Raw genomic sequence first — 144,179 nt, forward strand, 5'->3', positions numbered from 1 at the left:
TGGATCCAGGTCCAATGTCTTAACCCCTAAGCATATAACAGTATGCTTGCAGCACCTCTATCCTAAGGGATCCCGAGAGACGGTCACACAAAGTGTTTCTCAAGATCAGAGGAAGGAGAGTATTCTTCCAGCTGAGGTAAGATAGAGTAAGGGCAATATCAGGGAGGACTTCATGGAAGAGGTTCCATTTCTGCCTCAACTTGAAAAAAAAAATGAGCATCTGAATGCAAGGAGATGCAGGCACCAAGATACTGAAGAGAAAGAATCTTCCAACATCAAATATTGGCCAAGAAAGGGCCCTGACCAGCTTAAATCAGATTAAACATGCTCCTGCCCCTAGCCCTACACTTTACCAGGCCCTGAACATCACAGTCCTACAAAACAATGCATTTATTAGGTAGCATTATGCATCTGCATCCCTCGAAATCCGATGCTCAGTGTGGGCCCAGTGCAGCCTATAATCCTAAACATCTACCCTGTGACCAATGCTGTTCAGGCCCCCGTAGAACCTTCTCCCTTATTTCTTGCCCACGTCCTTGACTGCAGTGACCTCCAAATGTAATGAAAGTTTGTGCATTGTTCTGCCACTGATAGCAGGGATGCGTCCTGCTTGGAAAGTGTGGAAGCTTGAGCTGTAGAGGCACATAGGTGAGGGAAGAGGGCAAGCCTATGAGAATGCCAACTTTAACCAAAAATCCAGGAGCATTTCTGTGTCCCATTATGCACACAGCTTGAATTTGTTACTAGGGAACATGGGTGGCAACTGTGCCTCTAATGAGGTCACCTTTTTTGAAACAAAAAAAAGATTATATACGACAGTGTATGGAACTGTTGTTCAAAGACAGAATGTTTGATGAAACACATATCAGATTTCACATTATAACCACTTTCAGACACTCAGTAGAACTGCTGACAAAATGCTGTTCAAGTTATTAGATTTAGTTTAGATAAGATAAAAGACGCACTAAAAATTTAAATAAAGGCACAGAAGATCCTCAAAAAAGTGAGTAGCAATCTTAAGAGACAATAAAATTCATTTTGAATTTACACTATTGTTATTTAGTCTGCACTATTGTTTACTATTATTAACATTACCCAAAAAAATCAGTGGCATCCAGGTCTAATTTGCTTCAAGGGGACTCAAACTTTTTTACAAATTTTAGAGAAATTGGCTTTCCTAAATGAAAATGCATGTGAAGTATGTGACAAAAATGCCATTCCAATGAAATAGAAATCGAAACAGTGAAACAAAAAATATTTTGCGTGACTAAGAATCACATGCAAATAACGCCAAATAACTTTTTTTACACACTATTTTTTGGCCATCGTAGGTCAAAGTATAGTGTTGAGGAAGACCAGAACACACTGAGCCACAGGCCACTTTTAGGGAGGTTTCCTTACAATATCCCAGAAACGAAAAATTTGAAATAACAAGAAATACTGTATGCTCCAGATTCTGCTTTAAGAGACAGTGAAAATTATATTGTAAGGGATATTTATATAATGAAAATATTTCATATTTTCTGTTACGATAATTATATGTGACCCCATACAGTAGTTGAATGTGATATGTAAAATATCTTATTTTTTAATCTAAGTATTGCTTTAAAAATCCTATTGATAATTTCAGGTGCCATCCTCTTACCAGAGCAGAATTTCTTCAAACTAAAAATGAATGAAAACCAAAGAGTTACAATGACTCAAGAAAGGTTGTCTGATCTGGCGTAACTGACACTAGAACACAAATGATATAAAACTCCTGATCATACAGAGATCTTGAGTGTTCTCACCACACCAAAAATGGAAAGGTAACCTGTGAGATGATGGATGAGTTAATTAACTTGGTTGTGATGATCGTTTCACAGTGAAGACACATAGCCACATATCATCTTGTACCCCTTAAATATATACAATTTTTATTTCAATTGTATCTCAGTAAAGCCAGCGGATGGGAGGTCTTGACTATAACGTCTAATATTGCTAAAAGGAAGGCAAGAAAGGTAAAATTTATAGTATAAATATATACTGATTTACGAATTTGATTTACGTCTTTGTGTTACCCATCCACACACCACCGGCCCCACAACAGAACATCCAGGAAAATGCAGTGGTAATGAATTCAGCCATCTTTGATATTTTGGCCAGCTTCCCGTCATGTAAAACCCACAACTTGACATGTATCTTCTTTTGTGTTATAAAGGTATAGTTCATTGTCAGGAAGACAGAGCATATTTTCTAACAGTGTAGTAGTGTGATTTAGAACTTCTATTCAGAGACATATGATATTTGGTACCTTGGACCCAGACCCTGCTGATGGTTGGAGGACTCTGTCTCTAGTTGCTCTAATGTGAATAAAGCCAGAAGGGGAAAAGGCCAAAGACACATTTGCTTCCAGGCAAGGAGGAGAGTAACGAGCCCCCCAAGCCAGTCCCCGCATCCCCATCTGGTTTGATTTACTCTGATTGCCTCAGCCCACTCCCGCCTTCCCAGATGCTGCATTGTCTCGCTAGCCCAGAGCTTCCGGCAGAATGGGGAGAGTGGAGGGTTTCCCTGGGAAAATATGCGGTGAGATGCTATCAGAGCTAAAAATATGCAGCCCCTAAGCTCCACCTTCATTAGTCAGAATAAAACCCAGGGATTTCTGCCTTCTGGGGTTTCAGACCAACAGGAAAAGGGGGAAATCAAAGAGCCTCCTGGTTGGGGCTTTTCTTAAACACTTTCTGGCAAGGAGCCAGGCCCTGAGCTGGAGAAAGTTCACCGGACTTACTGGTGGCTGCAGCAGGGGAGGGGCTGACTCTCAGCAGGACAGCCTTGAGTCAACCCAGCCATGGCTATCACATAGTCTCCTTTAATCAGCATCCCCATGTTCTACTTGAGGATCCTGACTCAGAAAACAATAGAAGTTAAACAACCACACCCCTGGCCTTTCTCAGTTCATCCTGGCTTTCCCTTGTCCCCCAAGATGCTCACATTGCCCCCTGCCAGCCAAGAATGCTTCCCCCCACTCCCCACCTCCCTATCTTCACAGACTAAGGCTTTCTGTCATCTTTCAAGTCTCACTTCCAATGCCCTTCCTCCTGGAAACCTCAGTCCCAGTCGCTCTGTTAAATACTCCGTGCATTCTGGACTTGATGTTCTTGTCATTTATCAGAACTGTGGTTCACCGTGAACTGCGACCGCTGAATACAGTCCATGAGTACGGGGATTGCATCTATCTTGCTCATCATCCTCGTGCCTGTGCTTTTCACAACAGGTGACAGACACATCAGAAGTGTTCTGTCTATGTCTGCTGACAGACTGAATTCCCCTGCCCCCTCAAAAAAGTTTGCCATGTAATTGGTGTCAACAAGTTAGCCTGCCTCAAAATGGCAGCTATCATAAAAGAGAAGAGGAAAAAGGACTAGTGTAGACAGTAAGCATTCTAGTTGTACCCTACAGGGCTGTGGGGAGCATTGTGGAGATGGGCCAGAAGCAGGAGGGCAGGGACAAACACAGGAAAGAAACAGAGTAGTGGATGGGTGTTAGGCTTGGGGGATTGCATGCAGGCAGAACCTGCTGGGAGCCGTTGGTGGTGGGGATGGTGATTTTCTCTCTCTTGGGACCCTTCTCAGCCAAGAATGGGGACAAAATAGAGTAACTGGTTAAAAGCTCGGTTTTTGAAAACTCAGCTCTGTCAGGGTCTCTGAATGTCAGGTTCCTTATGGATAAGAATAGTAACAGTGATAATTCCTACTTCTGGGGTTGTGGCAAAGATAGAATAATATTACAGTATCCCCCCATCTGCGATTTCATTTTCCACGGTTTCAGTTACCCATGGTCAACTGTGATCTGGAAGCAAATGATCCTCTTTCTGATGTGTTGTCAGAAAGCCAAATGGTAGCCTAACACTACGTCACAGCGCCTACGTCATTCCCCTCACTTCATCTCATCACGTAGTCATTTTATCATCTCTCATCATCACAAGAAGAAGAAGGCTGAGTACAGCGCAAGAAGACATTTTGAGAGACCACACTCACATTTACTATAGTGTATTGCTTTAATTGTTCTATTTTATTATTGTTGTTGCTAATCTCTTACAGTTTAATTTATAAATAAAGCATGATCATATGTATGTAGGAAAAAACATAATATATATGAAGGGTTCAGTACTATCCGCGATTCCAGGCATCCACTGGGGGTCTTGAAACATACCCCTTGTGGTTAAGGGGGGACTGCTAGATGCACAAATCACCTTAGCACAGCGTCTGGCACATTGTCAGTGCTCAATGACTGGAACTGATTGAGAAAAGGGGGTTCAGCCAGCCAGGGTCATTCATTATTCCATTATTCCCCTCTGCAGCTGGGGCCCTATTTCCTTCTCTCCCACCAGGGTTTCCACTCAGGACTCCCCAGGGAAGGTCAAAGCATATCTTGGAAGATCTCATCACCGCTTCTTCCCATTTAGTCCAAAGCTATTTTCCAACAGACTCAAGAACCAAAAAGCTTAGAGGAGGGAGAAGAAACCAGTTGGAGGATACTGTCCCAGAAATCAGGAAGCCAGGAAATCAGATGGGTTGTTCCTAAAAAACAAAGGGGAGAAGGCAGGGCCTGTTTCCCCATCCCAGCCCTTTTTTTGAAAAGCCCTTGAGTTCCCAAGAGAGACCCAGAATGAATTCACAGGACCTGGAGCCTGAGATCACGGGTCCCTGAACAGGTCTTCTATGGGACCATTCCCCACCCCAATAGAGCGGAAGGACAGCCTAGGGGAGGCCTTACCTGCCTGTGGCTGATTGGTTAAGAAAGCTGTCCTCACCTGTAACTTGAAGTATTTCCAACACTCCAGCTGAGCCCAGAAATGCTTCCCAAACTTTGTCCTCCCTTGCAGACAAAGGATATACAGACCAAAGAGTACCCAGGACTAGGAATCATGTGATCGGGGTCTAGTTTTAGTTTTTCCTACCTCGGGCCTCATTTCCTCCATCTCTAAAATGAGTGTGGTACCCCAAATGACCTCGAAAGACTCCTCCTGTGCCGACAATCCGCTATTTCCCAAATGGAGACCGCAGATATGAATCTCAGCCTGCCTTTGGGAAACTGGCGAGGGAAGAGAAAGCTGAGGCCCTAAAAGGACAGCTCTAACCTTAGGAGGTCCGGGGACAAGCTGCAGGGGGTCCGTGGTTTCTCTGAAATAGTAGACACATACAAGGTGCATTTTTTTCTTCCTTAGAGAGAGTGCTTCATAGACAGCCTCATACTCCGAAAGGAAATCTAAACAGGTTAACAACTTCTGGTCGGAAGAGGCTGCAACCCTGAAATAGTCTATTTATTGCTGCTTTAACAAATTATCGCCCATTTCATGGCTTAAAGCAATACAAATTTATTATCTTACAATTATGGACCTCAGAAAACTAAAGCCTTCCAATTTAGTCACTAGGCTAAAAATCTAGATGTCAGCAGAACTGGTTCCTCCTGGGGTCTGCAGAGAACAACATGTTCCTCGCCTCTCGAAGCTTCTGGAGCCTGCAGCTCATAGCCACATCCCTTCAGTCTCTGCTTCCATCCTCTCAGGGCCTTCTCCCCTGACTCTACCCTCCTGCACTCTCCTAAAAGGACTCTAGTAAGTACATTGGGCCACCCAGATAATCCAGGATAATCTGCCCGCCTCAAGATTCTTAAATTAATCACATCTACAAAGTCCCTGTTATGACGTGAGGTATCAAATTCACAGATTCCAGAAATGAGGATGTGGATATGGGGAGGGGATGTTTAACTAATATTCAGCCTACCACAAGCCCTTTGGGAAGAAACATTTTAAATAAGCAAACCCTTTACCCCAGCAATTTCACTTCCAGAATTTCTCCTCCAGGCATAACTGCCACATGTGTAAAAATACATGTGCAAGAATGTCCATTATAGTGGAGTTTATAATTCTAAAACCAGAAAACAACTGGCCCTACTGATAATCAGTAGAAATGTAGTCAAGTTATGAAATAGTCATACACTGGGATATTCTAAAAAGGAGCATTCCAAATATAATGAAGTATATTCATATATACTAATATAAAAAAGTCTGCAAGGTACCTTATAAGTTGAAAGAGCAACTTGAAATACAATCCATATAACGTGATCCCATTTTTAAAATGAATGCACACCTTTGTGGGTATGTGTGCATCATTTCTAGATAGATACCAGAGAATCTATTAGTGGTAGTGACTGCCTCTTGACTATAGATTAGCCAGTGGGCTTTTATCCTTCATTTGATACCCTCCTAAACTACAATTTTTTAATTAAAAACTATTATGAGTTTTGTAATTTAAAAACCATACATTTAGGGATAGGGACGCCTGGCTGGCTCAGTGGGTAGAGCATGAAACTCTTGATCTCGGGGTTGTAAATTCAAGCCCCACGTTGGGTTTAGAGATAACTTTAAAAAGAAATAAAATCTTTCCCCCAAACCCTATACATTTCAACTGAAATTCAGCCTTTTGAGCAAAAAATGAGTGTGAGCAGGGTCACAGCTCTGAGGGCATCCTTAGGAAGCTCTGAGCAGGAGGCATGAGGGAGAGCAAGAATCTCCTCTTCCGGGCATTTGGGTGGCTCAGTCGGTTAAGCATCTGCCTTGGGCTCAGGTCATGATCCCAGGGTCCTGGGATCGAATTCCGCATTTTCCCTCTCCCTTTGCATGCCGCTCTGCCTACTTGTGCTCTCTCTGTCAAATAAATAAATAAAACCTAAAAAAACACCCCTCCTCTTTCTTTAACTTCAGCTCCCAACCTCCTCCTGCCCCACCTCCTCCTGCTACTAGAGCCAAGAAAAGAGGACAGTTAGCATACAGTTGTGGAGCCTTGGTGTCCCATAGGTCTGGGGTTGCATTCCAGTGTGACCACCAACCAGCTTTGTGGTCTTGGTCTTAACCTCAGTAAACCTCTGTGCGAAATGTGATAATACCGCTTACCTTTGATGTGAGAGTTTACGTTATGTTAAGTGCAGCACAATGACTTGAGGTTGTGATTATTAGTCAGAGTGACTTAACCGGAGGAAGCAGCTTCAAGGCTTAACATACTGAGTGTGAACATAAATGGATTTGTCCATGTGTGTACACTGAAGCTGTCATCCAGATTCTATATAGAACACGCCCACCCTTCACTATTTTTTATAAAATGTACATTCAAAAATTGAGGATTTTTTTCCCCTTTGGCCAAAAGCCAAGGGTTATTAACCTGAGTCCCCCTGAAATTCAGTGAGGAGTATGTACAGATGGGCAGGTGCGTCTTTCTGGGGCAAGTATTCACCATTCTTGTCAGAGTCTTAAAGGGATGTGGGGGCCCCTAAAAAAGCAAAACCACCAGTCAGGCCCCTCCCTAAAATGAGGACCACTCACTCTTGGTTCAGCTGGGGTGTGACGGACTAAAGGTCCGACCACTCTGTACAGACCAGCCTTTCTGGGAAAGCAGGACGTGAGCTGGGGAGGCACAAACATATTTATTGGGCTGGTCGCAAAACAAACATCTACGTTTTTCTTTGCAGAGCTAAACGCCCATGATTATCACCAGTGGATCTTTAGCTCAACTGAAAAAAAAAAAGGCGTGGCTTTTATTGGCCAGGGGCCTTGGTCTGCAGCCAATCCGGAGGCTCGTGGCTCTGCCCACAGCCCCTTCCCCACATCCCCATCCCTGTCCCCTTGAGGCAGAGGCCCTCTGGTGGAGGGGCGGCGGCTGAGTCCCCTTTCCCACCTGACAAGTCCTGGAGAAACCTTAACCCACGCTCTGGATTCCTTTGGGGCTCTTCATCCAGGCCCGGCTCACAAACCAGAATTTCCAGTGTGACTGTGTTGGCATTAAGCTAATGAGCAACAGAGGAGGAGGCTTGGGTGCCCACTGCAGTGGCTCCACCCACGGGAGGCAGGCCAAGACTCTGGTCATTGGTCTTTCTCTTGGAATGAGACAGATGGGAGAGGTGCAGCTCAGAGAGTGGAGGCCAGCCTTGAGAATGAAGGCCCTGAGGGGCAGGAATCTGGAAACTGAAACCCCAACCCCTAAATACATTCATCACTTGCCTATATTGAGTGCATGTTGGACACCAGGCCTTGGGCTATACACAAGCTTTACGTCAGAGAATGGGGCTTGAATCAGAGGGCTAAAGTGTGAATCGCAGCTTGGCCACTTTGTAGCTGTGTGGTCCTGGGCCGGTTGTGTACTCTTGTGTGTGTGTGTGTGTGTGTGTTAGGATCCTCTTCTGTAATAATGGACTTAACAGTAGTATCCACCCTAAACGCCTAAGCATAGCTTCCAAGCTGGCCCCTGCCTAGAATTCCGATTTTTTTCAAACTTGAGATACAATCCACTTACCATAAAGTTCATCCTTTACAAGTATACAAGTTAGCAGTTTCTCATATATTCACAAAGTTGTGCAAAAATCACCATCATCTAATTCTAGAACATTTTAATCACCCCCAAAAGAAACTCCATACCCATTAACAATCACTCCATATTTCTGCTTCCCATCTCTTTCCCGACCTTCACCCCAGCCCCTGGACATCATTAATCTACTTTTTGTTTCCATAGATTTACCTATTCTGGACCTTTCATATAATACATGACCCTCTATGTCTGACCTCTTCCACTGAGCATAACGTTTTCAAAGTTCATGAATGTTGTAGCATGTATCGGGACCTCAGTCCTCCTTATGGCCAAGTAATACTCCATTGAATGAATGTCCCAAACTTTGTCCATTTATCAGTTGATGAACATTTGCAATGTTTCCACTTTTTGGACATTGTGAATAACCCTGATATGAACAGTTCTGTACAAGTTTTTGTGGGACGGCTTTTGTGTTTTTATTTCTCTTAGGTCTACACTAGGAGTGGATGATTTTATTTTGTACCATTCTCCTCCACCTTGATCAAAAGGGTTTTCCTTTTGCCCCTCAAACAAACCAAGTTTGCTTGCACCTCAGGGCCTTTGTACTAGCTGTTCCATCTCTCTAGAAGGCTCTTCCCCCAGATTTTTTTAATGGTTCGCCCCTTGTCAATCAGATCTCAGTTTAAATAACGCCACCTCAGTGAGGCCTACCTAGACCGTTCCATCAGTCATTCTCTGCCCCTTGCTCTATTTTATTTTCTCTATATTAAATATTATACTCTGATTTATTTTTTATTTATTTGTTGGCTTGTTTGTAGCATGTCTACCCCTTCTAGAATGTAAGCTCCTTGAGAGCAGGATCTTGTCTATTATGACATTAGCCATCCCAGGCTGCTAGAACTGACATGTAGCAAGCACCTATTAAACATTAGTTATTATGACTTGGTACCTCACAGCAAAGTTAGAAAGTAGGTACCATTAGTATCTCCATATTACAAACAAAGAAACTGAGACTGAGAGAAGTTAAGTGATTTGGCTAAAATCATGAAAGGAGAAAATGTCAGAGCCTGATGCAAAAGGACCGTCTAAGAAAGAAGCTTACTGCTTTCCCTAGCTTTCCTTCCTGGACCCGTCTTAGCTTTGCAAAGTGACAATTCCAGCAAGGATTCCTCTGAGCTTAGACAAGAGACAGGGAGAGAAGGCAGACACGTGGACTATTCGGTCTGGCAACACGAAGAGGCCTGGACCCAGGGGAAGGTGGGAACTTTGGCTGGAGCAGGGGCTCCTGAGAGCTGCCAGCAATCCCTGGCCTCCCCCAGCCCGGCCCTGGTGAGTCCTGGCTGCCAGCAGCCAACTCTCTAAACTAGCAACGGACCCCCCCCTCTGGGGCAACGGACACGGGTAAACTTCACTTTATGCAAACTCTAGTAGGAACAGTGATCATTAACTACGTTACGCCGGATGCTATTCTGACCACCTTTCTTTTATCTACTCACTGAATCCCCCAGTTTGCCTGATGAAGTATATGCCATATTGTCCCCCATATAACTGATGAGGAAACTGAGGCCCAGGGAGGTGAAATAACCTGTTCAAGGACACTTGGCTAGGAGATGGTAGAGGCAGGATAGAAACCCAGTCTGTCCAACTCCAGGTTCCTGCTTTTAACCACTACTCTGCCCTGCATGTGCCTCAGTAGTGAGTTTGAGGATAGAGCTTCTACCCTCATAGCTGTATGACTTTGGATTATCCACATAATAAGCTCTCTGGCCTCTAGTTACCTTATCTGCATAAATGGGAAAGAATCAGCTTCCCTCCCAAGAGTGTTCTTTAGAATAGGATGTGAATAGATGTTATGTTAATAGGATATTAATAGGGGTGAGGCATGGGAATTCCATGGTCAGGGGGATATGGAACAGTCTGGGTTAAACGAAACTGAGCAGGATTCTTTACAGGCAGGACCTCTCAGTGCCTTTAATGTGCTAATAGACAATGAGCGTCTCCAAGAGGAGGGTTGAGAATGTAGCATTTCCCAAACTTTATTGAACATGGGACAATGTGGAATGGTGTTTCATGGATCATAGTTTGGGAAACACTCATTAAAGAAGCATTTTTTTGCAGTAGAAAGGTAATTTTTCTTGAGATCAGGTAGAATTATCTTCCCTTTCCCCACTTTGACTTGCTAGGACGAGAGGGACTTGTAGATGGACATTCACCAACTCTTTCTGGTTTGCGGGAGACCTTCCGGGCATTTAGCAGGAGATGAGGAACCAGAACCCATTGACTGAGTACCTACTACATGCCTGTGATTATGACGTAGGGTGTCTTTTGTGATTCTCAAAGCAGCCTTCTGAGGCGGGCTTAATTTAAGACGGCAGTATAATGTGGCAGGTGAAAATGTTGGCTTTGGAGTCAGAAAAACAAGGTTTGCCTGCCGTGTGAGAGCTGTAGCTGTGTGCCTTGTGCAAGCCATCTAACTTCTCAGTGCCTCACTTTCTACATCTGTAAAATGGATCCTGGAACACCCGCCTCATAAGGCTAACGTGAGGATTTGCTCTGTTGTAATAGATGGGACGCACTTATATAGAATCTGCACAGAGCAGGCATTCAATAAGAGGTGACTGTATTATTATCATTATCATCGTCATTATCCTTGTTTTACAGATAAGACAAGTGAAGCCCAGAAAAGGTAAGTGACTTGCCTCAGGCCACACAGCCATTGTGTGTGGTGGAGGTGAGACCCATACACACCCCAACCTTGCTCTTCCTCCCCAGAAGCCCTGAAGGAGGCTGAGCTATTCACAGGCTGGCAAATAAAACACGTCTCCCACCCCACACTGCCTACAGCCCTCTCACATGGAATGCCACTCCAGAGTGTGTGGGAATCTCCCCCCGGGACTCAGGCTGTACCACCCATGCAGGGGGGTTCAGACCCACTTGGCAACAACGTGACTGTGTCTCAGGACCCTTACAAATGGGCTTGGAGAACGAAGGTCCTGAGCCCACAGGCATCACTTCAAGAGTCTCCCCATGCAGTAAAGTCTCTGGCCATTCTTCTGAACCCCAAACCAGCTCTGTGGGAGCATCCCATAAGATGCAAACACTGTGTGCTCAGGAGGCCACACAGGCCCCCACTATCAACATAGGACCTTCCGAGTCCTAGCATGGGTGGGGGATGTCTCAGTGGCCGCTGCAGGGGAAGGGGCAGTGGGGAGAAAACATGGAGGCCTAGGTGACAAGTTTCCAGGCTCCCGCCCTGAGTCAGTGAAAGAAATGCCTCTTAAAGGACATGTGTATGTTGTCCTCCCATTTAACTTTCTACTTGGGAAAAAGTTTGGTATCTACCCCCATCTCATTAAAAAAAAAAAAAAAAAGCTTTAAAAACCGCTATCTAGGCCTTCATTTCCATTGCACATATTGGGGAGACTGAGACCCAGATAGGAAGGACCTGTCTCTGGTCCCAGTATATTAGTGGCGGAATGGGGACTAGAACTCACATCACCTGACCCTTTAATACCCACCTCTCAGATATCAAAGTCTAGGATGGGTTAATTTATTAAAACTCAAAAGGGAAAACAGAGCCTAAGTTTGTCCTTCCTTTTCAAGGTGACTCTTCCCACTTTAAAAGCAGGCCTCCCTCTGGCCACGGAGTGCACGATACCCTTGCCCTCCCTGTTCCCACACAACAAATGTTCCCACAAACAAACAGGTGCAGGAGAGGAGCATCACTATGGTCCCCCAGACCCCCTGCCTTGAGTCGCCAGCCTGAGCAGTGACTCAGATGAGCAAAAGGCAGGGAAGGAGGAAGAGACTGAAGTAGAGCTTTGAGGACCTGCTCAAATCCCAGCTTAGCCACTTATTATCTGCGTGACCTTGAGCAAGTCACCAGCCCTCCCAGACTCTCTTTGTCATTGGCTAGCTGTAAAACTAGGGTAACTCCATTGCCTCGTGGGACTGCCTTGAGGATCAGAGTTAATACATGTAGAGAATCTGCGCAGCAATAGTTAATTTTAGTAGTATGAGAAGGATAGCTCGTTTTCGATAAGATCTGAAGATCTTTTCCATGAATTAAGTGCATTAGGCTCTCTGCACATCCACACCAAGGCCAAGCAATGCTGCCCTTCCACATATATTCCTCCCAGCGAGCTCTGCCCTCCGTAGGAATTTGAAACGTCTTCCACCTGTGGTCAGATCCTCTGATAGGGGATCCCCTAAATGCAGTGTGATCAGCCTGAGGAATGCAGTCAAGAAATGGCTCTAGAATCAGTCTGCTGGGTTTCATCTTGGCTGCACTGTTTAATTGCAGACAAGTTCCTTAGCCTTTCCAAGTCTCAGTTTTCTCATCTCTAAAATGGCAATCATAGCAGCGCCTGACTCAGAGGCTTATTGTGAGGAGTAAATGGGACAATGTGTGTGAAATCCTTAGTGCATGGCTCATCCTTAAAAAGTGGCCAAAAATAATAACTCTTATTATTTCCCCTAAGGTCAACCTTTCCTGCTCATAAAGAAAGCATGTGAGAGATAAAAGTGCTGGATCGGGGTTGGAGTGATTATCAGTAAAGTTCTGATTCTGCCACAAATTAGCAGCGATGTTGGGCGTGACCTTTCCCCTCTCCAGGCCTCAGTTTCCCCATCGGCAGACTAAAAGGGTTGATTAGTTCAACTCTAACTCTGAAGGTTGCATGGCCGCCCGTGTGGCTTCTGGATGGCCCCAGTCTTCCCAGCTACCCATACAGAGCAGGACCAGGAAGAGGTCTGGGAAGAAGCCTCTGACCTCCCTAAACCAGTGCTTTGGTTAAGAGAGCTGCTCTGGGGACACTCAAGCCCAGCTGGAGGTTTTGTCTTTACCATTGAGTGTGACCTTGGTACAGTCACTTCACCTCTCTGAGCCTTAGTTCCTTCATCTGTAAAATGGGACCTAAAATGGCATCCAGATTTAAGCCAATGCCTGCACAGCTCTTAGCACACGGAGGAAGAAGTCCGTAATGGCGTGTTGTTTTAATCATCGTTATTGATGCCAGCTTCATGTGGACTCATCCCTGGGCATGTGCTCAGAGCCAATCTGAGTGCACTCATGACCGTTCCAAGTATTCTTTCTAGTGACAACAAAGCTTCTTATGAGAACAGTAGTCATCCTGGGGACCCACCCAAAGAAGAGGAGTTGGTCAACCTCTGCATGCCAATAGGCAGGATTCCCATGATTCCAGGGCAGTCTGAAGGAGGTGATAGCCATCTGTCCTTCCCCACCCTGCCCAGAAAACCAGCTCTGCAGGGCTGGAAAGGACCACAGCCTGCATCTTGTCCAGCCCTTCTACCTGGGCTAAGATGCCAGGAGGGGAATAACCTACCCAAGTCCTGTGAGATGTTACTAGACCTAGGACACTTAGCATGTGTAGTATTGAAAAATTTTTCTGTGTTTGATTCTTGGCTTCTCGACTTACAGGCTCAGTGACCTCCCTGGCCTTCATTCCTCATCTGGAAAATGGGGATAATAATAAAACCTGCTTCCTGGGATTGCTGCAAAGATTAAATGAGCATGCAAATACATATATACAGATAACTTCTATGCATGTAACATATAACAAGTCCTCTATAAATAGCAATGTCCAATAGAAATATAACGTGAGGCACTATATAATTTTATTTTTTTTTTAAGATTTTATTTATTTATTTGACAGAGAGGGACACAGTGAGAGAGGAAACACAAGCAGGGGGAGCAGGAAGCCTGATGTGGGGATCGATCCCAAGACCCCGGGATCATGACCTGAGCCAAAGGCAGACGCTTAACGACTGAGCCACCCAGGCGCCCCATATAATTTTAAATCATTCCATAGCCACTTTACAAAAAGTAAAAAGGAGAGGAAATTAGTTTGGGTAGCAAATGTCATTTAACCTACCATATCCAAGATATTATCATTTCAACATGGGATCAATACTAAAAAGTTATTAATATTAATAGCTTACATTTTTTTTCTTATTAAGTCTTTGAAATCTGGATGGGTTGCAACCTGGGGAGATTCTGGCAATTGTCTGGGATGCTTTTGGTTGTCACAACCAGGGGAGCCTGGGAATGGGCAGCGGTGTGTCCTGCTGGTGTGAGACCAGGGACCCTGCCAAAAATCCTACAGTGCATAGGACAGCCCCCCACAGCAAACAATTACGTGGCCCCAAATAGTAACAGTGCCTGTTTTACACACCTAGCATAGTTCACATTAGCCACTTTGCACATCCTGAATAGCCACATGGAACTGGTGGCTACCATATTGGACAGTGCAGTTCTAGAACATAAAACATTCGGACATGCACTTAGAAGGGCCACATTTTTAGGAGTGTGGGTCTTGGTACATTAGTTTTTCTGTTCATCAGGAATAACTGGCCACAGGAGATGTGACTGGTTCACCAGAGTCTGGCTGGCTAAGGACAGAACCCATCTATCTCTGGTTGGTCAGAGCCTTCCAAAGTCACCGCCCTCCCCTGGCAGACGAGCCTGGGACAGACACTGAACCCTATTGTTCTTTTCTGGGGAGACAATGCTTCAGGCCCTGCTACCTGCCTGACAGTGCTATTGTGGCTTGGGCAGAAAAGGGCTTTGTCAGGACAGCAGGCCAGGAGACTGCGGGTCAATGGGGCTCATTATATCTGTACTCCCGGGATGCTGATGCCAGCCCTGGGGAAGCCCCGCCTCCTCCTAGAACAAATGGGGAGCCTGAGGCCCAGAGAGGGTGTGCAAGGCCCTTCAGTAGATCCCAGCTCCTTCCCCTCAGCCCACTGCCCTAAAACATGAAACTCCCCTAACTCTGAAAAGCCTCGTCGGAAGCACAGGAGGAAGGCAGTAGTGCCCTTAACCCAGGGCAAGGGAGCCCCTGCCTGGGACCCTGAAATGTAGCGGCCCCACCAATCGCAAGCCCAGCCACAAACATATCTATTAAAGAACACAGGTGTGTATCTGTCTCTCAAGATCTGGGCTCAGCTCTGGCACAACGTGACCATGATCTGAACATCCTCTCTTGCGATTAAAAAAGCCCAGGCCAGAAAGAAAGACCACAGATCTCTTGTTCTGTGTCCTTGGAACAAACGCAATCCAAGTTTGAAGGCAGTGAGTGTTTCAGGGCGGCCCTTCTGCCAGCCTCAGAGATGGACGCTGTTTTGTAGCACGTGTTAGATCTGAGCAGCAGAAATTGCTCAGGTAAGAGAAAAGGCCAATTAAATTCTCACGTCCGATCTTCCGTCTCAGGTAGCACAGCTGCCTCCGGAATGAACTATCATTTCCGATCACCCAGTTTCCGGCTTCTCTGTGTTCCAATTCATACTGGACTTGGAGGTACTCACTTCCATGTGGACTCTGGTGCCACATCCCCCCAAAGTGAGGGGAAGGTCTGGGTGCATTAGGGCCCCTTGAACTTGGATGTGTAATGCTAGTAATACGTATGATTTTCCTTTTCCTTCTAAGCTCTATCTTACCCACCTTGCCCCCAAACCCATGGTCTCACACACACACACACACACACACACACACACACAGAAAGAGAGAGAGAAAGAGAGAAAGGAGCTCTCTTATTTGACAGATGAGGAAACTGTTTCTCCTGGAGAGTATGTGACTTGTTTAAAGTCACCCAGAAAGTTGGGGGAAGCCACATGCTGGGAGAACCCATCCCTTGTATCCCAGCTAGAAGTGTATTATACTCTACGTGTAGAGGGTGGAGAGTGATGGGGGGAGGACAGGCTTGGGGGACAGAGCCTGTTTACTCCTGGTGCCCTCACTAGCTGTGGGACCTCCGGAGCAAGTTTCTCAGAGTATTTCAAATATGGGTTTTTTCTATTCCTATGACTCTTCTGTAAATCTAAAGTTATTTTAAAACCAAAAGGTTTTTTTTTTTAAGTACAGTTTTCTCTCATCTGTACCATGGAGATGGTAATGGTATCTACCAAATGAGATAATGTCTGTACAGGGTTTAAAGATTTTATTTATTTGAGAGAGAAAGAGAGCACAAGCAGGGGGAAGGGCAGAGGGGGAGGGAGAGGGAGAGAGAGAATCTCTCAAGTGGACTCTGAGCCGAGCATGAAGCCTGAAGAAGGGCTCAATCTCACAACCCTGAGATCATGACCTGAGACAAAACCAAGAGTGGAAAGCTCAACCAACTGAGCCACCCAGGCACCCCTCTGTGGGGTTTAGTACGGGGTCTGTCTCATAGTGAAGACTCCATAAGTAACTATTTTTAAAAGCTACCTCCTCCAGGAGGTCAGTGGCCACCATTGCTGGAACTGGCCACCGCTTTCTTGGTGGTCCCATGTCTTCACTACACAGGAATAGGAGTGTATTTCAGTCTAAATGCCAGGCATTTAGCGTGGCCAGTGGGAGCATGCTCTTGATCTTCACTCTTCCACTTCCTAGCTGGGAAACCTGGCAAGTTCCTTGATTGCTCTGTGCCTCAGTTTCCTTTCTGTAAATAATAAAAGTCTGTACTGCATGTGGTTGTCATGAGGGTTAAATGAACGGGGATTTTTCAGCACTAATAACAGTGCCTGGCCTATAGCAAGCACGGCACAAGTGTGTTTATGGTCCAAGATAGGGTTTCTCTAATTTATTTGTACTATTACCCATAGCAGCCAATATACTTTCCATACCACAGGTTTTTTTCATGGTGATTTGGAAGACACCAGTTTCTAGATAGTAAATCCCATTTTGTTTCTCTCATTAATATAGACGGTTCTCCAGGGACAGAGAATATGTCTAACTCATTTTGGTCTCCGATGGCTTGGAAGAAGAAATATACTTCTCTCATTCATTACCAAGCGTCTATCATCCGTTCATTCCACATAGACATAGTGGCCATTTTGGGGGCACCTACTTACGGTGTGCCTGTGGTATACCAGTGCCCAGATCAGACCTATGTTGGCAGGGAGGCAGGGAGGCAGGCAAGAAGGGGAAAACTCGGGGTCTCAGACACCACCCCCGCCTGAGAGGGCTCCAACTGGCAGCAGTGCCTTTTCCAACCCCCACGTTCCCACTTCCACCTCGGCCAAAGAATCTCCCCCTCTCCCACCTGTCGGGACCCGTCAACTCTGTCCCTGCGGACGCAACTGGCTGCAGTCCGGCCGTTTCGCGGAGCGGCGGCGCCGGGGGACCCGCCTCCTTGCCTCCGGCCGGGGGCGCGACGCGGCGACTCCCTCTCGGGGAGCCCGGCAGCCTCCGCACCCCGGGAGGGCGTGCGCCCCTCTGCGGGCAGCTCGGGCGCTGGGCCCCCGACCCAGGGAGTTGCCCGAGACGCCGGGTGACTCCTCCCCGGGGACCGTCCCCGTCTGGGGCGCGTCATTCTCTCCACCCCTGGGGCCGACCCCGGCAGCTTCTCGCACGCCGGCCACGCCGGGACGGGTTTCGGCCACCTGCCCCAGAGCCGGGGAGCCCCGGGCGCCAGCCGCCCGCGCGTCGGTCCGTCGGTCGGTGCGCGCAGGGCCCATGGAGCTGCCCGCCAGCAACGCCAGCTGCCAGAACGGTGCGTGCGGGCCCGAGGAGCCCCGGGTGCGCCGCGCGCTTCGCGCCTTCCCTTCCCCGCCGCTCCTTTCCCTCGCGTCTGCTCCTGCGGGGGCCCAAACCGGGGAGGGCAGGGTCAGCGCGGCTTGTGGTCAGGCCCGTCTTGGCGCGGGGTGGGGGGGTGGGGGGAAGCAGGCTTCTGGCTGACTTCCCCACCTTTGAGGCTGGGGAGCTGAGAGGGCGATTGGGAGGGAAGGGGACGCGTGGGGAGGGCGGGGGCAGAGGGGGGCATAATTAACTGGAGCTGGTCAGCCCGAGGTGGGGGTTTTCACGGTAGTTTATGTATCGTTGCTTCAGATTCGCGCACCTGCCCAGGTCTGGTTGTCTCCCTGGGGCCCACCAAAGACAAGGGAGAGGGGCGCAGACACTCACCACCTCCAAACCCACCCGCACCCTGTAGGTGGGAAAGAACAACCCAGGGAGGGATAAGGAAAGACCCTGAGCTTAAGTTGAGTTCTTACCAGGAACCGGGTGGTAGACTAAGCCCTTTACCTGCATTATCTCATTTAACCCTGAACCCTAGAGGGCAGATAGGTATTATTACCTTGCTGTCTCCTTTCTGAAGAGAAAGAAACGGAGGCTCTGAAAAGCCTGATAATTTGCTCAAGCTACTGCAGTGGGGGGAGTGGAATATAAAATTAGAGCTCTTGGATTCTCAAACATGTACTCATACTACTGTACGCCTTTCTTGGTATGTCTGCATGTTCCTACCTCCTCTTGCAATGGCAGCCTGTCGGATAGCCCTGTTTCTCTAACTTCTTTTTCCCAGTGAAGTGTTCAAAGCCAGCTCTGTGGGTGTTGGCTGGCTTTGGTCTCCTGGCCAACAATGCAGTCCATTTTCAGCCTCACCTTCCCCTGGGGAAGAATACGTTCCCTGGTCCTAGCATATTCTGGAAAAGAAGAGGGAATCACCGGGCCCAACACACATTTGTCTAATGAGCATCCTCCTCAGAACTGGACTTTCTTTGGCCATCAGCCCTCTCTCTTTTTCTTTCTGTCCTCATGGGAAAACTTAATTCAGTGGAGGCTACTGCGCCCCTGGGTGCTTCAGGCCTCCCCAAAACAGGCAAGCTCACCCTTTGGCCCCACCTCCTGGAGATGCACCTTTGGGAGGGCAGGGGAAGGGGGTAGGAATGGGATTGGCCTTCTTCTTGGGAGTCACCTTCCTTGGCCCATGTCCTGGCTCTGGCTCATTTCCTGTGTTCAGGGAACTCCCCAGACTTGACGGTCTGACCTGAGGAACAGGAGTGAGAGGTCAGACCAAATCTGAGTAGGGATGGAGATGCCTTCTTGTCTCACCTTCTCTTGATTGTGAGACAGGTGTCAGGAAGAGAGATCTCCCATGGCCAAAGACACATGGATGTCCCCTGGTGGGTTCCAGGCCCAGCTCTGCCACTAGGTTTTTGTGAGACTCAAGCAAGTCCTTCCCCTTCTCAGGGCGTCAGTTTTCCTGGCTGCAGGTAAGAGGGTTAGGCTGTCTTCCCAGGGCTCTCCCAGCACCATTCTGTGCTTCTGTGCCATGGAAGAAAGGTCAATGTTGCCCTTACTTTATTCCACCCAGATGCCACTCTCTGATCCAGACACACTGATGCCAGAGCTGCCGGACCATTAGGGCGCGCTCAGTACAGCCTGGAGTTCTCACTGCTCTGAGAAGTGCCACCCAGGCTTACATCCTTGGCACAGTTTTGAAATTCCAGTTTGAAAAAGACCTTCTACCACCAGAGGTCACGAACTCAGATGCCTACAGGGGCTGAGCACATAACCAAAATGACTGAAGGGAAGCAGATAGGGACACTGGGGCATTGCAAAGGACATGTCCCTTTGTGGGGGCAGCCACTCTCATCTGCAGTCAGTGGTCAGCTCTGGAAAGGTGTGCTCGATGAGGTAAACAGAGGCAGCTCAAAAGCTGAATTTTCATGGGAAATCGGATTTTAAAATGTTGGTAATGAATTCATAGTTTAAAACAACCCTCAGGAGGCCAAATGGAACCCCAGCCTGCCCTTGCTGCCTGCCCTGTGGGGTGTAGGTGACAGTTAAGTGCATGGCTTTGGCATCACATGGGCTTCAGGAACAATTTGGCTTCACTGTGTACCACCAGTGTCGTCTTACTCAGCTTACCAAACTTATCAGGGCCCCAGTTTCTTCCGCTAAAACCGGGACATGATCACTGTGCCATTTCCATGATAGGAATGCTCATGCAAAGCCCCAGAGTGGAGGAGCATGCAGTCCTGGCGCTGGGGGATTACTGGCTGTGCTTTACTTGGTTTTACTGAACTTGGGCAGCTTAGGTCTTCTGACGGAGGGTCTGCCCCTCGGGCCCAAGTTTGTCCTATTATCCTTGGCGTTTGTGCCAGAGGGCAAGCAAGGGTTGGCGGGTCTGGGGCATGAGGGCTGACTTGGGCTCTCAGGATCTCTAGGACTTGTAAGGCAAACTAAAGAGACGCTCCATGGGACGGCAGGGACAGCAATCCCTCTGAGGCCTCAAGGAGGCCCCAGCCACTGACCACGGGCATCAGAGGTCTTAGAATAAGGCCCGGGAATGGTCAGTTCTAACCAGTAGGCTGCTTATATTTAATTATCTTCAGGCCTAGAAGGGGCTGTGGGCTCTCTCGCCTCACTCCCTCATGTTAACTCTCAGGAGTCTCCATTGTGGCTAGAGGTGGGGATATGGAAGTAAAGAGGCCTCTTGGAGGGGAGAATCCTTGTGTGATCCTGAGCTGTTGGAGGTCCAGAAGCTGGGAGGGGATGCCTAGGAAGGGTGGGAGTTTGGATTCCGTGATGCTTGAGAGCCTGGAAGACCCTGCTTGGTGAGTGGGGCATTAGTACACCTTAGTGGTCATGTGCTGGAGTTCTGAAGTCAGATAGTCTGTGTTCTTAGGCAAGGTGCCTGACCTCTCATGGCCTCTCTTTCCCATCTATGAAATGGGAACTCAAGGCAGCGCTTATCTGACAGATGGTTATAAAAATTGGATGAGTTCATGCAAATAAAACCCCTAGCTGGGGGTAAGGACTCAGTGAATGTTATTTATTACTGTTAGGTTGAGGCCCATAGTGTGGATGGAGGCCCACTGCAGCTGAACTATGGGGTCTGAACCAGTAGCCAATTCCAGTATTTGAAAGCATGAAGACGTCCCCAGCGTGACTCTCTTATGGTGGTCTTCCCGTCCAGGTTCCCTGATCAGCGTGTACTGCTCCTCCCACCAAGTGGTGTGCCAGATCGTCGGTGACCTCAGCCCCCACGTGCCCAGCAATGTCACCTCTCACGACTGGAAGGAAAGGTTCAGGCAGAACTACAGCTTCTACATTGGTCTGGGCCTGGCCTTCTTGTCTAGTTTCCTCATCGGCAGCAGCGTCATCCTCAAGAAGAAAGGCCTTCAGCGACTGGTGGCCTCTGGGGCCACACGGGCCGGTAGGGTCCTGGCGGGGAGGGTGGGTGTGGGGTGTTAGGCAGCAGAGCCCCCAGCCAGCCCCATGAACCTCCCTTCACAAGGGGGCCCCCGCGGTTGGCGAGCCTAGCCTACATGGTCACAAAAGGCTCATCGTCAACCCTGCTGGGAATCCAATCCACCCGCAGGAGACCTCCCTTTAAAATCCAACATTTCTGGAGAACTTCAAGATATGTTAGTTGGGGTACAGATAAGGAAAAGTCTCAGGGCCAAGAATGAGAAACCCCAGATCTAGTCCAGTTTTATTTCTTACCCGCTCTGTCATCCTGGGCAAGCTGAATGGGAATCAAATACCTCCGTCCAGAGCAGTGTGACACACTACTGTGCCCTCCGGACTCCCAGATAAGGCCCACTCAAGGCCACCAAAGAATTCCTGAGTCTCTGTCCGCAAGGATTTGTTTGCTTGGAAAGAAGGTGTATTTCTATGAACCCACCCTGGAGAAAAGGAATCACGCGTAAAAAAATTCATTCATTGAATTATCCTTCACTGCATACCAGCTGTACCAGGTCCCACGTTGGGCGTGGGGACCCAGTGCCCCGTGGGGCATTGAGCCGCACGGGGGACACAGGCAACTGTTCCACAGTGGTTGGCGTGCTCTTCGTCATGGAGAAAATCCAGGACACTTTGGGGATATTTTGGAGGGCCCAGGCTTGGAAGGTTAGGGGAGGTTTTCTGTAAGAGGTGATCTGGAAGCTGGGACTTGATGAGATGGCCAGGTGAAGGGGAAAAGAGGAGGATGTGGTGTTCCAGGCAGAAAGAACAGCATGTGCAGAGGCTCCGAGGTGAGAGAGCATGAGTGATGTTAGAAGCTGAAAGTAGCTCAGGATGGCTGGAGCATGGGGCTGGGGGTGGGGGTGGGGGGGTAAGAGATGAGGGAAGGGCCAGATCGTGAAGGGTCTTATAAACTGGGTCACAGAGTTTGGGTGCAGTTGTAAGTGACAAACGTTTTAGGCAGGGGAGAGACATAGTTCAATTGACAATTTGAAAAGATTCCTGGTTGCTGGGTGGACAATGGATTAGGGGACAAGCCTGGCACCTAGGAGACCAGTTAGGGGAGAGAGACGGCACAACTTGGACTGGGAGAATTGCGTTGGTAACAGAGACCGTGGCGGAGTCCAGAGATAGCTTTTGAAGTTAGAACTTACTGGGTTTGGTGTTGACTGGCTCCAAGGGGAGGGTAAAACAGAGTCGAGACTGACTCAGCTTTCTGACTTGAGCAACTGGGGAGATGAGGGTGTTGTTTTCTGAGCTGAAGAATGCAGTATGAGCAGGTTTATGGGACTATGATGGTTCAAGTTTGGACATGTTCAATGTAGTGTTCTGCGGGACACTGCTTTGGAAGCAAACTCCTAGGGTTCCAATTCTAGCTCTTCCATTCCTGGTGATGTGATCCTGTGCAAGGGAAGTGTTTTTTTCTGTGCCTCAGTCTCTTCATCTGTAAAATGGGATTCAGAACAGTTCCAACCACTAGGATTCTTGTGAAGATAAGTAGTGTGTTTACAAAGAGGCTTGGCCCAGAGTCAACACGAGGATTGGCGTTACTGGGAGGGCCCGGCAGGCAGTTGGATGCCCAGGTTTAGAGCCAGGTGCTCTCTGAAATGGAGAGCTGTGAGGTGTGGGGAGGAAGTCAGGAGCAATGGTCTTGGCTGCTCTGTCCTGTACTTCTGGACAAGTGTCCGAAAGTCCACCATGTGAACCGAACAAACACAATTCTGGGCATCATAGCATCTCCATTTTAGTGGGAGAAATGTCAGAAAAGAAATACATTAACTCAAATTATAAATAAGTACCATGAAGGAGAAGAGCTGGTGATGAAAGAGAATCCCAACAGGGCAAAAAACAGAGATAAAGGGGTCAGGGAGGGCATCTTAGGGGAAGCAACATTCAAGCAAAGTCCTGAAGAGTGAGTGTAGATATAAGCAAATATCATCAAGAAGACTATCCCTGACACGGAAAAGCAAAGGTCTTCAGGCCAAAAAGAGCTCATCCGTTTGGAGGAACTAGAAGAAAGCCTGAGTGGCAAGATAATGGTAAGAAGAGTGGTAAGAGATGCTTTTGGAGATGTGAACATGGTCAAACTATGAACTGGCTTGTTTAGGATTTTGGTCTTTTATAGAGTATTTGGAAGCCATTGGCCTGTTACAAGCTGAGGAGTGACAGTCTGCTTTATAGTCTTAAAGACCATCAGCTACTGTGAGGGAATGGGTTTGAAGGGATGGTGAGAGTGGCACCAGATGAACCTGGGGAGGCTGTTGCCTCACCCCAGGCCAGAGGGGTTAGTGCCTTGGAGTCAGGTGGGGCGGACACATGTGAGATGCTCTTTGGAGAGGGAAACAGCGGGATGGATGGAACACAGAAGGTGAAGGAGTGGGAGAGTCAAGGGTGATTTCCTGGGTTCTGGCTTAAGCAACTAGGTACATGGAGGTACCACTTACTGAATTTCCTTTGGTGGGTGGGTGGCATTTAAAATCAAGAGTTCTATTTAGGACAGTGTTTGGGATGCCTGTGAGAGATCCAAGAGATGTCAAGTAAGCAATTGGACATTCATCTAGGCTCAGAAGGAAGGCTCAGTGCACATATATGAAATAAGGACACCAGTGTAAAGATGGTATGTGAAACTTTGGGAATGGATAAAGTCGCCCAGGAGGGGACCCAGAGGCACGCCCAGAGGACTAACCACAGGGAACATATATTGAACCCTTCAAGACTGGGGAGTGAAGGTAGAGATGGGAAAGGTGCCTGAGAAAGCATGGCCAAGCTCTAACTTTTTGTCCATTCCTTTCTGCAGTGGATGGAGGGTATGGCTACCTGAAGAATGCCATGTGGTGGGCTGGATTTCTCACCAGTAAGTGGGCTCTTTCCTAACAACACTGACCCATTGATGGCAGAAGCAGAGATGAAAAGAGGGGTGAATGGGGCCATTTCTGTCTTCATTGTGCAAAGTGTGACTCTCAATGGGAAAACCTTGGCAATCTTTGCAGGAAGAACATCTTCCCTGTATTTCAGATTACATTCTCCACCCAAAGTCAGTCCATCCATGAAACGTGTATCCCCAGAGAGGCTTGTAGAGAGCTGCTAATGTTAGAGGTGTCATTTCTCAACTTCCCTTGAAACAGAGAGAGTTATCACTGCCGGTTGGAGTCTCTTGGGGCTCCTCAGCCAGGTTTTCCATTCCAGAGGCAGTGTGTTGGCTCACTTAGAGCATGGCTGGTCTGCCACTTAAAGTTTGCCCAGATTTGCACATTCACACGTTTCCCCTGCTTTCCATCACCCTCGCTGGCTTTCAAACCTTAATTCTTTCGAATGGAAGATTACCCAGCTTTCCATTTATAAATCAGGTTTTGATCCCAGTCTTAGCCAGGGCTACCACATTCATCCTCTCCTTTCAAAGGGCAGACCCAGGTCATTCTTTACCAGCAGAGACAGAAAATGCACTTGCAGGAGTCTGCAAACTAGAAACTCAAATGTGGAGAATTAGGCCCTGTGAGGACGTCAGACTTTCTAATCACCTGCCCACAGTTCCTCTGGGAGAGATGGCTCCACGACCAAGTGGTACCTGGAGAATCAGTAACTAAATGTTTCTTTTTTTGGAAATTAACACTTTCTAGAATGCATCTTAAGATACAGACCAAACATGAACAGTCCCTGAGGTACACTTACCGGTGGCATGGACTAGAAGCCAAGATGCCGAAGGAACAGGAAGGCGTCCTTCCACAAACATGTCATGTGACCTTGGACTCTGGGCCTGGCTTGCCCATCTTTAAAATGGAAGGATTTGATCAGGAGAGTCTGGGCCTGACCGTCCAATCAGATTCGCTAGGGGGAAAGCGTAAGGACCAAGCCTTTAGGGAATGTGGGCCCGAGATTCTGTGAATGGCTGATCACTAAATGAAGCTGTCTCTACCCAGGTTAGTGTGGGCTGGAGACGGTGCGTCGAAGCCACACGAGCCTGTTTTCTCCCTTCGTTTCTTAGTGGCTGCTGGAGAAGTTGCCAACTTCGGGGCCTACGCATTTGCCCCTGCGACAGTCGTCACGCCTCTGGGAGCGCTGAGTGTCCTCATAAGGTTATTGTCACCTCTCTTGCTGTCTCTGCCTCCTTCCTATTTTCAGTTTGTTGATGTCTGGAACTGTGAGTGGGGTCACCTGCCACTTGCAGTCAGGGACCTGGGTCGGTCCCAGCTCCCAGAAAGGGGCACTATGCTGGCTGGAGCTCCCGAGCCCTGGATTGTTTGCTGCCTCTTGTCCTAGCATCCCCTCCCACGACTGGCCAGTAGAGGGACAGGCCAAGCCCAGACCAGTTGGAAGGGCTTCCAGGGCCACCAAGCTGAATGTCTCACGTCAACGTTTTGGTGTGTCAGTAGGCGCGGCGTGCAAGTTGAAAAGCATGAGCTCCAACCTTAAGCTCTGCCGCTTAGTAACGACATTACCATGGACCAGTCACTTAGCTGCCCCAAGCCTCAGGTTCCCCATCTGCTCAATGGGGATGCGAATAATCCCTACCTGAAGGCATTTCTTCCAGGGCTACGTGGGCTTCCCACTGCCACATTCTTCTTGAACTATAAACATAGTTCCTCCGTGGGGGTCTTGGAGCCCAATTTGACGCTGGCTGTGATCATTGGCGTAACCCGGGAGTCTTGGCAAATCCCAGCGAACCACACCCCGCACCCACAGTTGCCTCTGTTTTGTTTTACGCTCTTGATGGCAATTTTGTAACATTTACCCAGTCGAAAATAAACAGAGGCATGCCTCACATGACACAGCGGGCTGATGTAGCTGAGATAGCACTACGGCATATCTGACGATGTGCAAATGCCCACTCCCAGGAAGTTAGGAGGGGTGGGGAGTCCTCCACTGTGTGACCTCTGCCTATGCCAATGCCCCCGACTCTCTTGAATGCAGATGTTTTGGGTGGTTTTAGAGGAGCGATGGAAGACATTCAGAGGAGCTCAGACATCAATCCCCTGTCTCTTGATACCTTAAACCGGAATTTTGGGGAGTAATTCAGTCCTAGATCAGCCAACTGCTTTTTACCGTAAGCTCAGGTTACCTTCATAAAGAAACGGAAACCTGCCCTGTGATCACACCTGTCTTGCCCAATTTCCTTCCCTTCTTCCCTCACCTCTGCCACCTCATCTGAGGAGGTGAGGGGAATGAAAATCATATCACCAAGGAATAGCAGGAAACTGGAAGCGTTTTGCCCAGGAAAGAGAAAACTCAGGGAAGTCACTGGGATTCTCCTTAATGAGGTGTGGAAGAAAACGCATAGGTTTTATAATTAGACGGAAATTCAGCTAAAATCCTGGCCCTGCTACTTACCAGTTGTATGACCTTGCCAAGTTATTTTAACTTCTACGAGATTGTTTTCTCATCTATAAAATGGAGATAGTATATTTTACTTCTCAAAGAGTTGTGACATGTTAATGAGGTATAGTAAGTAGAAAATTCCTAGCCTAATACCTAGTCCATAATATAAGCCCAAAACATAGTGCCTGTAATTGTCATCGTGGTTGTTTATATTGGCATATACAAATGGAACAAGGAATAGCTCTGTATGACTCAAGGAATAGAAATAGGACAATGAGTAGAAATTACCATATTTTTGGTAATTAGAATGAACCTACGATAGATTCATTTACTTTGTGAAGGGGTCAGTTGCTTGCATCAGAGGTATACAAGCCAAGCCTGAAAGCAGTCTGTTGGTAATGTTAAGGGAAGATGTGCTCTTTGGGTAGGAAGTTAGACAAGAATGCCCTGAAGGGCTTTTCCGACTCTTCTGTTTGGGGATCCCTTTAGTCCTTGAAGTGAAAGAAATCCACAGGTATGTCGATTCCTCCAGCACACACTGTAACACTCCCATAAATTTCTATTTCAAACGTTTTGGGGGAAGAGTAGTGAGTCCTGATCTGTTCTTCTCCACGAATGCTTGCTCAGCCCCCATTTTCCTTCAGAATGCTGGGACAGGCCTGGCTGCTAAACCGTCTCTCCCATGTCCTCGTGCAGTGCCATCCTGTCCTCATACTTCCTGGGAGAGAATCTGAATCTGCTGGGGAAGCTGGGCTGTGTGATCTGTGTGGCCGGCAGCACAGTGATGGTGATACACGCCCCCGAGGAAGAGAAGGTCTCCACCGTCGTTGAGATGGCTGCCAAAATGAAAGACACAGGTAGGCTCCCCCCACCCCGTGAGCAGGAAGACACTGGGGAATGAACCCCAGGAAGGTCTAACTGGGGGCTGACCATGCCAGGTGCTGCCACCTGGAGGTGAAGGAAGCGAAAGAAGGAAAGTTGGGGGGCTGGTCCTAGGGTTAGCTCACGGGCTTCCCAGGCTGATGCGTGTTGATGTTATTTATCACGTGTTTATTATGTGCCAGGCACAGTTCTAAATATGTTCTATGCATTATCCTGGTCTGTTCAGGCTGCTATAACAGAATACCACAGACTGGGTGGCTTATAAACTGCAGAAATGTATTTCTTACAGTTCTGGAGGCTGGGAAGTCCAAGATCAAGGCTCTGGTAGATTTGGTTCATAAACGGCCAACTTCTCTCTGTGTCCTCACCTCACATGGTGGAAGGGGTGAGGGAGCTCTCTGGGGTCTCTTCTACAGGAACACTAATCCCATTCATGAGGGTGCCACCCTCGTGACCTAATCACCTTCCAAAGGCCTCATGTCCAAATACCATCACATGGGGATTAACGGGGGTTGGGGGGACGACACAGTCTTGTAGCATGCATTATCTCATTTAATACCGCAAAAAAAAGATCTAGGAGGAAGGTCCTATTATTAGGCCTGTTTTACAAATAAGGAAATGGAGGTCTTGTGGTTAATTAATAACCTGCCCCAATTATTAAGAAGTTGCGACGTGAGCCTGGAACCCATGTCTGCCTGACTTTAGAGCCCATGTCCTTACTGCTATATCCCATGACCGTGGTTAGAGGGCTCTAAAAACTAACTGCATCCTCTGCAGCTCAGATTATCCATCTCCCACCCCTTCTGAAGGGTACATCGTGTTTGCTGTGCTTCTGCTGGTGTTCTGCCTCATCCTCATCTTCGTCATCGCGCCACGCTACGGACAAAGGAATATCCTCGTTTACATCGTCATCTGCTCGCTGATCGGGGCCTTCTCCGTGTCCGCCGTCAAGGGCCTGGGCATCACCATTAAGAACTTCTTCCAGGGACTGCCAGTTGTGCGGCATCCCCTCCCCTACATCCTGTCCCTCATCCTGGCACTTTCTCTCAGCACTCAGGTCAACTTCCTGAACAGGGCACTAGACATTTTTAATACCTCCCTGGTGTTCCCCATCTATTACGTGTTCTTCACCACGGTGGTGGTTACCTCCTCCACTATCCTCTTCAAGGAATGGTACAGCATGTCTGCAGTGGACATTGTGGGCACCCTCTCTGGCTTTGTCACCATCATTCTGGGTGTGTTCATGCTTCATGCTTTCAAAGACCTGGACATCAGCCACACCAGCTTGCCCCACATGCACAAAAACCCAACCCCCTCTCCCACCCCTGAGCCCACTGTCATTAGACTAGAAGACAAGAATGTCCTTGTGGATAACATAGAACTCTCCAGCACCCCATCACCAGAAGAGAAGCCCAAAGTATTTATAATCCACTCTTAAAGCTTGGAATCCATGAGTGAGAAGATGAGCTCTACGGTACAGCCTGACCTCTCCATTTCAGAGGCACCTGGTTATCTTCACCAGCCCTGTTACCAATGGGCTCTCTTTTCTTGAGATGTTCATCTATACCTCATCACTGTTTCTAGAAGGAAAGTCCCTACCCAGTGAGTGGCGGTGGCAGAACTTCGTGGAAACAGCCTCAGTGACCGAATACATTGGTGCCAGCAGGTCCCCTGGACCTCCCTTCCCACTTGTTTCCTCAGTGCCATTGCTGTGTTGGTGAGAAGAAGAGAGAATTTGACCCGCTGAATGTAGCACAGGCCAAGACCTTCCCTGAGATGCTGGTTGTCGGGAAATCCTTAGCACTGGTTCTCCTGAGACTGAATCCCATTCCTCGGCCCAAGGATGAAGTGCAGCGGGTTCTTAGAGGCCCAGACAGCAATTCATCATGCCCCGCCTCCCCCCGCCCCCATCCAGAGCTGACAACTAATGTGACACGTCCTGCTGCTTTTGCCACTTGGTCTTTGGAGACAAAAGCATGACCTCAGCTGACCTTCTTACTGTGAAAACCATCTGATGTCTCAAGGAACATTTCCACCAACCCCATTCCCCGAGCACTCCAGCCTGGAGGTCAGCATCTTATTTTCCATCCACTCTGCCCCAATCCCTGCCCCTTCCATCTCTCTTTCTGGCCAAAGGAGTTGTCACTGAGACATTCGGGCAATTACCTTAGAACTCAAAACAAAATGACAAGAACAACAACAAAAGATCCTCCACAGCCAAGCTCTGCTGGTGCAACCCAGTGTTTCATTTTGCCTCGCTCTGGAAAGAGAACAGCATTTGCACTGCTCTTAAAAGTAGTCTGGCTGTCAAGATAGAATTTGGCAGAACGCACTTTCCTTTTCCTCAAGGAGTCAACCAAAATATGATTTGGGGAGATGGGGAGAAGGAGGAGCAATGTTGGGATTTGGCAGAAAGCAGCCATAGGCCCTCTAGAAACCTGGCGCTAACTTTTGTGTTTACTCTGGTGCCCAACCAAGAACCCAGGTGGAAGGGGCTCCGGGTAATTTCTGGGATGTAGCCTTAGAGGCCTGAGCAGTGGGATCAGCTTTGAACTTTAGTGGCCAATGGGGCGCAGGCTTGGCATGGGGTGCATTCTGGCTGTTGATCAGATCGCCCCCAAGCACCCAATCCCACTGATGAGCTCCCCGCCCCGGGAAGCAGCAGGTCATGACTGTTCCACCACCATCTACTCTGGGGACTGCCTTTGGTCCCCTCACATTTGACCAGAAGCTTTCAAAACACAAGAGCAGCTAGAGAGAGAGAATTTCCTTCTTGTCTTCTTTCTAGCTCCAAGAGTATGGGCGTTGGTTGAAGGACCACTGAAAGGGAAGTAAGAGAGCCAGTATATCTGTAAAGAGGGAAGGCTTGGTCCTCAGCCCCCAGGTGGGCACAGAGCCTCCCCTGTATAACCCTATACCTGTGTCCTGTGTTACCAGTGGGCTCTAAGCACATGCCCTAAGCACAGCCAAACCCGGGCAGGACTCTTGCTGGCCCTGAAGCTCCAAAGGCTTGGCTGACCCACAGACTGGCTTCCTGCACCTCCAGCCTCAAAACCCCGGGTTTTAATGAATGTGGATTTCTGTCTGTAACTAAAATCAATGCAACATGTTGGATCTTGAGAATGGCAGTCATCTAAGGGCCCTGAGAGTGTGGTCTACAGGGTCAAGAATAAAGACCTCTGAGTATGTTTACTTGATATTTGTGTCTTGGCCTTCTTTGAACACGGAACAATTAAGCTGGTTTGTCTGGTGCTGAGGGGCTGGTGCTCAATCTCTGGAGGGTTGTGGCTGCCAAGTAAGTCCCTCCGGTGGCTTTCGTAGCCACACACCCTCACTGCAGTGGGAAAGGCCGTTTTGGGAATAGTCCGTTGAAGATATTCATCCCTTGTTAATGCCTGAGCCCTTACTGGGAACCAGGCACAGTACTAAGAGCTTCATGTGAATTCTTTAAGTCCTCACAAATCCCCAAGGTAGATATATTTTTTTATCCCCATTTTATGTATGAGGAAAGGGTCTCAGGGAGGTTAAGTAATCGCCCAAGGTCAAACAGCCAGAAGAATCTAAGCCTAGAGTCTTAACCACCAGGCAGTGTCTCTCTCCAAAGGTTGCCAAACGAAGGTTGGCATTACTTTGTACTTTTCTTTTCTTGTCATCTGCGCTGTTTCCCCTGTCTGGACTGAAGCCCCATCGGAGTTGGTCTTAATTTGCTGCTTATTCTCAATGCCTAACACATAGTCGGTACTCATAAAAACATTTACTGAATGAAGAAACAATACTGTTCCAATAGTCCTTCTTTGCCCAGACTCTCTTGGGGGCCAGCTCTGGATTCAGAGCAGATCTTAATGAACCCCTGGCATGTCCAGCAGAGCAACTCTAAAACTGTCGCAGTCAGCAGTTTCTGAGCCCTTGGCCTGTGCCGGGCACAGGTGGGTGCTATCATGTGGAGCACTTCCCTGATGATCACAACACTTTTAAGGGAGGTGTTATTCCCCAGGTATAGTGAAAAGAGCCTCAGGGTTCTGGAACTCATCCACTCTCATGCATCTAGTAAGCGGCAGAGCTGGGACGTGGACCCAGGTCTGTCCATCCAGGCTTTATGCATTATGTTGCTGACCAATCTAGGACTAGCGGCTGGTTTAGATGATGGTGCTAAGCAGGGAGGGGTGTTGGGTAAGGGGCTGATTTCATGAGCAGGCATTGTAGTAAAGCATTTGTGTTTGATGCCTTTGAAATCCTTAGGCAATCTCAAAACCCTGAGAAGTTAGAAAAATAGAATCAGATACCAAAGACCTCCCAGGGCTTTTGTGAAGATTCAATGAGATCATTCACATAAAGAATGTAGGCTACAAAGCCAGCATATGTTAAATACTCAGTAAATGTTACCTCCTCTCATGGTTATTATGATTCTCTCTTAGAGAACCTTAGAATTGAGGTGGGAGTCAAATGAGACAATAAGGGTGAGGTCCTTTTGCAACTCAGAGGCACCAATGGATGTGAGCTGTTATCACGCAGGGCTCTGGAGTCCGAAAGCCTACCCAACACCAGCCTTGGCTCGGCACCTGCCCACCCAGCCCAACAGACCTTGCGCAAGTCTCTCCCCACTTTGAAGTGCATCTTACCTAGCAATAGGATGAGGAGGCGAACACAGGATCTCGGTTGTCTCCTAAACACATTAGTGTAGCAGGAAAGAAACATAGCAGAGAATCCCAGGATCATTCCTGCCTTTAGTGACCCAAGACCTAAGATCCAGGCTGAGCAGTGGGAGAATAAAGCAAACGAATAAAGAATTGCCAAACCAGACAACTTTCAAATGACAATTTATTTTAATTAAATACAAACAAGGAAAAAAGGCACCATGGCCCATTCAAGTATTTTGCATAGATGTACAATTATTGTAAACAATTAATAGGTGGACAAGAGAGAAGAGGAACTGTTTTCCGTGAACGATCGCCAAATAAAAAGAAAATTCACATTGCCCTAGATCCCAGACACATACATACACACACAGTGGATGGTGTGAGAGGGTGCACAGAAGGGTGACTTTGGGGACACTGGCTTGGATTCTGTAGAACCCCTCTTAGCAAGCTTCCCTAGGGATGGGGCACCTTTCCAGTTGGCATTCCCTTGGGTGTCCAGCAGAGCTGTTACATGCATATTTAACACAATCATGACTTTTGAACTGGTCCCCAATGTAAAATATGCAAGTCTTCCATACCCTTTGCCAAATAAGAATAAATTTGGACATAGGCAAGGGGAGGTTTTATTCAAAAGGATTATTGCAAGAGACAGCAAGGGGCTACTGCAGTATGGAGAAGGGGCTTCCCCAATCCTGTAAGATCTGCAAGCATCTCAGAGCTGAGGCAGAAAAGGGCCTTTATAGGGAGAAGTCAACAAGGCTAAAAAGAACGGATGGCAAGCAGGTAGTTACAACTTGGAGCCAGGCACCTGGGATAAAACTCCCACTGAGACAGGGAGACAGAAGTGTTAGCTCCCTTGGGGTTTACATTTCAGAGATGGCTACCCGGTTCTTAAGAAAAACATTTCCAGGGTTGTCAAACCGGCAGATTTATATCCAGCTCCATCTGAACAAAGGGCTGGTTAACTCCTCCAAGCTTTAGTTGGGCTCCTCTCCTCCATCCGACTCTGAACTTGGACCCACACTCAGCCTGAGCCAGCATACAGCCCCCCCGCCCCCCACAGCAGCCCCCTCCCTGGGAGGCTGAGCGCAAGGACGCCCTAACTGTGGTTCTCTCTAGCCAAGTCCCCTCCGTCGATGCTTCTTTCTGAGCTTTGAGATGCTCGCGGACCTTGCAGGAGCTCACCTGAGCATCCTCCCTACTGCTAGAGCCCCTGCCCGGACTACAAATTCCCTTTCCCCACCTTGCAGTAATCCTTTCCAATAAAGTCCCTCTTAAGGCCATATTTGCTTTTATTTGTCACCTCAAAGCAGCACTTGGGCACAGGAGGGAAAAGGGAGCACTCAGGGGCCACTCTTGCTCCCGGGCAGGCTCCCCAGCCTGCCAGAATGGCGACTCCTGGTCCCTGAACACGGCCAGAAGTGAAAGCATAAATAGAACGGGCTGCCAAAAGTCTCCATCAAATTTTAAAAATTCGACCTTCTTCCAGTTCACAGTACAATTTTATGGGATGGAGGTGGTATTAAAATAACAGAAGACAAAAACGGAAAAACAAGAAAATACAGCCCTGGGCTCTTTCCGGTATGTGTGCAGGGAGGGCAGATTTCCGGTTCGAAAGGCTCATGCAGCCCCAATGGCTGTGGCATTTTCACTTCAGAGCCTTCGATCTCCTCATGTCTGGGAGAAACGCTGGACATACCACAGAACAGTCTGTGAGGCATGCAGGTGGGTATAAGAGTGATTTTTTTTTTTTTTTTTTTGCCAGGGCGTTTTCACCTTTAGTTTTCTGGGACCCAACCTTGAGGCCTGGGGTAGTTTGGGGCAACACAACTACATGGAAGGCTGCCCCCTGACCTAATCAGGCAGCAAGGAAGGTGGAAACTGGCTATGGGGATCAACCAGGGCCCACGTCTGGGAGACAGAGGCATGAATATCAGACTACCTGAGGGAAAAGGGCCTCATTTTCCTGAGATCTTCCTAAATCCACCCCATGTGTGCCCCCAGGTGCATATGCCAAATCTCCCACTTGTCTAAAACCCGAGAACATCTATTGAGCACCTGTTGTATGTAGAGAACTGCAAGGGGGCCCTGGGTTGGTGGTTGGGAGGGAAAGCTCAAGCTTCTTCCTTGCATTGAGGTTTTCAAGAGTGAACAACGGCTCACTGCAGGAGGTGGGGACAGCACAGCACCCTTCTGGGGGTGGGAGACCATCACCAGAGAACATCTCCAGTGACAAGTCGTCCACTTTAGCAGAGCACCACGTAGCCTTCCTTCCCTGCTCCAGGGTGGGGGTGGGGGGGGTAGTACCCACTGGACTGGCATTTCCCCAGCTGCTCCAAGTTCTTCCTGTGAAGGTCAGATAAGGGCAGTGACCAGAAGAAAGAACACAAGGAAGTGGATGATAAAAAGCCTGGTGTTCCCAGCTCAGACTCTGTTCCGTCAAGGCCGTTGACCGTTGCTTCTCTACAGATCTCTAGAGACAGGTCAGCTCTCCGCTCAGAGGGCAATGATCGTGCCTCAAATCAGTGACCCGACCTAGGGACACGCTGGGGTGCTGCCCCCTTTGCTGCCATCCCTGAGGACCTACCTTAGATTTCCATCAGGGAGTAGAGGGTAAGACCCTCGCCCTGCCAAGGTCATAAAACACAATGGCAGATAAAGCTTCGATGCTCTCGAAGCACTCTTGGGAACCACCCAGGAAATCCAGTGGCTGACCCCTGAAGCAGGATCCTCACTTGTAGGTCATAAGCACCAGGTTTCCAAGAGGCTGGAACTGCTGAAGACCCACTCACGCAGCACCACACATTAGGTAGGTCTGAGCGGAGAAGAAGAAATTTCTGAAGGAGAAATCAAAAGTGCTGAGCACTTGGAAAGAGAAGAAAATAAAAGGCAACCAAGAATGATTCCAAGTTGAGAGCCGCAACCTTTGGCATTGGCTCAGAGGAGGCCCAAGCCTGGTGCTCCCTCTGCTGTCTACACTGCCCACAAATAGTACCTGTCAGAGTCAGGGGGACCCGTGCGAATAAGGGGGGGGGGGCGCTTACGGGAGGCGGGGAGGGGACTTCTCTTGGTCACGTGTGGTCACAGGCCCAGGAGTGGCAACCTCAACCAAGCCCTGGGCAGGACCACAGTGGAGGCTGGTTTGACCCCTCTCAAACTCAGAGCTAAAAGGGATGAGTAAGCATCTGGCCTCTGTCTAGCTTGGGACCATCAAGGAAGACAGAAGCAATGGAAAGCTCTGATGCATACCCTCTACCATAGGATGTGGATGGATGGCTTCTCCAAGCTAAGTACTGGGCTGAAGGGCTGAACAGGACCTTTCCCAGCTGGGCTTATCAGCTCAGACAACCCAGATCAGCCCCACTGGCACCTCTGAGGTGACGGGCCAGCTGAAGGGAGGTTGGAGAAGAAGCCGCCATTCATCCTCTTCCGTGCTCTCTCCTCCCTTCCCCGGGGCAGTATATTGCACAAAACAACACTTTGATGCCATTGGATAGTAGTCTCTCTGGGCCTCCCAGGAAGCCAAGGAGGCACTGAGTCAAGAAGGAGATTTTCAGAGATGCAGTGGTTCTAGGAGGAGGGAAAGAGGGGAGGAAGGAAGGACTTGGAGGTGGCCAGACATGCTTGTTCCAGACTCCATGGCCACAGATCCTCTGGGGGATTCAGAGTCCTCAAGGAAAGGCAGAAGCCCCTTTAGAGGGGTCTAGGTCTTCGAGCCAATCATCCCCCCAGCCCTCTGTGATCTGTGTTCAGGAAACTGTGGAAAGAAAGAGAAGAGAGCAAGAGAGAGATCAGCTAAATGCTGACCGGTGGAGTCAACGGGAGCTGTCTTCTTGCTTTTGACAGGTCAGAAGGATAAACAGACCGTCGGCTAAGAACAATTTCCCACAGAATTCTGTCACCATGTCTGTGCATCCAGACTATCAACCCTCCAGTGAGAGGCCAGGTGGGGCCCCCAACCCAAGCTGCAGTTCAGCCCACAGATTTCCCAGGCCTGGTGGGAACCGAGGGCAGTCAGCCAGCTTCCTCACCTCCTCCCTTCTGCCTTGACTCCCGGACTGGCAGCCTGAGAACGTCAGCCCCAGGGAAGAGGTAAGAAGAGGGGCCATTTGTAAATAGCCTCCCGAAGGCCAGCAGTTTATAGAAACTAACTGCCTTGACCTTCACGGCAGCCTGATGGGGCAATCCAGAGGAAAGAAAGCAAGACTCGAGAGTGATCTGCTCAGAGTCATTGAGTGGGTGAGTTGTAGATCCATGTTGGAAGCCACCATCGTTCAGGCTCCTAGCATCACCTTTCATAGGAAATGAAAAAACTCCAACTTTAACTTAAGGGATTCTCACGCAGGCACCAAGAAACACTAAGTTTTTGTCCTTGGCTTTTGTTCTGGAAATTCACACCCCTGCCAAAAGAAGCATGAATTGGTCTGCTTTCTCAACCACATTCTTGCCTCCTGGAGCCCTGTGGCCCCGGCTTATATCTTGAGGGCTCCCAAGGACTCACCTTTGGGACAGGTGCTGCCAGAGGCCGGGGCTGAAGACGGGCCTCTTAAGTGGCAGTGGGCTGCAGGATGGAAGCGCCACCTGGCCTGGGGAGGCTCTTGCGGCCTGGCACTGGGTTAGCTGGGAGTGCCTTCTGTGGCGGCCGCGGCCTGGAGAAATCCTGGGGAGAAAGCCACAAGCCTCACTCAAAGGCCGGAGGGGCCTGTTTGAAAGAAAACGCTCCCAACATATTACCGATCCAAATCAGAGGAGAAAAGGGATGTACTGTATGGTCCTATCTAAAAACGAATTGTGTGCGTATGTGTCTACATGCTCAGGAAAAAGCCTTTTTGGAGAGCAAGTTGGCAGTATCTGTTAAAATGAGAAATGGTCATTCTCCAATCTGATCATTCCGCTTCCTACCATTTGCATAGGTGCACAAAAACAAAATTGCAAGCACGTTGCTTGCAACACTGTTTGTGATAGCAAAGGCAATTACAAACAGCCAAAATGTCCATCAATAGACAAGTTAGTGAAGTTATATAGTGACAAATGAAGTGGTAGTTAAAAAGAATAAAGTAGGGCATACAAGCTGAGGTGGAATGATGATCGAGAGTCATTGCAAGCTGACATACAGGTTTATGTAAAATAAGTCACCACCTGCCTCCCCTATTGTCCCCACCAATGTAAATGTAAATACACAGAAGGAAGTCAGAAAGGATACAGACCAAACTGATAACAGAGGTTAGGGATGGGGTGCGAGTGGGGAGGGGGTTATCCAGGGGAACATTCAATTATTTTTAACATGAGCACATATGTGTATTACTTGAGTAAATAAAAAAAATTTTTTTTAAAAGAAGAAACCACATTTGCCATGTTGGTTTTCTGTGGGTAGTGCAATTAATGGGATTCTTCACTTTGTGCTTTTATATTTGTCTTGTTACCTTCTCAATAAGATCTTCCCTGACCACCTTACTTAAAATTACAACACCCCCCACTCTGGCATTCAGCATTCCCAGACCCTTTTATCCCAATCTACTTTTTTTTTTGAGGGGGGTTTTATATCACTTTCCCTCCTCCAAAATACCATACAACTTACTTATTTCTTCTTTTCTGCCTCTCCACCCCCAATGAGACCAGAAGCAGGGGCAGAGGTCCTTGTCTGTTTGGTTCACTGATAGAGCTTAAGCTTCCAAGACAGTACCTAGTACACAGTAAGCACTCAACACATTTAGTTGAGTAAGTAAATCTCTGAGGGGCACCTGGCTGGCACGGTTAGTTAAACATCTGCCTTCGGCTCAATCATGATCCCCGGGGTCCTGGGATGGAGCCCCGCATCGGGCTCCCTCTCTCTCTGCCCCTCCCACAGCTTGTGCACTGTCTCTCTTCTCTCTCTCATGAATAAAAAATCTTAAAAAAATAAATTTCTGAGCTAGTCAAAATCCTTCAAATATGTATTTCTTCTGTGATCAAAAAAAAAAATTTTTTTTTTTTCTTTACAGGGCAAAGAATGGGCCATGGCACCACCACTCACAGATCTCCAAGACTGTGAGGCATGAGCCAGAAGCCAATTCCAGGCACTGGGAGTCCCAGTGCCCGAAGACCTTGATGTTCCCCTTCCTGAGGTCACTAGCAGGCCTAACAATGGCCAAAAGGCAAAGCACAGGGAGAGGGCAGGAGCTAATCAGAGAAGCGGGATTTGGGGAAAGAAGCTTCTCACCCATGAGAAAACTGAAAGCAGAAACTAAAGCTCAAAGAACCGAAGAATAGCAGATTCTTGTGCCCAAAAAGCCGTGCTCTCCACCTCCATGCCCTCCCCCAAGGACAGTGCAATCGCCCACCCTTGCAGCCCAGACAGCGGCCACATGGCGGTGGCTGCTGGAGGCCAGGACAGAGACCTTCTTGGGGGAGGCAATAGCTGGGAGCAGACGTCAGGGAGCTGTGGGGAAGTGCTGTGCTCCCGAGCTGTTTGCTGTGCAAAACGAGCAACCGGGGGGCAGGGCGGGTATCTGGGCAGGAGCCTTATGGGCATGGCCACACCGCCCCCCACAGCAGCATCCTGCCACGGGCCACGTTGCAGGGGCCTCAGCCAGCACAGTTTTCCAGAGGAGCAACAGTCCTGAGGCGCTCCGGCCCACTCGGGGGGCGGCACCGCCATCAGCCGAGCTGCACGGACCAGACACAGGGGGCATTGGCAATTACTCCCCGAGTCCCATCCATTTTCTCTCCTACGCATCTCCCATCAGCTTCAATCCATCACTCCTGCTACCCCTGCTCCAGGCTCCCGTCGTCTGTCCTCTGGGAAGCATGTCAGCCTTCTGACTAGGACGTCCACGCACCCAGTCTCAGCCCCTCGGACCAGTGACTCACACCGCGGCTGGAATGCCCTTCCATTTTTTTAAACCAGTGTTTTAAAGTTGAAGTATCATATGCATATAAAAGTGTGAATCATGAATATACAACTAGATGAATAATCACGAAGTGAACACACCTATGTACCTATGAACACACCCTACCCAGGGCACGAAAGAAGATGAACGGCCCCAGAAGCATCTGGGGGTCCCTCCCAGCCACTACACTCAGCTCCCGCCTAAAAGGTAGCCCAAAGAGCAATCCTCATAAATGGCAAAGTGGATCATGTCACCATGCCCCACCACTACCCCCTTCCCAAGGAATTCTCCAGCCTCATCTCAGCTCCTCGGGCCCCAGGGAGCTCCCTATCAGCAGGTCCTTGGACCAGTTAAACTCTCTCCTCTCCTGCCCCTCACAGCCAGCTAACTCCTACTCATCCCTCAGCTCTCAGCTTAAATGCCACCTCCTCGGGGAAGCCTTCCTAGATTTCCCAGAGCAGCTCAAGTCCCCCTGTAACTCTCTTTCTGAGAACCCTGGACGTCTCCTTCACAGCACTGATCCCTGGTGTAACTACACATATTGGGGTCTCTCGCCCAGTGGCATGTGAGCCTGTGATGCAGAGCCAGGGTCTGCTTTGCTCACCACTGCCCAGTAGGGAGTAGAAGCTCCTACATGTCTGTAGAGAATAGAAGAGGGAGGTTACAAACTGCGCCACCACTTCCCCAGGGTGGTCCCATCACCAAGCTAGCAAGCGGTGGAGCTGAGATCTGGACCATGAATGCCCCCAAGACAGGGTGGTGTCTCATTCAGCTCGGGAGACCCCAGGAGTTGGCACACAGGGTGGTAAAGAGTTTGGAGTCAGACCTGGGTTGAAATTCTAGCTCTTCCGACTCCTATGTTGCAGCCCTAAGTCCCCAGACCTCAGAATGTGACTGTATTTGGAGACAGGGACTTTAATGAGGCAATTATGTTAAAATGAAGCCATGAAGGCAGGCCTTCATCCAGCCCGACTGGTGTCATGAGAAGAGGAAATCTGGACACAGAGACATCGAGGCACAAAGGAAGGACTGACAGAAGACACGGGAGAAAGTGGCCACCTGTGAGCCAGAAGAAACCAACTCTACCGACAGCCCGATCTTGGCTTTCTAGCCTCCAGAACTGTGGGAAGATAGCCTTCTGCAGTTTAAGCTTCTGGTCAGGGGGTCAGTGGGACTCAATTAGGGCCTCCCGAACTGACAGGTGCACTCTCTGCCTCCTCTCCTCAGTTCTGCCGTCTTGCTCTTCTCCCTTCCCCCTCTCCTCTCTCGCTACCAGCCCTTCCCCCCCTTTTCTGCATGGCCAGTTTCCATCCCACCCCTGCCTCAGATGAGAAAAATGGGAGCACGGCAGCTTCACATCGCTGGAGAACCAAACCTGATGCTCTCGTCTCTGCCCAACCATGACACTACCCCATGTCCCAGGGACCCTCCCAGAGCTGGGGCCAACCTTATGGGGTCAGCCGGGACCCCAGAGGAGCCCCTGACCATGCCTAAGGAAAGCAATCCTAGGAGGAAAATAAGCAAGTCGTCTGCCCCACTTGAGGGGTCACCCCTAGAACACATAGGAGGGCTCTGGAAGGCATCAGGCCTGACCCCTGCCAAGGAAACGTGTGTGTCTCTGCTGTGGGAAATTCTGCAAGAAGAGTGGGAGCCATCCGAGCACAGACAGGCCAGATGAAGAGGCTGCAGGGAGGTGACACACTTCCCACACCTCCCTTGACCTGCCTTCGAATTAGCATCCCCCATTTGACTTCCCAATTAGTGGAAGGTACAATTCGGAGGGACAAGTACTATGATGGGAGAAGTACAGGGGCACCGGACTCAGGCTTGGGGGGGTCAGAGAGGGCTTCTTGGGGGAGGTGGCCTCTAGGAGGAGATCTGAGGATGAACAGGAGCCGGCCATGCAAAAGGAGAAAAGAGGGTACCAGGCAGAAGACAAAGCATTTGCCAAGACTAAGAGAAGCACAGGGACCTGACAGAGGTTCACTGGGGCCAGAAGGGAGGTAGTGGTCTGGCATAAAATAGGCCAACCCCGGAGGAAATCCTCTGTAGTTTCGGGGCCATCTGGGGAGTCAATTTCTCCATGCTCACCGGTCTCACGCTCTGTGTGCTCCCTGCATTTACCAGAATGCAGGCAAGGCGGTCCGCTCCGGCCTCAGAGTCCCATCTTCACAGCCTCTGTCACTCCCTATTGCCGGTGGCCTTGAAAGCACGGCCCTAGTGCAGGGTTGCCGAGAACCCACTTACCTGGGAGAGGATGCAGTTTGGGGCTGGGGGAACTGGCCGGCTTGGAGGAGGCCTCCTGGATGACTCCTTCCTCTCTACTTGGGACCTGGGCCCTGGGGAGCCCCTAGCAGCCCTGCTGAGGTGCATCGGCAATGGCACAGGTGGGGAGCCGCTGTGCAGATAGTCTGGAGGGGGCCGAGGAGGAGGCTGGGAGGGCTTCCGCAGGGTTTCAGGGGTGTTGATCACCTGTATGCATAAGACCAGGGATACCTGAGAACCAGGAATCCTCAATATGCTGCAAAACTCAGGGGTACCCTTGCATGTCCCACTGAGATGGCCAGAGGCCAAAGGGAGGACGTGCTGCCAAACCCCCAGGTGCCCAGAGGTCAGGTACAATCTTTAGAGTCATGAGGGGATGTCAGACCAACAGAATCTCTCTCAAGCCAAGAAAGTGCCTTTTATTACTAATCCCACAGGCCCACAGAAGCTCTTAGGAAAACCCAGCAGGGGCCTGGGGGATAAAGGAAAAGCAGCAAAGTTCAATGGTGCAAAGCCCTTACCTTTCGCTTGCCCTGGGGCGTCTGCAACTTAAACGTTGGGTTGGCGTGGCCAGTTCCACTGTTCTGAGACACCCTGAAGGGACAACTAGTAACAAGAATGGGGGAGAAGGATGAGGGGGGATGTTCATCAAGGGTCAGAGCCTGAGTTCCCTCTGGCCCAGCATGGCCAGCGAGCAGCTAAATCCCCCCCACCCAAGTCTCTGGACAAAGTGGGATTAGTTCCCCTGAACCCCGGCTCCCTACGTGTGGAGACACTGTATGGCCAGTGGAGAAACAGAGTTTTACATTTACAAAACAGAGTTTTCCTTAGCACCTTCCCTTCACCCTTTTGAGAACCTTCTCCCTCAAGGAGACACAAAGATGTCACCAGCTATCCACCAAGTCCCTTCAGGCATAGATCCAGGTAGGCTTGGGATTTAAAATGCTCTTCAGAACAAGCATAATTTAATAGGGGACTCAGAAATCACACCCCCCCAGGATCCAAAGGAATGAATCGCTGCGGGGGGGGGGGGGGCGGGGGGAAAGGCTTTGTCTTGAGTGGATGTCCAGGCACCCTTATGACTGACTTAAGCTGGTTAGTCCATCTGGGATACCTCAGTTTCCTGCTCTTTGAAATGGAAATCCAGACAATTACAAAGAGTTCAGCAAATAGATTTCATTTTGTATTCCAACTTGAATTGGTTAGAGGCATTCTGCTGAGGATTCTGAAGTGACCACCAGTAGAGAGTACTTAAAGTAAGACCAGCTAGTAACGTTGGCCATGGTGGTGAAGCAAGGCAGAAAGGAAGATGGTGGCATGGATGGCTCACTTGCCTTCTCTGATTAGACCACCACCACCAGGTTTTTGTTTTTGTTTTTTACCATGTTCTGCTTGCAGAAAGCTTTATGACCCATAAATGGACCCAAGCCCTTCATGGCACCCCATCATACCTGAACTGTTGCCTCAGTTTGGAAGGGAGGACTAAGGGCTTGAGTTGGCCCAGTTTGTTGTTCTGTTTGCAGCAGTAGCAGATCAGCATAAGGACCGCCAGCACAAACATGGCCGTAAACACTCCGGCTATCATAGGACCAACACCTTCCAGAAACAGAACCCAAGTGAGAAATTCAGAAGCTGTTTGGGCCGCAGCAGTGGAGTTCAAACACTGTATTCCTGATTCTTCTTCAGATATTTAATTTACATTTCATTTGTGTTATTTATTTTAACTTAAGAAGTATAATGAAACACACACATTAGGAAACCACTAATATTAGCTTAAACAGGTCAATTTGCTTTGTGCAGACCTCACAATGAAGCTTCTCCAGCCACTTCTGTTTAATTGAAGAGTCCCTTTTGAGACAAGGAGCTCAAGTTTTATTATTACTTACCACTAGTTTTCAGCCCAATTATGATTTTTCTGGACACAAAGCAACCAACCCAAAATGCTGGGAGGCTGAGACTGATCTAAGACTAGAAGTCTCACAAATAATCCACAGTTTAGTATTTGGTTTCATCAAAGCTGCCTCAGTGTTCTCACAAATTACAAATTTAAATGTACAAAATATATATATACCAGTGACACACTACTTTTATCTGTTTTATATATTGGGGTTTCTTCTCTAAAAGATTTCATTCAAATACAAGTACTTTGCTCTTAAAAAAAAGAAAAGAAAAAAAGCTTGGAAACCAAAGGGCTAGAATCTCCGTGATTTACACTAAAAACTGTAAATTTTTCCACATGTCTGTTTCTCCATCTTAAGCTTTAGCTCATCCAAGGGATCTGAACCACTATAATGTGCCCCAGGTTCATGATTCTTTTTATGTGGCTGAGAAGGACTGGTCACCACCCCACTGTCCAAAACTACATGAGATTATTCAATAACCCATGACTTCTCTTAATCTCTCCCTCACCCAAGGAGTGTCACCCTCCTCAGTAGAAATGATAAGAGAAAGAGCAACTGAGATAAGCCCCACACCAGCCCGGCAGCCTCAGCCACTCTCCCGCTTAGATCCCCCTCCTCCCCTTTTTTCCCCTCATCTACAAAATCAGGATAATGGAGCGGACTCACGCTTTGTCTACGCCATGTCACCCAGCCCTCCTCACAAAAGTGGGCAGAGCCCCTGAGCAGGCCAGACACTCACCGTCAGGGGGCATGGGCCCACTGTCGATGCTGCCCCCCTGGCCGGGCGTGTTGCAAAAGGGCGGGGCCCAGCCCCGGAAGCAGTGACAGTTCTGGTTGTTGTTGCAGACCTGGAGCAAGGGAAGGGCATGAGGGTCAGCAGCCCAGAGGGCTGCGGTCCCCCATGGGGCCTATCCCCGCGGATATCAGTGCAGAGGAGCCCCAGAACCCCGGGCACACGCACCCCGTGGCCATTGCACTTCTTCCCGCAGCCTTCCGTTTCAAAGAAGGACGTGTTCCTGCACTGCCCCTCGAAGCAAATCTGTAGCGAGGAAACCAAACTGTCAGTCCAACAGAAGGGACACTGGGTAGCCATCAGGAGGCTGGGGTTTTACACTTAGAACATACAGGACTCAGAAATGCAACTCCGTTTAGGTATTTATTACAGTGAAAAACTAAAAATGGCCTAAAAAGCCAGGACAGGATGATAGTTAACTAAATTCTGCTATTCCTTTTGTGACCGGGGAGAAAATAACAAACGCTGTATTATTAAAACACTATATTAATATAATAAATATGTTATTACATTCTATATTAATGTGTTGGTTATATGTTTGTTACTTCGCTATATATTAACATGCACTAATTTTAATATTATCCTTAAAAATAATGATGGTGACAGCAGTCAACTCTGCACCAGGTCCTATACCAAGCACCTCACATGTCTTTTATAATTTTGTTCTCAGTTAACTCTGAGATAGGTGCCCTTATTTTCCCCAGGCTTCTGGACTAGAGTCTAGTCCATTTCATAAATCATATAATAATTTATGATGAGGACAAAAGTGATAATAGCTAGTCCCTCTAAGTGGTTTACAGGGATCCTCTCATGCAATCCTTATGACAATTCTATGGGGTGGGTCATGCTATGGCTAACATGCTTTATAAAGGAAGCCACTGAGGCTTGGGGAGGCTGCAAAGGTGGGATTGGAGCCCGGACACCTTCCCTCCAGAGCTCACATTTGTCAGTCACTCCCCTCTCCCCTGAGTGAGGCAGAGACTCACATGGTTGTAGCCACACTTGGTCCCGGTCATCACCAGGCCTGGGTCCAGCATGTCCCCCTCCTCCTCAGGACCACGGTAGACATGGGTGCCCCGGCACCGGATCTGCCGCCCATTCAAGATGATGGTGGTGTCGATGGGCACTGCGTTGGACTCCAGCGGCCGGGCCTCAGAACTCTGACACTGGATCTTCCCACACTTGGCATCTCTGAGCCAGAGAGAGAGAGAGAGAGAGAGAGAAAAGGAGGTGGAATCAGAGGCAGGGGAAGAGCTGGGGCACAGAAGAGCCTCGGTCTTTCTCGACCAGGAGAGCAGGTTCAGAAGGGAGAGGGGCCAGGGAGCCGTGAGTGTGCTCTAGGGATCCAGCAGGAGAGATCTCATGTGAAACTGGACTTGGGACAGGAAATACGATCCTTGTCCCCAGGTAGATCTAGGCCAGAGAACAAGCTTGAGGAAGTCCTCTTTACTGCAAGGACAACTGCCTGACCTGAGCAACTGCCCCCTTATGCTCCAGCCGCCACCCCCATGCACCCAGGGGCTGCAGACAGAAGCCTGGGGTCAGCCCCAATGCCCCATTCACCCTCGCTCCTGGGTTCAAGTGATTTTTGAGCTCTGTCAATCTTCCCTCATATACATTAACCCTAAACCACATCACCACCCTTCTTTACTTGGACACCAAGAGTCGGATCTCCCTGCTTCCTGTCTTGCCCCCACTGGAGTCTAATTTCCAAACTCCTCTCAGCCAAAGTCCAAACTGGCCTAGTCATGCCTTCATGGCTTTTCATGATCTGGTCCCTGCTCAGCCGTCCAGGCTCATTTCTCAGCAGCTCCCCCTCGACTGTACCCCAACATCATACTTTAACTAAATCAAACTGTTTTCAGCTCCTCCTGCCACCAGTTTTTCTCTACTCATCTATCTACTCTCCCGTGTACCCACAACATTCCCCGTCCTGCTCAACTAGATAATTTCTCCAGATCTCAGTCTAGACCTAACTTCCCTTGGGACATCACCTTGACCTATTAAGACCAGTTTGGGTGGCTCTCGCCTCAGTTCTGGTATCACATGGTATTGTTAACTAAAAGTCCCATGTACTCAGCATCGTATCTGGCATATGGCAAATGCTCAACAGATAGTAGATAGGTGGGTGGGTGGATGGGTGGATGAATAGATGGATGGATGGGTGGATGGCTGGTTGAAATGAATGAATGAATGAATGAGTGAATGACAGGCTATTCAGGTGAGGGTATAATTAGCATCCCACAGAAATGACCCAAGAGAGCTGATTCTCTGCCCAACTGTAAGGTCCCAAAAGGAAGTGTGGCAGCTTTCTGGGAAGCATTGCCATCCACACCCACCCTCTGACTTCCCGAGACTGAATGGTATATTGTCTAACAACGGGCCTGGAATAGGTGACTGACTCTGACAATTTATTTAAAGGCCCAGGCTGCTGAGCTGGGCAGGAGTGAGGACAGAGCAGAAACTGCCCTGTCACACTTCATCTTATGGGGTTAGCCCTACGGTCATCACCTCATGTTGCACTTCTTGTGTTCCCCATTCATGTCCTTCCCACAGTTTCCAAAGGTGTCCCCTGCCACATTCACCTTCTCGAAGCAGAGATCAGGGGCAGGCCGGGCTCCTGGGTGGGCAAGAAACATTTATCAGCATACTAGCCAACTTTAGGAAATGTCAGAAGCTCCCGAAGTGCAAAGCTAGCCCTTGGTAAAGTCATGAGGTTAAGAACGTTTTTGGGGGAGGGAATGGTCAGCTTTTTCTTCCTGTACCCCCATCAGGTTATTCCATCCCCAACTTCTCATCAAGACCTACTCACAGAAGAAGCTTTTATATCAGTTCTTTATACCTTATTGAGGTATTATATCTATGGGTGGTTTGTTTGCTCAGCCTTCACTGTAATGAAAAAGTCGTGTCCCATTTCAGATTTTAAAATAGGTAATACATGCACAAAATTTTAAGGAAATAAAGTATGTCTTTATTTTTCTAAGTAGCCATTCCATCTCCTACTTCCTCACAACCTGGAGAAGCAGTCACAACTAATAATGTATCTTCAAAAGGTAACTGTATCTCTCTATCTTCTAGATACAATTCTTGTGTATCTTCTAGAGATAATCTAATAAAGAATGGCAGCAATTCTATTCACTGTTCTGCATCTTGCATTATTCACTTAATTTATTGTAGGAGATAGTTTTATTCAGTACATACAGAGTTGCCTCCTTTTTTTACTCGGCTGCAGAGGGGTCCACGACATGGGTGTACCAGGATTAATTTAATCGGTGGCTACTGAAGGCTATCTAGGTTGCTATTGCTATCACTAACACTGCTACAGTATCCTTATAAATCTGTCTTCACATACATATGTAAGTAGAAGAGTAGGGTACACTCCTAACTAGTGGAATGGATGGGTCCAATGAGAAGCTCCCATGAATTTTGATATCTTCAAATCGCTTTCCATAGGGGTTGTACCTATATGATTCCCCACATTCTCCACACTACATTATTACCACTCTTACTGTGACAGTTATGGTATTATAATTGTTATTACATTAACTTTGCAGTCTTTGCCAGTCTGATATATGAGAAATCCCATCTCATAGTAGTTCTAATCTGCTTCCACTTAATGAGTGAGGTTAAAGATCTTTTCACAGCTAAGGTCATCTGTATTTCCTTTTCTGTCTCCATGCTCTACCCATTTTTCTGTTGGATTACTCTTATCCGTTTACTCACTGTGAGGATTTAAAGCATCAAGGAACTGGGAAGAATACTGCTCACTGTGTCTCTCTGAAGGTCTACCCTGAGTCAAGGGGAAGTAGAAAGGTAGTATCTAGAGATGCCATTTGGAAGCCAAGGATCTAAGCTACGCCAAGGGCCTGCAGGGGAAGGTTGGCTTGGAAATGGTGGGGCAGGAGGAGGGCCATTCTGTAGGAGAGTACTTACCAGGCCCCCACAGCTGCTGGCACTGCTCCTGGTAGGTGAGGCACATGCCATTGTAGCAGTAGGCCTGGCCACCCTCACAGGGGGTGCCGTCCATCTGGTAGAAGTTGGTGGGGCAATGGGGAGACTTGCCCGTGCAGAATTCTGGGAGGTCACACTGCCGTGCCTGCTCACGGCACAGGGTTCCAGGGGCCAGCAGCTGAACCGAGAGAACAAGAGGGAAAAAACAGTCAATCTCCCGCATGCCCTCGACCCTACCAGCAAAGGTCTCGTGGGCATCCCTCTTGTGGAACAGAGTTTCCCATTTCCAGTATTCCGGGGACCGCTATTTTGCATGGCCTCATTAGCTTAAACCATCATTAGCCTTCTAATATGAATAATGACTTAGAGGTTTTCAAGGTGTTTTCACAAATGCTAACTCATTTCCTCTTCTTAGCCGTTTTAAGAAGTAAGTAAGAATAATATTTATGCAACAATCTATAGTTTACTAAGTGCTTTAGTAATAATGGCTACTTTTACAGAGCTCCCACTTAATGCCTGGTACAAATATTACCTCATTTACTTTTCATGAGAGTTCTAGGTAATATATAATTATCCCTATTTTACAGATGATGAAACCTGAGGCAGAAGAAGTTAAGCAAGGTATCGAAAGTCTGCTGGCCAGTAAGTGGCTAAAGAGCCAGGCCCACTAATATATACACACAAATGTGCATGCACATACACACACACACACTATTCACACAACACCCCTGAATTTACAAAGCACTTGAGCAATAATATATCCCCATTACTGAGCCAAGCAATGGGCTAAGCTACACATACTGATCCCATGTGAGCCTCACAATATCCATGAGGCAGATGCTGTTATTTGCCTCTTTCTGGAGATAAAAATAACCTGATCAATAGCACAACAGTGGGGAATGGTAAAGACTAAGTTTCCCGTTTGAGTCTTCCAGTCTCTCTGGGTGGTCAGTGTTATTAACACTCTTCCCATTTTGCAGATAAGGAACCTCGACTCAGATGGTTAGTAGGCTGATGCAACTGATGAATCACCGAACTCTACCTCTGAAACTAATAACACACTGTATGTTAATTAATTGAATTTAAATGAAATAAAATAAAATTTTAATAAATAGATAAATAAAGTCAGTCTCCCATCTTCCAGGTGGCACAGCCCTTTAGGATGATTTGAAGCCAGTGAGGCGTAATATAGGAAATAGTAAACTCTGTCTGAGGGGCCGGCCCAGCTGCATGTTTCTGAACCTTTGCCGCCATCACTTCCCAGAGGGATGGAGGCTGAATCCCAGCCATCAGCCCCCAGCAGAGCACTGGGCTGTCAGGTCAGAGCCCTGGGGCCCTGGGGGGGGGGGGGGGAAGGGCCTCTTACCTTACACCGGTGACAGCAGGCGCCATGGGCACACTCAGCCCCTTCCTTCAGGGTGCAATTCGAGGCATTACAGCATGGGTTCTCACATTCCTGCAGAGGCAGAGGGTATGGTCATGGGCTCTGGGGCAGCAGAGTAGGGAGACAGGACTCGGGGCAGGGGGAAGCCCTTCACCCACCTCCCACACTTCCCCACCCCTGCCCCACAGGCCCCTGGGGCCCAAGCTCCCCAGAAAATCTTTACCAAAAAATTCGCTTTGTAGGTTTATCATGAAGGTCATGTGTATTTATCACAGAAAACATATAAAAAGCACAATCGCCAGTCACATCACAACATAAACGCAACTACATGTTGGGTGTGACTACTTACCCAGGCGTTTTCCCTTTCACATATGTAGACACATACTTATTTTACAAAATCATAGTATCCACACTGCTTTTTAATTTAATCTAATATGTATGTTTCTCCCTGCAATCCCATATTCTTCAAAAACATGATGTTTAGCATAATAGTACACTATAGAAGAGTTCTGGGATTTGTTTTTCTCAGCCCCAATAGAACGTCCAGAGACCATGTCTTCTACGCTCTGGGCCTTTTATCCCATAAGAAAAGGCCATCAAAAGCAAAGGCCAGGTTGGAATAACTTCTGAGTTCAGAAGTTCTGCTCTCACCATCTGCTGCTCTTCCTCACCCTTCACTGGCCTGGACCTTTTTGGAACAGAAGGTCTTTAGGGGTTCCATGCTCCCCTCTCTTCTTCTTGCCTTATGGGTCCTGACTTGCTGATGTACAGCATGAGATTTCAAAAGATGATGAGAGACGCGCCCCCCATGACTCTGAGTGTCCTTATCACACTCCTACTATATTCATAGGCCTATCCTAAACCATGTCTTGACAATGTGCCAGGCCCCATGCATAGGTCCATCACAGCCTTGTGAGGCACAATTATTCCCATTTCACAGATAGGGAAATGGAGCTCAGACAAGTCTTATGCTGGTCAAGGCACACACCCAGCAAGTGCTGAAGCTGAATTCAAGCCATGTCTGCCTGCGGCCTGCCCAAGCTTATGAACCATATCCTAACCTTAACTGCCCAGATCTGGTCTGTTGGAGAGACACATTGCATGCCCGACTACGATGCCCATCCACTTGTTTCCCCTAAGAGAAGGAAAAGGACACTTTCCTTCCATTAATCTCCCACTGTCCTAGGCTCCAGGCAGACCATGTTTCCTCCCACTTCAGGGTGTGGCTTCTCCTCTAGCTAAAATGTGCTTTATCTCCTTGTGCTCCTCAGTAACTCACAACTTTGCCTGCAGATATGGGGTCAGAAGTCACACTCCCACCTCACACTGCAAATGTTCACAGCACTATCATTGGCCTTCCTAAGCCTCTACCACAAATTGTGCTCATACACTTCTGCAATTATTTGGCCACTGTGTGTTTCCCCCAGGAGATAATATGCTCCACAAGGACAGGAACCATGTCTATTTTTGCTATCCATCCTATCCCTAGCACCCAACATAGTGCCCCACACTCAGTAAATATTTGCTGAACATAAGCCAACTGGCTGAGCCCACTCATGGACTGCTCCTCAACTCCACTAGACCCTCCATGGTAAGAGGGGACAACTCTCTCCTTTCTCTTGAGTCTGGACTGATCTCTCTGAATTCATGGTGGTGGGGGAGGCAGAACCTTTCACTAGTTTTTGTTTTATTATGAAAGTTAGGTGTTGACATTAAAGACAAAGATCAGGGGTGCCTGGGTGGCTCAGTTGAGCAGCCCACTCTTGATTTTGGCTCAGGTCACGACCTCAGGGTCGTGAGATCAAGCCCTGCATCAGGCTCTGCACTGAGCATGGAGCCTGCTTAAGACTCTCTGTCTCCCTTTCCCCCTGCTCCTCCCCTGCTCTCCCTCTCTCTCAAAAACAAAACAAAACAAAAACAAAAAACAAAAATCAAACCACAGAAAAGGTTTTAAAATCAAATAGTCTTATACATACCCTCAGTCTCCCCTTCACACAGTTGACTGTTTTGCATATGTTAACGTACATATTTCATCCTTCAGAAAATAGACATGAAACTATCCAGTTCTGCTTTTTGCAGAAAAACACACATCTGCCAAAGATGACAGCGCTATGTTGCATGCCCACCACTCATTTTGAAGATCAGAAGGAAGGAAAGCAGCTTGAACACAAACAGTTCTGTTCATTCTTCTTGCAGGTGCCCTTTCCAGACCTAACAGTACTTCCTACATCCTCTTTCAATCATCTCTTCTCCAGCCTAAATAGCCCAAGCTTGTTATTTTAAAAGCCTCCTCAAGGCCCAGGTTCAAGTTCATATATCCAGCTGTGTGGCCTCCGGAATAAACTCCGTGTAGCTGGAGGACCAAGGAAGCCATCTGTAACTCCACTGGGGAAGAGATGATGGGTTTTGGTTAGACGAGAAACTCCCAAGGAGAACTCCACCCTGACCTGGACACCAACAGTGCCAACCTCAAACTGAAGGAGTCTGCAAAAATGGTCCATATTGAAGGCTTACTCTCCACATCTGATTTGTGATGGGGGTCTTTGATAGCCATGTGTATGTGGGAAATGCCTAAGACTAAGAAGTATTCAGTTGCATTCTCTTTGACTCTAAGATTTGAAACCAGTGCCCATTCTTCCCTTCCCACTAGCACTACCATGACACCTTACCTCTTCCTCCCCACAGTCACATTCTTCCCCATCTTCCAGGTACCCATTCCCACATCTCCGGCCTCCATAGAGTGTCCTGGTGTCTGGCATATTGGAGAGACACATCCCACCGCCTGACTGCAGATACCTGTCCAGCTCCTTCCTGTTGCATCCATTGAACACTCTTGGAAAGGGATGCCTGGCAGGGAGTAAGGTTAGAGTTAGTTGGTAATCTGAGCATCAAGCAGCCAGAACAGTCTCAATCCTGCCGCCCATGAGGCTGATTCCACCTGGATTCAGACCCCCATAGTCCCATGCACACACTTTCTGTCCCATTAGAACATCACTGATACATTATCTTACAATTCTTTCTAAGCACCCCATTATGTTCTTTTTTCCCTCACTGTGCATGGAGGAGGTATTTGAGAATCAGAAGCAGCAATTTTTGCCCTTTGTAGGAAAGGGTGCAATAAATAAAGGGTAATTGAATATGTTAAAATAGGTTTCCTGAGTTTTAGAGCTGAATAAAATACTAGCCAACCCAAACGTTTCCTGAAGCTGATATTAGATGGAGATTTTCTTGGAACAGAAGAGCAGGCCAAAAAAAAGAAGCCAAGATCATGGGTTTAATTTCTTCATTGGGCCAGGAATCTTATGACCTCTATTCTAAGGATACAGGCAGCACTCCAAACTCAACCAGCAATTCACAGATGCATAGTTTTATCATAAGATTATGAAAGGTCCTGAGTTTTACTATTGGAAAAAAAGAATCAGAAGTCATACATTCTCTAACAACAGGTCAGTACCACAATTTGGGTCTATAAAGGAAGAGTTATCCTTTTCCCAATGCTCTAAACCAACTAAAGTTAAACACTGGAGGGTCCCCTACAGTTATTAGGTCTGTCACAAGGAATTTGTGGCCAACAATTTTTAAGCTACTTTAGTAGTTTATATTTGCTTATAGTTTAAAAACAAAATGGAGTATTACTTAATATAACTCTCAACCATATGACTATAAATATGCTTTTCAGATTGAGAGAGAAAAGGGTGGACTTAACTGTGAGCTCTTAGGGATTTGAGCGTGACCCATGGAGTTGTATCCTGCATGTCAACATCATCCTATCTATGTCACAGCCAAGAAGCGATGAACAAACACTGGACACTGGAACCCCAAGAAAGTTGCATTTCCTCTTAGAGACACTGAAACAGCATTCCCTGAGAAGCATAAGCAGGCTCTAATGGTTTGGAGTAGAGGGAACACAAATTCCTACCATGATGCCTTCCAAAGAGTGACTCAGTCTTGGAAGAACCCAATGCTCTCTGCTGTATGAGTTCAGATACTAAATATTAAGAGTTGTGACTAAGAGTTGTGGCTGTCACCAGAATTTCTTTCAAAGGCTCTGGTTAAAAAACCCGTCACAGATACAGTAAGACGTAGCTGGCTTTTCTTGTTCCTCACGGTAAATGCAACCTGTAAATTCCCTGAGGAGTCACTATGTGGGCATCGTTGCTCCCTGTCCTTTTCCTTGTTGTGTAGGCTACATCAGAACTTTGAATCAGCACTGACCAAGTTCCCTTGGGACAAAAGGGAACTTAAGGATTGGGGCTGTTCAAAATGGGTCCTCTTCAAAAATTCGTGAAGTGAAAAAGACATATGTGGTCAGGCCAATTTTACAGCTGAAGACCTTAAGACAGAATTAAGTATACCTAGGGTTCCACCAGCACCAAATTGCCTGCTACAAACCTAGAGCTCCTTGCACACATTTGCTTTCTTGGTTCTCTTCCAGTTTCTTTGTTGTCAACCGCATTTCTCTCCAAGGCCCCCAAGAGAGGGTGACAGAGGCTCCTAGGGCCGACGGGGAGGAACACTTGGGTTGTACTGTCCTCACACACTCTGCTCTCCTCACCTTGCTGCTTGACTCACCCAGTGGCAGCTGCCATGATGCACCCGCCGTCAGCCGCGCTGGCCGAGCAGCAATCCGCAGAATCATGGCTCATGCCGAAGTTGTGGCCCATCTCGTGGGCCATGGTGGCAGCCACACCAATGGCATTCTCAGAGTGGTCCTGCCCAAGGAGAGAGCGCAGGTCAAGAACACAGCTCTCCCTACTTCCTGTTCCTGTCTTTTCTTAGCCAGGCCTACAGCTGCCCACCGGTTCCACCATCAGTGCGCCCACAGACTCGGTGACGAAAGCCTGTGCTTTTAACCGTCATGCTACATCTGTGGATAAATACGGGATAAAGAGGTGGACAGACAAATGGAGGGCAGGCCTCCTTGACATCTACTTCACAGGCTAGAGATGAATAATCAAAACAGTCCCACAAAGCTAGAGAGAATTTCAAAAGAAGTCAATAATTTCCTGACCATGACTTTGAGACAAGCTCGTTTCATAATGATATGCATAATAACGTAAAACCGAGGATAAAAAATATTTTTTTATTTCTATTATCTTACTATTCTCCAGCCCTTGGTTTGAGAGATGAGAGATGAGAGAGATCTAGTGATATCACTAGATGTAATGTAATCACTTCCAGGGTTCTCCTGAGCTTGAAAATTGGGGATAAACTATAATAAATGAAAATTTATCCCTAGGTACCTCCATCTCTTAGAACTTAATGACTACATTTTATTTATTTATTTACTTTTAAAGATTTTATTTATTTATTTGACACAGAGAGACACAGCGAGAGAGGGAACACAAGCAGGGGGAGCAGGAGAGGGAGAAACAGGCTTCCCGCTGAGCAGAGCCCAACGCGGGGCTTGATCCCAGGACCATGGGATCATGACCTGAGCTGAAGGCAGATGCTTAACGACTGAGCCACCCAGGCGCCCCTTAATGACTTCATTTTAAACAACTGCCTGACTTGATGTCAAGGTTTTTTTCCCTGCAATAATAAGTATAATTTTTTTTTTTCCCCCACAAAATGACCTCCTGTCCCATGAGGCAGTTTTCTGCCTTCTACAGCATCAACATACTGGTTGAGACGCACCATATTGACTCCTCCAGACTGGTACACAGAGCACATGGCCATGAGGGGGGCCAGCCCGATGGTGGTGCCATGGAAAGACATGCCCCTGCAGGAAGGAACAAGAGAAGGTCATTCAGATGGCAGTTGGGAGGGCTGTTCCACTGTGCCTGGGAACAGGTGGCCATCATGGAGTTCCTTGGCCCCGCTGACATTCCTAGATCCTTCCCAAGGAGAGAGACCCTGGTGCTCTAGGCCAGCTGGACAACTTCCAGGTCACCACACCTCTCACTTCCTCTCACCTACTCTCTCACTGCTCCAGAGAAATAGAAAGGGCAAAAGGTCGCTTTTTCCCACAGTATGCCCAGAGCCCCATTCCCTGGAAGGAAATGGGCAGGGCTCATAAAGCAGCATCCCATTCCTGCTGCAGAGGAAAAGGTCAGAGAGGGAGGGGCTGAGGGGAGAGTGGCCCAGGTTCTGATGCTGAAGTGACTCATGACCACTTCTGTCAGCTGCCAGGGGCCCGGGCCATATCCCCGGCTCTGTGGTATGCGTATTGGGGCGGGGTGGGGGGATCGGGCAGCAGCTGTGGGGGCTGATGCTTCATTTCCACATCACTTTGGGGCCAAGGAAACAGATGTGTCCCATCAGGAGCCTCGCAAAGTGCAGCTGGGTGCAAAGATGCGCTGTTTCTGCTTTTGTTCTGCAATTGTGATGCAAACCTGCCAACAGCCAGCTACATTCCCCCAGTTCAAGCCACCCCTCTCTCAGCTGTATCCATCCAGGGCAGAGGAGAGGGGATGACTAAAACACCAGTATTCCCCTGCATGCCACAAACATGGGATTTATTGAAAGGATCTACATGGAAACGCATTTTGCGGTGCTTTCAGAGCTCCCTGTTTGTCTTCTCACCGAGACCACAAGACCTTTGAGAGCCAAGATGGCCTTATTTCTTTGGGGGTCACCAGAACTTAGCATAGTATCTGACACATAGAGGGCACTTAATAAGTGTTTGCTGAATTGAAGGCAGATTCTTCTTCAGAGAAACAATGTGCAAGAAAACACATAAAATATATGCAAATCTCTAGGAAGCCGCACAGGTCATTTTATAAACTTAGACATGGCCCTAGGGAAGTCTTACTGGACACCTGGATTCCAAGCAGGACAGCAGGCTTCCAAAGTTCAGGCAAAACCCAAAAATTTCCTAGGTGAATGTACTGTTGTGAAATAACCATAGCCCAGATTTTTGGTACAGTTATTTCCCCACTTCTATTAAAGATTTTTTTTTTTTTTTTTTTATTTGACAGAGACAGAGAGAGAGAGTGCACAAGCAGGGGAAGCAGCAGGCAGAGGGACAGGGAGAAGCAGACTCCCCACTGAGCAGGGAGCCCGATGTGGGGCTCGATCCCAGCACCCTGGGATCAGGGCCTGAGCTGAAGGCAGATGCTTAACCAGCTGAGCCACCCAGGCGCCCCTCCCCATTTCTTTTAAAGAGTGAACAAATGTTTAACTGATCGTTGATTCAGAGAGATTTTTTAGGGAACAAAAGCAAAATGGTTTTACTATGTATGGGCCTTTGGTTATAACTGTCTCAGAATACCTTTGGAAGTCAACACTAAAAACACCAGATATTCACCCTCCACCTCCGGGGGGCTTCAGGTACCACCATGACCCCCAACACTATCTATTCTTTTCTCTCCGGGATTGAAGAAATTCCGGCACAACTCCCCCCACCCCCGATGTCTCCCTCCCAGCCAACACACGGTTCCTGCACTATCTGCCACTCAAACCAGTTCAGGCACTCAGCGCTGAGCCCCTGGGGACAAAGTGAAGGGCAAGCTAAGTAAGCTACTGCTTTGGGAGATGAGCACGCGTACTACAACGTAGCACCATGCAGACCAGAATGAGCCCCTCAGAAAGTCTGAAGTGACGATCAGTCACTTCCCACATACACACCCAACTGTTTCAGATGTTCAACGGAATATGTGTAAGTCTAAGTTTCTCATCTAGATTGTCAGCACTGCTTGCGGTTGACTGAGAGTCTATGACTCTCAGGGTTTTAATACTTTCCTGGGTGTCCTGGGGGCAGAGCACATGCCTGAGAAATAAGGGATTATCTGGACCAGAGAGGCAGGATGGTTGGTACCACCAACACTGAGCCCCGGGGGAAAAAGGCAGAGTGCACACACTGCAGGCGGGGGCTGTGCAGCCAGGCCCGGGGAAACACACATGCACAAAGGCCACGTACGTGATTAACTGTGCGTTGTCATGGTTCTTCTGGGTGAGCAGCTTGCGCCTCCAACTGAGAAATGACCAGAGAGTAGAGTAGGGGTTCTCCGAGACTTCACACATATTCCCATGCGTCCAGACTTCCAAGCCCACGAGAGCAATCCGGATGTTCAAGGATCGGTAAAACTGAAAGTGCACACAGGAGAGCCACTGCATCGTCTGTCAACACCGCCTGACGTTTATGTGCCCCTTCCTAACCTCAGCACTCAGAGCAGATACCAGATTGCTCTGCAGCACATGCCTCCCAGGGCAGGGAGGCCACAGGGGCTGCGAGTCACATTTTTCAGGAGGGAGCAGTGAGATCCTAAGATGCGCAACGTTCTGGAGGCAGAGCTGGGGTCACTCAGCTTAGAGGAAAGAAGACTGAGACAGGACAGGACACAGACTTGCTTCCGCACGTGGACAGGGCTCTCATGTGCAGACAGCATCAGTGCTGTTTATAAACTGCTCCCAAAGTGGGGCGTGACCAATAGGTACGACAGACAAGAAGACGTTTCATTTTAAAATAGGAAAAAAACCCCAAAAACACCCTTGTAACTAAAGTTAGTTAGAAGTAAGCTCAGAGCTAAGCTTTGCTGCTGCCTGTGATAAGTACCCTGGGCCCAGCTGTCCAGTACAGTCCTCTCTCCCAATTCCTTACATGAAAAGTTCAGTAACTTGCCTAACTTATCTTTTTTATACATGTCTAAAAAGTTCTCTTATACAAAATTCCTCTTGTATGTTGAGGTATAATTTACATACCATAAAATCCACCCATTTGGGGTGTACAGCTCAATATCTTTAGTAAATTTACCAAGATGTAAAATGATCACCCCAATCCAATTAGAGAGTATTTTCATCATACCAAGAAGGTCCCTCATGTCCATTTACAGTCTTTTCCCATTTTCACCCCCAGACCCAGGCGATCACTAATCTACTTTCTGCCTCTACAGATTTACCTTTTCTAGACGTTTCCTCTAACCGGAATTACATATGTGGTCTTTGTGTCTGGCTTCTTCCACTTAGCATGTTTTTGAGATTCATCCATCTCATGGCCTATACATCAGTTTGTCGTTCTTTTTATTGCTAAATAGTATTCCGCAGTATGGATATGCCAAATTGTAAATGGATGCGTTATTGCATGCGGTCTCCCACTCATTTTGGAAGTACATGGGTATACATGATATACAAGTAGACGGACACGCTTATTCTCCAGAGTTCCCTTTCCCACCACTGGAGGTGTTCAGGCTTTGTCACGAATGTCCCAGACAGGTGGCCAGCATGAGGCTGCAAAGGTCCCAGATCCCCTCTAGCGTTTTGTCCAGAGATCCTGAAATTCTATAAATGAGACCTGACTCTCAGGTTCCTTCGGACTAGAGCTACACCTGACCTTTGTGACGTGGTATCTTTCATCTCATACACACATAAACAGGAAGAGGGTTTTCTTTAGAGCTAAGTACCACTGGAAGGCATAGGTTGAAGGGATTCTTTGACTGGCCTACCCTAGAGATTACTGAGGCAGTGACTCTGAAAACAAAATTGCACGTAAACCCAGACCACATGAGCGGAAGATACCATCTTAATCCAAAATTGGCAGGTACTGCAGCAGCTAAAAACAACAATCGTAACATCAATGTTTATTGAGCACATTCTATGTCCCAAGCACGGAAGCTTAGAAAAGTTCAGTAACTTGCCTAAAGTCAGCAGGAAGACAGTGGAGCCAGGATGAAGGCCCAGATGATCAGATCAGATCTCAGAGCCACTCAAGACTCTCACTGCTTCAGTGCTGGTGTATTTACACATCCAGAGAATCATCTTGCCCCCAAGAAGTTGTGGTCTCAGATGGGCTCCAGATTCCGTGAAATAACAGTTGATTGCAAAGGAAATTTTGATTTTCCCATTTTGTGCCAGGTCAATCATTACAGAAAATAAAGGGTTTGGATTCCAATTTAACTTGCTTCATGAGGGAGCTTTTAAGGACTTAAACTTGGCTTTTTCACAGTTAAGGAAAAACATTTTTGGATTGGATTCATGATTCAGCAAATTAGTGCAGTTCATTCCAGTTTTAGTTCAACAGTTCAGTTCAAGTAGCTGGGTCAGCAAGCCTCAAAAAAGTGCCTTCCTTCACCCCAGCCACAGCGACTAAAATCAGCTGCTCAGAAGAAAACCAAGACCGCTCGCCAGAAGGGACCAGCTAAGCAAGGCTAGGGGCTTCACATAAGGGCTGAGGCGTAATGTTGCCTCTCTTCCACTTTTCGTCAGCACCCTTGGTTCCACCACGCAGACCAGCTGGAGAGTTCACAAAGGGGAGACCCAGCCAAGCTTCCCACCTGCTGGGTCTCCAGAACAATAGACATCATGTGGGTGAGAACAGGGTCTGCCTCCTGTATACCCCCCAGGAAATGAGCTTTTCTTGTTTTCCCAGATGTTGAGTGTTTGGGATGTAGGATCATTTAAATGTTATTGTTGAGTGAACTGAGAGCTAGAGAGAGGACTGAGCTGTGTCCCTGGAGGCCTTCCTTCCAGGAAATGCTCATGACTTTCACCTGTTACCAGTGTTTCCAGAGCCATCTAGGGCAAAACAAAAACATAGACTACAGACTCTCCCGCCTGATGACTTCAGAACACTACCAAATTTGCTTGTAAATCCATAAAAAAAATATTTAATATCTCTTCTTTATCTTCTAATGTTTAGAAAAAAATAATTTCCCCTTTAGACTGGGATCCATGAATTCCTAACAGGCCCAGAGGTAAGCTGCAGAAGTGCTGAGTGCCCTGAAATTGTACGATAAATATTTTCAGATTCTCAAAGAGACCTGTGACCTTAAACATATTAAAATCTGTTTTTAAAAACTATTTACTACTAGGCTATCAAGAGAGTACTGTAATTTAAGGTTATCTATTCTACTGCATTTTGCAGTGTAACAAATACTCTGTTTCATATAAACAGAGTTATTTCCGAGTCCCAGACCAGCCTGTTCTAGTAAAATTCAAGAATTTGGGTATTTCCTAAGGGCATGTTTTAAAAGGGCCTGATCTAGGAGAGTTAACCATTCACATGGTCTTTGTAAGAGATAAATAATTTTAGAACCATTTTATAGATGAAGGCTATACAGATTGGCCCAAAACAAACCACTCAACTTTTAAGGTTCTGTACATTTCCCATGCTGACCTACCTCAATTCTCCCCCAAGTCAGGAAACTTCTGGGCTTTATACCTGGAGGGAACCTTAGAGAACCTTAAAGCATTCTTAAACTGGGCTCTTTCACGTCCTAGGTTCCCTGGCGGCCATTTGCAGGGGTGAGGGGAAGGAGCAAGAGGACAGCACTCTGGATCCTCACCCCTGCTTTGGTTTAAAGAGTCTGTTTTTATCTGACTTAATATTAGACATTGGCATAAGATTTCATTTAAAAGAAGGGTTCCACCAGAAAAACGAAAATATTGAAAGCCATTGATTTAAGCCAGCCCCTCTACTTTGTAAATTAAAAACATAACAAAACAAAACTGCAACCCAAACAAGGTAAGTTCCCTGGCTAAGGTCACAGAGTTGAGGGCTTTGTCATGACCACCCTGAGCCTCTATGGCATTGCTATTGCCTCTCCGAAACTGGCTGGGGTGACCAATCCCTGAGGAAGCTCAGGTGCCATGCCATGTCCTGTCCTGTGGCCCCTCTAAGGTGCTGGCACCTTGCCCACAAAGTACACACCTGGTCTCACCTTATCAACGTAATTGGCGATCTCCATGAGCTTGTGTTTGGTGGCGTCCTGGTCGCGCCGATTCTTCTGAAACTAAGTGGAGCAAGCAGAGCAAGGTGAGGCCCCAGAACCCCTTCCTGGACCCCTCCTGTGCCCCATTTTTTGTCTTTCAATTAGGTTTTATTTTCTCCAGACTCCTATGAGCAATTATTTTATACAATTTCCTCTCCCCCTCCCCCCTCCCCATGGTGTCAGCTCAGGGAGGGCAGAACCTGGGCACATTTATCTTGGCATCCCCAGCTGCCAGTTCAATGCCAGCACACAGTAGACATGTCATAGATGTACAGTAAATTGAATTCTCTTCCTCCAGCCCTTGAAGTCAAACCTGCTCTCCTGTCCTCCAAATTACCAGGTCTCCTGCAAACTCTCACTGTGGCTTAGAAGTGGGACCAATCTGATCCTTGCATTGGTCATCACTCCAACATGAAGCCATCATCACAGGGATCTCACGAGGCCTCCCTACATGTGATCAATCAACATTGATCAAATTGCTGCTAAAAGTCTACCATGTGCGGGCTCCTGAGTGGCTCAGTTGGTTAAGCGACTGCCTTTGGCTCAGGTCATGATCCTGGAGTCCCGGGATCGAGTCCTGCATCGGGCTCCCTGCTCGGCAGGGGGTCTGCTTCTCCCTCTGACCCTCCCCCCTCTCATGCTCTCTATCTCATTCTCTCTCTCAAATAAATAAATAAAATCTTTTAAAAAAATAAAAATATAAATTAAAAAAAAAAAAGTCTACCATGTGCAAAGCATTATGCTTGGCACTAGATAGGACACAGTGTGTGAGATCCTGGTACTGGCCCAGAGGATCTTGCATTAAAACAGAAAGAGAGGGGCTCCTGGGTGGCTCAGTCGGTTGAGCATCTGCCTCTTGGTTTCCATTCAGGTCATGATCTCAGGGTCATGAGATCAAGCCCTGCATCAGGCTCTGCACTCAGCAGGGAGTCTGATGGGAATTCTCTCCCTCTCCCTCCCCCCTCTCCCTGCTCGCTTGCACTCTCTCTCTCTAAAATAATCTTAAAAAAAAACCAAACAAAACAGAAAGAGAGCCAGAAATAATAACAATGGCAGATTCTGTATTTAAGGAATACACAATTAAAATGGCCACATAAATAACTGCAATGGGAGGCCACATGAATGACACACTTGGGTGCTGGCAACCAGGACCATAAGACCTTGGCAAACAGGCTTTGTCTGCCATGCCACTCAAATCGATTGGCAGTGCCTTCTACAGTGAGAAGAATTCTGAGACCGCATGGGGTGCAGCAGGAAAGAGTGCTGTGCTCGATTATAAATGTCTGCCATGGGTACTGGTAGGGAGACATTTCAGTATGTAGCCTCGCATTGATCATTCCTGCCTGAAAGGGAATACATCTCTTTCAGCTGCAACGATGAAGGGAAGCTTCACGGTGTAAAGATAAAATCTGCTACAACTGCAACCTAAATTTGCAAATGATGGGCATGTCCTGGATGCTACCATCGTTACAGAGAATCTGGGTACCCATCTGATTTACCTTGTACACACTCTATACGGTTCTTCAATTCCAACCCTTCACATCCTTCCTCCATCCCAACCCACAAAAATATTCAAGCAAGAATCACAAAGAACAGCCAGATAAAACACCCTGGGATATCTGTTGGGATGAGAGTGTGGCTGGCCATGATACAGGGAAGAAAACCGCCGTGTCTATTCTCCCACTGCTTTTGGACTTCTTGGGCTTCTTCGGAACCATCAATCATCTCACTTCCCCATTGCTTTCTAGAGCGCAATTTGATGCAAAGCCTTATGACTTGGACCTATGACTTGTGAATCCTGAAGTTTCTCTTTATAGAGTCGTCCCATTTCTAAATTGGTCTCACTGCAGAGAAAGGGCTGCAACATTTACTGAATATTTATTAGAACATCAGAGTCAGAGGTCACTGTTTTTCAAATATATTAATCCTGTCTTTAAACAATTGCTTGACAATACCACCAGACTTGAAGTAATGTACCATGTTGTCCAGAGCAGCCTCAAGCAGGAGTAGCAAACTTTCTATAAATGGCCAGACTGTAAATACTTGAGGCTTTGCAGACATACTGTGTCCTCTTTATTCCACTCGGACCACTGCAGCTCAAAAGCAGCCATGGACAACACATACAGCGGGAAGAATTTGTGCCAATAGAACTCTATTTACAAAAACATGTGGTGGGCTGGCTTTGGCCATAGGCTAGAGTTTGCAGATCGCTGATCGAAAGAAAGAAATATTTCAACCTTATACTTTCTAGGGTGACACAGGAAGTAAAATGTGGTATATCATCTGGCCTTTGCCAACTACCCCACTTTCTGTCTGGAGCATGACAGCACTCTGCAGGCCTGTTTTTACAACTATCCCATATCCTCCTACAACATCCTGTCTTGCTCTTTCCTTGCCTATATTTCCCATTTCACCTGTGGAATGAATAAATGGAGAGCTGCCCCAGGCCCTCCCACCTAGGCCCAGGGAGTGAGCAGCTGCTTGGTCATTTTTACCACAATAACTCACTCTCTGGGCGGCTCTGCTCCCTGCAGGACGGAGTTCAGAGCCCAGAGAAGGAGCCTGGCCTGTCTCAGCACCAGGTTGTAAATCACAGATAAGGCAGCCCTCCCCTTCCCTATCTTCCCAGCCTCTCAGATTAATTAATTGTCAGGAATACATTTCTGCCTGCAGAGGATGAGAGGCCACTTGAAGAGGGAGTCAGGGAGAGATGGTGTGGGGAGGAGGGGATTTGTCAGCCTGTGCACCCAGCCTGGCTGATTACATCACCCTCCAGTGAATCCTTCAAAGCCCAGGACCCTGAGAAGTGAGCACATTCCTGATGCACAGGCTGCACGAATCACAACCTGTTGGCAGTGCCTATGGGACTGGTGCTGGAGGCTCTCTCTGCAGGAACAGGAAGATGGTCCTAGACCACACCACCATCTTTGAGGCACCTGGGGGGCCACTTTTCCTCTTGGGGGTCTGCTGTGACCCTGAAGGTCACAAGACTGAAGATGCCCAATCCCTAACCCACCCCCACTACTTCAGCTTCCAGAGTTTCACACCCAGTAGGTTTTAGAACCCTCCAGCAAGATGCCACTGGGGAGAGTGCAGGGCCAAAGGGGAGGATCACCCTACCTTTACACTAGATCAGGAGCTTTGGGAGTCCTAGGAACTTTATCTGAACAAATGATTCTGTGGCCAAAATATATATATATATATATATATATATATATATATATATATATAAAAGAAAGTCCAAGACCACTGTATGAGATGATCTTAGATCATCTAACAAAAGCTTAAATGGAAAAAAGTCCTAGAGTCAGAAGAACTCAGCTTTTTTCCAGTGGCCCTCTCACCACAAGGCAGTCCTGCCAGGTGGAGGCGAGCGTTGTTACCTCTTCCCATGACCATGGAGCCTCGGCTTTTAAATCAGCTTTAGATTTTGCTCCCCACACCGCTCCCCCATCCTACACACACACCAGTCTTTCGAAAGGAAAACAAAAGAGAAAGAGAGAGAGAGAGAAAAAGAAAGGCTGCTGGAAAAACCAATACCTACATCAATTACAAAGCTAAATTCTTCTCAAAGCAGAACATGATGTTCCCTCTGCCTGAAATGCCCTTCACCTCCACTTTTCTGCCCAGTTAGCAACTCCTTGTCTCTGAAGGCAGCTCAAGGCCGCCTGCCCCTGCCACTAACACTCTCGAAGGCAGCTCTTCCGGCCCGAAGCCTAGTGTTCTTTCCACGACCCGCACTGCTCCAGGATGCGTGCTTTAGGACTGTAGGCTAGGTAAAGCCGCCTTGGGATGAGGTCTTTTCGGGGAGCTGGTAACTGCAGCATCTGGATGAGGCATGAGACAGATGGAGCCCTGACGAGTTCTGTCCTAGGGGAGCCCCAGGCGCGGCAGTGACATTAAAACGCGGTGAGTGCTCAGCCCATTGTGACTGCCCCTGCCCAGATGTGTTCTGTTGTGGTTGAGTCACTACATGAAGTGAGAACTAGAGGTGAGATATGGCTAGTTTAAGTTCTGGAACCTGAACCCACTCTTCAGGTGTCAGCTTCAACATCATCCCCTTGGAGCTTTCCCCAATTCCCAAAACCATGCCAGACCTTTCAGGATCTTTGCTCTAATCCTCTAGGAAGAGCAATCTTGGCAGTCACCGCACTTGACTTTGTGTGCTGCTACTGTAAACTTTGATGTCAGGGATAGGTCTGTCTTAATCTCCTGGGGCCAAGCACTGTGCCTGACACGTACAAGAAAATCAAGATATCGTTGATGAACAAATGAAAGAGTGAGAGAGATGAGTGTCCATCAGATCTTAAAAGCCAAGGCCCATGAGAATCTGGCTGATTTGAGAAATACAGAATTAAAGGGCAAACAGCTATTCCTTAGTCAGTAGTTCTCAAACTTGCCTGTGTCCAGAATCACCCAGAGGGCTTGTTAAAACAGGGATTCCTGGACCCCAGCCCCACAGATTGGGACTCAGCAGGTCTGGGGTGGGGCCTAAGAATTTGTACTTCGGAAGTTCCCAGGTGCCGCTGATGCTTTGGGAACCATGGTTCTCATTTGGCACCAAGGGGATTATAAAAATGGACCCATACATGGGCAGGAAAATTGTATTCAATCAGATGACTGAGAATATACTTATTATCTTTGCAAAAAATTTTTTTTGAAATTTCTATGGAGAATTTATGGGCTCCCTAAGAATAAGCGCCAAAACCGAAAGGTCTTCAGACTCAGTTTAAGAAATGTTAATCCAAATAACGCTAGTTGCCGATTTTCTATCTGATTAATGTATTGAGCCAGAAGAGACTTTTTCCTTGTTTTTTTCCCCAACTATGTTTAAAATAGCAAAAAGAGCCATTGGTCAGATTTAAGGCCAAAATCACATGACAAACTGGAGAAAGATGAATGTTTCAGCATTTCCCTAAAGTGGTTAGAAGCCTGGAGCGGAAGCTATTGAGAGTGTCGCTTTTCCACTAAAACCCATTGCCTCCCCCTTACCTCTGCATAATCAGCCACGAGGTAAAGCTCCACATACTTCATGGAATGTAAATCTTCCCTTTTCATCTAAGAAAGAGATATAAGCAGATCAGAGCTGTAGAAATGGTGGGTGTGGCCTCATTAAAAAAAAAAAAAAAAACTGCTAAGAAATGGTGCTAGTTAATAAGCAGCCGACCTCCTTACTGATTTTACACTTGATGCTGGTTACAGTCCCCATTATCCACACTACACCTTCTGCCCGCCATCTTGGTTATCGCTGGGGCTGCTCTGGGACTATGAGTCCAGTCCTTTATACTCAAAAAATAATGAGCTGAGTGGGCAAGTACAGGGGCCACCATACTGTGAGGGAACATGCTGACAATCAAGTTCCCAAAAAGCAATGAAACCACATACCTCTATTTTCAGTATACATAAATATAAGCATTTTGTGCATATGGTTAAGTGGTTATTCCAAAAGGGGAGGCATATTTTTTTTTCTCGCATTTTAAAGTTTCTGAAATCAGCATCTCAGGGTATTTTAAATGTCATAGTGTTTTTCCCAAAAGCAGTTATTCTGTCCAATACAAGGGTATCTCACACAGCAGTGAACAAGATAGTAACTTAGAACAAAAGAGAAACGTTATTTCCTCCTTCCTGGCCATCTCCTTTAATTTGGAAATACTCCTGGATCCAAAGCAAGGATCCTCAGAGCATCCTCAAGATCCTCAAGGACTCCTGCACTGAGACTCACCCTGCGAGGTCGTTTCTTGGTCTGGTTCATAAAATGAAGGACCCAGTCCCTGGTGGTGGACTTGGAGTACTCGACCCCACAGTTCCCCAGGGGCAGCTTGAGATGTTCAGATCTGTAAATAAGGTGGTGGCCCTCGCTGTCAGGCAGGGGCTCGATGATGTAGCTGAGGTTACTGCTCACCATAATCAGGCCTCTGTCAATGGGAGAAACAGAATCTCTGGTCAAAGATTATAGTCTTGGAAAAGTCTCTTGCTCAGGCCTCAGTTTCTCCATATGCAAAATGACATGGTTGGTTTTGATCATTGGTTCTTAACTTTATTATGCGGTCGTGCACCTTTTGGTTAAGAATCTGATGCAAACTCAGACTTCCTCTCCAGAGAAGTCTGCACATGTATATGAAAGGTGGTACACAATTTCAGGTACTAAAAGCTTATTAAAAGAAGCTCAAAGGTTCTAAAAAGGCTCACCAGGGACAGTTAATAATATAAAGGAGGGTAAGACCAGGATTCCAAAAAGCTTCCCAAACTCAAACACGGCATATGAAAATCGAAAGTTGAAACTTAGAGACTCAGAAAATGATGGTCTGGTGACTGGAAAGGAAACAGTGGCCTGGGGGTGAGGAGACCCAAGTTCTGGTCTTCGCTCCAATGTTAAGCTGTCAAATGATCTTCAATGAACCTCTAAAAAAAAAAAAAAAATCACTCCAAGCCTCAGTTTCCCCATGTGTAAATTCAAATGATAATTTACTAATTTAACAGGACTCCAGATGATTAAATAGAAAGATTTTTGTGTACAGAAGAAACCAAAGCTAGAGGCATCACCGATGGCATTCCTCCTAGCCCCAGTGAGGCCGCTCTTTAGTGAAGTGATGTCCACAACCAAGGATGTGTGACTAGTCTTGGCTCTTGGTTATAGATACAGGCACTGAACTCAGAATAAGGACATGTGTTCATTCATTATATTCTTTCACACACTGAACTCTTAATCTGTACTAGATGTGATCTAGACATCATCCCTGTCCTCGAGTAATTCACAGCTTCTTTGGGGGACAGTCATTCATTCCACAAGTATTTCCTGAGTTCCTGCTATGTGCCAGGCATCGAACTAGTTGATGAGGATGGAGAAGTGAACAAGACAGACAAAGAGCCTCTCCCCATGGAGCTTAGACTCTGAACCTGGAAATAAATCACTAAAGTATATAACAGAGCAAAAAGATTTCATCGCCCCTAACACTGATGGATAGGACACAGTTGCCTGGGGGCACCCCATCAATGAGGCTTCCGAAAGAAAGAGTGCCAGGACCTATTATTGATCACTGTCACAAATAATCCACGGAAGGGTGAGTACAGGCCCATGGAGCAGGCATCTGTCATCCTTGATGTGGTGAGATGAATACTGTAGCAAAGGAATGCACTCAGGGCTCTGGGAGAGGAAGAAGCCCAGGAGTAAACCCCAGGGCACCAGCAGCATCTCACAGGCTCCAAAACCGCAGGCCTTCATCTGTCCAGAAAGTTCAAAAGCTAAAGTATCTCCAAGTCAGTCTTTGTCACTCTAAACTGGCAGGACCCCTCCCTGGCTGCCCCAGCTTCTACCTCCTCCCCTACCCCCTCGAATCCCCACCCAGGTTTTGCCCTTTGGGGAGAGCCTGTGATGCCTGTGGGAGGGATAGCGCCAAGCTCTGATCAGCAGCAGCCTTCCTGGCATCCGTCCCTGGCTGACCTCATTCCGGTGCCAGGGAGCTGGACGACTTCCCGGCTGCCTCACCCAGGCTGACACAGCAATCCGGGACCAGCCCCTCAGGACACCAAAGGTGCTCCCTGCACAGCTGGGGGTGGGAGTGGGGTGAAGAGCAAGGGTCACATCCGCTCTCGAGTCCAGGCAGGAAAGGGCAGAGGGCAGAGCCACCATGGGCATCCTGTTCCCAAGCTTTCTTCTCATTTCGGCAGACCAAGGCCCCTCCCATGACCTCAGTTTCCCCCAGTGGCTCCATACATTGGAAACAGAGGGCTTGACGGCGAGTCAGATGATGGTTTTGTGCCCATCAGGTTGTGGCTGCGAAGATAACACCCAGTGAGTGGAAAGTTCCACACAGGAACCAGTGAAGGTTCCAGTGTAGTTGACCAGGCATCCCTTGAACAAGCCTCTGGGTCAAATAGAGCAGAGATCAGGCCAAAGTTTGGTCCATGGTGAATAAGAGTGATCATGGTGGCTATACAGAAGCTTTGCTGTGGCCTAGGCACCGTGCTGAGTATTTCCTTCTTCACACTAACATTTCTGATCCCCACTGCACAAATAAGAACACGAAGGCTGGGTGAGGTTAATAAACGGACCCAAAGTCACACGGGTAGTAAGAACTCAAGCAGTCCGGTTCCAGGCCCCACAACCTTAACCATGTTTTCACACCGCCTGTCACAACAGCTCTGCAGAGTGGGCCAGAAAGATGTCCCCGGTTTACAGATGGCTGCAACTGACAGGCACTAGTAACTCTCCACGGAGGTGTGATCGGCCTGTCGGAAGTAAGATACCAGTCTGCTGGGGGATAAGAAGACGAAGGAGGCAGTTAGCCTACTTTTCATTGTTAGAGGCCATTTTTTGAGAGTTAACCATATGCCAAGCACTGTGCTTACAATCGTCATTCTTTTTTTTTCTTTTTTCAGTGTTATAAGGCACCATCATGAGTCCCATTTTATAGATGAGGAAACTGAGCCCCAGAGAGGTTACATAACAAGGTCTGATGGGTATCTGGAGCCAAGGATTTAAGATCTGGCAGCCTCTGGGCCGTCTGCCTCCATCAGTGAGCTCCAAACCTAGGGGTCAGAGATCTCCAGGATCAGAGCTCCCAGAGCTACCTATTAGACGATTCTGCAGTGTATGTTAACACTACAGATGTAGGAGACTCAGATTCTGTGGGCTGGAGCATCTGCATTGTAAACAAGTCCCATGGTAATTCCCTGCACGGGCACACTCAGGAAGTCTGGCCTGGAGCCCAGCTCGGTGTCAGGAGCCTGTCTTTTCACAAAGGCCCAGATGATTCTGTTTCAGAGAGTGGGCAGATATTAGGGCTCAGCAGGACACAGAACTCGTGGCCGCTCCCCTCCCTTCCCCCTACTGTGGTCCCTGGTAACTCGCCCATGGCACGGCTGCAATCCTCCCCAACTGCCTGGTTTAGAGAAGCTACCATAAGCCCCAGCACTTTACAGTGAGGACCAGCTTTGACCATGGTCCGGGTGGGAGAGGATCTCTTAGACTCTACTTCCCGCGGCCCTGCCCTATCACCACCCCCGAATCCTGCTAGCTGCTCTCCCCTGAGCACCCACGGGTCATTCATCTTTCCAGGAGCCTCAATTGATCTAATTTGCTAAATGTAAGCACTGGCGGAGCTCAGCCATGGGGCAGGGGAGGGGGGCCCAGGAGGCTGGGTGGCTGGGACCTCACACGCTATTCTCCATTCCACTCTCCACCCTACTGCTCATTGTTGAGAGCTTGATATAAATGAAATTATACAGAGGAGCCCTGGGAAAGCAGGACAGGCAGGCAGCAGCAAGTGATTCGTGCTTAACCCCTGAATGACCACAGGACTCACCCAAACGCACCCTTGAAGGACCTAGGCAAGAAGCGCTTCCTAGGAATGTGTCCATTCAGCGCTAAACCTCAGGAGACACATCCCACGTCCCTACATCCAGAGCTGCGCTAAGAGGTAACCACCCTGTTCCCCTTCTTTCCAGCCCCTCCCTCCCACCCCAATCTGCATCCAATGAGAAAGAGGTACTGGGAGCATCAAAGGCAGCACAGAAGGAAGAAGGCACATAGGTGAAGTGCTCCCTCAGGAATGGGGTGGCAAGGCACAAGTGGAGAGCGTAAGCTCAGAAGCGAGACATACCTGGGTTCGAATCCTGGCTCTGCTGTCTACCAGCATTGTGCTAAGTCAATAATGCTGGCCAGCTCACACCGTGGCTGTGATAATTGGAGTAATAGGGGACCATTCAGTAGCCATTCAGCACACATAGATGGAACCTACTATGTGCCAGGAACTGTTTTAGGCACTGGGGAGGCAATATGACCAAAAAGAGTCCCTACTCTCAACAGAATGCACTCATGCCCTAATGTAAATCCACCAATGATGTCACAACTGTTCCCATTTTATAGGTGAGAAAACCGATGCTAGGGAGCTAGGTTTTAGACCAAGACTGGTTTGACTTCAGAATCTACACCCGTCATGACTTAGTGGTATGGCCCTGCACGGGCTTTCTCTGTGCCAGAACACAGAGGCAGAGCCTTTATTATGTGCTCTTCAGAAGGAAGACCAGGTATTCAAAGGCAGAAGACCATGGCCCTCCCTGGCAGAGGGGCAGATGGTGATGGCCTGCTGTGGGTGGATGAGCCACCTCCTTCTGCCCCAGGCGCCCACCTCCCTGGGACCATACACTCTCTGCAGCGCAGAACTTCCAACACTCAATAGTCCTTCCCGTGATGGGATCTATTTTCTTTTTCAGATGAGAGGAACCAAAGCCCAGAGAAAAGGAACCTGCAAGGTCATCCAGTGAGTTAATGTTAGAGCTGGCGGCAGATCCCAGTCCTCTGGTGAACAGGTTCCTCATTCCCCAGTGAGGCCCTGACCCCAGCCCCACCCCCACAGCCCACTCACAGCCCCTGCACCATGAGCACCGTCTGCAAAACAGACGAAGGCCCACGGGAGATGCCAGTCCAGCCAAGGCAAAGACAGGAGAAAATGATTCAGGGAAGGCAAAGCTCAGAGATCACATTGCCAGGAGGTGTGGAGTCTCAAACGCAGGTCCTTTGACTCTAAATTCTGAGCTCCTTCCAGGCCATCATGCACACATTCTTACACATTCTCCAGCATTCATTTTCAATCTCATGTTCTCTCTCCTGCCCTCTCTCATAGAGTCCCAGGGCGAGGAATCAGGTATAACCACAGTGAGCGTGGGCCCCAGAGTCTGGAGGACAGAGCTGCTATCAGATGATTTATTGTATATCCTTGAAAGACCTTCTATGTAATTAAATTTGCCGGACATTTGTAGAGAAGACACTATGCAGCCATTTGAAGAATGAAATAGATCTATGTGTGCCTAAGACATAATGTTAAGTGAGAAAACAATTACCGAATGTTATGTATCGGGTAATCTTATTTGGATTAAGAAACACCATGCATACACACAGTTATGTCTTTCAGTTTTGTATATCCCGAACAGTGATTAGAGATGGGGAATGCAATTGGTTGGAACAGTGGGAGGGGATAAGGAACTTTCACTTCTTTTAACTTGAGACTTGAAGATTATTTGGATGTTTAACACATTAGTTATGCAATATAATTTTTAATAAGCATTTTTTTAAAAAAATAAATGACCTACCGGTGAGGTAAAAAAAAAAAAAATGTTTTATTGCAATCAATACCTCTCTTGCTGGCAGAGAGTGAGCTAGGGACATATACACACATATACACACACACCATGTCTCCTGGAACCCACAGGTTCCCTCACATTCACTTCATCCTAGCACTGTCTAGATTTCCTCACAGATAACCATCCCTCCTTACATTGATACCTGCAAAGCATTTGTGCATGCAAGAAGTCAGGGAGACATTTAGATGATGAGTTGTTGATCAGAGACAGGCTTGGGGGGGGCTGGACCCCCACCATCTCTAGTGAAATGGTATGCCACATCTTTTTACTGGTGTATTTTCTAAGTATCCATAGCTGCCACGCCATTCTCAAAGGTGTCAGCGGCCCAAATAGGATTATAAAACACGCTATTACCTACCGATGTTCTTTTTTCACAAGAAATATTTCTAAGAGGATAAACAAGAAACCGGTAACAATGGCTGCCTCTGGTGGGTGGAGGGAGACCTGGAAATCCTGGGTGAGAAAAAGAACCCTATCTCTCATTGTACCCTCTCTTTTGTACTATTTGAATTTGTTTTTACTATGATCATGTATTACTGCTTCAATTAAAGTCACCCCAACACTGCTTTGGAGAGAAGAGGGGGCCCCTCAGCAATCTGGAAACTCTGGAAACTCAGGGGAACTCCTCTGTATTTGTATTATCAGCCTGAGGATTGCATTCGGTATAAATCCTACGTATTTTCCCTAATGAAAGGAGCACGTTCCCAGGAGAGAAGAAGCACCATCGCTACAGAGATTCTTCCACTGAGGCATGGCTTTATGAGCCTTGGGGAGGGACTTGAGGGTTACATGGGTTTCAAGTCTGTTGCAGCTGCTCCTTCTCTAGGGTCCGAATGAGACATCTGGTATACGTCTCCGGCTCTTACGCCAGCCAGGCCCACAGATGCCCTTTAGTTCTTAAGGTGTGTAGTGAGAAGGCTGGGAAAGTAAGACAGGCGGACCTGCACCAGAAGGAAGCATGCAAAACACAAACACATGGCGGCTCACCCAGTTTCCCCCTGTCAGCACGGCTGCGGGAATAGTTTGCGAGAGGCCAAGCCAAGTTCCCACTGCTCCAGACCATGGACACAGAGGAAGAGGTAGAGAGAAACAAGTCACACCTGCATGTCCCCTTTCTTCCTTCTTGGGACAGACATTGTTTACTTGCAGACTGCAGATGGTGGTGGCTGGGCCTGTAAACACCACTGGGAGACCAGTTGGCTTGGCTCAACCAGGTCATCTGAGCAGGGGATTTGGAACCACGGTTATGGTCTCCCGGCCAAAGCTTGTTTCCTGCCTAATTCCCTCCAGCAGACGCACCACGAAGCCTTACAGAGGAGACGTGGCCCAATTTGTAAACAAACATATGGGATCTGCAGCACAAGGAGCGTTGTCCTTGCACATGAGCCTGGGCGACGTCTTAGCATGGCTTCACTGTTACAAGATGATAATAATCCTGTACGTCTGTAGAGTGCTGTAGCTAACATAGCACTTAACATTCTCTACCATGCCTATCATCCTGAACACTACCTTGCTTTTCCCTTCTCTTCCTCCTTCCTCTTCTCACTAAATGCCCATTTCCTTTTTTACCACCTACTAGTTCTTCTACCAGAGGAGAGCAAAGAAGAAGTGGGAATAAGGGCTCACGCTCATTTCAAGTGTCTGAACCATGACTTTTATTTTCTATATTCCGATGCTTTGACAGCTGGGGCCTTGCCCTTCTTAGGGTTAGCCAATTCCTAGGGATGGTAAACAACTTTCAAATGCAAGCTCTCACCCTCTCGGCCAGTCCCCCTGCCCTGATCACTCCAGGGTCAGGTGCCAGACAACTAGGAACGGCCCCTGTGCCCCAGATCCCACTTCGAACTGGCCAATCCGAAGCCAGCTTACCCTGCCTTGCCTGTTTCTTCCTGTAGAAACCACAGCAAAGACTCTTGCCCGCATCCCCTCACCCCCTCCAACCTGGCCCCTGACTGACCCCTATGCTTCCCTATGTGGTGTGCCCCCTCTTCTTGGGATCTTGAGTACAACAAACTATTTTTTCAATGGCAGTCATCTCCTGATCTGCTGGCTTTCCCATACCTAAATAATAATGAAACCTCAAGTTCCTCAAGAAAGAGAAAGCTCAATGCTAGTGAATTTGCAGATTATCTGGTATTTCCCTTGCCTCTCCCAAGCTCAGGCCTTCTTAGAACTGGTTTGTATACACTCTCAATGGATAGCTTCTCAAGGTCCCTGCCCAAGGCCAGCCCCCTTGTCCTAAAAACTCCATGCCTGGGGAGAGTGCCAGGTGCCCCCCACCTCCGCCCTGCTCCCCATGCTGACAGGGCCTCTTACCTCATTCCCCGGCAGGTGCTGAGTGTCACACTGGACTGCTCTGCCTTCCTCACCGTCCCGTGGTAAAAGCAGTGGTCCTAGCAAGGAGAAAAAGGCGAAAGGACACTGCTAAGCATGGCAAAGCTCATGTCTCGTGAAGGCCAGGGATGATTACATACGTCCTAACTTACAGTCTGCAAAGAGCTTCCTAAGCCACCCTTTTATTTGATCCTCATAATAGTGCTGGGAGGTGGGACAGAGCAGATGTCATCATCCCCAGTGAACAGATGAAGAGGCCGAGATTCCGCGAAGCAGAAAGATTTGTTGAAGGTCTCCCTGCTAGTCAGGGAAGCCAGGACTTCAGGTCTAGTTCAGGGCTCTTGCCGTGACATGTGGCCACAGGCAATGCTGGCTTCTGAAGAGCCTGCCTCCCGCTAGAGTCACCCCCGTGACCCGCTGCAGAGTTGAGATGCATGTCCTCCCAGAACCTCAGAATGTGATCTTATTTGGAATAGGGTCTTTACAGATGGCATTAAGTTAAGAGGAAGTCATACTGGACCAGTGTCCTTAGAAAAAGAGGGGAGGACACAGAGACCCCGAGAGCGAGAAAGGGGCCATTTGAAGATGGAGGCAGAGATTAGGTTGATACAACTATAAGCCAAGGAGTACCACAGACTGCCAGGAGCCGCCAAAGCTGGAAGAGGCAAGGAAACATCCTTCCCTAGAGACCACAGAGGAAGCTTGGCCCTGCTGACACCTTGATTTTGGACTCCAGCCTCCGGAACTGTGTTTTACACCATCAAATTCATGGTGCTTTGCGACAGCGGCCCTGGGAAATGGAGAACTCCCCCACTTCCCCACTTCCCCTGAATCCCCGTGTGTCTGGATCAGACCCGATTTGGCACCTGCATCCACGGACGCATGGAGTTCTGATGCTGTTCTCACATCGGCGCGTCTCACAGCCATCTGGTCTCCCCAACCTGGCTGGACTCCTTGTGACTACAAGCAGATGCTGAGCGCCGCTCCGCGCCAGGGCCCCGACTGGGCCCAGGAGACACGACAAGGAGCGAACAGGCACAGTTCCAGCCTTCCTGGGACTTAGCGTCTTTCAAGAGCCAATCTTAATTAAAAAGCCATACAGAGCTTTAATTACAAACTCTGAGGAGAGGCTTGAAATAAAAGTTGAAGGGGCCAGCAGGGTGTATTACAAGTAGGGGAACCAGAGCATCTAAGAGGCCACCTGGGACACAGCTGGGAGCACTGAAGCACCAACCAGACAGATGGGCACAGCCCAGGACTGTCCCCAACACACACAAGGGCACACTCCTACAAACTTCTCCCCAAATGGTTCAAGGGAGCTCAGCTGCTTTTAGAACAGAGAGAAGGAAAAATCCCCAGGGCAGAGCCAGGTTCTGCAAAGGTGTTAGGAAGGGTCTGAGCTATGCAGCTACAGATGCGGGAGCTTTTTCTCTCCCTCCCAAAGCCCGGGCAGGACCACTCAGAAATCTCGGGCATCTGCCTGCAGAACAGTCCCAGTGATCCATTACTAGGACCACGCTTGCTTGCGGTTATTCCTCAATCCCCAGCCGGCAGGGACGTGACCCAGGAGACAGCAAACCTATTTGTCCGTATTCTTGGGCCCTGTCTCCCGCCCAGCTCCAGGCAGGGGTATGGCCTGATAATTAAATTCAGGGATTTTGGCGTGGCCAGCCCAGATTTACATGCAAGCTCCCACACCTGCCAGCAATAGAAACAGTTCCACAGCCTCTCTCAGACCTCCAGCATCTTCGGTCTCTACCTCACGAGGCATTGTGAGAATACTCTACATCAAGGACCTGGCACAGGGTACTTGGCCCAGAGTGGCCGGCAATAAACCTTAGTGATCATGATACAGGCATTAAAGTCTCCTTGTCAAAGGCAGAATGTGACCTCAAGGGAGCTGAAAGCCCACTAAGGGCCTGAATCCTCAGTCGTCCCACACCAGGTCTGCGTCCTATATAGCTGAGCCCGCAGCCAGATCACAGGCTACGGGCCAGGCCGGCTCTCAGCTCAGGGTCAGTGTCCAGACCATTGGTGCCCTTTCTCCTGGCGACAACCCGCTGGCCAGCCGTGTGGCTCTGCTCCTCCACCCATTCAAGCTCAGACAGTCAGGAGGAGCGCAGGCAGCGGCCGCCCTCTTTGCATCAAACTCTCCTGGACTTCAAACAAGCCAGATCCCAACCTTCAGAGGAGCAGAGGAAAGCCGCTGAACCGGCACCTATGAAGGAACGTGAGGCAGGCACAACCCTCCTTCCAGCCAGGATTCCATCTGCTTGCCGATGCCAGCCTGTCACATGGTTTGCCCCCTCCCCCCAGATTCCAAACCTGGAGACGCATCATCAAACGCCCAGCTCAGAACCCAGCCACGGCGCCATCCGCTCCACAACCCGGGATCATTCACAGGTGGAAGAGGGGGCCAGGCCCGTATGGGGTAAATGCGACTCGCAGATGTTGGAGTGACGGAGAGTCAAAAAGCTCAGAAAGGAGCATCAGCTGCCATTTCAAAAATCTGGGTACCTCTACAAATCAAGAGAATTCAAATCCAGGGATGGGCGTGAAGAATCCCTGGACCTCTTCCCATCTTTGGGCTGATGCTAACAGTGTTCACGGAGTGCTCTCTGAAATAGCGTAACAATGGACTTTTGTAACATGCTTTAAATTGACCAAGGGCTTTCACAACATCATCGCCTGTGCTAATGATACCCGCCATTTACTGTTGTAAACAATGAGGGCTAACATCCATCCAGCCCTGACTACTGGATAAAAAACTAATGGAGATTTTTTTTCCTTTAATTCTGACAGCCTTATGAGGTAGGTATTTTAACTCCAATTTTTTTTTTTTTTAAGATTTTATTTATTCATTTGAGACACAGAGATACAGAGAGAGAGGGAGAAAGCATGAGCAGGGAGAGAGGCAGAGGCAGAGGGAGAAGCAGGCTCCTCGCTGAGCCAGAAGCCCAATGTGGGGCTCGATCCCAGGACCCTGGGATCATGACCTGAGCTGAAGGCAGACGCTTAACCATCTGAGCCACCCAGGCGCCCCGAATTTTTTTTTTTTTTTAAAGGAAATTAAAGGTGGGAGAGGTTTCCAGTCACAGGGTCACACAGCCAGATGGAGACTGGAACCAGGGCAGCCTGACCTGAGACTTGACAACCTCTCCGAGCAAAAGCAGCCCCAGGAAAGTGTGCAGGACTGAACTGACCATAGCCCTAGTCTCTTCTGGCACCTCCAGGGACTTAATTCTAGTCTAAGCCTTGCCACTCACTGGTTATCTGAACGTAAACATGTTACTTTGTGTCTTCTCCTCTCAATTTCCCCATGAGTAAAATGTGGCGCTGGGAGAGATGTTTATAAATTCCCACAAAATTGGTGATTCATCTTACCCTTCTATAGCTCAGAGAAATCTCTGAGCTCTCAGATTTTAATACATCCAATTTTCTGATGAAGAAACTCAACACCAGTGGGGTCAAAAGGGTTGGTTAAGGTCACATAGCTAGTTAAAGCCAAGTCAACAAGCCTGGCCTCCGACCCCAAATCTATAACTCCTACATGCCTGGCGGATGAGTTTGATGGTTCCCCAAGTTCCCAGGACCCCCAGCCAAGGCTGACAATAGGGTGTGGCCCTCCACGTTCGGGTCAGGCACAGCTAAATGGTGTATTCTATTCTGGGTTCTCTTTGAAGTCCTCAGCTCCCAGATAAGAAAGCTGAGTAGGAGCTCCATGAGGCTGGGTGGGGGCTTTGCAAGAGTCCAACAGGAGGGGATGTATGACAAGAATGGGTTGTCCCATGCTGCAGCTAGGATGTGCTTCGGTCAGTAAGACCTTCAGGAAGGAGGGGTGTTCTGGGGGTGAGGGGAAGTTCTTTTCCACTCCTTTGTTTCTGAAAGGCCCTCACAGCATCTCTGCCTAATGCTGAGAGCACAAAGAACAAGTAAATGAACAGTCATGAAGTCATCGCATTCCTTCTCAGCTTCTCGGCCTGAGGGGGCCACCCAAGGGGGCTTTCACAGCAGGAAGTATGAGCTCATGGCAAACTTGTGCACTGAGACCTTTTCTTGAGCTTCGGGTGGAGAAGTGCAAGAGCCAAACTCAGAAGACTGTGCTTTGTGAGGTCCTGGGGCTTTCGAGGCATGCCTGCCTCTCTCCCTGGAGGTCTCGATGGTGGAGGAAGTTTCGACCAAGAGGCACTGATGAAGGTGTGGAGCCACGGCTGGATAGCCTCCCCAGCGATGAGAAGACACGGCCACCTTGCCTGCTGTGGGTACTGGCCACACTGTCTGCTCCTCCCCCCTCCAGAAAGGTCTTGGTGAAGAAGCCAGCATTGATGGAACACAGCTCCTCAGCTACCGGATTACTATGCTCCAGACCTCTCAGATCTATCAAAACTTAGTGGTCCTGGGTCCCTTTCCCCATTCAAGGCGAACCTGATAAACGAACCTGAGCTTTTACTGCCAGAGAGTGGCTGTCATTGTCTTTTGGCCATCTGCACTCTAGCAGGGATATTTTAAAGATGGGCCATGGAGGGATCTCCAATCCCACGCAAAGCTGCCAGAGGAGCACTGAGGCAGAGGGACCTATCCTGCGGCCCCGTACACCACACTGCCCCATCTGCATGCCACCAACATCCATGATGTCCTGCCCCAATGGCAGAAGACCACTGCTGCTTCTGCTGGAGTCCATCTTCCCCCCTTTACCCCATCCATCCACGCAGTCTGAGAAGGATCACTCTCATCCAGATTTTCTCATCTTGGGCACTGCTGACATTTGGGGCCAGATAATTCTCCATTGTGGAGGGGCTGCCTTATGCACTGTAGGACAATTAGCAGCGTCCCTCTCTTCTACCCACTAGAATCCATCCACCTCCCAGTTGTGACAGTCAAAACTGTCTACAGACACTGTCAAGTGTCCCCTCCTTTGCTGACTGAAATGGTCAAACAAGTACAATATTTTAGGGTAACTGCAGCTGATTAAAATTGATATATCATGAAACATATTTTCTTTGCATTATAGTAGTTACCCACACGTTAACAAAAGTTTAAGTAGAAGAAATGACTTAAGCAAAATCACTCCTAGCTGAGGACCAATGTTCTGGTCCCACCAAAGCTAACAGGTCCCCCAGTAGGAAAAGTCAGCAAACCATGAAATGGGTACAATTCACTACCTTAAATGCCCACCAGTGGGGTGTGGTGAAGCACACTAAAATGCATCCATCTGACAAACCATTTGAAAGACCGTTTTTGTTTTTTTTTTAAGATTTTATTTATTTGAGAGAGAGAGTGTGTTCGCAAGCAGGAGGAGGGGGAGGGACAAGCAGACTCCAAGCTGAGTGCAGAGCCGGATGCAGGGCTTGATCTCACGACCCTGAGATCACGACCTGAGCTGAAATCAAGAGTTGGATGCTTAACCAGCTGAGCCACCCAGGGGCCCCTGAAAGACCATTTTTTAAATGACAAGTCTTTGTGCCAATATCTAAAATCAAAAACACCTTTGAGGGAAAAAATATCCAATATGAAGACGGCTGCAAAACAAGAAAATCCGTATAACCTAAAATCACATTAAAAAGGCAGACTACAAAACCTTATACATCTATATGGAAAAGGATCAATTAAACATCTTAATTAAGCGAAATGGCAGGATTACCAGTAATTCATTTTTTTCACTTAAACTTTTAATAATACGTGGGTGATTGGGCGCCTGGGTGGCTCAGATGGTTAAGCGTCTGCCTTCGGCTCAGGTCATGATCCTGGAGTCCCGGAATCGAGTCCCGCATCGGGCTCCCTGCTCGGCAGGGGGTCTGCTTCTCTCTCTGACCCTCCTCCCTCTCATGCTCTCTGTCTCTCATTCTCTCTCTCTCAAATAAATAAATAAAATCTTAAAAAAAAAAAAATTCTAAAAAAAAATAATACGTGGGTGATTAATATCCAACAAAGAAAATGGATGCTTCGTAATGACTTATGCCAATTTTAATCAGCTGCAATCACCTAAAATATTGTTTGTCTGACCATTTTAGCCAGCAGAGGAGAGGGTACCCTTATGAAACAACAAATTCATACCCTTGTCTTGGGTCAGGGCAAACAATCCCTTCAGAGGGGGGACTATCTCCACCATATATGTCCTCACTCCCCAGAGGTGGGACCAGGATAGGCTCCCTGTAGATCTCTGTTGACCAGGACTCACCTCAGATTTCAGCGTGGTGGCTTGAGGGTTGCCACTTGGAGTATAGTGGGTTTCCGTGTAGGCGGGAGCAAAAAGGTGCCTGCAAAGAATAAACAGGCATTTGTCTCTTTAGGTGATGGCCTCCACCCTCCTGGAAACAGTAGCCAGTCATTCTAAATGACCCCGGAAGAACCACCCAAGCATCTCCATGCAGAAGAAAATAAGCCGCCATAAGGGCCTAAGGAACAAAAAGAAAACTGGGAGGAAGTTGATTAATTCTGTATTCAGGGGGTTCATCGCTTTGTTTGGACACAACCAGGTGAAGTAGACAAAACTAAAGCAGTGGTTGCAACTTTTTCTGGGTCCTAGGAATATACACATACAAACACATACTCAGAATTTCCCAAGGTCTGTGGACTCTATTTCATACCTACATTGATAATGTTAGCACTGCATCCACCAACTTTCAGTATCAGCACGCCAGTTTTTCTTTAAGGGAAACCCTCTTTCCTGTTGCACGTTTTGGTGAGATTGTCAATCAAGGTGTCCCACCTGGCCGTGGCCAAGGGTGGCCCATGATCCAAGCTAAGCCAATGGAGTGATGTTGCAAAAATGGAACAGATGGGAGCAATTCATCTCTTCCTTTGTTCTTGCTGCGTGGATTCCTGGCATGGCCTTTGCCTGCCTTTTCTGAGACCTAGTGGTTCAGATGTCCTGAGACCTGGTAGTTCTATGTGTTACCCTTACAAGAAATTCTTTTTTTCTTTTCTTTTCTAAAATTGGACATTGGTTTCTCTCTTGCCACAGACCCCTTGAGGCTGAGGCTAAGAATCCCTCACCAAAGGCAAGGCAACACCAAACAAGGTTCCTAGAATGTCTCTAAAAGTTAAAAGAAAAATAAAAGAGCCAAATGGATGTTTCAACTAGCTCGACCACATTAAAAGCAAAATGCATCTATAGAAAGTTGAAGTCCTGGGGCAAAAAGATGTCTAAGGTTCCTAAGAGAAGAGAAATTGGGAATCTAACAAAAAAAGAATTAAGTGGAAATGCATGAAAAGGGCTTAACACCAGGCCTGGCATCACAGAGTGAACTCAGTAAAGGTCAGCAATCATCATCATTGCTTTCCTCAGGGATTATGATGGAAGAACCCAGAAAAACAGATGGAATCTACCTATTTTCCCCTAACTCTCCCCAGCCATTAATGCTCCAGTTGATCACTTGAGAGAGGTGAAAAAGCAATTAGCTCATCCCTGCAGCCCCATTTCCTGGGTCTGCTTTCACAGACAACATTATGGACAGCTAGTCATGAGTTCAGAGTTCAATGGTCTATCCCAGTGCCAGTGGGAGATCTGAATTTTCCCACAGGAAATGCACTCCTGGCAAATACATTCTTAACCTCTTTTTGAGTCTTGGGGTGGGGGGAATCATTCATTCAGTGACATTAAGATGCTCCAAAGAGAACATTCCAGATTGAACCTCAGAGGTGTCCACATTCTTGTCAGTCCCTGGCCATGTCTTCAAAAGGGTAAGCATCTTCCTGTAGCTTCTTATTCTGAGGATCTCATCATAGGACTCTCAGAGCCTCAGGGTTAAAAGGGACTTTTGTAATCAATTAGCCAAACTCACTAGACTGTGGGCTCCCCAAGAACAAGGGCACAGGTGCTCTGTTCAAGACTTCTCCTGTCCTCCCAGCACCTCCCAGGCAGGCAATACATGTTTATTCTGTGAATAAGTGGATGGATGAATGGGTGAACCTTCTACCTTGTGTAGGAATCTGCCAGACGGCCATTCAGTATAGGACATCTCCAGTGACACAGAGCTCATGAGACCACCCACTCCATTTTGGAACACATTTAGTGGTTAGAAAAAGTTCTTACATTGAACCTCTTTGTAACTGGCACCCACTGGCCTCATTCTGTCTTGTGAATCCACATGGAACAATCTGCTTCCTTTTCTACCTAACTGCCATTCCAGGACCAGCAGCAGCACCTAGGAATTAGTTAAAAATGAGATCGTTGGGCCCCACCCAGAAGTACTGGGGCAGACAGAAACTCAACCATCCATTGTAAGAACTCTCTAAGTGATTTTGATTCAGTACCACCACCCAAACCACAAGTTAGTGAGTTACTTTTAAGACAGGCAGCACACCTCAGAGATGTCAAAGTGTCTCACTCCCCATCACCTTCCTGCCTCTACCACATCCTGGATCATTCTCAACTTGAAAAACCCAGAAAAGTTCCATCAAAACAGTTCACACATATTTATGTGTTAAGCCATTTAACACACCTATGTACAACACACCTCTGAGGTAGGTCCTAATCCTTTCCCCATTGAGGAACTGAGGACAATGGGAACTCAGACATTTAACCTGTCCAAGTTCTCCTGGCACAATGTCGGGGCCAGGTTTCAGACCCCAGTCTGTTGGCCCTGACCATATTTCTTAAGCACTCTGCTGTTCTGTTTTCTTAAAAAGTGGAAGCTTCACTTCCAGGAACCAGTAGTCCAAACCACAATTTGTTGGTAATGATAGTAGCCTTGAGGACATACAGGATGTCTCAAAAATGTCATGAGCTATTAGATGTGCACATACGCAGAGAAAAATATGGGTAAGCAAAGCACGTGGCAGGAGAAAGAGGATGAATACATAAGAACTTCAGGGTGAGTTTTTTGAAATAACAACCCTTTCCCCAAATGGGGTTGCAGACGTTGGCCAGGAAGGTCCTTCTTTCCAGAAGCAAAAGGAAGGGTCGTGTTTCATCACCACCACCCATGCAATTTTACCGAGAGACAAAACACCACTTTCAAATCCTCCCCACTGCCCAAGCCAGGCCCACCCATGCCTATGTGTCCATGTGGTACCCTGGCAGTGCTGTCGGGACTTAGAGAGGGGGCCACTGAGCAGCTCAGCTTGGCCCATCTGCCCCTTCTTCAGCCACATCTTGTTCTCATCTCCTCCCTGACAAGGGGCTGGCTCAGCAGATCAGCAGGAAGCCATCTCTCACCACTGGAGTGTATTAGGATTTTCAGGAAACAAGTTGTGAGTGATGTGCCTCCAGGAAGGGAGAAGGACTGTCCAAGATTTCCCACCCCACCCCCTCCTTTTTCTGGCTTTGATGGAAAAGCATTTTCTATGAAATGCTCCCCCGCCTCCATGCACACACCCTCCAGGCTCACAAGCCCATAAGGCAGACAGAGACGGTATCCCAATGTTAATAGCAGCCAGCATGGAAATGCTCACTTTGGGCAAAACCGAGGTTGCTCAGACCCCAACGTCCTCCAGCAAAACCTGCATCTTCCGAATCCCACCTGGGAAAAGAAGCTGCCCCCCAAATACTAGACATAAGGTTGCTCTCCAGGGAAAGACAACACAGTTGCCTCGTGGCGGCCCGGGCCCTGGGTGTAGGTGCAGCCGGACCCCAAAAGCACACTGCAGTCTGAAACAGCCCTGACCCCTCTCCCCGAACGTTCAGCACCTTCGAAACCAGAACAATCCGTTTAAGGACTATTTACTATAGAACACATTTCAAATGCCTCTCTAAACTTCAATCTCGAAAACTCCCTCTGCGGGGAGAAGCAGCAGGGCTCAAACAGACATCTTCTCTGAGCTCAACCCTCCTTCCTCTGCTTGAGATAAGCACCCGGTGAAGACAAAGTGATAACAATTTCTAAACCACCTTGAAAAACAACCTATGCAGCCATGCTCAGCACAGGTCAACATTACTTAGCTCATCCCACAGTGGCTATTTTTACGGACACCTCCTTCCTCCAGAGCTTGCTCCATCTAGGTCTTTCAAGAGTATCCTGGCACTTAAACACTGGTGATGCTGGGGGAGGTACAGCCTTGCTGGCCCCTCTCATTTTCCCTGGAGGATCTTCACCCTGCCCACCCGTGCTGATGATAATGCAAAGCCTCTGTCATTTCTTGCTCATACTCTTAATGCCGTCATCATGGGACTTAGCCCAGTAACTGCACAACACCCGGAAACACTGTGAAAAAATATAAAATCCCAGGCCCCATCCCAGCCCCACTGAGAATTATATTCTCTAGAGAAGGACTAAGAAATCTGTATTTTTAATAGTTTTTCCAGGTGATACATTTTCAGGCCCTGAGAATTCTCCTACTCCACTGGATCAATGTTAACATCTTAAATTCTTTTTCTCATTTCTAGGCTCTTAATCACTCTTCCAAACCTGAAGATGATACCAGCACAGCACAGAGGGAAAGTCTAGGCTCAGAAAGCTTTGGTTTGAGTACCAGCTGCACTACTCTCTAGATGACTGTCCTTTGAAACCCTAGAAACGAGGCAAAAGGTGACCACGGTTGCTTTCAATTTCATGGAGCTGGTAGGCTTGAGAGATCAGGCTAAGGGTCTTTGGACTCTGGGGGAGCGGGGGGAGGTGTAGCTTTGAGAGACTACAATGAATTAAGGCAGCTCTCGTACAACCCTGTAAAAGACACGTTAATTTGTAAAACGCTAATGAGGTACGAGAGATGCAAATGATTTCTATCCAGTAGAAAAGGTAACTCCAAAGGTTATGGTTTCATTTCCCCTAAAATGATATTAACCACTTTTATATCGAACTTAGTGATCTTATCTCAACATTCATTTTTTCATTATTTAAAAAATACATGCATATGTTTTCCTTATCCAACTTTTAAACCAGTTTTATCATCTTCCTGGCTCCATGAAATGAGATAAATCAAATTTTGACAAATGCTCACTAGTATTTTAACTGCCAGTAACGATTTCTTTTCACTTGGGCCACCTACAACACCTCCGTGTCCTTGACCAAAAATAGCAGAGTAATGATTACTATCTCACAGCATCATTTAAAAAAGGATCAAATGAGAAAATGACATTCGAACACTAGCTCTGACACTTTCAGTTCTGGGGAGCTTGGGCAAGTCAGTTAACGTCTCTGTGCCTGTTTTCTCATCTATAAAATGGGAAGAATTTTAGAATCTACTACACAGGGTTGCTGTCAAAAGCCCATGAAATTTTGTCAAGTAAAATCAACAAATATGAAAGAACTCTTTGTAAAGTATAAAGTATTTGTGCTCTACAAATCATTGTTATCATTTTCTCCAGGAATAGCTAGGTGCACATGTGGTAAAATCTTGATAATTGGTAAATCCAGAAAATGGGTATCTGAGGGTTCATAATACTAGTCTCTCTCTTTATGGGTCTTAATTTTTTTTTAAGTAGGCTCCACATCAACACAGGGCTTGAACTCATGATCCTGAGATCAAGTCCTGAACTGAGATCAAGAGTCAGATGCTCAACCAACTGAGCCACCAAGGCGCCCCTGGGTATTAGTATTTTTTAACTAGCTAGGGGACATTATGCCAATCACAAGCTATTTGACTTTAGTCCCCCTTTCTATCAAGTGAAAATAGTCCAGGACAGGGAGGCACTGGAAGGGTTTTTGAAAAGCCGGGAGTGCTGTTCTAATGTAGTGGCCGATGTTTGCCCATATTTGGGACAAAATAACAAATTCAGTAAGTATTGTTTTGTTTTCTTTTGTTTTCGAAGAAGGAGAAAGTAAAGGGGAGAAGGGACAGCTGTTTCAGAACCAAGATTTCCAAACCACTGCTCATTCCACCTTTGACTCCAGAGGAATGGAAAGAAACCAACATGCCAAAGGCATGGCCCTAAAGCCAAATAAGGATTGACGAGTCCAGGGGCCCACAGACAAAGGCATTCCCTTTTGAGGAAACAGAAAGGCCAAGGAAAGAGGAACTTTAAGCGTCGGTCCTAATCTAAAGAGTGGGGATCTCCTCCTATCCCAAGGACTTCCTTGAACAAGTCTCATTCCTACCTGAGGACCAGCCCCAGAAGCAACACTTTGAGGCAAGATGGTATCACCCATAATCCTGGCAAAAGGCCAAAGCTACATGGCATGTTTTCTTTAACCTTTTATTAAGGAGGTTTCCAAACAATGCATTAAATCAACACTCCTTTTCACCAACTGCTTCCCATTACATCTTCTCCCAGTCCGCACAAGACCTGGCATCCTTCCGACCAGCTCCTGGTCCTATGTTTTGCTTTTATATACCAGAGGATGTTTAGACGAGTACTGTTTACTCCTTTGGCCAACAGGGTCTTTATTTAATCCTCTTCATGCCTCCCTCCTGGCTAACTCCACAAAAATGAGTAACCTCTCTGTGCAAACAGGGCTGATTTCTTGGGATCAGGGAGCTTAACTGTCAGGAACCTGAGGTAAGGGACCTCAAAATGGCTCACCCAAGAATTCACAGATTTGTTCTGCAGTGTCCTGAAAAGCCCATTATGAGTATTTATTGGACAGTTAAAAGAAGAAAAAGAAGGAGGAGGAGGAGGAGGAGAAGAACAACAACAACCACCGCCATTAAAGGAAATGGGATACTATCTCTATTTCTTAGAAAAATTTTAAAAATGAAAACATTGATAGCAGCCTCTCTGACAACCAAATTTTTTTAAAGATTTTATTTATCTATTTGCCAGAGAGAGAGAGAGAGCAAGCACAAATAGGGGAAGCGGCAGACAGAGGGAGAAGCAGGCTCCCAGGAAGCCTGATGTGGAACTCGATCCCAGGACCCGGGGATCATGACCTGAGCTTAACCCACTGAGCCACCCAGGCATCCCTAACAACCAAATTTTGATAAATAACCATCGTGCCTATTTAACAGATCAACCTGAAGGAAGGGCCAAATCAAGAGGTAACAGGCATGTTGTAGGGATATACTCTGTGAAGAAGACAAGGAGGGAAGTGAAGAAGAGGAACCTCCAAGATCACCAGGCCTCTGAGAATACGCTAGGAGAGAGGGCAATAGGTGGACCAACCTATGAAAAAATGCAAACAAACAAAAGCCGGTGGGCGAAGACCACAAACCAACCTGCCCTAAATGTGAGTGCTTGATCCCTTTTAGAGCCTGATTAAATATCCCAGTAACTTTGAAAAATCTTACCCCATGTTTCCTAGCCTCCTAATGCCCAAATCACAGCTCTGGCCCCATCTAGAAGGTCAGATGTGGGAAAGCCCTCTTCGATCGTAGTGGAGAACTATCATCCCAGCCTCCAGCATCCCTGCCACCTTCTTGGCAGAAGATTGCCCCAATTTGCCTTGAGACCAGTGTTCTCCTCTCACTGAGTACTGCTGCAGGAGCCTGGAGTCAGTAGTGACACGCCAAGACGATCTTATTTCACCGCATTCCACGGTAGGTGACGTCTGGTGAAAATGGCTGGAGCAGAGTCACCCCAGCGGTGGCACCTGAAGAGGCTGCCTATGAATTCCTAGACCCTGTCCTTTTTGAGCCCTACTTCTTCAGCTTTTTTTCCGACATTCTATTTGTTGTCCCATATCGTTTCCATAAAGTATTTGGGGGGGGGGGGCAAAATCAGTATATAAATTGCAGAGTTGACTGCAACAAAAGCATCTTTATATGCCACCCTCTCTTTCCAATACTTCCCCTCAATCCACTTTTATAGAAGAATTTGAAAAAGAGCAAAAGCAACTTACCCAACATCACACAGTTATATTTTGCTTCTAAACCCATCAATCTAAATAAACAAAAGTAAGCTAAATGTCAGTGGTAGATAATCCAAGAGTTAGGCCATCCAGACACTCCCAGAAGGCAGAGAGGAAGGATGTTTGTGTAATCTAGGCAATAATTGCTTATTAAGCAGCAGCATCAATACAAACTGTGGGGCATATGGGAAGACCTCAGGAAGACCAAATTCCTCCTGGCTTGAATTCATCACGTATTTGCTCTGGGTCATCGGCCAATCTGCAGTACCTCTTCTGAGCCTCAGGCTCTGCATCTGTAAACCCATTTACTCATTCCACGAATATTGCCTGAGGCCAGTGGTGTGCCAGGCACTGTGCTAAGATGCTAGGGGATGTGAGTGAAGCAAGCGTGGTTTTTCCGCCCTCCACCCAGCACCTGCATCTCCCGTCATGAAGATCAGGGGAGGCTAAAGGATGGCAGAATATGCCACCCCCAAATACGCGCCACTTTAGCCTAAAGATTATTTTGCACTGAAGGCAACTGAGAAGAAGCAGATACAGAACAAAACAAAACAAAAACAAAAAACAAACAAAACAAACAAAAACAAAACCTCTCTGCCCTCCCCCTATTTGCCTAAAAGTAGGCCAAAACTTTCAAAGGCTTCCCTCCTCCCCTCTCTACCAGGAAGGACAAAAGTTAACCACTGGAGACAACTTCAGGCCCTATCCGCCCAGAGAAGGCACCAGAAGAATCTACGCAACTTTTACTGACTAGCGTTTGTCTCGCGTGAGTTTCCCATATGTTTACCTCTCCACAGTTTACCATCTTTGGAAGCCTAACTGCTTTCCTCTGTCCTGTCATTTCTCTACAGATGTATTGTTCTTTGGGAAAGATACTACATAAGCCTGAATTCTAACTCTTTGAGTTACTACTAACTTTTCCCTGAGTATCTCTTATGTACACATGCTAATAAACTTCTGTTTGTTTTTCTCTTGTGAATCTGTCTTTTGTTACAGGATTCCCAGCCAAGAACTTAGAAAGGTAGAGGGAAAATGATGTTTCCTTTCCTACAAGGTCAGCTGTGCAAGCACTTGGCAAACACAAACAGGCCACACAGAAGGTGCGTATGACCATCTGGTCCCTGGAGGCCAAGTCACTGTTAAACAGCCCATCTTCCTTCCTTCCTGGAATTGCTGCAAACCAGTTAGGTAACCAACCCCCAACATGCTGCCGACACAGCTATAGAGGAAGGGTGCTTGTGCATCAGTGTTTATGTGTGTGTGTGTCCATGTGCTTAAGTGTGTGTGTGCTGAGGACAGAGAGGAAGAGTGGAGTAAAGGAATAGGAACTAAGGGTCCTTACTCAACATTTCTGATTTCCTTTCCCCAGCCGTATTCCCACCACCACATAACTGAAAGGCTAGTTCAATCTTTGCACTCTTACCCAAGCCCCAAATTTAGCATCAAAAGGTCAAGAGATAAAGTGCTTCTAAAATACAAGGAGCCTGCTATCTTTCCCAACACTTAGATCACCTCTTTCCCTAGCGTTCCAGTCTCCCTACCAAAGGAATCCCTTTCCATGACTTGCCTTTCCTTTCAGGGGAGGAGGGGGGCTTGGAAAAAGGAACCATGCCTGATATAATGCAGCCATTATACCCCTTGGCCCATCTGGACCTCTCTCCAGGGAGACTGATGCAAGAGGAGAAAATGTGGAGGCTGCCAGTTTTCCTCAAATCTGTAACCTCGGGGGAGAAAGAAGGAAAGGGGGCAGTGGGGCACATGGGAGCTATGGAAGGGACTGGAAAAGAGCCATAAGTACAGAAGTCATAAAGACCCCATTTCTCCTTAAAGTGGCTGAGGAAAGCCTGGCCCAGCTCCACCCACTCAATGATATCATTGTTTTCAACAAAAGCGGGTTTGAGAACGCCCAGAGAGGCCCCCAGTGAGGCCTCAGCTGCTAGAACAGGCAGAGGTCTCACCAGTTCCTGGGAGATCAAGTGCTTAGAATTGCAGATAAGGAGGGAAAACTACGTAAAAGCCCAAGTTACAGAGATAACCAGGGTAAGGACAGATATTGCTTCTGCCCGGCCTTCTAGAGTCATGGAAAGAGAACAGGACACTACTTTACACATAGTTTTTATGCGTGGATCCCCACCATGATCCTGCAAGGTTGGTGACTGGGGATTATATCTTCATCTAATGAGAAAACTAAAGATCTGAAAAAAGAAGTGGCTTGTCTGAGGTCCCAGCACAAGCTAAGGACAAACCCAGGGACTGGCAGCCCTGTTCTGCTACCTACTCACGCAGGAAACTCAGATTGGCCCTTGAATCCATCCCCCCACACAGCCCATAGTCAACCTATCTCCCAGTCTCCATGATTCTACCCTGTAAACACCTCTGTAAGGCATCTCCTTCTCTCCATATCAGCTACCTCTTCCCTAAATGCGATCACCATAATTTCTCTCTCAGATTATAATTAAACTTTTGAATGGGTCTTCATTACGTTAGCCCCCTCCAATCTATCCTATGCTTCAGTTGAAGTAATCCTTCTCAAATGCATTTTGGATGCTATTTTATCTGACCTTCAAAATATTCTTCAGTTCCCCATTGCCCTCAAGATAAACAGCTAAACCATTTAAGGAGCCTTTGAGGCCCTTCAAGGATTCACCCATGTCTACCTGGCCAACCTCTTCTCTCACCATTTCCTCCAGCACCCCCTCCCTCTCTGCTCTAACCACAAAGAACCTCTTTACATCTCCCCATGTTACTCTTGCCCTTGGGGCTTTGTTTCTGCTACTTGTGCAGCTTGAATATGTTAACTCTTATCACCCTCCCCCCCCCCCCCCCCACCTACTTCTTCCTTACTTCACTTCCTCCCAGAAGCTGTCCCTTCTCCCCAGTCCAGGGTAGGTTCCCCTTCCCCAGGGCACACAGTGCCCTCTACTTCCTCCACTACAGCCCTACCTCATTCTGTAATAGTTTAATTCCCTATCTCCTCCACTAAACTCTAAGCCCCGTGACAGCAGAGACTGTGTTTTGCTTGCCACTGCTTTCCTGGGAACACCCACGACCTAGCTTAACACCTGCCACATGGTTGGCACTCACAGTATTTGTTAAATGAAGGAAGAGAAGAAAGGAAAGACAAGAAGTTAAGAGTTCCCAATGAGTAGTCCAGAGCTCAAGCCCAGTACAATTGAGACTCTCGTCAGAAAAGCCAATGATTTGGGGTGCCTGGTTGGCTCAGTCGGTAGAGCATGTGATTCTTGATCTCAGGATCATGAGTTCAAGCTCCATGTTGGGTATAGAGCCTACTTTAAAAAATAAATAAATAAAGAGCCAGGGATTCTCTGACCCAATGTCTGCCCCCAGCTGAGCTTGAGCAAGACCTACAACTTGCCCCAGGGTGCCTGCCCAAGGGCCTATTTATTTAGTATTCAAGGTATCAGCTAAAGGTCTGTGTATGGCACTAAGTTCTACACAGAGAAAGAGTAAGCTCATTCTCTTAAAATCAAAATATTTCCTGGGTGAAGTGTAAATGTAGTTTCATTCTCAGGACAAAACCAGTCCAGAAGCTCCAGTATTGACCTCCTCCTCCCTTAGATTTTTCTTGGGATCATCATGTTCCATTGCCCAAGCACAGTTTGGGGAGTGGAAATATCCTCCAACTTCTAGGGAGTATAGGTGAAGAGCCTAGACGCATCCTGGAAGCTAGGGAGAAAACAGAGGTCTTGGAAGTGGGATTTCCACACTTCTCCCAAGTCCAAAAGTATATCCATATATCCATCTGCATTCCACCTACCAAGCTACCAAAACTTCTAAAGAGGCTCTCCCCCAACCCTAAGTTGTGAAGAAGCTGCTTCTGTCTTATGCTCAGCCCCCTGCAGTCCATGGCTCCATGGCTCCATCCACTAGGTATACCTGTATCTACTGGACTCAACTTGAATTTCCTTCAGTGGGGAGGCCTGGGGGAAGAGCTTCTTCTCATCCCATGTGTAAAAAAATACAGCCTAGCTTTAGAGTACACCTCAAGCATCTTTCCTAGAAGTACCCCACCTACCTCCCTGATCACATGGTTTTACCTGAGGGAAGAGAGCCCAACTCAAGTAAAAAATAAGAGACTAAAAAACTGAGCTTCAAGGCACTGAAATCTTTGGGTAGCAAGCTATGGAAGGAAAATAAAGCCCTTCCCTATTCCCTACATAACACCCTTGTGAATGAAAATGATTTGGCTAGTTGGAATACTGAACTCCTAAGAAATTATTAGCAGTATAGCACGGTTCCCCTTGATCCAGACCAAATATGTATATATTAATTTCTCAGTGTGAATTCCTTTCTCATTCTTCCTTTCACCTCTCCTCCCTCCCTCATCCAAAGCTTCTCCTTCTTTGGATGAACCTAGAAGGTAAAATGCTAAGTGAAATAAGTCAAACAGAGAAAGACAAATATCATGTGACTTCATTTAATGTGGAATGTAAAAGCCAAAACAAATGAAAAACAGAAACAGACTCGTAGATACAGGAAACAAACTGTTGGTTATTGGGGGGGGGGGGGCAGGCGGGCTTGAAATATATGAAGAGGATTAAGAGGTACAAACTTCCAGTTATAAAATAAACAAGTCATGGGGATGTCATACACAGCATTGGGAATATAGTCAACGATACTGTAATAACTTTGCATGGTGACAGATGGTAACTAAACTTATCATGGGGATCATTTCATAATGTATAAAAATATCAAATCATATGCCCCTGAAACTAATAGGATACTGTAGTCAATTATACTTCAATAAAAAAGACAAAAAACAGCCTCCCCTCCTTGCTCCTGCAAGACAGAGCTCCAAATAACTGTCCTTAGGGAAGCTTTCTCTATCCCCAGTCAGAAACTTATTTTTATTTCCCACCTGCCTCCTCAGCCATGTACTTTCAACTCTATTATTAAATTTGTAATCTGCCTTGAATTATGCTGCTTGTATGTTTTCTCTCCCGCAGAGAGCAAACTGCCAGAGGGCAAGGATGGTGTGTTTCCATCTATCTACTCCCTACAGCACATAGTGTAGGAGTTTACACGTATGTGCTCAAGGAACATTTGCTGAAATCAACCTTGTGGAATGGAGCCAAGTTAGCTGGCTTAGAAGGCAGGAGATCCATCAACTAATGAATGAATAAACAAAATGTGGTATATCTATACAATGGAATGATATATAACAACAAGGAATGAAGTACTTATAAATGCTATTCAACATGGATACAACTCACAAACATTACCTTAAGTGAAAAAGACCAGACACACACACCCACACACACACACAAACATACTGCATAATCTCTTTTATATGAAATATCCCAAATTGCCAAATCGAGACAGAAAGTAGATTAGTGGTTGCCTATTGCTGATGGGGGTGTGGGAGAATGAGGAGTGCCTGCTCATATTAGTTTGTAAGGACGGCCTTCACAAAGTACCACAAACTGAATGGTTTAAAAAACAGATTTATTTTCTCACAGTTCTGGAGGCTAGAAGTCTAAGATCAAGGGGTTGGCGAGCCATGCTTCCTATGAAAGCACCAGGGAAGGATCTGCTCCAGGCCTCTCTCCCAGCTTCTGAGGGTCCTTGGCTTGTGGCAGCATGACCTCAGTCTTCACACAGCATTCTCCCTGTGCACATCTGTGGCCAAATTTCCCCTTTTTATAAGGACACCAGTCATGCTGGATTAGGTGCCCACCTTACTCCATTATGATTTCTCTTAACTGATTAAATCTACAAGGATTCTATTTTCAAATAAGGTCATTCTGAGGTCCTCAGGGTTAGGGCTTCAACATATGAGTTTGGGGGACACATTCAACCCATAAAACTGTTAATAGCTTCTTTTTTAGAGTCATGAAATGTTCAAAAACTAGAACATGTGGGGTTACACAACTCTATAAAACATTCAATTGTATACTTTAAGTGGATAATCTATATGGTATATGCGTTATAGATCAATAAAGCTGTTTTTAAAAATGGCAAGAGAGTTGTGCTTAAAGAGTGTGCCCAAGCTCAGAAATCAACCCATTGGTGAGAGTGTGTGAAAACAAGTTCTCTCCACAAGGACTATAGGATGTAACTTAGAGAGAAGCCAAAGTAAATGTGCTTTATCCATGTGTTCCATGTAAAGTCCCCTGATCCAGTGATTGAAACCTAGAAGGTGATCCTCTAGAAGAACCTTCCAAAGAATACAAGGGTGTTCACTTCAACACTATTTGTTAAAAATGAAAAAAAAAAAAAAAGAAGAAGAAGAAAAGAAGCAGCTTTGAATGCCCATCAATATGGGGTAATTACATTAATCGTGACATCTTTATTATTACTTAATCTGGATGATGGGTATATGGGGATTCATTATTTTATTCTACTCTGTGTGCATTTGATGATTTTTCATTATAAGAAATTTTCAAAGTTAATTACGGCATACACATACAAGGTAATATCATACAGCCATTAAAAATTGTCACATAAAATTCATCTGATAAATTTACATGGAAATGTGTCTGTATATGCTCTCACACTCTGCTGTCTAACTACAAAATGGTACAGCCTTTGGGGGTAGAAGCTGTGGAGTGAGAGGTACAACTGATGAAAATTTAAACCATTTTAAACATATATGCTAAATGACCTTGCAACTCAATCTGTAGGTATCAATCCTACAGAGATGTTTGCAAATGTTCTTAAAGACAATGCGTCAGCTGATTACTGCAGCATTATTTGTCGTAGCAAGAAATTGGAAACCTAACTGTCCATTAATAGGGAAATTAATAAATTCTGATCCATCCATTTAGTGGAATCCTATGGCACCATTAAAAAGAATGAGACAGACATATAGATATGCTAATATGGAAAGATAGTGAAGATAAATAATAAAAAAGCCAATTACAGAATAGCATATAAAGCATAATCTTGTTTATTTTGAAACTCTATTACTTGTGTAATTTTTTTTCTAGAATTTTATTATCAAACTTTTCACACACTCCAAGAATTTCTTGTGTAAAATTTTTTAAATGATTTGATGATTGTCCGTGCTCTATTTCCAAGTGAAAAAAATGCACATAAAACTGAGGATATAGTATAACCCCCTTTGAGTAAGCTTACACGGAAATTTACAAAGGGTTAAAAAAAAAAACTTACATCAAATAGTAAGTTCGGGGTAAACGCTCCCACACTGGATGCCGGCGATCGATCAGCGATCGTTGTTATCTTAAGGTAAACAACCTGATGGCAAAGGGATCCTCAAACTCAAGAAATCAACTCCTGACTTCCTGACTTCCTCCAAGGGCACGGCTTCCCTTTGCTCGGACAAGGGTCCATCTAAGGCCAGCTGACAGCTTCCTCCCATTCATTTTACCCCATGCTCCCGCTGAAGGGCCGCCAGGAGAAATAAGCTTGAGACAAAAGAAAACCAGGGACATCCTTCCTGGCTACACAGGCAGCCCTGGCTGCAGGTCCCTGGAAGGAGAGAGAGCCGGAACCGGCAAACACATCCTGACCTCCTTATCGGACAGTTCAGGGCTTTGCCAAGGGAGCGGTTGGGCACTGACTCCCAGGCACAGAGAAGACGTACAGTTTGGCTGGAGAGCCCTGCGAAGCTGTATTCATGAGATACAGTGAGGTCAAACTGGCCGTAGCTGGAGGGCAGGAGTGACTTTCCTCTCACGGGCCGTGTGGGCTTTAAGGTCAACCCTCCCAAATTATATTTGGAAACCAACTCAGGGAAATTCTCTATTACTTCATTCCTTTTTTTTTTTTTAAGATTTTTTTTTTTTAATTTATTTATTTGACAGAGAGAGACACAGCAAGAGAGGGAACACAAGCAGGGGGAGCCGGAAAGGGAGAAGCAGGCTTCCCGCCAAGCAGGGAGCCCGATGCGGGGCTCGATCCCAGGACCCCAGGATCATGACCTGAGCCGAAGGCAGATGCTTAACGACTGAGCCCCCCAGGTGCCCCACTCTTACTTCATTCTTAACTGTTTTTCTGACCCTGCAAAATACAAATAATAGCGACTCTTTATTGCAATTTCGTAGTGCACCAGGCACTGTGTACGTCCTTTGGGAGCATGACGTTATTGAATCCACACAACATCCAGCGAGGTGGCCACTATTATTAGCCCCACCAAGTGGATGAGGAAACAGATTCACAAAGATGAAGTGACTTGCCAAAGCTTACATCGCCAGTGGGGGCAAGGAGCCAGGCTCTGAAGCCATACGCACCTGGACAACACTACTACCATACACTTTAGTCCAGATCCTAATCAGGGCCTAGGACGGTTAGAAGGAAAGGGACGAGGGAGGGTAGGACGGGGAAGTAATACCAGTTCTAACAAGACAGAGCATACTAAGCAAGGACAAGGCTCTGAGAAGCAACATCTAGCCACAGCTAAGAGCCTGGGCTTCGGAGTCAAACAGATCTAGCTTCACATCCTGGCTCTGCCCTTCCCTCCCAGGGGCCCTGGAGCAAGTCACCCCGCTCCATTCCTCAGGGTCCCCATCTGCCAAATAAGGCCAATACAAGTCCCTCCACCTCAGAGCTGTTGTGAGAATTCACTTATATGAACCACCTAGAGACCTCAGAACAGTGCCTGCTCTGTAGGCATCTTCTACATGGTAACAGCTACAATTATCATGATTATTGACATCATTATTAATATGTGACCATCATTCCTCAGCCAGAAGTTACCTAAAGGCAGACTGAGCATCTGAGAATATGACCGGAACTTAGGAAATGCTGATAAATGATAACCACACACACACTATTTCTCAATATGTTTTTCTCTGTCACTTCATACTTGAAGACAGTCACAGGGGCCACATGCAATGCTATGCATTACCAAAACATTTCAGAAAACATTTGTTCTTGCTTTTGCATTAGTAGAAGTTAGTGTGTATTGAAACCCGCTTGTTATGTGTTGGGCATTGTACTGAGCACATCCTAATACATTACCGCTAAACCTCAGATGTATTTGTTTCCTGTGGTTGCTGTCTATCAACATAAGCTTAGTGGCTTTAAACAACAGGAAATTAGTCCCTCCTGGTTCTGGAGGCCAGAAGAATGACAATAATCCTACCAAGCCAAAATCACTGCGTCAGCAGGACGGCACTCCCTTTGGGAGATGCCATCCCTTGCCTCGTCGGGCTCCCAGTGGCTACCTGAATTCTGTGGCTTGTGGCCACATCATTCCAGTCTCTGCCTCTACGGTCACACTGCCTCCTCCTGTCTATGATCAAGTCTCCCCCTGCCTCCCTTTTATAAATATAATTGTGATTTCACTGAAGACCCACCTAGATAATTCAGGATAATCTCCCCTTCTCAAGATCCTTAACTTAATCACACTTACAAAGACTCTTTTTTGCCATATAAAGTAACATATTCTCCTGTCTCAGTCATTAGAATGTGAATATCTTGGAGAGGGGTCCCTTTTTCAACCTAGCCCACCCTGAAATGAAGGTAGTAATATCTACTCTCTATGCATGTGGTAGAAGATAGTAAGAGACAGGTAGATCTGAGTTTGAGTCCCGGCTCTGGCTGACATTGGGTAAATTATTAAACTCCTTACACTTGAGTTTCCTCATTTATAAAATGTGAATAACAGTAATACCTCCCTGGAAGGGTTGCCATGAGGATTATATAGAGCAGTACTGAAGTGCCTCTTCACAGTGACGGGCGCTCAGTACATGCTCACTAAGGAGTGAATATTATTATGAATATAGATGAAGAAATATTCAGAAGGCAGGTAGGTGACTTGCCAAAGGCCACCTAACCGGGAAGTGTCAGTGCCTAGAACTAAATCCGGGTCTCTCTGGCACCAAAGCCTGAGCCTGTTCTACTCTATGGGTTATAGTGTTTCAGGTTTAGGTGCTCATGGCCTTCAGAATCAACACATCTAGGTTATTTCAATTCCAGACACTCCCTGATACTCTCTTCTGGCAAATGTACAGCTGCATCCCTTCAGATCAGCACTCTTAATTACTGAAACTGAATTTATGCAATGGACCCTAAGATAGCAATATCATGTCTCCTCCAGTGATTTGGAAATAAATAAAGACCCTGCTTATGTGATAATTTGGCTTGCAAAAAGATCACATTAGATAGGCTGGCAGTCCATTTGGTCTGCAACTCCAGGGGTTCTGGACAACATGGGAAGTGTAGATGAAATCAATCTCAGTCTGCAAAGCTACAATTGGAAACTACAGGACCACGAGATGTCTTTGGGGCAAGGTGCCTAGTACAGTGCTTGGAATTTGTATCCGCTTATGCATTCACTGCCTCAGAGTCAACATGGCAGGGTTAACTTCAGTTCCTGATGCTTGAGAAAACATTTGAAGTACATTTCAGACACTCAGAGGCAGCTCTCATCAAATTATGGTGTCCCCACCCATCCACTCAACCATTTCCTCGGCACCGGGTTCCCTGGGATACACGATCTCCACTGCAGGGAATGGGGAGCCCAGCTGCGTGCTGAGTTTGGAAAAACATTTTGAACGCTTTAGATCTGCCAAATACTTGGTTAAGGAATGATATCCTCTAATTTCTTAAGCCATGTGTATTTTAAGTGAAATGTAATCCATATGTCTGTTGACTCATTTCAATGCGACTCAGTGAAGCATGGTTTACCAAGAGCATTGGGATAGCGTCTAAGCCTTTCTTAAGCTTCTCTTTGATCCAGGAAATTGAATTTTGCCAACAACAAATGAAGCTCCTGACAAGAGAGGGTCAAACAGAGCTGTCCTTTATCCTAGATAAGATGTTAAAGTCTACTCCCAACTCAAGAGGAAACTAGGAAGGTGGAGGCAGCAGAGAGTGCCATGGCCTGGGTGTATTCAGGATCAGTTACACATTTCTACCAGGCTTCCTTGGAAGAGAAGTGGAGCACTAGGAGGTGGTAACTAATCCAGCCTGTCTCTTGCTAAAAAACTCCTTTACTGCCTGCTCACTCTCCCCTTCTCCAGTCCTCCTGTATTATACAATTCAAATAGACTTGAGGGAAAAAGGAGAAAATTAGGGTACTAGATCACTCCATTAGCAGTGAATGACTGTTGATTTTCCAGGTTTTCTCTTGATTTCCAGGACAACAAAAGCAGTCTCCTTCCCAGTGGCATCTCTGAAGGACTAATAAGAAATTAGAGAGATGAGGAGAGATTAACGTCAGACGCTACAAACACTGAGCCTCTAAAAGTCCAAATCTGCCTTGACAGTTACTGTTCTCCATGAAGTCTGGAGGTAGACATACACACAAAAGAAAACAAATGTCCACTCTTATTAGCTAGACTCGTGCAGACAGGATCTCCCTTTAGCTAGCTGGCTGGAGCACAACGAATGGAGTGAGACCAAAAGATATTTCTCTCTTTCCCAAGCCAAAATCTGAATCTTAATCATCCTTTGTACTCAAGGGAAGGACAGTATACCAAGGAAATTAAGAGTTCCAGAAATGTGCTCAAGAGACCAGCAGAGAGAAGTGCATGGCCAAAGGTCCTCTGGGCAGAGTGCCCACTAGTTGAGCTGCTCGTGTGCTTTGGAAGGTGACCTTGTAACCTAGTGATCCTGCCCTCGAGTAATGCAGCCCAATGAGCATCCTGCAAGCTGATTCAACAGTTCATTGGGCCCTCCCTGGGAAAAAGTACAGAAGGGAGAAGGGAGTGAGCCAGAGCCTACACTTCCTGGAGGTGTTCATCTCCCTAGATGCTTACAGCTAAGGAAGATTCCATTTGATTTCAGCAAACAAATTTTTGTCTAGTAGAGCTTCTGGGTTGATGAGGCAGTCCTCAGGGCATGGGGGAAATTATATGCAGAAAAAATATTATGGATTTATGCCTCAAATCTGTGGCTTGTGGAAATAGCAGCCTATAATTTCTTCCCTGTCATTTCCCTTCTCGTGTTTGTGTTGCCTAAGTGGTGAGTCCTGAGCTAGCAGTTTGTCCTCAACTTCAAGGTCCGTGGTTTTGGGGCATTTGCCTTTATCCCAGTGCCCTATTTTCAAGGATGTCTCTATAACTGGAGAGCAAACTCCCTAAGGTCGGAAGTTCTTTTCCATTTTTCTACTTACACCATGTCCTTTAAATAGGTAGTGCAAGAAAAAGCTCTTAGAGCCCAACGGGGACTAAATCCCCATTTTACAGATGAGAACGTTAAGACCCAGGAGAGACAGCTGGCTTGTCAATCACGTCTACATCATCTGTCTCTGAGCTCAGTACTCTCTCACGTACCACACTGCCTCAATCACAAGTAAGGCTCTCCTAATAACAGCTGTGCACCAACCTTGGCAGCTTATGTGTATGCATGTGAGTAAATGTAAAGCAACATTATACATACTTTTATTAGAGTAGAATATTACCTTCAGATATACAGTTGAGTCTAAAAAAACAAGTATGGAACGAGATACATAGTCTAATCTCATTCTTGTGCCTCCCTCTCCAACAAAAATAGCAGCCGGTATGTGAGTTTCTGTGCAACTGTGTTTATGAGTATCTGTGCGCGTGTTCTCACACACACGGAAAAGGTCCAGGGTATGCCCACCAAACTGCTAACAATGGATTCTCCTTGAGGGTGGGAGACTTTCACTCTTTTACTTACATATTTTGGTATTGCTACATGTTTTACAATGAGCGTGTATTACTTTTGCAGTTAAAAAATCGTGAGCAAGAAATAATAGTAGCTGCCATTTACAGAGTATGGACTAGAAGCCAGGCAGCATGCTGGCTTTCCCCACACCATCTCATTTCATCCTCCCCATGGCTCATGGCATGGGCTATCTTTATATCCCAGATAGGGAAACTGAGACTTAAAGAGAACATACAGCTCCGTAAGGGGCAGTCAGGATCTGAACCTAGGACTGTCCGACATGAAAGCCATATTGAGATTAGCCCTACAAGGCCAGTCCTTTTCACCTGCACTCAATAAACGGTGTGCGTCTTCCATGGGAATGCCAACCATTTATCCTGAGTTGCTTCACAGCAGGAAAAGGCTGCCGCTTGTCATGTTATTGAATTAAGACAACTTGGGGTGTCTGCTTCCTGAGCTGAAGGCCCGTTTGCTACGTGCCCGCTCTCCCGGCCCATCCCCCTGCTCCTCCATCCTCACCATTCTTGGCAATCTCTCCATGTGTGAATTCCATTAAAGGTCTGCTCACTGCTATTTTGGGCCATGCATTAGCATTCGGGCTTTGACTTGATGGGAGAAGGCCAGACACCTCAGGATGATGAAAAATAAATTAGAAATGTCCTCTCCCTTCCCTCACAAATCCCAGAAGCCCTTGCCCACAGCCCTTGCCCTGAGAGGCCTGAGAATCCAATATATGGGGAAATGTATGGGGGGTGGGGAGCTACGGAGAAAGGGAAACTTCATAACCTATCAGGGGCTTTGAACTTGGCTGTTGCTTCTTCTTGGGAATTGTCATCTCTTAGCTGTCCACAAGGCTCACTTCCTCACCTCCTTCAGGTCTTGACTCCAATATCAATTCACCACCAAGGCCTTTGCTGGCCACCGTTCTGGAAAGCCCCCCGCTCCCGACCCCTCCCCCGACCCCCACTTTGGTTCCGCCATAGCGCGCATCTTTGGGTATACCACAGTTCACTTGTTCATTTGTTTACTGTTCCTGCCACTGGAATATAAGCTCCATAAGGGCAGAACTGTTCTACTCACAGCCAGGTTCCCAGTACTGACACTGGGGCCAGCAACGCTACGGATGCATAACAGATGAATAACAATGAATAAATCCATTGAGGAAATTAAGAACCAGAGCTTGAGAAGTCACCTGGCACAGAGCCTAGCTTCCCCTCAAGTATCATGGGATTACAAAAACTTTAATGCAGCAATTTGAAAAAATCAGAAAAGCCTCACTCCCCCACCCCCCACCCCCAAGCCGTTCTGAATCCGGACTCACAAGCACCATGAATGAGAAGGCTTGGGGAAATAAACACACTAGGAAGTCGTGTGCAGTTAGAGTTCCGCTTGCTAACACATGTTCAAAAACAAAAAGCCCAATTTAGACGAAAATAGCAGGAAGCCGTCCCCCAGGGATACCTGGTGAGGTCATACAGCTTGGCTCTGCTGCTTCCATTTTTGTCAAGTCTCCTGCCTTCTGCCAGCTCAAGGAGGCCAGGAAGCACATCCAGCCCCCCGCTGCTCACTGGGAAACCAAAGGGCTGCCTGGAGAAGCTGACAATAGAACTACATGAGGGCTCTGCTCTGAAGCTCTCATGTGGGACCATAAAACTCACCACCGTGCCTGATCACTCACTGTGTGCTCTATAAGCATGTTGTGCACACTGCCTATTCACAACCACCCTATGGAGTTACCACTACTATCCTCATTTTATAGATGAGGACATTGAACTTACACAAGTTGCAGCAATTTGCCCCAGATTACACAGCTAGGAACTAAACCTCTCTTTCTCCAGACCCAAGCCAAGAACTCAAATGATCCTAGTCTCACCTCTCTCAATTACTTGTTGGGCAACCTTCGGCAAGTGCCTGCCTATCGCTCTCTGATTCAAAGTTTCTACAACCATGCATAAGACCATCGTGCCCAGGGTTTTCTAAGACATCTTCCTCCTTGAACTTCCTATGGCCTCTTGCACAGGTTCCAAAACACAAGGGAAGGATGAGTCCCGGCATCCCATTTACCCATGACATCCCCCCCCATCACTTGGACTGCCCAGAGGAAGCTGAAGGGTCAAATGGTCCACTTGAGGCCGAATAGGACAGATTAGGCTCAGGTGGCAAGAGGAGACATTCAGCCTGGAGCTGGAGGGCTGGAGCCACGAGAAATGGAAGCAGGTTCCTGAGAGACCGACAAGAAGAGACCCTCCGAAGGCATTTCCTGCAGGACCAGAGGAAGACAACACAAGGAGAAATCCCAAACAGGCAGAGTCGACACCTTCTGGGGCCATAGCCAGCCAATTCTGTTCCAGGCAAATGGGACAAAAGGAAGCCATTCTTGGGGTGGTTTCACTGTTAGGAGGAAAGTACCAAAAATGATTGAGATGCCCAACTTCCCAGCTTCCCGGAGGCCACCATAGACTGGAGGCCGAGGAAAGATGTGGATGAAGCCCATTGCTGTACACGCTGCTTAAGGCATGCTTTTACCATACTTCCAACCCTACTCACCCTCCTTTGCAAGTATCCAAAAGCCCAAATTTGGAATAATTTATGTTCTTGCTTTCTACCCGAGCTTAGCAGCCATTCCCATCCTTCTGGATATGGGAAGGTCTCTATCCATCCCTTTCTTGGCAGTGATGCATCTGATTACTCATCTGCTTCCAGGGGACTCCAGAGGCTGCCAAGAGGAGGCAGGCAGTTCTCTGAGCCATGCAGCCTTATCTGTGAGGTCTGTGAGGCAGAACTAGTTAGTGGGAAAATACCAGAGGCCTCAGCATCCCCCATCCAAGTAAGGAGAGCGCTCGGGTGGCCAAGCAGATTGGGAATGGCCGACGAGCAGCCATGCTTATGTCAATTCACCTGCTCAATAAAATGAATCAAGATACAAATGCGCTTAATGGCAAATCAATGTGGAAATATTCCTGAGCCAGGCAGCCACCCGAGATGAATGAGATTAGGAAGATGGAGGAATCAGCCTGATGAAGCCAGGAGACTGCTGACCATGCCCTTACTGGCAGAATCTCAGACTTAGCTGACCCAGAACACATGGAGCAGCCTGCGTTTGAGGCACCAAATCCCACAACACTCCGCCCTGCCTCTCTCTCTGCTTTCTGCTGTTTTCCTCTAATCTCCTTCACTTCCTGCCATGCGCTGTGCTGGAGCTGGTATGTCAGCTGCCAAAGTCCTCCATTCCATCCCGCCCTTCGTCTCACACACACACACACACACACACACACACACACACACACACACACACACACACCCCTGTGTGCCTGCAGTGAACTCTAGGAAGCCCCGGAAATACAGCCAGAGGAAATTCAAGGAAGACATTAAACGGTCCAGTAATTTCACAGCAAGTCAAGAGATTGGGGATATGCTGTCTTTGCAAGACACTCCCCGCAAAGGAACCAGAATGAGCGCTTGGTGATTTCACAAACTGCTTCCTTCCAAAACAGTGGCACCTACATCCGGCATTGACATGGAAGTGAACTGTTTCATTATGGATAAATGAGGAGTCCACTTACTCATTCTTCTCCAGGTCCAAGATGAATTCTCGCCCCTCGGCCGTTACCCTGAGCTCAGCTTTGAGTGGATGCTAGAAGCAACAACAAAAGAATGTCAGTTCCTAAAAGCAGGGGACAAGGCTCCCAGGAACAGGCACAGGATCTAGCACAGTGCTCTGACATTGATCCACAGGAAGTAAACGAGAAAGGGTCAATTGCATTTCCAGCCCAAACATGAAATGACTTCAGCCCCCAAAGGACCCTGTTCCCCTCCCCCACCTGCCTCCTCCTCACACACAAAGGAAAGAAACTCCAAGCTGAAATGTGATGTAAGTGCTTCCATGCAGGTCTGGTCAAGGCAAACACTCGACAACACGATCTTCGACAGTAAATTTTCTGTGCAGTCAGATCTGGATTCAAGGGCTAGCTCTCACACTGCAGTTGTGTGAACCTGGGCACGTTACTGAAGCTCCCTACAACTCAGTTTCCTTATTTGTAAAACAGATAGTAACAGTCAGCCTTATGGGAATCTTGTAGCAATTAAGCGACACAGTATATGTAAATAATGTCACAGAGCCTGGCACAGAGAAAACCGCTGATACTTGCTGTCTATTATCGAAAATACCAGGAGAACCCTCTTCCGAGTGAGTTCGTATTTTATTTCATTTTGTCTCTCAATTTGGATACCCCCCCAACCATTTCAGAGGAGACAACTAGGAGAAACTCCAACTGAAGTTTTGTAGGTCCAAAAGAAGGTACATTTTAAAAACACATGAGAAAAACTTACAGATGGCCAAATGAGCAGCATAGCCAGAAGAGATCATTTAAGTTATCATACAAATGGCCAATAAGCATGAAAAACATGTTCAGCATCACTGGTAACTGTTCTCCACCAAAAAGCAAAATTTTTTAGATACCTTTAAAAAAAAATCACAGTGACAGAGATTTTTTAAAACCCATAAATCACAATGAGCATACTGAAAAATAGGCACTCTCAGACCCTACCAGTAAGAATTTAAATAGATACCAACTCAGTGGAAAATAATTTGACAGATGGACCAAGAGTTTTTAAATGTTTAGACCGTCTGACTCTAACACAAAACTCTATCTGAAGAGAACAAATAGAAGCACAGGCAAAGGTTTATACACAGGGATGCTCATTACTTATAATAATGACTAATGAAATATAACTTGAATGTCTAAAAATAGGAGAATAGTTAAATAAATGATGATCAATCATATGACAAAACACTCAATAGTCATTAAAAATGATGACTTTAAATAATTTTTTTTTTTTTTTTTTTTTTTTAAGATTTTATCCATCCACTTGACAGAGAGAGACACAGCGAGAGAGGGAACACAAGCAGGGGGAGGGGGAGAGGGAGAAGCAGGCTTCCCGCGGAGCAGGGAGCCCGATGCGGGGCTCGATCCCAGGACCCTGAGATCATGACCTGAGCCGAAGGCAGACGCTTAACGACTGAGCCACCCAGGCGCCCCTAGATGACTTTAAATAATTTTTAAACTATCAAGAAAGTATACATAATAATTATTAAGCACACGAAGGCTCAAAACAACACTGTATATTTTATTTAAATATACTTTTGTAGAAAGAAAGAAATCAAAAAGTTACCATAGTGACCTCTCAGCAGTAGGACCATGGTTGATTTTATTTTCTTTGTGCATCTTTCCATGTTTTTAGAATTGCTTTTATATTTTAAAATAGAAAGGGATTTCCATCTCTTTTTACCTTATTATTGTGGAAAATTATGCAACTAATGAATCGTTGAACACTACAACAAAAACCTATGATGTACTATATGCTGGCTAACTGAACATAATAAAAAAAAAATAAAAATTTAAAAAAAATTTTTTTAATTTTAAAAAAAGAAGGAAAAAAAATTCAAGTCATAATAAACTTCCATGCTTCAACAATTCAACTTAAGGTGGTTGAACTTATTTCGAAGGGAAAAGTTATTTATTTGAAATGAGATATTTACATATTTAAGCATATTAAAAACAGGATCTCTAAATACATGTTCTCTAACTTGGGACCAAGGAACTGATAAACTCCTGAAGTTGACCCCAAAGCTTAGTTTCAGCATCAGAGAAAGTGGGCCCACTGCTTTGCCACGTCTGGTTGTAGGGGCCTTCCTCTTCCAAGCACACTCCGCTTTTTATCTGCCCCAAACTGCACTTCCCTTTAGGGTCCTAGGCACTGGGCATCCCTGAGCTATTCAGGCCACCAAGGGCTCCGATGAGATCAGCATTGCATTCTGATCCAGGAAGCTTGGGCAACCCTGTCCTTTGCTATTTTTGTACTAATTCATCCTATTGACTTCTCTTAAAAAGGGACATTTCAAAACCATGGGGAGAGGAAGGTGGTTGTTTGCCCAATAACTTTCACTAAGGGATCCACATCTCTGTTTCTGATGCCCTGATTCCGCTCTGATAACACCTATTCTGGTTGCTGATCCTTTGCCACTTTACCCTGGGATATTCCAGACAAGGACCCTGTCCAGTGAACATTAAGCATCAGGGACATAGTCCCAAGTGGGCATCTGAGGAAAAGTACACAGCAACAGAGCTGTAGCAATTCCCTTATTCAAGGAGTAGATGTCCACGTGACAGTCCACACAAAAAGGGAAAGTTGACACAAATCAAAGCACTGTCACCTCTCCTCCAAAGAGACACAAGCTGCAACCTGAGTACAAATATTTACAAGTGGGTAATCCAAAAATATTTCTTTCTGGTGTGGAAGACGCTGAGACACTGATATTTAAAATATGTTGTCACTTGTTTCCAAGGGACACTTCAAGCAAAACAATGAAACGGCTCTATCAGGATCTATGCATCTTCCCTGTTGACTTTTCCCTTGCAACCCCACTCTGTGCTAGGAAGGGGCAACATCACCTCTCCTAGAAGGCGGAGGGAGTCGACCCACTGGTTATCCTTCCCACAGGGAAAGGTTAAAATTCCTTTCCCTTTAAGGGTAGATTAAATAAATCTTCAGCTTCACAGGGTATCAGAAATCTGTCCTATATATGTGCACCGCCCCCCTTAAGATCTAGTACAATACTTATTATTCAGTGACTGTTCAATTAATCTTTGATGAATGAATTAATTACATAAATGAGAATAAGAGGCCTGACTGAAACCTACCTTCTACTCTCTCTCTGACATTCATTCATTTGTTCATTCAACAAATACTTATGGCACCAGGCAGTGTGCTGACTCTTCCTACAAAATACAATGACCCAGATTCTGGGCAGACAATGGCTAGGAATAAAGACAGGATCTGGAGCTCCACTTTGCTTCTCAGGCCCTTCCTGAGGATGCCGGGCATCCCACATCTGTAAAAAACAAAGAACCTCTACAGAAAGTATCGGAGCCATTCCTCGAGCAATAATAGATATGTTGGACTATCCAAGATCCTAATTTTTAAAAATAACCTTCTCTAGGAAGGCATCCATCAATCTGTCTAGATTTTTCCTGAAGCTATTTTCAGCCTTTCCTACTTTTTGATGAAATGAGGTTCATGCCTTTATTGTCTTTAGGATAAAATGTTACTTACTTTCATTTCTCCCAAAGTTGTTACTGGAAGTTCCCTTAATAAATTCAAATTGAAGCATTTTGGACATGTGTGTATTACCCTAGCCATAACTTCAAGGATTCCAGGCATTTCTCCTCTCCATTTACCTTTCCACAAAGTCTGAAATCTTCCCTGACAAAGCTCTCTCTCCATTCTCTTCTACTATAATCTTGCTTTTTTATATGCTGCCCAATAAATCATAGACCCTTTGAGCCCCAAAGGACCTTATTAACTATCACTTCTCCCCAGCCCTCTCTATTCCTATCCCCTCGAAGCCCTATTTTATAAATGAGGAATCTGAAGTTCAGAAAGTAGAAGGTCCCATAGCTGGTTACTGGCACACAGCAACTGTCTTCCTTTCTAGCTCTTTCATGTCTCACTTGAACTGTAAAGACCAGAACCACAAAGAATACCCTGGATGTCCAGGTCCTCTTTGCAGAACAGGATAATGTTTTCTGTCTTGTTCCCAATCCCCTTGATAAAGCCTGTGCATTTTGCTGGTGTCATGGCCCAAGGAGCCTATTGCATTTTAAGATATATCCCCGAGTAGTAGATTCCTCCCTTGTCTCTTAAAAATAGCTTGAATTATTATTTTTCTCTCCAAGTACATTATCTTGTCAATAAAGTAAAGCATGTATTATATAGAGCAAAAATAACAGTGACAATATTTAATCAATTCCATTTGAGAGCTGGTGATTTTTGTGACACATATTTGCACTTAGCTTGTGTCAGCATTAATAATTTTCATTTCCTCAACTAATAGCATTTGGAAGTGTTCTAGAAGTTTGTCACACAATGAAGGAAAGTCCCGTCTGGGATTTTCAAAACCAATGCACAGAGAGGATAGAGCAGGCCAGAAACAGAACTAATAGCAATGACGCTTCCAGGAAAGTTGGGAAGGTGGCCCCACATCTCACAGAATGGACTTGTCAGCTCCTGGCTCTGTAAATGAAATATTTTGTGTCTTACCTTTTCTTTCGTGGGGCTTTCTGCAGTCTTCCACTGAGGTATTATTCGCTCATGCTGTAGCTGGGCGCTGCCTTCCCCATTTCCTCCTGCCAATACAGGATGCACAACCATTGGAATTCCAGAACTCTGCACCCTAGCTAAGCTAGGCATGCACCGCCAACGGGAAAAAGCCCCTTATTGGGTCATTAGAAGAACACCTGCTGGAGGCCAGGCTCTTGGCACTTCCTATAGGTCAGGCACTCTGCTAGTTTTTGGCCATATAGTGGTAAACAGGGATAACAAGGTCTCTGTAGTCCTCACAGTTTACCTTCTAGAGGTGGGAGATGTACAATACACAAATATTCTCAAATGGTCTAATAGGGTCATAGAATAAAGAGACACTGAAGAGGAGGTGTCTATTTTAGACAGGATGTTTAGCAAAGATGGCATTTGAGACCTGAGAGACAGGAAGAAGGCAGCCATTAAAAGATCTGGGGGAAGAGTGCCCCAGGGAGAAAGAGCAGCAAGTGCAGTGATCCTGCCTGAGCAGAAGGTGACTTGGCCCAGTGAAGGAACAAGCAGAAGGTAGAGGTAGCTAGAATCTAGTAAATGAGCAGGGAAGGTGGTAGGAGACATGGGTCTGAGATCACAGAGGCCATGGCAAGTGTCTGGATTTTATTATAAATAGACTTGGAAGGCACTGGAGGGTTTAGACACAGAGCAATATGGTCTGTAGTTGGTTTTTAAAAGATTATTCTGCCTGCTGGGTGGAGATGGGGGGTATAATGGGGGAGGGGGTGGGCATAAGAATAGAAGCAAGAAGGCGAGGCTGGAGACCTGGTGAGAGATGATGGTGGCTCAGACTAAAATGAGCTCAGTAGAGAGGAATGAAGTGGTCGGATTCTGGGTATGTTCTGGAAGTCAGGCCCATGGGTTTTTCCCCCTGAGCTTCAGTTTGCTCATCTGTAATATGAAGACAATGATACCGGCCTGCCTATCTCACAGCAGTGCTGGGGAGAGTCACCATGAAACTGCTCCTACATCCACAAAGCATCATCACATTACCCTGAGCTTCCTAATGGCAAGTTTACGTTTATAGATCACTTCCTACTTTCCAAATCACTATCACCCCTCGGTTCCCCTTCATCCTCAAGACAAGATACACAGCAGGATTTCTATTTTCCAAGAAAGGTGAGCTGCAACAAGTCTTTCCTTGTTCTAGGTACCACCGACCTCAAACACCTTTTGCAGATAACCTTAATAAAGCGGTATTTCCCCATGACCTAGATAAATTAGTCGCCACAGGAAGGGGCCAAATCCACAGGACTCCTGGGGTGGGGGTGAGGACTCCAAGATCTATTCTTTCTAAACCAACCACATCGATCACATAGAATACAATGAGTGGTATGAAAGCTGGCTACAGTTGTGCTGCTAGAGTGGCAGGATTATGAGTGATTGATGTTCCTTTCAGATTACTGATATAATGTATTCTCAATCAAAATATATCTGAAAAATAATCTCACTAGACAAGCATTAGTTTCATAGTACTGGTAAAAATCAGAAGCAATGCATTCATTTATTCATAATGTGTTTTCTGAATGCTTAACTATCTACCAAGTACTATGCTAGGTACTTGATATTCCTGGGGGGACCAGAGAGGCATATCCCTGCTCTGTGGCTCTGATAAGTCTAGATTCTTTGCAACAAAAAGGAATTATATGATATTTAATGGAATGTTTAAAGGAATGAAATTATCTTTATGATTGCAAAAAAAAAAAAATACTGAAAGCAAGGCTAAATAAGAGAGGAACAGAGTACATCTTAAGAAAAATAGTTCAAAACTTGCAAATGAGGCAAAAAGCAAGCAGGATGCCCTTTCAATGTCACACTGGAGAGTTGTTTAACAGGCCCTCCCATAGATCACCACATTTTTCTAGGGGAATGCACCTTGGTTTGACTTTCTAAATTTACAACAAATTAAAAAAAACATACTGTGTGAAGTTACATGTTAGCTGTAGATTTTTGTCTGGTAGAGATGCAAATGACTTCGGTATGGTAGAGAGAGAACTGAGAATTAAGGTTGGTTGACCCTATGGGGGCATTGACCACTTTTGTATCTGTCCCAGTGCACGACTTCAACATTTTCTCTGATGCTTGTACCATCCGTTCCTCTCATGCTTTGAACCAGCTTTACCATTCTACTCACCGCCTCATTAATGAATTGAAGGAATCTCTGCTACCCATTCATCCTATATTTGTATGAGTCATGTTTTTAACTTTTTGAAAATTACACTTCTGCGATTTCTTGATGTAATCTACAGTCATTAAAAGCATGTTTTTGGAGAATGTAACGATGTGGGCTCATAATGTGAAGTGGAGAATGCGAGGCACAAAACTGTACATATGGTATGGTTCCAATTTTATCAATATATATTTATAGGAACACACACACAAAGACTGGGGAGAAGAGGAGAGACTAGGAAAGCAGCGGGAAGAGAAGCCAAAAGCAGAAAAACAGTGGAAAAAGAGAACGAGGGCGAGGGAGGCAAGCCAGGGAGGGGACCGGCTGTTTTCCGCCTGCTCTGGGTCTCCCGGACCCCCACCACCTCCCCGGGCGCACAACGTGGGAACAAAGCCCGGGTTCCCAGGCTGGGGGACCTCGGGGAAGCAGCCCCGCGGAGCTGCAGGGGGCGACTCCCAGGTCCTCGCGCCACCCAGCGCACCCGCCTCCATCCTCCCCCAGCCTCCCCCCACCCCCCCACGCGCCCAGCCACTTACTTCTGGTCCACCCCGGCAGGGCGAGCGCCAGCAGGCAGAGCCGGACGGCGCCCACGCCCCCGGGCATGGTGGCAGCCGCCCCTCGCGCGCTCCGCGTTCACAAGCACGCGGCCATGCCAGCCCCCCGGCCAGGCGGCGGCGCGTCTGGAACCCACTGCTAGCCCAGCGCCTCCCAACCCCGCTCCCAGCCATCGGCAGCGACGCTCCGCCCTCAGCTCCGCAGGGCTCCGCCGCGGGGTGGAGGAGGGGACGCGCCCGCCCGGAGGGGAGGCGGGGCGGGACGGACCGCCGGGAAGGAGCCCGGGGGCACCCCTGGGAGCCGGGTCGGCTCAGGTGATGGGGAGAAGCGGAGGGAGAGTCCGAGCCCACGGAGGGGCCGGCTTCACGGTGGGCGCGGCCTGGGGAGGGTCGGGGGCTCGGGCTTCTAGGAGTTAAACTGGACCCCTCTCTGCACAGGGGCCCCTTTCCTCTGTCCCGCACTATGCTAGACGTCTTGGGTGACACCCAGAGGCTACTCACCCAGCACCGTGCCCCCGAGGCCGCTACGCGTGGAAGCAGGCTCTGAAAGAGTTAACCGAACCACCAGGCACAAAAAACTAAGTGCTATATGGAGTTGTTTTCTTAGCAGGACACAAATCAAGGAGCCATTCCTCTGACTGGGAGGAGGAGGGTAGTGGAGAGAGGGTTCCCAGGGGAGAAGACATCTGAGCTCTGAGAGAGGAAGAGAAATGGAGCACCAGACAGAGAAAACGGAGTAGACAAATACACTAGGGCAGGAAAGCCCACGGGCTGTATTGGGGGAGAAACAGAATTAGGTATAGTTAGGATTTAGGGCTTTGGAGGGAAATGAAGGGATATGAGGCCTGAAAATAATCATAAGGACCTTACTTACTGAGGACTTACTATCTGCTAGAATTAAAAAAAAAAAAAAAAAGGTAACTAAGACAGATACTGTCCTCGGCGCTTTGCATAAATTAAGCTAATTAATTAATTAATTAATTAATCTAGGAAAAGAACCACCTTTATTGTCCTTTAAAATGTGCCGGGGACTCTGGATACATCATCTATTAATTAGCCCAGTAATCCCTGGGGTTATCCTGTTCTAGAGATGAGAAAACCAAACCTGAGGGGCTAAGTAATTTGTGCAAGGCCACGCAACTAACGTCAGAGTCTGGACTCAAGCCCACATCTGTCGAACTCCAGAGTCTGATGCAGCACGTTTTATTTTACAGATGGATAATGATAATCATCAGAGAGAAGTGGCTTGCCTAAGATCCCTTAGCAAGTTTTGGCAAAGCCTGGTTCTAGAAACCAAGCCTCAGACCTTTTGTTATCTGTTCCTTTCGCTGAGCCTCTTTCTTCAAACCCAGCTTTGCACAACTCAACAAAATACTATGTATTGGGAAGGACAAGACACTCCTGAAAATGATGAGTAGGTAGGTGGGTCTGTCAAAACCATTGGGCACCCATGGGATAAATAAAAGATATGGTCTTGCCATTGGTGTATTTAGAGGCTGTATTAGTCTGCTTGAGCTGCCATAACAAAATACTGCAGACTGGGTGGCTTAAACAATGAAACTTGTTTTTTCACAGCTCTGGAGGCCAGAAATGCAAGATCAAGGTGTTAGCCTGGTGGTTTTCTGGTAAGCCCTCTCTTCCTGGCAGGTAGTCGTCCACCTTCCCACTGAGTCCTCACGTGGCATCTTCTGTGCTTGTATGGAGATAGCGAGCTCTTCTCTCTTCCCCTTCTTATAAGGACACTAATTCCATCAGGTCAGAGCCCCACCCTTATGATCTCATTTAATCTTTATTACCTCTGTATAGGCCCCGTCTCCAAAAACAGCCACCCTGGGGGTTAGGGCTCCAACATGTGAATTTGAGGGAGACACAGTTCATAACATTTTCCTTTGACCCCCACCCCCCCCAAAATTCATGTGCTCATTGTACAGAAAATACATCCACACTATCCCAACACCCCCAAAGGTCTTAACCCATTTTAGCATCAATTCCAAGTCCAAAGTCTCATCTAAATATCACCTAAATCAGATATGGATGAAACTCCAAGTATGATTTATCCTGAGACAGAATTCCTCTCCACCTGGACACCAGACAACGTATGTGCTTTCAAAATACCGTATAGGATAGACATTCCCATTCCAAGAGGGAGAAATCAGAAAGAGGAAAGGGGTGACAGGTCCCAGACAAATCCAAAACCTAGCAAGGCAAACTCCACCAAGTCTTAAAGCTCTAGAATAATCCTGTAGCTGAATGTTATGCTGTCCGGGCCCACTTGTGCAGTGGTGTCATCCCCACTGTCTTAGGGAGTGGCCCTACCTCCTCGACTCTGGGCAGCAGTCCCACACCTGTGCTTTTTGCTGCAGCCCTGCATCTGAAGCACAAGGCAGGGACGGCCCAACTCCCTACCCTCTGAACCTGAAAAGGAAATAGCCTTGCCCTCTGGGCTGAGTGCCCTAGGCATATAGTGGGAATGGCAGCCCTGATGATCTCTAAATCACCTTCAGGGTCATTCTTCCCTTCTCTTGAAAGATAAAGCATATTCACAGCCAAATAGCTCGCTGTCCTGTCCTGTAGAATCCCAGAACTCCAATAGCCTTCCTTATTTTGTCCCTTCTCTGTTCCCTTTGGTCCAAACTGGTTGTGTCTCTTGCTGGTATAAATCCCATCTCTATTCCTGGTTTCTGCTGAGATGTCTGATGAACTGCATGGGTGACCTCCTTATAGAGTGCTTGGCCAGGCACACCCTTGGTGTTCTCCCTAAAACATGCATTCTTGTTTTTTTTGCCACATGGGTGGGCTGAGAATTTTCCAAATCTTCAAACTCTGGTTCCTTTTTGCTTAGCAGTCCCTTCCATTTATCTCTCTCCTCTCATGTTTTATTATAAACCACAAGGAAAAACCAGGCCACACCTTCAAAACTTTGCTTAGAAATGTCTTTAGCTAAATATCAAAGTTCATCACTTGCAATTTCCACTTACCTCAAAACACTACAACACAATTCAGCCAAGTTCTTTGCCACTTCACGATTAGGATCACCTTTCTGCCAATTTCCATTTCCATCTTCTGCATTTCCATGTTCTGAGGCCTCACCAGAATCACCTGTTTAACATTCACAGTTCTACCAACATTCTGTCCATGATGATGTGAGTCTTCTCTAAAATAATAGGTGCTTTCTTTAACAGTTCTTCTCTTTTCTTCCTCAGCCCTCACTAGAACTATCTTTAACATTCAATTTCTACCAACAGTCCCTTTAAGGCAACCTAGGTGTTTTTTCTAGCATGCACCCCAAAGCTTATCCAGCCTCTGCCTATTACCCAGTTCCAAAGACACCTCCACATTTTTAGGCATTTGTTACAGCAACAACACCCCCCGCCCCACAACCACCCCACCAACTTCTTGGTACCAAAATCTGTATTAGTCTTCTAGGGCTGCCATTAATGGAATACCACAGACTGGATGCTTAAACAACAGAAATTTATTTTCTCACAGTTCTGGAGGCTGGAAGTCCAAGATCAAGGTGTTGGCAGGGTTGATTTCTGGTGAGACCTCTCTCCCTGGCTTGTAGACAGCCACCTTCTGCTGTGTCCTCCTGTGGCCTTTTCTCTGTGTGTGTGCAGAGAGAGAGAAAGAGCTCTGGTCTTCCTCTTCTTATAAGGACACTAATCCTGCCAGATCAGGGCCCCATCCTATGACTTCATTTAATCTTTTTTACCTCCTTAGAGGCCCTGTCTCTCAATATGGTCACATTACAAGTTAAGGCTTCAACATATGGATGGGGGGTGCAGGTTGGGGGAAGACATAATTCACTCCATAACAGGGGCTTTTGCCTTAGAACCACGAGACTAGAATTCTAGTCCCAGCTCTCTCCAACTAGCTCTGTGACTTTGGGTAATTCACTTCTTTCTGGGCCTGAGTTTCTAACCAATGACCTACCAATGGTAATGGCTATTCCGACCCATTTCACCCAGGAGCTATGAGAAGCTGTTGAGATAATGGCAGTGAAAATGCTCTGCCTAGTGAAAAACATAGGTGCCAAGTCTCACTGATTCTATGGACAATATACTTGCAAAAGGCATACAAACTCCATACATGAAATTTGCTTCCATTTGGTGGCACTCAGTGATCAATATTTAATCAGCATGTGCTCCTAAAAATTGAGAAGTAGCTCACAAGAGAAAAAGTCACGTGGTTACTGCACTGACCAAGTACTGAGAAAGTTTCCAGATCTGTCTCTCATCCACCCCCCTCCATACTTATACACAGAAACAAACATACAAACAACTTTTGACCCCATAGAAGCCTTTCCATTTGTTTGTAAAGAATGTGTTTGTTGTTTTTAAAGAATACTACATCTCACTGTAATTTTTAAAATATTCTTGACATTTAACCTAGTAATTACATTTCTGGGAAACTATCCTAAAAAAATAACCTACAAGATTTATGGACCAGAATGTTAATAGTGGTGTTATTTATAATATTGGAAACAACCTAAATATCCAACTGTGAAGGAACAGTTAATAAATTGTAGAATATCTATATGATGGATTATTATATATCCATTTAAAATAATGTTTATGAAGAGTTCATGCTCTGATGTTAAGTGAAAAAAAGCAGGGTCCAAAATTACATTTAAGTATGATCTCAGCTATATAAATAAAAGATATTTTTTTTAAATACTAGAAGGAAATGTGCCAAAATGCTAGCAATATTTACCTCTGGGTTGTGAGACTATGAATGGATGAAGATCTTTTTGTTTAATTTGGTTTCTTGGGTTTTGTTTGTTTGTTTGTTTTGCTTCTTCCATATTTTATAATAATTACCTATTACTTTTGTAATAGGGGTGGGTGGGTAAATAGCAAACACAGGAAAGGATCACAAGAGGAATAATGGTTTGCCCTGGTGTCTTACACAGAGAGTTTTGCATGCTTGAGTCTCTCCTCTGATATTAAGGAAACTGAGGTAGAGTTAGAACAACCAGTTCCAAATTTTGGGAGTTTAGGTAACCCAGGTCAGTGTTCCTCTCTAGCTACAGAATACTGTCATGGTTAGGAGGTGACCATCATAACAGGGTTTAAATCTCTTTGTGATCCTTTACAGTTGAGTAACCATGGGTAAATAAACTTTTCTATGATGGCTCCTAGCTCATAGGGTTTTTGTGAGGCTTAAATGGGTGTTTAGAATAACATCTCTCACAAAGTAAGCAGTCAATAAATGCTAGCTTTTATTATCTTCATTCTACTGCTATTAAGTGCAGGGGTAAGGAGTGTATTTCTAATGCTTAGTTTGTCCTTTTAATTGTGTAATGTGTGAAGAGTCTAATTATATACTGGTTCTTTAATTATTATCAAAGATAATGATCATGTTATACTGTAATTTTGTTTTCCTTACCCCACTCCCACTACATTGTGAGCCCTTTGTGAATAGGAGGTGCACCTGATTCTTCTCTCATCCCCCCAGTATTTGGAAGGCACAATAAATGTTTAATTAAATAAATCATAAATTAAATACTTAATGATTATTATTTCATTCTGGCTCAGCACACTTCCAAGTTGCTTTTAGGAGAATTGTCTCCATTGGCCCTTACTATGGTAATAATGTTGACCCAGTGATAATTTTGCTTTGTAAACCATTTTCCCAGAAACTAGCTCTTTTTTAAAAGTCTGGTTTATTTGAGTCTAATTTACATACGTTAACATTCTCTATTTTTTTAGTGTACACGACTATGAGTTTTGACAAATACATACAATCAAATCACCACTTCCACAATAAGGATCACTCCAAAAACTTCGCTCCAGTTTCCTGTCACTCACAATCACTAGCAATTACTGATTTGCTTTATGTCCCTATAGCATTGCCTTTTCCAGAATATCATATAAATGAAACTATTCAGAATTTAGCTTGAGTCTGGCTTCTTTCATTCAGTAAAATGTATTTAAGATTCATCCATGTTGTTGCATGTATCAGGAGTTCCCATCTTTTTATTATTCAGTAGTATTCCATTGTGTGAATGTACCATATTTTATCCATTCACCAGTTGAAGGACATTGGGTGTTTCCAGTTTTTGACAATTATGAATAAAGTCACTATAAATATTCAAGTTTGATGTGAACATAAGTTTTCATTTCTCTAGGGTAAATAATTAGGAGTTAACCTGCTAGGTCTTGTCATTAAATATATGTTTCACTTCACAAGAAACTACAAAAAGTATATTTTTCAAAGTGGTTGTACAGTTTTGCATTTCCACCAGCAATATAGGAGAGTCCCAGGTGTTCTGCATCCTCGTCAGAACTTGGTATCATCAGTTCTTTCAATTTTAGCCATTCTAATAGATGTGTATTTTCCCAGCAACATTCTTGCAATTCAAATACTCTATGATGGAGCAAGGTTAGGATTATTGGATCCATTCTGACAGAAGGAATTAAAGCCTAAATAGGTCTTTTACTCGAGTCCCTTGGTTATGTTCCAGATTTTAGTCTTTAGTTCCTTTTTTGGCCCCAGTAATCCATAAGAGAAGCAAGTCTCCCAACCCCTGGTGAAACCCATAAAACTCTTGGAATCACTCATTCAACAGCATTTCTTGAGCACTTATTATGTGCCTAGCATTTTTTAGAATCTACAAATACAAAGATTTTATTATGTGCCTAGCGTTTTTTAGAATCTACAAATACAAAGATTTCTAAGACAAGGTCTCCACTATAATAATTAGGGTAGGGGAAGGTGAGGGAAAAGAGAGATGAGAGTAGGAACTGACAAGTAAATGAAATGACAGTTACAGAGCATGATCAAGTTTCTTGATGTATGTCTTGGGTTCTTTGATTTCTCAACAACAGGTACCGTCCCTGGGATTGTGGATAAAAATAATAATAATCATGATCATGTATTGAGCACCTCAAATGGTAGCAAGCCCAGTGCCTATATTTTCTCATTTAGTGCCCATAACAGTCCCATAAAAGATATAAGGTCAAGCCATATGGAATTGTTGATTTTGTAGGTCAGAAAGGGTCAAACTTTGGCAATGTAATATGTCCACCTAATAATAATAGTTATAATTGATTGCACAATGCTTACAATGTGCCATGTGCCGAGTGCATCATCACATTTTATCCTAGGACAACCCTCCACCATAGGTACTACTGATATTCCTACTGTGAAGCTAGAGGTGGGTGGCAATGGAAGCATGCTCATGCCCTTGCTAGGTTGGAGACAAAGCCCAAATTCAAACTGAAGTATGAGGAGCTTCAGAGCCACTGAACCCATTAGGGTCTGTTACCACTATGTTACTCTGGTGTTATTAAAGCACACTGAGGCTTGAAGAGGTGAAGTTGCCTGAGGTGGCTGTGGGATCTACCATGCCCCAGTTCACAGGGCACCCCAGCTTCAAGATTTTTTCTCATCTCCTCCTTGTCACTCTGGAAATTGGGCTGAATTCCTCTCTCTCTCAGTCTCTCTCTCTCTCAAATAAATAAATAAATAAAATCTTAAAAAAAAAAAAAAGGGAGCGCCTGGGTGGCTCAGTTGGTTAAGCGACTGCCTTCGGCTCAGGTCATGATCCTGGAGTCCCTGGATCAAGTCCCGCGTCGGGCTCCCTGCTCGGCAGGGAGTCTGCTTCTCCCTCTGACCCTCCCGACCCTCCCCCTCTCATGCTCTCTCTCTCTCAGTCTCTCTCTCTCAAATAAATAAATTAAAAAAATCTTTAAAAAGAAATTGGGCTGAATTCAGGCCATTCTAAGAAGCACAGTGGGGTGGTATCTCCACAGCTGGCAGAATAGCCAGGAGAGGGGTTTTGATATTTGTTTGCTACCACAGGACCCTAAAGGAAATATATTTTTCAAATTAACAAACTTTATTTTTTAGAGAAGTCTTAGGTTCACGACAAAATTGAACACAAAGTAGGAAGAATTCACTATACTCCCCTTCCCCACACTTGCACAGCCTATGTCACTATTGACATCCCCACCAAAGTAGTACATTTGTTATGACTGATGTAATGAGCCTACACTGACACATCATTATCCACCCAAAGTACATAGTCTACATTAGGGTTCACTCTTGGTGTTTCATGCTTTACGGGTTTTGGCAAAGTGTGTAATGACATGTATCCACCATTATAAATATCACAGAGTAGTTTTGCTGCCTTAAAAATCCTTTGTGATCTGCCTATTCCTCTCTCTCCCCAAACCCCAAACTCCAAACTGCCCATCACTGATCTTTTTACTGTCTCTCTAGTTTTGCCTTTTCTGGAGTGTCAAATAGTTGGAATCAAATGATATGTGGCATTTTTAGATTAGCTTCTTTCACTTGGCACTATCCAGTTAAGGTTCCTCCATGTCTTTTCATAGCTTGATAGCTCCTTTCTTTTTATCACTGAATAATATTCCATTGTTTTGATGTACCGGAGTTTATTTATCTGAAGGACATCTTGGTTGCTTCCCAGTTTGGGCAATTATGAATAAATCTGCTATATATACCATGTGCAGGTTTTTGTGTGGACATAGTTTGCAATTCATTCCCAGGAGCATGATTGTTAGATAGTTAGCATAGATTGTTAAAACTATGTTTTGTTTTAAAAATAAAAATTAATAAAAAAATAGAAGAGTATGTTTAGTTTTGTAAGAGACTGTCAAACTGTCTTTCAAAGTGGCGGTACCATTTTGTATTCTTATTAGTAATGAATGAGAGTTCCTGTTGCTCCACACCATTGTCAACATTTGGTGTTGTCAGTGTTTTGGATTTTAGCCATTCTAATATGTGTGTAGTGGTATCTCATTTTAATTTGTAATTTCCTAACAAAATATGGTGTCAGAAGTATTTTCATGTATTTATGTATGTATGTATTTCATGTACTTATTTATTTTTCATGTATATATCTTCTTTGGTGAGGTATCTGTTAAAATTTGGCCCATTTTTTTTTTTTAATTTATTTATTTGACAGAGAGAGAGACAGCGAGAGAGGGAACACAAGCAGGGGGAGTGTGAGAGGGAGAAGCAGGCTTCCCGCCAAGCAGGGAGCCCGATGTGGGGCTCAATCCCAGGACCCTGGGATCATGACCTGAGCCAAAGGCAGACACTTAACGACTGAGCCACCCAGGTGCCCCTTGGCCCATTTTTTAATAAAGCTGTTTGTTTTCTTATTGTTGAATTTTAAGTGTTCTTTGTATACTTTGTTTTTTAAAAAAGACTTTATTTATCTGAGAGAGAGAGCACATGAGCAGGGGGAGAAGCAGAGGGAGAGGCAGGGGGAGATGGAGAAGCAAACTCCCCACTGAGCAGGGAGCCTGACATGAGGCTCGATCCCAGGATTCTGAGATCATGACCTGAGTGGAAGGCAGACGCTTAACCGACTGAGCCACTCAGGCATCCCTGTTTTGGATAATAGTCCTTTACCAAATGTCTTTTGCAAATATTGTCTGTGGCTTATCTTTCCATTCTAATGACATTGTCTTTCACAGAGCAGAAGTTTTTCATTTTAATGAGGTGCAGCTTACCAATTATCTTTTTTCATGGATTGTGACTTTGGTCTTATATCTAAAAAGTCACTGCATACCCAAGGTCATCTAGGTTTTCTCCTATATTTCCCTCCAGGAGTTTTATAGTTTTGCACTTACATAGTCTGCGATCCATTTTTAGCTAATTTTTGTGAAGAATGTAAGGCTTTTGTCTAAATTCCCTTTTTTTTTGTATGTGGTTGTCCAGTTGTTCCAGTGTCACTTGTGGAAAGGAAAAATCTTTGCTCCTTTGTCAAAAATCAGTCGATTACATTTATGTGGGTCTATTTCTGGGAACTTTATTCTGTTCCATTGGTCTACTTGTCTATTCTTTTGCCAATACCACACTGTCTTGATCAGTGTAGCTTTATAGTAAGTCTTGAAGTTGAGAAGTGTCCAACTTTGTTCTCCTTCAATATTGCTGAGATTTTGATAAGGATTGCTTTGAATCTATAGATTAAGTTGGGAGAACTGATGACAATAATGAATTTTCTATCCATGAGCATGGAATATCTCTCCATTTATTTAGTTCTTTGCATTCATCAAAATTTATAGTTTTCCTTATATAGATCTTGTACATATTTTGTTAAATTTATGCCTAAGTATTTCATTTTAGGGGGTGCTAATATAAATGATGTTGCATTTTAAATTTCAAATTCCACTTGGTCGTTGCTAGTATATAGGAAAGTGATTGACTTTTGTATATTAACCTTGTATATTTTGCAACCTTGCAAAAACTACCTATTGGTTCCAGGAGCTTTTTTTTTTTTGGTCTATCTTTCAGATTTTTTACATAGATGGTTATATTCTCTGCAAATGAAAATAACTTCATTTTTTCTTCCCCAATCTGTACATCTTTTATTTTATTTTCTTATTGCATTGGCTAAAACTTCCAGTATGATATTGCATCCTTGCCTTGTACCTCATCTTATTGGAAAAGGTTCAAGTTTCTCACCATTAAGTATGTTAGCTGTAGGTTTTTTGTAGATAGCCTTTATCAAGTTAAGGAAATTCCCTTCTACTCCTAGTTTACTGAGGGTTTTTATCATGAATGGATGTTGGATTTTGTCAAATGCTTTTTCTGTATCTATTGATATGATCATGTGATTTTTCTTTTTTAGCCTGTTGATGTGACAGATTATAATAAAAAATTTTGAGTGTTGAACCAGTCTTGAATACTTGAGACAAACCCTACTTGATCGTTGTATATAATTCTCTTTGTACATTGTTGGATTCAATCTGCTAATATTTTTTTGAGAATTTTTACATCAATGTTCATGAGAGATTTTAATTTGTAGTTTTCTTTTCTTGTGATGTCTTTACCTGGTTTTGGCATAAGGGTAATGCTGGCCTCATATAATGAGTTAGGAAGTGTTCCTTCTGCTTCTATCTTCTGAAACAGATTATAGAGAATTGGTATAATTTCATCCTTTAATGTTTAGTAGAATTTACCAGTGAATCCACGAGTCTGGTGCTTTCTGTTTTGGAAGGTTTTTAATTATTGATTCAATTTCTTTAATGGATATAGGTCTATTCATTTTGTCTATTTGTTCTTGTGTCAATTTTGGCAAATTTGGTCTTTCAAGGAACTAGTCCATTTCATCTAGGTTATCAAATGCGTGGGTATAGAGTTGTTCATAGTATTCCTTTATTATCTTTTTAATGTCCATAGGATCTGTACTGATGTCCCCTCTTTCATTTCTGATATTAGTAATCTGTGTCTCCTCTTCTTTTCATAGTTAACCTGGCTAGAGGCTTATTGATTTATTGATCTTTTCAAAGAACCAGCTTTTGGTTTAATTGACTTTCTATATTGATTTCTTGTTTTCAATTTCATTGATTTCTGCCTAATTTTTATTATTTATTTTCTTCAGCTTACTCTGGATTTAATTTACTCTTCTTTTTCTAGTTTCATAAGATGGAAGCTTAAATTATTAACTTTTGATTTTTCTTCCCTCTAATATACACATTCAATAAATTTCCCTTTAATCACTATATTCACTGTATCTCACAAATTTGATGAGCTGTTTTTCATTTTCATTTAACCCAAAATAGTTTTAAATTTTTCTTGAGATTTCTTCTTTGACCCATCTGTTATTTAGAAGTGTGCTGTTTAATCTTCATGTATTTTGAAATTTTCCATTTATCCTTTTGTTATTGCTTTCTAGTTTAATTTCACTGTGGTCTGAGCATTGACATAGTATGATCTCTACTCTTTGTAATTTGTTAAGGTGTGTTTTATGGCTCTGAATGTGGTCTATAGTGAAGAATGTTCTATGTGATCTTGAGGAAAATATGTATTCTGCTATTGTTGGATAAACTAGTCTATGGACGTCAATTATATCTAGTTGATTGATGGTGTTGTTGAGTCCAACTATGTCCTTACTGATTTTCTGCCTGCTCACTCTGTCCATTTGTGATAGAGGGGTGTTGAAGTCTCCAACTATGATAGTGGTTTGTCTATTTCTCTTTAAAATTCTATTAATTTTTTCCTCACATACTTTGATGCTCTATTGTTAGGCACAAATACATTAAAGATTGTTATGTCTTCTTGGAATATTGACCCCTTTATCATTATATAATGCTCTACTTTATCCCTAATAACTTTCCTTGCTTTGATATCCTCTCCCTCTGAACTTAATATAGATGCTCTTATTTTCATTTGAATAGTGTTGGCATGGTGTATTTTTTTGCATCCATTAACTTTTAATGAGTACATGTCTTTATATTTAAAGTGGGTATCTTGTATACAACATATAATTGAGTCTTTTTTTATTCACTCTGACAATCTCTCTTTTTTTAATTGGTTCATTTGGACTATTGATATTCCAAGAGCATATTGATATAGTTGGATTAATATCTATCATATTTATTACTGTTTTCTATTTGTTGTCCTTGTTCTTTGCTCTTTTTTTTGTCTTCCACTCTTTTTCTGCTTTTTGTGGGGTTTTTGAACATCTTATATGGCTCCATTTTCTCTCAGCATATTGATTATACTTCCTTTTTTAAAACCTTTTTTCATGGTTGTTCTAGAGTTTGCAATATACATTTATGGCTAATACAAGTCCACTTTCAAATAACACTATATCACATCAAGGGTATTGTGAGTAACTTATAACAACAAAATAATCTCAATTCCTCCCTTCTGTACCTTGTATCATTGCTTTTGTTCATATCACTTATATATAGGCATATATATGCTAATGCTTTGTTCTCAGGTGATGCTGATGCTTTTGATTGGAAAGCACATTTTGAGAACCACTACTCTTGGATGCCATTAACAGGAATTGCAATTATCCTTTTGCCTCATTGCCAAATGTTAGATAATTTTTCTCAACAGTTACCAACATTAAAAAAAACTCAAGAGTTGTTTTTGTTTTGTTTTGTTTTGTTTTTTTAATCCTGATCCTGGTTTCTTTTGAAACATTAAAAGATTGGACAATAGTAAGCCTTAATTCTCCCATGGTGAAAATTGGCAGACCATATTAGCTGCTTCTTTTAGGGAGAACATTTGTTCTCCATTTTGTCACAGTCACCAGCACCCCCAGCCCACATCACTCATTTACTTTATAGATATTTGATTTTGCTATCACTGCAAAAGACAGTGTAGATATAATGCAGAATTTTGGGGAGGGGCATCAGCATGGCTGGTTAATCCTATCTAATTAATTCAGGCATCTGTGCCTGGCTTCACAGAAGTGCAACCCAGGCAGTTGCACAGGACCCAACTCTCAGAAGGGCCCCATACTTGGCTTAATGCTTTGCTGTTGCTGTCTTGAAATTCTTTTTTTTTTTTTTAAGAGTTTATTTATTTATTTGAGAGAGAGAGAATGAGAGACAGAGAGCATGAGAGGGAGGAGGGTCAGAGGGAGAAGCAGACCCCCTGCCGAGCAGGGAGCCCGATGTGGGACTTGATCCCGGGACTCCAGGATCATGACCTGAGCCGAAGGCAGTCACTTAACCAACTGAGCCACCCAGGCGCCCCAGAAATTCTTAATAATTTTTGGACATTTTGTATGGGAATCCACAAATCATGTGGCTGGTCTCACAGCCTCTTCACACTTAATGGTAACCTTCTCATCACCAGATTGCTAAGGAGGGGAGAAAGGTAATTCTGGGATCAGAGATCTGAGGGAACACTTTAGAAACCATCTTATTCAGCAGATGGGGTAATTATTTAATTTTATAGCTAGGGTTACCAAGGTCCAGAAAGAGGGAATTGACTTCCTCAAGGTCATGGACAAACCCCGAAAAAGGAGCCTAATTGGTAGTCTAAAGTGATGAGTCTGCAAGGCCATGAATACTAAGGTTGCCAGTGAGTTTATGTATCTGATGTACCTCTGCATACCAGTGAGGAAATTCCTATTTGTCACAGCTCAGTCAACTTTAGGTTGATCTGATTGAAGCAGGTGAAGGAGGTGAATAAAACAGAAGGGTGGGGCCATGAGATTTAAACAGATCAAGAGAACTGTATAAACAGACTTAGTTTAGGATAAGGACTGGGAAGGAGGAAAATGTTACATATGAACTCTATCCCTATATTTGTTACAAAGGGCAGACCGCCGCCACCTAAATCCCAAATAAATTGCAAAGGGTGAAGGCATTCAGGGAATGCCAATATCCTGCCTGAATAAAAATGGCAATCAAGGTTCAGGGAAGCACTTAATTTTAGCTGGCCCCACATAGCTGGAAAATAGTTCAATTACTTGTAGGTCTCAGCTGCCTGGTTTAGGTTAATGGCTGCATATGCCCAGTGAGAGAGCTGAGTCCCTGCAGCTCAAGCGGTAAGTTGGACTGGGAGTTAGGCAAGTAATCAGCCCCAGGTGGTCTTGCACCTGTGCACATCTGCGCTTATGGTTTGGATGGGGTAAAGCCTCCTCTCCCACCCATCCACCCACTCAGAGACAATCAAGGAACCAAAGCCTGGATGTAGAACTCCATCCCCATACCCACTGTGCTGGGCTCAGTAATGGGTATATGGCCCTGAGCTGGCACAATGAGCATCCTTCCCAAGACTCTTGGCAGCCCTATCAGAAAGTTGCTTCCTTTTCTTCTGAGATGGTTAGCAATGTAAGCTTGGGGCTGTGTGGGTAGTTCTTTTGCTACTTTGTTAGGAAAGAATCTGTCTAAAAATGAAGTCAAATAGTGGCAAGAAATAGAAAGAGACAAGGGCCTAATAATATTATTTGAACCTGTGGATCCAGTTATGTCTGAAGTAAACCTATCCCTTGAATTTCTCAATTACATGAGCCAAAAAAAATTTTTTTTTTTTAAGATTTATTTATTTTTTGAGAGAGCGAGAATGAGAGAGAGTACATGAGAGGGGGGAGGGTCAGAGGGAGAAGCAGGCTCCTCGCTGAGCAGGGAGCCTGATGCGGGACTCGATCCCGGGACTCCAGGATCATGACCTGAGCCAAAGGCAGTTGCTTTAACCAACTGAGCCACCCAGGCGCCCCCCCCCCCCAATTTTTTTTTGTTTAAGTCTATCTGAGTCCATCTGAGCCACCCTTGTGGCTGAAACTGTCTCATTAACATAAAGGCTTTCTCCTTCCTAGGCACTGTGCTAGGTAGGTGCTGGGGTTTAAATAGTGGACAAGACATGGGGCGCCTGGGTGGCTCAGTCGTTAAGCGCCCGCCTTCGGCTCAGTCATGATCCCAGGGTCCTGGAATCGAGCCCCGCATCGGGCTCCCTGCTCGGCGGGAAAACTGCTTCTCCCTCTCCAACTCCCCCTGCTTGTGTTCCCTCCCTCACTGTGTCTCTCTCTGTCAAATAAATAAATAAATAAAATCTTTAAAAAAAAAAAATAGTGGACAAGACATATGTCATTCCTATCTTTGTGGTACTTAGAGTCCAGTGGGAGGATAGCAATAAGCAAACAACTACACAAGTAAATCAAATATAATAATTTTGCATTGGGATTTGTAAACAAGAGAAGCTAAGACAGAGACTAAGAGGAGGAGTACTTTAGACAGCATGGTTGGGGAAGGCTCTCAGTTGAGTATTTTTAAAGGTGGGAGTCAGCAGTATGAAGAACAGGGGGACGAGATTTCTGGGCAAAGCAAACAGAACCTGCTCTTAGGCTTGAAAAAACCTGATTCGTTCAAGGAAGTGAAAGAAGTCCCTCATTTATTCATCTGATGACCTATTCAAATGTCAACTAGTCAGTGGCATGATGCTAGGCACAGGGAGACAGAGATAAATAAAAGCAGTCCCTGACAAGTTGGCAAGATATATTGTAAGTTGTAAAAATGTTCAAACCATTTGATTTAGCAATCCCACTTCTAGGAATTTAGTCAAAGAGAAAAAAAAAAAACAGGTATATCTGCAAAAATGCAGCTATAAGGATGTTCGTTGCAGCATTTTTTCAACTTTGTATTGATGTACGACATACATGCATGTATTGAGTGAACGTATAATAAGTATACTGCTCAACTGCTTTCACAACCTAAACACAGCCATGTGACTGGTTGGTACCCAGATCAAGAAAGAAGACATGCCCCGCACTCCAGAAGCCCTCTTCTGCCTCTTTCTACTCACAGATGCCCTTCCCACCAAGGAGAACTATTAGCTTAACTTCTAACAGTATAGATTAATTTTACTCTTTTTGTACTTTATATAAATGAAATCACACAGAATGTGGTTTACATTGTGGAGAGTGGGGGGAGGAGGAAGGTTGGGATGTCCTGACTTCTTTTACTTAACACTATGTTTGTGAGATTCCACTATATTGTTTATGTAGTTATAAGTTGCTTATTCTGTATAGTAGTCCATTATTGGAATATACCACAAGTTATTTGTCTCTTCTGCTATTTTTGGACATTTGGGTAGTTTCCAGACTAAGACTGTTACAAACAGTGCTGCTGTCAACATATTTTGGTTAAGATATATCTGCATTTCTTTAGGGTCTATATCTGGGACTGACCATGCTGGGTCATCATATATAATCCACTTGAGCAGATAGATGGTGCTACATAGTTTAACAAAATGATGGCACCTGTTTACACCCCCACCAACTTTGTAAGAGTTCTGATTTCTTCCTATCCTTGACGAGACTTTTAAAAATTTTTAGCCATCTGGTGGGTGTGTTGGTATTGAGGTGTGGTTTCAATTTGCATTTCCTGATGATTACTGAGGTTGAAAACTTCTTCATACAGTTATTGGTCATTGGCTATCCTCTTTTCTGAAAAGTCTGTTCAAGTCTATGTCCTGTTTTTCTACTGAGTAGTCTTCTTCTTTTTTCTTAAAGATTTTATTTATTTATTTGACAGAGACAGAGATAGCGAGAGCAGGAACACAAGCAGCGGGAGTGGGAGAGGGAGAAGCAGGCCTCCCGCCGAGCAAGGAGCCCGATGTGGGACTCGATCCCAGGACCCTGGGATCATGACCTGAGCCGAAGGCAGACGCCCAACGACTGAGCCACCCAAGCGCCCCCTGAGTAGTCTTTTTCTTATTGGTTTCTTTAAACATCCTGGCTACAAGCCACTGGTCATATACATGTATGCAAATACCTTCTTTCACTTTATAAGGTGCCTTTTTACTCACTTTTGATGAAAAGAAATTCTTAATATTGTCGAATTTATCATTTTTTAATGTCTAGTACTTTTTGAATCCTATTCAAGAGATTGTGCACTACCCCAGGATCAGAAAAATGTTCTTCCTCTAAAAGCTTTACAGTTTTCATTTTACCTTTAGATCTGCAATCTATTGGAAATTGATTTTGTTTAGGGTATAAAGTAAAGGTCAAGGAAATTTTTCCATATGGCTGTGGTTCCCAAACTATGTACCAAGTCACCCTTGGAAGCCATAGTGAATTCACAGGGTGCTGTGAGATATTTTACATTTTTGAGAGAAGCACAGTGACATCTGTTGGATATCATACAAACTATTAACTTGGAGTAGTTCACAGTTTCAATATTAAATCGTACTACATTCTCCTCAGTGACATCATATTTTGGCAAAGCTGGGTTTTTTGAAGTTGCTGTGATAAAAGTAAATACCCCTTGAAATCAGGAGGTGTGCAATGGTGTTCAGTATGATTCAAGGCCCGATAAGCCCTACAGTGCCCAACAGGAGTATAAATCCATTATCAAATATTGTGATTGCTTAAAAATAAAATAAAATATTATTTTTTTCTTTCAAATGATTACTAAATTGTTAGGATATAAATATCTACTAAATTGTTTGGATCTAACTGCTTAATTAAAAAAAAAATGTTAGGTATATTTTCTGGGCTAGAGGTACCATGAAAAAAAGTTACTGAGACATTATAGGTGCCATGTATCAAGAAAGTTTGGGAAACTCACTGAGGCAGAGTCTAGGGCAGCCCCTATGATTCCCACACTGGTGCTCCTGTTCTTGTGTGATCCCTTCCTCATGAGTGTGGGTGGGACCTGTGAGTTGCCTCTAACTCATAAAATATAGCAAAGGTGACAGGATGTATGTGATTACATATACACGATTATGTTACTTAAAATTGTAACACCCAACTAGAGAGGAGTCTCTCTCTGAGCTACTCCATGGAAAAAGGCATGCGGCAAGGAGGTTGAGGTTGGCCTCAAGCCAACAGTCAGCAGAAAACTGAGGCTCTCAGGCAGCCTGGGTGGTTCAGTTGGTTAAGCATCCAACTCTTGATTTTGGCTCAGGTCATGATCTCAGGGTTGTGGGATGGAGCCCTGCTTCAGGCTTCATACTCAGTGGGGAGTCTGCTTGAGATTCTCCCTCCCTCTCCCCTTCCCCTCACCCCACTCTCTTTCTGTCTAAAATAAATAAATAAATCTTAAAAAGCAAACAACTGAGGCTCTCATTTTGGCAGCCTGCAAAGAATTGAATTCTGCCAATAACCACATGAATTTGATTGCAGATCCTTCACCAGTTGAACCTCCAACAATACTGCAACCCTAGTCAACACCTTGATTGCAGCTTTGTGAGACCCTGAAGCAGAGGGACTGGTTAAGCCATGCCTAAATTCTTGTCTACAGAAACTTTGAGATAACATGTTACATTTCATTAAAGTGCAAGTTTGGGGTAATATTGTGACACAGCAAGAGATAACTAATATACCTGCCAAATGGATATCTCATCGATCAGCATCATTCAATGAAAAGACCATTCTTTGCAGTGTCATCTTTGGCATAAATCAGACACTGAATTTTTTATAATAATGAGAAGTAAAAACCACCTAAATTTCAAATAGAGTTTTGATGAATAGCCCATGATACATTTTCCACCTGACTAAGAATAATCGATGGCCAAGAAAAATCATGAGGAAAAACAGCTAATTACATGGGAAAGTTTTCACAGTATATTACTTAAGTGAAAAAAAGGAGTTATAAAGTCATATGTTCAATTATATTCTACTTGCACAAAACGTGAGTTTTGCATGTATCTGCATTATGAAAAGACTGTTAAAATGTCTTTGGGAGGGGGTCCTGGGTGGCTCAGTCAGTTAAGCATCTGACTCTTGGTTTTGGCTCAGTCATGATCTCAGGGTCGTGGATCAGTTGGGCTCCACACTCAGTGCAGAGTCTGCTTCAGATTCTTTCTCCTTCTCCCTCCCCCTCTGTCCCTTCTCTCTCTCTCTCTCTCTCTCTCTCTCTCTCATAGATAAATAATCTTTAAAAAAAAGTCTTTGGGAGAGGGAGAATTACAAGTGTTTAACAACAGTTTTTTAAGTGTAAATTTAAAAAATTTTCTACAGCAAATTGTCCACCACTTTCCTACAAAAAAAAATCACTTTTATACACACACAAAGTCATACACACACATATTTTTTAAATCAAAGAACAGTCCCTACCTTGAGGGAATTTACAGTATGGTAGGAGATACGCTATAGACAAATAAGGGTGCTATAAAGTTAGACATTGTATATTCATGACCATGTGGAGACCCAACTTGAACTATCTTAACACAAAAGCCTCACAGACTGTGACTGGCCTTGCTTGGATTATATACCATCTTTGAACGGATTGCATGGGGTTCTAGGTCTGGATCAGGAGCGCCCCCTATGAGCCCTGCCTATCATCAGCACCTCATCGAGTGTGGTGGTGGTAGGGTGTAAGGGACTTCCTAATGAAAAGAGGGTGCCATAACCAGAAGAAAAAGGGAGATATGACATTGAAAGACCAAACAAGGAGCAAAGGCACAGAGGAAGTGACACCTAACCTGAGTGTTCAAAGATGAGGAGGTATTTCCAGGCAGCTGGGGTGAGGAGGGCATTTGAGGAGGATGGAGGGAAGTGGTATGAACAGTGGTAAAGGGAGACGGAGAGATAGAAACCAGATCCTCCAAGCTAAGATGTTGAGCCTTCATCCTGAGGGTAATGGGGAACCCCAAAATGATTGAAGGCAAGGATAGATGTGTTTGATAACCTTTGTTTTCCCTGCAAGGTACAATGCCTGATGAATACTATTACCAGCAAAAATAGTAATAATATTTTCTGTCTCCTGCATGAGACTCCATGAACCCTCCAGTGACTGTGAGGAGGATAGTTAGAGGAGTCTTTGACAATAGCCTCCACTAAACCAGTGTGTTTCCATGTTTTTGACCATGACCCTCAGTAAGAAATACCTTTTATATCACAATTCAACTGAATTTCACTGAATTGTTTAAACAAACAAAAAAACACTGCCCTGGACTACCAACTCTATGATGGCAGTGACCATGACTGTATGACTCTTTGATTATCACTATACCTTCTATGTCTGGCATAATGCTTGTCCCATGGTAGGCCTGTAATATTACTACTATTACCAAGTACGTTTTCACTGAATGAATGGATGGGTGGATTGATAAATGATTCAAAATGCCTTGCTAACTACAAAGAGTTATATGGATGCAAACAATTAGCAACCAACTCAGAGCTATGTTTATGAGACTGTGTGTTAGACAAATCACCAGAGCAGGCGGTGGAAGGGGACGCTGAGGGCAGGGCAGAGTTGGAATTTAATGCCAACTGTGGGTGTTGCCCCATGTACCACATTGGAGTGATTCATACTACTTCTTGGGCCAGGGTCCTTCCCCACAGCCCTGCTTCTTCTCTTACAGACTGTGAGTAATTTCAGTGGTATATGGGGACCATGATTCAGAGAATGGAGATGAGAGGGTTTCCTTTGCTGGCCTAAGGATTCTATCTCAAAGAGAGTGCAACAAATGCACAAGTTAATATTTTTCTCTGAATAGGGACCTGGGTTTAAAAAGCCACTGTTGTAGATATCTTGAAAGTGCATTTGGCTCAGGCGGGTCACCAGGGGCCACTCAAGCCTGTCATTTCCTCCCTGCCTCTTGAAGCTTATTGATCAGTATCAGTTGCAAAGGCCTTCCCATGCGTTCTCTGTAACCAAGTTCTCTACATAGAAAACCAAGCCAAGGAAATGACTTTAAAAGAAGCAGTTTGGCCAAAGATTAGCAGTGATAACGGGCTGAGCAATGACTTCCTCCCAATGTCAATACTCCCGCAGGTTTGAGGATTAAGATCCCATTTGAAGAAGGGCTTGTCAGAAGAAATAATGATTTTCTGTCTTTTTCAAAGAGCCAGAAACCTTCATGATGGACAAAGTCATCATTAAAGATCTTTAGTTCAGGACTGCACTGACAGCTTAATAGTTGTAGACGGCTGGGAAGGGGTGGGGGGAGGATTTCCAATACCAATCACAGGGAGCCTTTTTCATTCAACAAGCCAGTCAAGAATGGAAACCACGTTCTTGAGAGGCCTTAAGCTTCAAGATTAAGGGACTTTGGGAACCGGCAGACCTGTGTTGGATTTGTCTTTCCCCTGTCTGTGTCTTTTAAGTAATCACTTTGGTCAAGTTAAAGAACACACCTTCCCTGATCCTCAGATTCCTCAGCTATAAAATTTCAAAGCCATTTGAGGATTAGGAAAAAAAATATGGAAAAGCATCTAGCACTGTACCTAGCACGTAAGTGTTAAATAAATAGTTCTCATGGTGGTGGTGATGATGATGGTGGTGATGATGGTAATCTTTGTTATTATTATTATTTTGTTTTAAAGTAATGTGAAGAAATAGAATATCAAGTTCATATTCAGAATTCAGTTGGGAAGATGAGTTGTATTCCCAAATAAACACAGTGCCAAGCAGTATTTGAGAACAACTAGCTAGCACATTTCTATCTTCCTGCATTTATGCAAGCTGTTTCATCTACTAGAAAAGACTTCTCATACCATGTTCACCTTTTCAAACACCATTTCAAATGCTTCTATATAGAATGAAATAGAGGGGCTTTCCTTGGTCATTCAAGTCAAGCAAGCTGTCCTCCAAGCTCCCCTGTCTCCCCTACCCTTCACTTGTGTGATTGTCCCCCTGTAGCCTTTCAATAAACACTGCTTTCTACTTGAACTAACTTGAGTGAATTTCTGCATCTGCAACCAAAAGAGCTTCAATTAGGATACCACCAATGAATGTGGTTTTAAACTTTTTAGGGTGAGGGTGCTGGAAACAAGAGGACTGAAGCAAGCCAAGCCGAAGGTAGGATATGGAAGTCATGGGTTGATCATCAAAGGTGGTTCAGAACCCCTGAGATCTCTGTGGAGGGAAAGAGAGATGATAGAAAAGACTGGAAACACAACTGATTTCAAGAAGAACTTAGATAAATTCTTGTCCACTAAATGAAATCACACTACCATTGAGTCCCTAGTGTGTGTAGCCAGCACAATCTAGGTACTGGGGAGAATGTGAAGAAGAGTAAGCACAACCTCTGCCCTTCAGGAAATCACAGTTCCACCTCCAACTTCTACAGAGTACAGATGAAGTGTAAGGATGACTCTCCAGCAGTTTTTTTCTCTCAGGGGTCTTAAAGCCTGACATGGAAGAATAGGGTGCTTTATAAATGGAAAATGTAAATATAATTGATGTTTGTATTCAGACCAGGAATAACAGTTCACAGTTATGACCTCCTGTGCCAAGCACAATGACAAATCTTTTATACATGTTCTTTGAAGGAAAATGAAGTGCCGTAGAAGTAGGTACTATTATCCCATTTTACAGATAAAGGGAGCCTCAGAGAGGTTAAGTCTTTGTCCAAGGTCATGAAGCTAGTGAGTAGCAGGACCAGAAGTTAACTCACATTTATATAACAACTGGATATCTATATGGAAAAAAAAAAAAAAGGAATTTTGGCTTTTACCTCTCATTATATACAAATATTACTTTGAAATAAATCATAGAGCTAAAAGCAAAAGCTAAAACTACAAACTTCTAGGAGAAATCACAGGAGAAAATATTCACAACCTTGAGGTAGGCAAAGATTTCATGGACAGGACACAAAAGTTTAAACCATAAAAGGAAAAACTGATAAATTAGACTTCACCAAACAAAACAAAACAAAACACTACTGCACTTTGAAAGACACTACTAAGAAACTGAAGTGGCAAGCCACAGTATGAGAGAAAATATTTGCAAATATCAGATAAAGGACTTGTAACTAGAATATAAAAAGAACTCTGAAAAGTCCATAAAGAGAGGTAATTCAATTAAAGAAAAATGGACAGAAGATTTGGACAGATCCTTCAAAAAAGGTGATATATGAATGGCCAAAAAGCACATGAAAAGATATTCAACATGATTCATTAGAAGGGAAATGCAAATTAAAAGCACCATGAGATGCTACTTGATACAACTGAGAATGACTAAACTTAAAAGTACGGACAATACCAAACACTGGTGAGGGTGTGAAGCAACTGGAATTTTCAGATATTCCACTTTGGAAAACACTTTGGCAGGTTTTTATTAAGTTAAACACACACTTACTCTATGACCCAGCAATTCCACTCCAAGATATTTGCCCAAGAGAAATGAATGCATATACCCACAAAAAGATTTTTACATGGATGTGTGTAACAACTTCATTCATGATAATCAAAAGAAGCAAACTCAAATGGCTAGACAGATTGTGATACATCCACGCAATAGTATATTACTCAGCAGTGCAGAAGAACTGTAGTAACACTGATGAATCTCAAAATTTTTATGCCTAGTGAAGGAAGTCATGACCAAGATAGTACATACTCTATGATCCCATTTATGTGAAATCCTGGAAATGGCAAAACTAAGTGGCAGTGACAGAAAGTAGAACGGTGGTGGTCTAGAGTGGGGGTGGGGGAGGGGATGGGCTGGAAGGAGCAGAGAAGAATTTTTTTGAGGTGATGGGGGTGTTTTACATCCCAATTGTGGTGGTGGTTGTATGGGCCCACATTCGTCAAAATTTATCAAGTTGTATGTGCCCTTAAAATGAGTACATTTTATTATATATAAATTATATCTCCAAAAATAATTTTTTCAAAAGGAGAGAGCCTTGAAACATGGTGAATTGTTCCACAGGTGCTGTGGCAGGGAGAGGGCCTCCACCAGGAGACATGCTGTGGAAGACGTTGAAGTAGACAAGGGCCGGAAACCTTCAGAGAACATTTTGGTTTATAAAATCACTCTCTGCTTTGCCAAGACCTTTCATGCTCTCAGAGGTTGCAGTCCCTTCTCAGGTCCTATCAGACACCAAGTGCTGGCCTGATAGGAACAGGGCTGTCCAGGGGACAACAACAGGGAGAAAGGGGCCCATTTTTCCTACGTGGCTCCCTGGAACCTAAGACAGATAATCCGACTTGTTCTGAGTTCTCCCTAGAACCCTCATGCCTCTCTCCTCCTCTTACCTCACATCCCCGTCTCGCTTCCTTAGGAGGCTCTCTCTCTGGCTCTCACTCACCAGGTCCATGTGGCAGCACAGAGACTGTGTGTAGCCACCAACTCCCAAGCCCTTTGCTTTCTCCAGAGGAACCACAGGAAACACTGGATGGAATAAATCCCGCCAGTCACAAGTATTCAGACATTCTTGTAAGTACTGTTCTTTTAAAAAGCTGGAAAGTTGGGTTGAGGCGTTTGGGGCTATTATTAGCACCAAACACTATAAAAAGGAAATGCCACTGATAATCTTGGGTGGCTATATTTTTATATGGGATAATTCAAGTTTCCTTCTTTGAGTTCCCAGTCATAAGAAATCCTTAATAAAAATATTACCTCAGGTCATACCCTCAAACCCAGCTTAAACATTGTTGAAATCCACTGGGGCTATTCCAGTCAGGACTGACTAGGGGAACTAGGATTTCGTTTTTAGCCTAGTTTTATGGTTGCTCCCTTCTGAGCTGCTCAGGCCTGTTCTACCAGAGGAAAATAATCCATCAGCCCACATACAAATATTTACCTGTAGTGACTCTGTGGAGGCAGCACGGCAAAGGGGTTGGTATGCAGGTCAGACTTAACCAAGCTTGGTCCCATGGAGCATCAGGCAAGTTACTCAACCCTTCTGAACTTCCCCTAAAGATGGGCTGTTGTCAACCCTATAAGTTAATGCCTGACACCCGGCACTTGGTGAATTTTCAGCAAATGTTAGTTCATTATTCTGTGTTCAGTCATGTCTCTTATGCTGGGAACTGCAGAAGTATGGTTTTACCTTTGGAAAGTCTACACTCTTTCTTGATACACAAAGCAGACTGATGGGAGAATAAAAGAACAACAGAAATAATGAGATCTTAAAGTTGCTAAAAAAACACGTACTTCAGAGACACTGCGGGCCTCCCGCTTCCAGCTTTATTGGAGAGCAGTTTGTCAATGTGTGTCAGGAGCCTTTAAAATGTGTTTGCCCTTAAGAAAACAATTAAGCTTGTGAGCAAAGATTTAGAGTGGATATTAGAGTAGCAAAAAACTGGTAATAGTCTAAATGTGTAACAACGGAAGTTCCATGAATATTTAGACATTACAATTGATGAACATTTACTCAAACCAGGTCACAAAACAATATGTACAATATGGGTCCAATCAAGAGTATGACCGGAAACATTGCTTTCGTTAAGAATTTCTTGTGACCAGGAGCTCTAAAAAGGAAACTTGGTTTACTGCCATATAAAAATATAGATATATGGGTAAATGTATACATACGTGTAGAAAAGATCTATAGACCATGGCTTAACACAATAGTTTTATGTGTGGGTGCTGCTTTTGAGTGGGTTTTTTGTTTTGTTTATTTGTATTTCTATAGAGATATATTGCTTTTATATTAGAAAGAAAAAGCTCTCAAAATTTAGAGAAACAGTTTGATGAATCTAGGAAAACAGAACAAATACAGCACAATAGGTAAGTAAGCAGTGACCTATATTTTGTTGACATTTCTAAGAATTCTAGGCCCTTTAGTTAGCTTTCCACAAATAACGCTGTTTCACTGTGTGACTTTGGGCAGGTTCTTCCCTTCTCTGGCCCTCAGTTTTCCACACGTAAAATGCATGAGTTGGGCTAGATCAGGGATGGCAAATGACTTTTATCTTGAGTGTCAGATTTGTATCATTGCTAGAGACTGCGTGGACCACCCCTGGGATGAGAGTGAATGTTTGAAAGCAGGCTAGAGCTCTGTGACTAACAATGTCTGTCATGGACATAAGCATGAGGAATGACACAGGAGGACCATGCAGTTCCTATACATAGACTAGATAACTTCAAGGTTTCTTAGAACTCTATGAGCCTGGGGCATCTTCCAGCAAAAATATTAATCTGAATTTGGGAAGTCACAGGGATTGGAGGTACCTAACACCATGTATTCACTTTCCATCTTATTTTATGGGACCCAAGACATAATTTGGGGTTTATTTGAGGAAGAAAATAGTCACGGCCTTTGTGTCTCCATTGTATTTGCATCCATCACTCCCATCCCAAGAACAAGGAATAAATCTGCAGCTGTTGTTTCAACCTCTTCAATCTGAAACAATGTGAAAACCACAGCTGTTAGAGGCATAAACCTGACTCTGGCTTTGTCCTTGGTCCATGTCTCATGTTGCATGGAATTCTCTAAAAGCCACACCTCTGGGAGTTGAGTCAGAAAAGGCCACTCTGTCAATCATCACCCTCCCAGGATCAGAAGTGTTGAGTGCTCATTCCCAAGAGGACTTTCTAGTATGAAGTAGAGCCCACTCCCGTCCTGATTCAGTGGAACCAAGCTTCTGAGAGGGGTGCTGATGTTCCTAAAGTCAAATGATGAGTTCAACTACCACCCAGCTTTTCCCACTAGCAAGCAGCCATGGATAATTTGGCAAACATCAGCATCTGGCTGCCAGCAGGTTGGCTATTTGGAGGAGGGGGCAGGCTGGAGGGCTTTCCTGCATCTCAAGTTAACCACACTAATCTACCCTAGCTTCCACAGAGAACAGCAGGCTATATTCAGGGATCTCAGCAACAGCTGTGCTTTCCAAACCAAGATGCTGTTCAGAAAGATGATACGAACGTAGGCTATGTGTTTCAGCAGGAGTTGGTGGGACTTTCCTACTCAAATGGCCCTTTGTGTGCTTCTAGAAGATGGGGCATTAACCTCACACGTGGCTAACCCATGATGGATGACTTGGCATTCTCAATTTACATTTGGCTGGTGGTCAGAACTGAACTGTCAAAATGCCTGGGTATCTGATGGACAGTGCCTGGCTTGTTCAGACTTGTTTCTGATGAAGTGGGTGGATCCTGGGGCTTTTGCTCCAGCCAGATTTGATAAGCTAAACAAGGTTGGACTGTTAACAAATGCTGACTTCAGTGTTCCCCTCAGGGCAGCAGCATTCAGTGTCCTGAATGAGTGGCCTGTGTCATCAACTTCATTTATATTCAGTGTCTTTACCTACTTCTGGGTCTTCTCTGACATTTACCCACTTGTTGCAAGTGTGGTTCTGCCCAAGACGGAGGCATCAGGAGCGCAGGGCCTGTGCTCAAGTTGCTTCTACTTAGCTCCATAAAGTCATCTGCTGGGTCTTGTTGCCTTTGTAATAAGACATTTTGCAAGTACACAGTGCTTCTGGGTTCATCAGTGCTCTGGACTGTCTTCTCAGGGCAAGGGGAGTCCGAAGTTGACCTGCTGTACCCCTACTTGTCATGGGCCTGCACCATTCTATGAGAAAGTTCAACACTCCCAGGCTGGAGTGTCACCCCCTCCCTTCTCCTTCAAAGTAGAGTGGAGAAGGAGCTACTAAAAATTTCAGAATGATTCAAACATCTTGGCTCCCAACCAAAGTTGTGAAGGGAACTCGGGCCAGCCTGGTACACTGAATCCTTGAGTATGACAAGGATAGCACACAGGAAGAGCTAAGCTAAGTACAAGTCTCACAAGAAGTTATGAACCCAGAATCCAGGCATTATAATCCTAACAAAGGATCCAAGGAAATGATCCTAGACAGTCTCCTCTGGCCTGGCAGCCCTTTACTCCATGTGGGTGCTGAGACTGATGTGTGGGCAGCTCCCGCATGAGGAATGGGTGCCTGGGGTGAGGGTGGAGGGTGGCTGCATCTGCCATCATGGATCCCAGATTCTTTTTTTTTTTTTTAAGATTTTTATTTATTTATTGAGAGAGATAGTGATAGAGAGAGAGCATGAGAGGGGGAGAGTCAGAGGGAGAGGCAGACTCCCCGCTGAGCAGGGACCCCAATGCGGGACTCGATCCCAGGACTTCCAGGATCATGACCTGAGCCGAAGGCAGTCGCTTAAACAACTGAGCCACCCAGGCGCCCCGGATCCCAGATTCTATAGGAGGCCTTTGCACTGGTCACTGGCTTAGGCCACAGTAAAGCAAAGAGCATCCTCACTAGGGTGAGATATACTTTCACTTACCCTTAAACCCAGGCAGCCTTTATGACGTGGCCTAGTTCAGAGTTATCAAGAGAGCCTCTTAGAAAGTTTAACTCCTTGGAACCTTCTCAAAGGTCATATATTTTGAGCTCTGGCTCTGCATTTACTTATAAGAATCGAGTCTAAAGAAAGGAACTTGTTTTGGCTAAAAGGCTGTTGTCTCAGTGCTGGTAATTACAATACATGTAAGAAACAATTTAAATTCCAATAGTAAGTGATTGGTTAAAGAAATTATAGTCTATCTATATGAGTATACCATTAAAAGTTGTATTCTAGATTGGTACCTCCTGGTGTAAGTCCAACCCACCACCTAGGAAATATTCTGATCAAAACTCTAGATCTACCTACTAATTGATAGAAAATTTAGGGGACAAAGGAACATGTTAAATGACATCAAGAGGATACAATCTGCAAAATTTGGAATGTAAGCACTCTACAAAACTCTAAAGCTTCTTCTTTAACAAAAAACAAAGCAAAACAAAGTGACACTAGGAATACATAAAGAAAGGGAGACTTAGTATATATCTGAAACAAATGCAGTAAGTAGACCTTGCTTAAATCCTGTTTGAAACATGTAATTATAAAAAAAAAAAAAAAGTCATTTATGAGACAATTGGGAAAGTTGAACACTGGATATTTGATGCTACTAATGAATGATTGCAATTAGTTAAAAGAGTCCTAATCTTGGGGCACCTGTGTGGCACAGTTGGTTGAGCATCTGACTCTTGGTTTTTGGCTCAGGTCGTGATCTCAGGGTTCTGAGATAGAGCTCTACATCGGGCTCTGAGCTCAGCATGGAGTCTGCTTCGGATTCTTTCTCCCTCTGCCCCTCCCACTTGTGCTCTCTTTCTCAAATAAATAAATCCTTTTTTTTTTTTTTTTTAAGCGTCTTTTAGAGAGATACACTGAAATATTTATGGACAAAATAATATAATATTTGCAATTTGCTTTTAAAAAATCCATTGAGTGAAGGGAGTAGGGGGTATACAATTGGTAATTGTTGAATGTGGGTAATAGGTACAGGAAGTTTATTATAATGTTAATACTATTTTTGTATAGTTTAAAATTATCATAATAAAAATTTTTAGAAAGCATGGTGTAGAGGAAAATCTAGTGTCACAGAAAAGTGTTTATGACATATTACATAAAAAGAAAAAGAGAGTCTACAAGGGGGTTGTATCTTTTTTTTTTTTAATTTTTTTTAATTCTTTTTTTTTTTTTAAGATTTTATTTATTTATTCATGAGAGACAGAGAGAGAGAGATCGGCAGAGGGAGAAGCAGGCTCCCAAGGAGCAGGGAGCCCGATGCAGGACTCGATCCCAGGACCCTGGGATCATGACCCGAGCCGAAGGCAGACGATTAACCATCTGAGCCACCCAGGCGCCCTTAATTTTTTTTTATTCTTATGTTAATCCCCATGCATTACATCATTAGTTTTAGATGCAGTGTTCCATGATTCATTGTTTGTGCATAACACCCAGTGCTCCATGCAGAATGTGCCCTCCTCAATACCCATTACCAGGCTAACCCATCCTCCCACCCCCCTCCCCTCTAGAACCCTCAGTGTGTTTTTCAGAGTCCATCGTCTCTCATGGTTCGTCTACCCCTCCGATTTCCCCCCAAGGGGGTTGTATCTTAAGTTCCATGATGATCTCGTTTTTGTAACTGTGTGGGTATACATATGAAAGAATCTGCAGAAATGCATGAACCAAAATGATAAATGAACTATGATCAATTATGAATGACCGGATTACAGTAATTCATACTTTTTTATGGTGTTTAATACTGTGAGTTTTTTTCCCAATAATCATTGTTACTCTTATAAGCAGAAAACAACAATAAATCTATTTACAATTAGAAAAAGATATATGCATAAATATATTTGCACAGAAGTTACAGAAGGATAGTACTTATGAATGAATTTGGGGCTTTTCTGTGTTTTCCTAATTCATGCAAAGAGTACAGTTTGTTGTAAAAAGAAATTTAGAGGGGCGCCTGGGTGGCTCAGTTGTTAAGTGTCTGCCTTCGGCTCAGGTCATGATCCCGGGGTCCTGGGATCGAGCCCCGCATCAGGCTCCCTGCTCAGCGGGAAGCCTGCTTCTTCCTCTCCCACTCCCCCTGCTTGTGTTCCCTCTCTCGCTGTGTCTCTGTAAAATAAATAAATAAAATCTTTAAAAAAAAAAAAAAAGAAATTTAGAACAGGTAAACTTCAGCTTCATATTAAGGCATTTTAAGAAAATGTCTCAATACTTCATAACTAGCACTTTATGATTCTATGTCTGTACAAAGTTGAACTTCTCCCTGGCAGACCTGAGTTCTGCTCTTCCAACAAGGAGGAACTGCTTCATGTGACACAAGTCAATGGCCGTTCTCTGGGTCTCAGTTCCTTCACCTTGTGTTTTTCATGAAACTCAAAGGACAAAGCAAAGTGTTCTGATTGGTTTTATACAAATGCCAGGAGGTGGTAGTGGCTAGTACCCTCCCAATAATTATACCATCACATCTTAAGGAGCAAAAGAAGCCAACACTTGGGCAGGTGGACACCTGAGTAAGACAAATTTATTTCCCTCCCCATCATGTTCTCAGGATTAGCCTTGTTCTAGCAACTTGGAGGTGTCCTGGAGACATTATAAAATAGAGTGGGGAGGGGGGTGCTATGTGCTGTTGCCAAAAGGGAAGAGGGACATGACTACCGCTCATAATATGCCCCCAACATCGTGTACCATCATTAATCCTCCAAAAAATCCTATGAGGTATGTATATTATTCTTTTTGTTCAGATAACAGGTTCAGAGAGGTAAAGTTACTTGCCTAATGTCACACAGTTCCAGGGTGACAGAGCAGGACTCTTTTCTAGTTATGTCTGTTCCCAAAACTGTCAGAAATTCTTAAACACTATTCCATACAGCATCACCAGAGGTAAAAAAAAAAAAAAAAAAAAAAAAAAATGTACATTGTGAAGAGTATCCACTGAGTTTCAAGATGTTGACTGGCTCCTTGCATCACATGAAGGGGCCTTTTTATATGTCCCTGTGTTTGTCCCGACTAATATGCAAGAAATAAAAACCTACCACCATGGGGTAAAAAATGCTGGAACTAGCTAACTGGCTCAAGGACCAGTGTAGGTAGTTATGAAGCTAAGCTCTGTGGTGAATGGAACCAAAGACTCAATGTCTGGATTCTCTCTCTGTCTTCCTGCCTCTTCTTCTGTGTTGGTGTCATTTGCTCCTACCAGAGATGAGCCTTACCCCAGAGAGAGGAAATATGGCCATGGGCAGTTCCAAAGTCATTTCTTAGAGAATCATTTTCGATGAGGGAAGCAAAGTTGTCCCACCATGTCCACTTAGAAAAATCCTTGTGAAGGCTCTGACTGGCCTGTTGAATAGCGCAACCAACCCTGGACCCAACACTGCATCCAACGCACTACTGTGATTGCCTGCACCAGAGAGAGCCACTTGGCTTCAAAGGATCCCCAAAAGAACAGGTGGGGAGTGATATTCCCAAAAGGGAAAATGTGGAAGTCCCTCACTGTGCTCTGGAAGGTGGGTGACAAAATTAGGGATGAGTTGATGGCCCCTTTAATCTTACAGCTTCCTTTCATGTTTTCTTTTACTTTAAGCTAGCTCAGGCTTCCATACGTGGTGGAAGAAAGTTCCATCAATCTGTGAGTTCCAGTTGAGGTAGATTTTATTCCAGAATTGTTTGTCAGCAAGGGAAATATGGTGAAACAGGAAGAGTGTTGAGTTTGGTCGTAGAGAGACTTGAGTTCAACTGTCAACTCTTTTGCTCACTTGCTGGGTTGCCTTTGATAAGTCACTTCTCTTCTTTAAGTCTCCAGATTTTTCACTGGTTAAATAAAGATGCTAACACCTGTTTACAAGCTTCTCGTGATGATTAAGTGAGATAATCACATAAAATAGCAGATAGAGTGGCACACAGCAGATGCTCAACAAAGTGTAGCTTATTTTTAATTAATTCAACAAATACTTACTGAGCATGTAATACATTGCAAGGCACAGTGCTGGGCATCAGGGATCATGAATCAAGAAAGAAAGACAATGTTTCTATTCTCCTGGAGTTTCTCCCAGCAGGGGTTGGTGAGGAGAAAATAAACAAGGAAACAAATAAGATAGTTACAGATGGTGAGAACTACTTTGAGAAGAAAAAATGAAATTGTTTCCATGCTTGTATTTATTATTGGTATTAAAACCCTCCTGTTCAATCTCTCTCCACCCCTTTATCTATGTGTTGGGAGCATTCTCAAGAGTTCAGCATTTACAGTAAGCTTGAGCTTGGAAAGGCATTAAGCTATTGGCTCCTAAGTGACATGAAGAGGAAAGGAAAATGGACTGATGATGGGAGGAAAATTCTGACGCTCTCCTACAGGATATCCAAGTGCCATTTTGTCAACCATTGCCTGGTGGGCTTCAGAATCACCTGGGGGAGCCTTTAAAAGATACAGTTCCCAGTTCCCATCCTCAAATGTTCAAATTCTGGCAATCTAGGGTGTTT

At 45.5% G+C, this 144,179-nt stretch overlaps 2 protein-coding genes across 3 annotated transcripts; one reads left to right on the plus strand and one right to left on the minus strand.

The window, feature by feature from the left end:
* Nucleotides 1–17,778: 17,778 nt before the first annotated feature.
* NIPAL4 (NIPA like domain containing 4) lies at nucleotides 17,779–28,939 on the plus strand. 2 transcript variants are annotated; one of them, XM_035012343.1, is made up of 6 exons: nucleotides 17,779–17,830; nucleotides 21,038–21,277; nucleotides 24,104–24,160; nucleotides 25,289–25,379; nucleotides 27,316–27,476; nucleotides 28,311–28,939. In XM_035012343.1, the coding sequence occupies exons 1-6, from the start codon at nucleotides 17,794–17,796 to the stop codon at nucleotides 28,937–28,939; spliced, it is 1,215 nt and encodes a 404-aa protein (XP_034868234.1). In that variant the 5' UTR covers nucleotides 17,779–17,793. The 2 variants fall into 2 exon arrangements, with proteins under 2 accessions (XP_034868234.1, XP_034868243.1); XM_035012352.1 differs by lacking the exon at nucleotides 24,104–24,160.
* A 3,362-nt stretch (nucleotides 28,940–32,301) lies between these two features.
* ADAM19 (ADAM metallopeptidase domain 19) lies at nucleotides 32,302–111,680 on the minus strand. Its single transcript, XM_035013210.1, has 23 exons — nucleotides 111,508–111,680; nucleotides 108,751–108,836; nucleotides 104,214–104,284; nucleotides 80,604–80,682; nucleotides 74,408–74,484; nucleotides 66,672–66,864; nucleotides 65,942–66,007; nucleotides 60,899–60,970; nucleotides 57,163–57,329; nucleotides 54,939–55,023; nucleotides 53,874–54,013; nucleotides 51,971–52,148; nucleotides 49,284–49,373; nucleotides 47,900–48,095; nucleotides 46,478–46,586; nucleotides 44,953–45,157; nucleotides 44,135–44,212; nucleotides 43,913–44,021; nucleotides 42,724–42,868; nucleotides 41,794–41,878; nucleotides 41,255–41,479; nucleotides 36,640–36,798; nucleotides 32,302–35,895 (listed from the first exon to the last, which is right to left on the minus strand). Exons 1-22 carry the CDS (start codon nucleotides 111,572–111,574, stop codon nucleotides 36,685–36,687), a joined length of 2,637 nt encoding a protein of 878 aa, XP_034869101.1. The 5' UTR covers nucleotides 111,575–111,680; the 3' UTR covers nucleotides 32,302–35,895; nucleotides 36,640–36,684.
* Between the last annotated feature and the right edge of the window lie 32,499 nt (nucleotides 111,681–144,179).

Source organism: Mirounga leonina, unplaced genomic scaffold (assembly GCF_011800145.1).
Source record: "Mirounga leonina isolate KUSES-001 unplaced genomic scaffold, KU_Mleo_1.0 Mir_104, whole genome shotgun sequence".
Taxonomy (NCBI): domain Eukaryota; kingdom Metazoa; phylum Chordata; class Mammalia; order Carnivora; family Phocidae; genus Mirounga; species Mirounga leonina.

What these genes read in the sequence shown, in the direction of transcription:
- NIPAL4 (XM_035012343.1), top strand. Translation starts at nt 17,794, where the DNA reads ATGGAGCTGCCCGCCAGCAACGCCAGCTGCCAGAACG. An exon ending in GTGGGCTGGATTTCTCACCA is followed by an intron (nt 24,161 to 25,288) that starts GTAAGTGGGCTC and finishes TTCGTTTCTTAG; the next exon opens with TGGCTGCTGGAGAAGTTGCC. An exon ending in TGCCAAAATGAAAGACACAG is followed by an intron (nt 27,477 to 28,310) that starts GTAGGCTCCCCC and finishes CCCCTTCTGAAG; the next exon opens with GGTACATCGTGTTTGCTGTG.
- ADAM19 (XM_035013210.1), bottom strand. Translation starts at nt 111,574, where the DNA reads ATGCCCGGGGGCGTGGGCGCCGTCCGGCTCTGCCTGCTGGCGCTCGCC. An exon ending in CCAAGAAACGACCTCGCAGG is followed by an intron (nt 66,008 to 66,671) that starts GTGAGTCTCAGT and finishes TCTCTTTCTTAG; the next exon opens with ATGAAAAGGGAAGATTTACA. An exon ending in AGAAGTGCAATGGCCACGGG is followed by an intron (nt 44,022 to 44,134) that starts GTGCGTGTGCCC and finishes CCCTTGCTCCAG; the next exon opens with GTCTGCAACAACAACCAGAA.